The sequence below is a fragment of the Xenopus laevis genome, chromosome 2S (assembly GCF_017654675.1).
Source record: "Xenopus laevis strain J_2021 chromosome 2S, Xenopus_laevis_v10.1, whole genome shotgun sequence".
In the NCBI taxonomy this organism is placed as follows: Eukaryota; Metazoa; Chordata; class Amphibia; order Anura; family Pipidae; genus Xenopus; species Xenopus laevis.
In genome coordinates, this window is record NC_054374.1 from 128,102,317 (window position 1) to 128,246,495 (window position 144,179).

The 144,179-nt window shown below is 40.1% G+C and overlaps 4 protein-coding genes and 1 long non-coding RNA gene across 5 annotated transcripts; 1 reads left to right on the forward strand and 4 right to left on the reverse strand.

Moving 5' to 3' along the window:
* Positions 1 to 835: 835 nt before the first annotated feature.
* On the reverse strand, positions 836 to 31,703 carry lmbr1l.S (limb development membrane protein 1-like S homeolog). Its single transcript, XM_018250000.2, has 17 exons — positions 31,501 to 31,703; positions 22,267 to 22,351; positions 20,631 to 20,664; positions 13,218 to 13,357; positions 12,067 to 12,170; positions 11,357 to 11,483; positions 11,098 to 11,166; positions 10,854 to 10,918; positions 10,546 to 10,618; positions 10,388 to 10,471; positions 9,644 to 9,720; positions 9,477 to 9,554; positions 9,300 to 9,373; positions 7,109 to 7,199; positions 6,911 to 6,977; positions 5,089 to 5,250; positions 836 to 3,174 (listed from the first exon to the last, which is right to left on the reverse strand). The coding sequence occupies exons 1-17, from the start codon at positions 31,564 to 31,566 to the stop codon at positions 3,119 to 3,121; spliced, it is 1,452 nt and encodes a 483-aa protein (XP_018105489.1). The 5' UTR covers positions 31,567 to 31,703; the 3' UTR covers positions 836 to 3,118.
* Positions 31,704 to 39,841: 8,138 nt separating this feature from the next.
* tuba1b.S (tubulin alpha 1b S homeolog) lies at positions 39,842 to 45,535 on the reverse strand. Its single transcript, XM_018250001.2, has 4 exons — positions 45,380 to 45,535; positions 41,792 to 42,014; positions 41,419 to 41,567; positions 39,842 to 40,986 (listed from the first exon to the last, which is right to left on the reverse strand). The coding sequence occupies exons 1-4, from the start codon at positions 45,380 to 45,382 to the stop codon at positions 40,006 to 40,008; spliced, it is 1,356 nt and encodes a 451-aa protein (XP_018105490.1). The 5' UTR covers positions 45,383 to 45,535; the 3' UTR covers positions 39,842 to 40,005.
* A 9,504-nt stretch (positions 45,536 to 55,039) lies between these two features.
* tuba1a.S (tubulin alpha 1a S homeolog) lies at positions 55,040 to 60,528 on the reverse strand. Its single transcript, XM_018250002.2, has 4 exons — positions 59,682 to 60,528; positions 57,394 to 57,616; positions 56,498 to 56,646; positions 55,040 to 56,233 (listed from the first exon to the last, which is right to left on the reverse strand). Exons 1-4 carry the CDS (start codon positions 59,682 to 59,684, stop codon positions 55,253 to 55,255), a joined length of 1,356 nt encoding a protein of 451 aa, XP_018105491.1. The 5' UTR covers positions 59,685 to 60,528; the 3' UTR covers positions 55,040 to 55,252.
* Positions 60,529 to 97,854: 37,326 nt separating this feature from the next.
* Positions 97,855 to 106,548, reverse strand: LOC108709823. The gene is made up of 3 exons (XR_005965901.1): positions 106,438 to 106,548; positions 99,553 to 99,668; positions 97,855 to 98,709 (listed from the first exon to the last, which is right to left on the reverse strand). It is a non-coding gene; the product is annotated as an uncharacterized LOC108709823 (long non-coding RNA).
* Positions 106,549 to 106,746: 198 nt separating this feature from the next.
* Positions 106,747 to 116,869, forward strand: tuba1c.S (tubulin alpha 1c S homeolog). The gene is given in 4 exon segments (NM_001087320.1): positions 106,747 to 106,836; positions 114,367 to 114,589; positions 115,060 to 115,208; positions 115,783 to 116,869. Coding segments are annotated over 4 exon segments (1,350 nt in total). The 5' UTR covers positions 106,747 to 106,833; the 3' UTR covers positions 116,758 to 116,869.
* Positions 116,870 to 144,179: the final 27,310 nt, after the last annotated feature.

Sequence of the window (144,179 nt, forward strand, 5' to 3'; positions counted from 1 at the left end):
GTCATGTATTGCTTCTGCGTGGGCCATGATATTTCAGTCTAGATCAGAAGATTAAGCTCATGTCACATGGAGGTTTGTCAGCCATTATTTGCCAGGACAAAAAATACATAATGAGGTGTTTACCTTAAAGCTGCCTCACTCATGTTTAGAGCCCTTCTATGGAAGATATTGACAGCCAACTTGGCAGCACGTCATCCTCTTACCCATCAATAACTGATTATGGCTCACTCAGATATACAATGGGCAGTGGGGAATTTCTCTTGACAAAAGGTCTGTTCCACAGCCAATGGCTCTGCATGGACCCTCAACTAAGGGTCAGGCCACACGAGCAGATTCGGGGAGATTAGTTGCCCTAGCGACAAATCTCCTCTTCTTCGGGGCGACTAATCTCCCCAAACTGCCTTCCCCTGGCTAAAATGAAAATCGCCTGGGGGAAAGCACACACGACGCTTCATTTTCCGAAGCTGCCTCACGAGGAAACTTCGGGACTACTTTGGAAAACGAAGTGTCGCGTGTGCTTTCCCCCAGGCGATTTTCATTTTAGCTGGCGGAGGGCAGGGGGAAGGCAGTTAGGGAAGATTGTCGCACCGAAGAAGATTTGTGACTGGGGCGACTAATCTCCCCGAATCTGCTCATGTGGCCTGACCATAAATAAACGCATGTCTTTATGTGATGGATAAAAATGCCAGGGGTTTTGTGGCTATGACTTTAACCTGATAAAACATGAGCTAATCATGATATTGTGACATAAGCATTAATCACCTGAAATGCCAGTTACAATATGACTACATGCTTTGACAAAACAAAGTCATTACAGAAAGTGGAATATATATACGGTATATATATATATTTTTTTTTACTGTAAACCTATGACCCACAAACAACAGAATACTTTCCTTGTTAGAAGTCCCTGAAAGAAGGTGTTACCATACCATATCCGCTCTTGATATAAATTCTACTCATAAGACTTTTTTTTATATTACTTTTCTAGAATTCCTCTTGCCCCGCCACAATAAAATTATGTCAATTTGTTTCACACCAAAATAATAAAAAAAAACAAACAAAAAAAAAAACTAACAAAAAAGACTGCTTCATAGCTCAGAATTTCATTTTTTTCATACCAAAACAAACATTCTAAAGCAGCACATGGACCATGTTTAATCCAGCATTTGCAAGAGACAAGGCAAGATGTGTAAACACAAAAACATTTACCACAACATTTTTCTTTAGATGCAATTTGGTAACACAATTAGAAATTCCGTATAAAAATAATTAGCAATGTTTTAACTTAATTAAAAATATAGTGTAATGATTGTTATAATAAATACAGAGAACGTCGTCACTATGCTCTTTTTTCAGTTAAAACGTCTTTATATACACGTGAGTCAGTACAGTGGACAGTGGTGCATGAAGTCTGTCTCTACTCTGCAAGCAGTCGTTTATTGCATGTTTTAACATTTCACGCAGCCGGCACTTGATGAGTTTGAAATTTTAAGATAAAATGGCTCATAAAATGATTGGGGTGGGGGGTAGAGAAAGATCAGGCGCAATGTTTACTATAGTTCTAGAAACACACAGCAACCAATAAGCAGGTAGCTTTTTAAAAAGCAAAACTTGCAACTGATTTCAATGGGTTGCAAGACCCGGGACAAAAGTGTGCGCCGTTTAATACATTCATTTTAAAAACTTCTCAAACTTAATGCTAAACCAAAAGTTTGCTAAAAAAGGAAACCATCACGATTGTGCTGTGCTAATGTGATCTATTATGTAATTATGTTAAATTGAACCTTATCCTAGACTTGTGTATCAACAGATTACCATCGCTCACCGATCCTCTGCTGTCAGAATATCATAAGAATAGGCCAAGCCTAAAATAGTCGTTGGTTAATGCATTGGTTTTATGAGTGAGGCATTCCGCCACCACTTACAGGTTAGGATTAGTATATGGAGAACCGCTACATACCATGTGACATATTGGCTGATCACACAATATAACAACTGTGAAGCTAATGGCCGGACAATCCTGCCGCAGTCAGTAACACTTATTGCTTTTGCACAATTGTGGAAGGGTTCAGAACAAGAACAGGGCAGCCTACAGTATGGGTGGTGCCTACAGAACTCCTAGGATTCCTTCTACTTCCCAGCTTCCTGAATAACAGAAGCCATGACAGTTAGTAACCAAATTCACAGGATAAGGCAGTGACAGTAACTAAAGAAAATGGAATTTGGTTATCATGCTGCATGCCTTTTTATACAATGTATATGCAAACTTCTCCCTCTGTCTCAGCCACAGGCAGAACACAAAATAAATTACGTTATGAAATACTGTTTGCTTAGACCAACTGCAATTCACATAAAACAAATAAAGCAGCAATGACAGTGTCGCAAATAAAATGACATGGCATCCACTCTCAAGCCCGCTGTAGGGTACAACATTCTTTCCATGAATCACTCGCTCACAGACACATTTAGAACAACACAACAGACACCAACATTATGTTGGAAGCACCACGCAACTTTTATATAAAAAAAATCAAGTTAACATCCCACAAGTCCAAGGCTCGTGAAGCCCTCTATAAAAAGAGGGAAGCGTGGGATGTGCAAGGGTGCTGGTGAGTCTTTGCACAGTTTTCAATAAGATGAGAACAGAAGGTCCCAAAGCGTGGAGTGAAGTCTATGTAAACAAGCAGAGATGGAACCTCAAGGGGATATCAGAATATAATCCACCATAAAATGTGATATTGTGATTTCAACCAATATGATGGGCACATTGATATCATCTCACTCTTCAAGAACTTCCCCTCTTTAGCAGCAGACTCTTCATTAAAACAATGGTCAGGGAAGGGAGTCTATTTACCCCTGAGCAGGTTTAGTTGGTTTTAATGATGGAGTACAGTTTCTCTGTGTCCAAGATCTTTATCTGGCTGAGAACGCCCTGCCAAAACTCATCATTAGATGGACACATGGCAAGCAGCTCTCAGGCCAGAAGTATCCATCACAAGACATATGGGATGGCAACTCTAATCCGTTTGACCCGACAAGCACATCAGATCCCTTGGAATTTTTTTCCATCCTTCATGGATCCAGAGATGGTCTCATTTATGAATTCATAGATCACTCAAGCTTTGCCTTGACTGCGATTTTTTTTGACTGAGAGGGGTAAGCGATGCAGACCTTAAAAATAAAAAAAAAATACCACTAAGCTGCTGTGATGAATCAAATATTAAAAATAATGATCATTTAAAGAGCCGCTATACCTTTTAAAATAAATAAATAAATAAATGACTTCACATTTAATTGTTCTGCTTTGTTCTCTAAATTGCTGGAAGGTGCTACCACCTTTGATTGTGGTCAATAATGTGAATATACACGCAGAGGTTCAGTCAGGTAGGCTGCCCTGTCTTACCACTCTTAAACCTGCCTGTATGGCCACCTTTGGCTCAGCTTTGACAGACCTATGATACAATCAGAGCTTTGCTAACTATTAGAGTCTGGCCACACAAGCAGATTCGGGGAGATTAGTCGCCCCAGCGACTTATCCCAAGTCGCCCGAAGTTTCCTTGTAAATTCAGATAATTAATCGGCGCGTGTGCCTTCCCCCAGAGGATTTTCATTTTAGACGGCAGAGGGCAGGGGAAGGCAGTTTGGGGAGATTGTCACCCTGAAGAAGAGGTTTGTCGCTGGGGCTACTAATCTCCCCTAATCTGCTTGTGTGGCCAGACACTAGGGGATGCACTGGATCCACTATTTAGGATTCGGCCAAATCTCCAAATCCTTTGTGAAAGGATAGGCCAAATACCGAACGGAATCCAAATCCTAATTTGAATATGCAAATTAGGGTCAGGAAACGAAAAAGTGGGAACTTTTTTTACTTCCTTACTTTGTGACAAAAGTCACATGATTTCCCTTCCTGCCTCTTGGATTCATTTCAGACAGGTACAAGGATTCGGCCGAATCCAAATCCTGCTGAAAGGCTGAATCCTGGATTCGGTGCATCCCTACTAAGTATGTTGGAAATGTGATGGGGGATCCATATCTGTACAGAGAAGAGGTGTCACAAATTATTAAAGGGATTCGGTTAAGATTTTTATGATGTAGTTTTAACAGTGCAAGTTACACTGTTTGCACTGCAAATAATTCACTCTATCATATAAAATTTCATTCATGAACCAGCAAGTGTATTTTATTTAAGTTGTAATATTGGTATGTAGATAGCCATCTCAGGTCATTTTGCCTGGTCATGTGCTTTCAGAAAGAGCCAGCACTTTAGGATGGAACTGCTTTCTGGCAGGCTGTTGTTTCTCCTACTCAATGTAACTGAATGTGTCTCAGTGGGACCTGGATTTTACTATTGAGTGTTGTTCTTAGAACTACCAGGGAGCTGTTATCTTGTGTTAGGGAGCTGCTATCTGGTTACCTTCCCATTGTTCTGTTGTTAGGCTGCTGGGGGGGGGGGCTGATCACTCCAACTTGCAGTACAGCAGTAAAGCGTGACTGAAGTTTATCAGAGCACAAGTCACATGGGAAACGGACAATATGTCTAGCCCCATGTCAGATTTCAAAATTAAATAAAATAAAAATGTGCTCTTTTGAGAAATGGATTTCAGAGCAGAATTCAGCTGGGGCAGCACTATTAACTGATGGGTTTTGAAAAAAAACAAAAAAAGAAAAGAAAATTTTTCCCTTTAATTGAAAAGGCCTTTCTTAACCTAGCAGGATCATGGGGATGGCTGAAGGAGAGGCAAAAGGCTAGTTTTCTTTGTGCAATGGTATAATTAATACTCTTAATACAGCTCTAATCTGCTATATAACTGTACAGTATACATGACCTGTTAAAGAACCCATGTTCAGTTTGCTCATTAGATAACTACTGACAGAACTGCAAGTGGGTCCACATCTAACACATGTGGGAGAAGAAATGCTGGGAATATGCCACCAATCGCTGAAGGTCACCCTTGTATAGTGCAATTAAGCCCTGTTCCTATTATTATCTGGCTGTTCATACCACCAAACCCTCCTGTGAAGAATAAATAGAGAAGCTACTCAGCTTCCCTTAAGAACATACGAACTGACATGAGAAAGTCTTACCGAATGCGCGGATTAGTTCGGCTTGTACTGCCCAGGTAAACTTCTTCACCAGACAAAGCGTGGCGAGACCAGCAAACATCATGTTGTACAGGAGGATGAGGTAAAAGTTTCCCAACCAGTTGAAGCGCCCAAAGTCCCCAAGAAGATCAAATCTGGTGATACCTTCATATGGAAAATCGTTTTAATAGTTTAAAATATTTGTGTTTTAATTAAACCAAACCCACCTGTCATAAGTACTATGAGGAGTGCAGCCATTTAAAGGGATACTGTCATGGGGAAAAAATTTTTCAAAATGAATCAGTTAGTGCTGCTCCAGCAGAATTCTGCACTAAAATACATTTCTCAAAAGAGCAGATTTTTTTATATTCAATTTTGAAATCTGACATGGGGCTAGACATATTGTCAATTTCCCAGCTGCCCCCAGTCATGTGACTTGTGCTCTAATAAACTTCAATCACTCTTTACTGCTGTACTGCAAGTTGGAGTGATATCACCCCCTCCCTTTTTCCCCCCAGCAGCCAAACAAAAGAACAATGGGAAGGTAACCAGATAGCATCCCTAACACAAGATAACAGCTGCCTGGTAGATCTAAGAACAACACTCAATAGTAAAAACCCATGTCTCACTGAGACACATTCAGTTACATTGAGAAGGAAAAACAGCAGCCTGCCAGAAAGCATTTCTCTCCTAAAATGCAGGTACACATGTCACAAGTCACTTGACCAGGGGCAGCTGGGAAATTGACAAAATGTCTAGCCCCATGTCAGATTTCAAAAAATCAGTTTGCTCTTTGAGAAATGGATTTCAGTGCAGAATTCTGCTGGAGTAGCACCATTAACTGATGTGTTTTGAAAAAAAAACAAACATATTTTCCGATGACAGGATCCCTTTAACTTTACATTGTACCAGCCTTTGCTGGATGATGATGATGATGTATAGTCATAGTGTCCCTCAGCTATCAGTTATCGAATTGACTGACAATTGGTCCAACTACAAGCAGATGAGACTGTACGCATCAGGGCTGCATAACTTACATCCACTGAAGTCTAAGGGCAAGGGCACCCCTTTAGATTCGGGGAGATTTAGTCGCCTGGCGACTAATCTTCCCGAACTGCTTCCCCATCTATCACCTGCTTCAACGAAAAGAAACGCCTGCGCCAATGCACTCCTCACGAGTAAACTTTGGAAATTGAAGCACCGCGAGTGCATTAGCGCAGGCGAAAGACACGGGGAAGCAGTTCGGGAAGATTAGTCGCCCCAAAGAAGAGGCGATTAGTCGCCAGGCAACTAAATCTCCCAGAATCTCTAGGTGTGCATTTACCGTAAGGGTAAAGACACATGGAGCTACAAAACACTAGTATAGTTATAATTGCCTCTGCTAAAACACACATAGATACAATTACCAATAAATTATTGTCTATATTTGTAGCTGTGCAAGTAGCAGCCACTAGTAGATCTGTGTCTTCACCCTAATACAAGTTTGGAGTAGGCCTTATCAGGCATTACAGCTTATACATTTTTCCCATGGCTACAGCAGCAAATTCAGGTAGACCGTCCCAGTTGAACTGCAGACTGCTGTACATGCTTATCAAACTAACTGCCCCGTTAAATGCAAGCCATTGGAAAAACTTTCAGGAATTCCTTAGTATTTACTATGGGCTGCTATGAGGTTGTACTAATTTTCTACTAACAAATCCTTACATTGCACAATCCCCCACTCACATAATGCAAACACACCATCTACATTCTGGCCCTCAGAGAGGCAGAGATCTAATGTTCTACTTTGAGCCCCATGGCTGCCTAGGAATACATGCACACTTACCTAAAGTCCGGGAAAACACAGGGAGAGCAGAGCTGAGAATAAGGAGGGACACACAGTTCCCGATGATCTAACAGGAAAAAAAATAAATAAAACAGTTACAGCTTGCTGGCAGGCAGGTAGTTATTCTAAATGCAGAACTATGTAAATAATTTGCAGTGACATGTGCAGGCAGTAGGGAAAATATTACAGTATTCTTACTTTGGTCATTGTTGTGTTCTGCTTCTGAGGCAGGAGTTGAATGAAAAGAGGAGAGCTGTAAAACCCCACTACAGAGGAGGCCATTAGATAGCTGGGTTTGGTTAAGGATCCAATCACAAAGGAGCATTAAAAGCAGCAGAACTTCATAAAACTGGTGCACACACCGCAAACATAACCAACAAGATTGGGCAGCTACAGAACGTATCCGTACAAACCGTTGCTACACCTGATCTAGGTCTCTGTTAAAATTGTCACAGACCTAGTTGTTTTACCTACTAAAGAGAACAGTTTCTATTACATACACATCTTCCATTACCGTATATACTCGAGTATAAGCCGACACGAGTATAAGCCGAGGTACCTAATTTTACCTACGAAAACTGGGAAAACTTATTGACTCTAGTATAAGCCTAGACACAACTACAGCCCTGTCTCCCAGCAGCGCACATTCTGCCAAAGCGACCCCCCCAGCGATCAACCAGACTTCTTTGCAAAGTTGATGGTGACAGAGAATTGCCAAACGGATTACTGTGTGCATTGTCCCACTGTCCCACTACCATGTGCAGAGGGTGCTGTTTGATATCGCCATCACTGTTAATCTTTCGTATAACCAACAGAGGGCGCTGTGTGATATTGCAGTCACTGTTATTCTTTCATATAACCAACAGAGGGCACTGTGTGATATTGCAGTCACTGTTATTCTTCCATATAACCAACAGATGGCGCTGTGTGACATTGCAGTCACTGTTATTCTTTCATATAACCAACAGAGTTTGCTGTGTGATATTGCAGTCACTGTTAATCTTTCGTATAACCAACAGAGGGCACTGTGTGATATTGCAGTCACTGTTATTCTTCCATATAACCAACAGATGGCGCTGTGTGATATTGCAGTCACTGTTATTCTTTCATATAACCAACAGAGGGCATTGTGGGATATTGCAGTCTCTCCCCAAGTGAACTGTTTGTATAGGAATGATTAGAGGTAGACTTTTTCAGCACATTTTGGATGCTGAAAAACTCGGCTTATACTCGGGTATATACGGTATTGCTGCTTACAACACATGCATGTTACTGAGAGGGAGATGCCCGGGGGGGAGGGGGAGGAGAGAGATAGAGGGGCCTGGGGGCTGCGAAAAAAAAGAAAAGATAACTCAGCGCCCTCAAAAGAATGCTAAAAATTATGGTCCTGTTCCACTGCACTCTATAAACATAAAGGATGCTTTTTACGTACAGCATGAGAGCCAAGGGTATTTTGGTTCACACATTTTCACAATGTATAGGGGGGAATTCACAAAAGTGTTGGTAAAATAAGTAACCCAGAAGTGGCGGTCGACAAATTTGTAAAATGTCGTACGAACGGCAAATTCACAAAGGCAGATGTTACCATCTCTGAATGTCTCGTAAGTCTGACAATTTTCTAAAATGACGTATATCTTTTCATCGTACAAACGCCATTTACCAAGACTTTTTAAACGACAATTTGTCTGACATTTTCATTTTGGAGAGCCTAAAGTGTCTGAAAAATTGTCGGTAAAAAAAATGAGTTTACGAGTAATTCATAAAAATCTCGGGAAAAGTGGCGCCGAAAAAACCACGCCCACTTTTAACGACACTAATTCAAAAGTGTCGCACATGTCGGAAAATTGGCGGAGAAATGCTCTGTGAATTTGTCGGCTGTTGCTACGACACTTTCTAAGACATTTTAAAGACATTTTTTCGTTCCCGACACTTTTGTGAATTCCCCCCATAGTGAACTTTCTTGTACAGGAGTCCTACAGTAGTGAAGATTCATGCCACTCCAGAGAATGCTGGCCTGCTGTTTGTTCTAAATCAGCATATGTTGTACATCCTCAGCACAGGGCCAGACAGGCTAAAATATGACGTTTCTGTGCCAAATTTACAGACAGAGATCACCACTGTGAGAAGGCTCCTGCACATACTCCTGCACATACTCCTGCACATACTCCTGCACATACTCCTGCACATACTCCTGCACATACTCCTGCACATACTCCTGCACAATCCTACTTTACATGCCATAGCACAAGGTGTTTTGTTCACCACAAAAAATAGACCTTTATAACATTCCCATGAACAAAAATGGCCATGGATAGTTGGTTAGGTAGCAGACTTGCATTTGTGTCTTCATTCAGCAGAGTTAAACACTTTACTTAACCATGAAGGATACAATATAAGGATGACTTGCACAGCTGCTCCAAAAGAACCAAAAACAGAGAAGGAAACCTTCCCAAGTTGAGAACCCTGCACAGGAGACAGAAAATGGCAATTAAGTATATTGGCAGTGATCTTACAAGCCTTGAACCACAAATTAATTATTCTGAGGGGACTAAGGAAAGATTGGTACCTGTATTCCCTTTGGCATAGCAGCTTCATCAATGAGAAGTTCTAGGACATTCACACATACAATCAGCACAGTAATCCCCTTAAAAATAAAAAATAAATGTAATATTCATTAGAGAACAGACTCCAGCATAAATGCCATCAACAGACACCCTGACTATGGGCACTTACTGTGAGAGCCAAAAGGAGCAGCATGGCGAGGGGATACACCAGGTTACGCTGCCAGGGAGATGCTCTCCTCCTCATCTCTGATATAATAAAAGGGAGAGAAATGTTTTACAAGGAAACAGGCTGAAGGCAGCAATAAACTGGCAGACGCATCAATGTAAAGCAACAGGAGAGTTAAACACAGAATATACTACAGCTACACATTTCATATTAGGGTTCTGCTTTAATGTTTTTGCAATACTAATTAAAGGAGAACTAAACCCCCCAATAATAAAAACCCCTACCCACTACCCTACATAGCCTACCCTCCCTGCTTCCCCCCCTCCCACATAGGTGATAGTGTACCGAATTCATTACTCACGCATAGGTGCAGACTAAGCGCAGAGAAATCAGGAACTCATGGGGACCATCTTCTGGCTCTTCTGTATTTTTTGGGTCCTCGTCCTTCCCAAGGAAGACTGTGCCAACTGCGCATGCGCCAATAATACGTTCACTTCCCAAAGAATACAGAATAGCTGGAAGATGGCACCCATGCATTCCTAACTCTCTCATTACAAGCCGATTTTATTGTACACACTCCTAGATTTACTGAGATTGTAGCAGCCCCTGAGTTTTATTATTATTTACTGGTATTATTAAGAACTGGTCAGCTAGAAGGTCAATTTTTATAAAAGTCAACCTAACTGAGCACTTGAGGGAGTATATACATTTTACAACTATTTTTATTCATCACTTGTTGCATCTTACCTAGAGTTATTCTGTGGCTTTGGATGGCCAGCAGCCGTTTCTGTAAGGCTTCCATGTTAAGGTTCAGCCAGCAGGATGCTTTAGCTAAAAGTGAAATACAGAGAATGTCAGGGCAGTTATTAAGAAACAGCACAACAGCTTTTAGGACTTTCACTTACTGGATATTTTGCGGGAGATGGCAGCTTCCTCAAAGGCTGTACAGCTCAGTTGCTCCTCTAGGTTTTCCAGCAACTGCAAACAGAAAGACACCAGTGAGTCTATGTTCTACTCAAGTCATGGGCTTGATATTACAAACAATGAGAGATCTGGTTTGTTGTTTTAGTGCAAATGAATATAGGCAACATTGCGCAGATTATGTAGTTACTGAATATAAATGCATATAAACAACTAAGGATATTATAAGATGCACTTTTGTATTTACAGTTAAATAATTGGTCTAGGTTAGAAGGGACAACGGCTATCATACCCGAGGTTTGACCAGCAGCTTTCCAGTTACAGAGAACATCCGAGAGAGGCCAAAGGGAGTGCACACTGCAGATAAGGAAACAAATATGAATCGTTAAGTCACAAATAAAGACAAATTTAATGAGGTAGTATTAAAGGGCATGTCTCATTACTCCAGAGTGACTGGTTACAGTTAGGTGCAAGTTAATCATCAGGAATCTAAAATATCCATGCACTGGAAATGCGTCAATCATATCTGCACTTACACAAAAGCAGAAGAACCCCAAATAATGAGATGCCAGAGTAGAGGTATGGCAAATAGTATTCCCAGAGGTCTGCAGAGAAAAGAACAAACTTGTTACTATGACTGGACAGGGTTTCACCCGTTTCTAAAAAGAATAAGAAACACAAAAAAATGTAGTTGTGTGGAAGAGCAATCAGTTTGTACAAGGGATGCTAAGGAATCCATTTTGTGACAAGCTATTCTTCTCAGACCTAAGAGGGCTTTACAGCCAGATCACCTACCGTACAGAGATTCGCGGCCAGCTGAGTCATCATCAAAGATTGCCGATGCAACCCAAACAATGCCAAATACGAGGAGTGTGAGGAGCAGCAGTACCACTGAGGTCTCATATACACGAGACATGACTCCCTGCAAAGCAAGCAATGACCATTATTAGGAAGTAAAACAGTCGTACACCACTTTAGAGTATTAAGAGTAATAAATGGCAAACTAACATTCAAGGAACAAAATGAATAACTGTATATATTAAGCAATAAAACAATAAGACGGGATATCCTGAGAATTTGCAATGGGTCCTCATTGGAGTGTTATCTTTTTGCTCAGCAGCTCTCCAGTTCGGAGGGCCAGTGACTCCCTTATAAAAGCTGGAAAGAGGCCAAAAAAGGTGCCAAAAAAGTTGCTAAGAATAGGAGGTTCTAAAATACTACAAGAAAACGACCCCATTAATGATTAGTCAGTTCTTCAACCTGCAGCCGGCACACTCATGCTTCCAACTGACAGCTGCCAGTTAGAGAAGAGGAAATCTGATTTCAGCACGAGTCAGCCATTTGCAACACACTGCTATCACATGGTTGGTGGGTTTGAGGAGATACTCTAATAAACCATTTTATAGCTCAAAAATTACAAGAAAAATAATTATCCTCTACTGGTTAGTGGATTTTTTAATAATAGCGATGGTTACCCTTTAACATCACCCCTCCCCCAGCCATACCTTTTTTGATCCAGCAAATCCTTCAGCCTCCATGAAGAGATAGGCAAAAGGCATCAGAAACACTAATGACAGGTTGGAGAAAAGGAAGACCAAGTTCCACAGTCCTAAAATAAAGAAAATAAATTGTAGGAGAAAAGTAGGGGCGATCTAACTGAATGAGCAGGGAAACTACTCGGTATGGGTACAATTACTGATCAGTGAGGGGGGAAAAAAGCAAGGAAAAAATAAACTTTGAAAGCAAAATTAGACTGAGTGCAGTTCAGAGTAACCAAGGAATACAGACATGGAATACAGGCACAGACATGCAATACAGCATCACTAGCAGGCACAGGATTAATCAGCGCTCAAACAGGGTAGATCTTGGATTGCAGTGGACTGGCATTTTCTACTCCACGTGTGACTTTAGCCTTCGGGCAGAGATCCCCAAACTTTTTTACCCGTAAACATCATTCAGATGTAAAAACAGTTGGAGAGCAACACAAGGATGAAAAATGTTCATGGGGTACTAAATATGGACTGTGATTGGCTATTTGGTAGCCCCTATGTGGACTGGCAGCCTACAGGAGGTTCTGTTTGGCAGTACACATGGTTTTTTATAGAACCAAAACTTGCCTCCAAGCCTGGAATTCAAAAATAAAGCAGCTGCTTTGAGGCCACTGGGAGCAACATCCAAGGAGTTGGTGGGTAACATATTGCTCATGAGTCACTGGTTGGGAATCAATGCTTTAGGGCAGTGATCCCCAACCAGTAGCTCGTGAGCAACATGTTGCTCTCCAACCCCTTGGATGTTGCTCCCAATGGCTTCAAAGCAGGTGCCTATTTTTGAATTCCAGGCTTGGAGGCAACTTTTAATTGCATAAAAACCAGATGCACTGCCAAACAGAGCCTCAATATAGGTTGACAATCCACATAGGGGCTACTAAATCGCCAATCACAGCCCTTATTTGAGTCACCAGGAACATTTTTCATGCTAGTGTTGCTCCCCAACTCCTTTTACTTCTGAATGTTGCTCACTGGTTCTAAAGGTTGGGGATCCCTGCTTTAGGGGAATCAATGGGATTAATAGGCCACTTATAAATGAGATTTATTTTGCGAAGGAAAAAACAAGGAGGAATGTAAAGCATTAACAGACAACACCACTAATTACTCACCATGGATGAGGGAGCCGTTGAGCCACTGGATGTAATAATTATGGGGCACGGAGAGTAGCACCTCGTTACTGATGATAGAGAAGGGAAGCAGAAGTACTGCACCCATGGCCACTGCCAGTGTGAAGGTGCACATCCACAGCCTAAGGAGAGAACCACCAACAGAGAAACTTAATGCATATTTAAAACTCACATAGCAATATAATATTCCTTCCACATTATGCTGATGTATCTACTTGTTCAGACATATCAAGGCAGTGGGGTTCTTGGGTCATCGGTGTGAGGAGAGATGACGGAGCTGCCATGCAAACAAGCTTACAGCGTTCAGTAATAATATATATACAGACGGACCAAAGCAGCTACACTACTGCCTCCATCATATAACCTGTACAATCTACATTGATGGAAACAAACATGCAAAACTGCTTCAGTTTACAGCCCTGTGCTTTACCATATACTGCAATCATTCCATTAGAATAACAACAAAAAAATTGTTTTCCTTTTTAATTGGATTTCTGCCTTTGGGATATATTGAAGTGGATGAAAATCTGCGTTATCATTTATAAATGTAATGTTACATATGTGGAGGGTGATTTTTGTGCTTGTAGAGGCTAAAGAGGTTGTTCACTTAGACATAAAGAAAGAAGGATGGCACTCCGGTACATGGAATATGCTTTTATTCCAGGTTCATACAAGGATCCAACGCCCTACGCGTTTCGGGAATCACTCCCTTAATCATAGGCAAAATATTTGATGTCTAAGTGAATTCTAGCAGTGGGGACGCTGCGGACTGAGCACCCGATTGGAGCAGCGAATAGGGAGAGTGAACTTGGAGCGGTCCCCCCCTTGTGAAGCTAAAGAGGTTGTTCACCTTTGAGTTAACTTATAGTATGATGTAGAGCAGGGGTGTCCAAACTGCGGCCCAGGATGCATATGAATGAGGCCCAGCTTGAGGTTCCCGAGAAAACGTCATGTCACAAAGGATTTAGGAGGAGGGGGGACTCTGCCAAATGCCCAGTTAGTAATAATAATATAATAATAAGTCTGTTTAATATCCAGGTGTCCCATATTCCAATGTATAGCTTCATCTGGTTATCCAACTGGTATTGTAGTTCTTTTCTGTGTATTTTCTTTATTTCTACAAATCAAACATGTTTGTTTGTGTATTTCATGTGTGGCCCCAGACAATTTTTCTTTTTCCAATGTGGCCCGGCAAAGCCAAAAGTTTGGACATCCCTGATGTAGAGAATAATTTTATGAAACAATTTGGAATTGGTTTTCATTTTTTATTATTTAAGGTTTTTGAGTTATTTAGCTTTTTATTCAGCAGCTCTTCAATTTGCACAATAAAAAATCCATTTGCTAGGGTCCAAATTACCCTAGCAACCATGCATTGATTTGAATTAGAGACTATAAGATGAACAGGAGAGGACCTTACTAGAAAGATGAGAAATACAAATGAGCAAGGACACTACATTTGTAGCCTTACAGAGCATTTGCTTTTTAGATTGGGTCAACGATGCCCATTTGAAAGCTGGAAAGAGCCAAAGGGAAAAGGCAAATAATTATAAAACTATAAAAAATAAATGAAAACAAATGTAAAAGTTGCTTCGAATTGGCCATTCTATTACATATTAAACGTTTACTTAAAGGTGAACCACTCCTTAAAATCATTCCTTGCCAGGATGTTTTGATTTTACCGCTCTGCTTATGTCCTGTAAACACAGGGCACAACAAAGAAGAAAGAGCAATTACTGTGCTGTACTGTGTTAAGACTATGATAGCGAATGCTCTAGGATTTAATATCTCTGGAGTAAAAGAAGCAGTTTTTAGAATGACCCTCTGTTCGTACCCCAGTAATAAATAAACAAAATGCCAAGACATTTGTTTGCCTCTCACTAGTGGAAGGATAGGTACATGTAGTACTTATTCCTACTGCCCAATAGACTGTGGCTTTGAGAACAGTGAAAACAAAGGGGAATCTGGGAATCTAATTATCTACTGTGCAAGGATCAGACATGGAGTAGCTTCAATTTCGCCTTTTAACTGCCATTATGCTTAGGCAACAACAACATATTGTCTTCTATCGAAGGATATTGAGAGGTGTAGTTCAACATCAATTTGGGGCTGCAGGGTGAACCCTGGAAGTTGCTTAAGTTCAGGATTTGGGTAGGAACTAGTGCTCACTGAGGGTTAAGGGTACATCATCCCCACCACTTAACAAAGCAAAAAAATAAACTTAGAACTTAAGACAACTGAGAACCACGAGTGCATTGCCGCAGCTGTTTTTTCATTTTAGCAGATGGAAGGCAAGGGGAAGGCAGTTCGGGGAAGATTGTCGCCCCGAAGAAGAGGCGATTAGTCGCCAGGCGACTAAATCTCCCCGAATCTGCCCATGTGCTTAAACCCCTTATGGTTTCCAGGCTGGTGGCGAAAGGGGCAGAAGGGAATTAAAACAAAGCTTAAGAGTAAAGATAAAAGGTAGCTGGGTGCTGCCCTGGCACATATAATCAAGGAACAGAAACAGCTAATTACGGCAGCAGACAGACAACAGACTAAACTTCAGCTTTTTTCCCCTAAAAGAGCTTGGGCTGATACAGATGCCTAAAACATTATGTACAAAGTTTCTAGTCTAGTTCTTTAATTAGACTTTAGTTCTCCTCTAAGCAGTAAAATGATGTAATGCCCAAAAAGGCCACAAGGTGTCATTCATGTACGACGGCAAGGAAATCTCAATTAAAAACAGGAACAGCAGCATTCATTTACCTACACAGGAAGAGACCCACATCCCCATTTCTATATCTACAAGCCAGTCTAATCTCACACACCAGATGTTTAAACAAAACTAGAGCGCTAGATCATGCACCATGATATGGGGAAAATAGTTCACCATAAAAATCAGTCAGGACATATAATAATAAACATTATTTAGGACCGCTGAACAGAGAGCTGTACAAATAAAAAAAACAAACAAAAAAAAAAAACAACAAGAGACAAGAATGCCACTTTTCAGCCGACGGAATATGGAATGTATTCTGGCAGTCAGGGAGTGGCTGCAGCATTCTCTCAGTTCTGCTCCAATTCCCATTTGAATTGGGGGGAAAACAGTGACAATCAGCGGCTCATAAGAATTCTTTATAGCAGGAACATCTGACCTTAAAGGAACAGTAACATCAAAAAATAAATTTGTTTTAAAGTAATAAAATATAATGTAGTAGTTTTTTGGTGTTACTGTTCCTTTAACATGGAAAATAAACCTGTTGACACATTTAGCAAAGCACCATTTTCTAATTGATGGCAATATCCAACGTATGCGAAAATAACGAGGTGGAACAATAAAAAGCATACCAAGCACAAAGTAAATAGTGAGCTAAGCCACCAGGCTCCTGGAATTATCCCACATATAAGCAATTAACTTGTTAGGCCTGAAAGTGCAGATCATGGATAAATGCATCAGCTATTATCTCTCAATGTAGTGATACCAAATACTGGAGTGAAATTCAGAGAAAACGCCCAATATTAAGCCACTAATGAGACCTATGTACAATTACATTCACTACTCTTATTTTAGATAATTCCATTTGTCTCCCTGGTCACACAATGGTGCCTACATGTGATGGGGCAAGTGATATGTATTTCCAGATGGACTGTCTGATCATTGTGGCAATATAAGCTCATGCAATGGCCTCACTACGTATGCAGGCTCCTCTCTACATCTTTCTCAAAAATATGTATCTGAAAAACCAAAAAACACTGCTCCCTCGCCACTTCGGAAAGAATTACTTACATTATTACTGGTTGCTGGGGTCACGGCCAGAGCCAATTTATTCTAAATGCCAGTAAGAATGTGTGGACAAGATCTCATTAAATAGATAACCCTATGGTTAGTAACAGCTAAGTATTGGGGAAATGGAATCATTAGGATTTAAATGCAGAGAATATGGATTCCCATGGACAAAGTACAAGTTATATTTAATTGTTATGCTTTTCTGCTACTTGTCTTTGCACCTGACACTAAGGACCCTTTGTCCGACAGAAATATCACAATATAGAATGGCTATGTCAGATGAGTAACAAATCCACGAAGAAGTCAGCCTTTTATATTGCTGAAACTTAAAGGAACAGTAACGCCAAAAAAAGGAAGCAATTTAAATAAAATGTTCTGTTGTGTTCCAACTACTATAGTTTATAGAAACAGGCTGCTGTGTAGCCATGGGGGCAGCCATTCAGGAGGCACAGGATACACAGCAGATAACGGATAAGATCTTAGATAAATTCTGAAGAATCCCATTGTATACTATAAAAGCTTATCTGTTATCTGCTGTGTATCCTGTGCTTGGATGGCTTCCTCTATGGCTACACAGCAACTCGTTTTATATATAAAACACACCCATTTTAGTGCATGGTAACTGTGCTGCCATTTCTTTAAAACACTTTAATTTTTAGATGTTACTATTCCGTTAAGAAGAGTGTGTTATAGGCCAAATACTTTAGGAATCTACATCTACACTAGTCAGACATATTTCATTTAAAGACAGGCTGGGAATGTTTTCAGCACTTTGTACAGTGTACAGTCAGCCTAAGGATAATGTCACACTTGCCTTTTTTACACTGTTGGGGGGAAAAGAAAAGAAAAAATACCAACAACCTTCAATCCAATCCATTTTTGTAGTTTCAGCCATACAAAGCAGAATTGCCTTCCTCTCTAGTTGTATCTACATATCTTAAGACCATCTACCTGTATTGTGTACTTTCCTTAAAGGGTTGTTCACCTTCAAACACTTTTTTTTTTCAGTTCAGTTGGTTTCAGACTGTTCACCAGGAAAAAAAAAAACTTTTTCCAATTACTTTCTATTTTCTATTTGTGACTGTTTCTAAAGGGGTTGTTCACCTTCAAACAACTACCGTAGTTGTTTTCCGATAGATCACCAGAAATAATTACTTTTGCCAATTATTTATATTTTCTATGTGTCACCATTTTTTTAATATTGGAGTGTAAAGTCTCTTTTTTCACCTTCTAAAGCAGCTCTGGGAGGGGGGGGTCGCTGACCCTCTAAACTGTTCTAGATTGATACATTTAGTTGATACATTTATTATCTTTGTCCCTGCTGAGCAGAATTCCAAAGGCAGCTGTTAGAAATGATACAATAGTTGCTAATATTCCACATACTGCTGAGAAATGGATCAACTAAATGTATCAACTAAATGTAGCAAATTGTAACAGTTCAGAATCTGCTCCTGGATCACTGAGCTGCCAGACTGACACCAGAGACACGACCATTAAATTTCAACCAAAATTTTGGGAAAAGGGTACAAAATACAAGATGGAAAGCATTGAAAAAAGTCTTTGTTTGTGGGTACAGACCTTTTAAAGGGGGTGTTCACCATAAACATTAGTCCTTCATTTCACAGTAATGCAGCGAATTAATTACTTTTATTGTACCAGACAGCTTACTTTTTTTTTTAACTCAAGATCAATTGTTTCTGCATTTAGCACTGGTGTTCACTGTTGCTAGTAAAGACCCACAACTGAATTGTATAAAATGAAGGCATACCTTGCTGTACAGTGGAACACCAGAATATATGCAGCATGGGAAATGCAGATGAGATTACAGTAGAACCCCCATTTTACGTTTTTCAGGGGACCAGAAAATAATGATATAAAATCCAGGAAAATGTATTATGCATAATATATAGGTGGGACCACAAACAACAATGGTGAAAAGAATGTTAATATAAAAGACATTTTACTGCAGCAACCTCCTCATAGTTGGCTCCTGCAAAATTCACTGCCAGGCTAGAGGCAAACTTATAACTGGCTATAACCCTAGTACCCGGTTGTTGACTTTTGACCCAGTTTATTAATGTTGAATCAGCCAAGGAAAGCATTATGTCAGTTGCTACTCACAGCCAAAAAATACGCTGAACAAGGAAATAATCAGCTGACAACTAAGACAATAAAACGGGAGTCCATGGTGAGCTGCAAAGATAAGCGACATAACACAGTGATTTAAAACTTTGCACCATAAACAGCATTCAGCAATACTATCAGAGACTGAGAAAGGGAGGCTGAAGCCTGGCTGCAAGAACACTGCAAGGTTAAAGTCTAAGAAAGGAGAACTCTGCTCTGCCACGCAGTCCTCAGATAGAGGAGTAAAGGCCAGACACAGGGAAATGCAGCGTGAATGACTGATGTGCGCAGATCTACAGGATCAACAAGCCAAGAAAGAGACAAATGAGGACACTTGCAACAGAACATCCCTAATGAAATTTAAAAAGAGATTAGACTAAAATAAAATCAGCAACATGGAAAATTGGTGTTAAAGAGAGTCAACTGGTCACAAACAGTATTTAAAAAACAAACACACAAACAAAACAATGTACAATGTGTTATGCAAAGTGGCCATGCCAGGTCAATACAGTATGCCGACTCACACAAGCATTTAAGCCAATGCAGCCAAAACAAGAGGAACCAGGGCAAACATCTTGTAATATTAAGAACATAATAATAGGAAGTAGTAAAAGATGCATAAACATAAGATGATCCTTTCCCCAACATGTGTGTTCATTTCCCTTCCAGCAATGTAGAATAAACAATCTTCCAACAACATAGTGCCATGGTATGTCCTGTGGTTGCACCCTAAGCGCAAGGTACAAACACTTACTGGCCAGCTCTCTGCTGAAAATAAAAACCACTGGGCCAAGGCAGACCTGGACTGGTAATCTGTGTGTTCAGGCAACGTGTCGCTTATTGTAAGAGAATGATCTTGTGTTTTTTTTTTTGTTTTTTTTAAACTAGTATTTACCTATTCCATCAAATAGAAGACAAAAGATTGCAATTATATTGGTACTTATAAGCATAACCGGCAGATTGGGTTACAATAAATATTGTGCAAAATAGTCTCAGTATAATTGTTCTATTGTAATATATTCTTTATCTAGGTTATTGGCCCCTAGCCTAGATTATCTAGGTTATTGGGTTCACTGTCCTTTGTATGTGCAGTCCCCCAGTCATCATCATCATCATCATCTAGGATTCTAGAGATACAGGTAGCCATGCCGGATGTATTCATTAAAAACATTAAAGGAATGCCATCATTAATAGCGTTCATCAGGCTAGTATTTAAAAAGATACAGTATAACATCCTTTTAAGTTGAATTAGTCAATAGTTAATTCTGCACTCTGTCTGCACAGGTTTAAATAGTGGTTTCTGTGTAAATCAGGAATATTTGTTTTACAGGCTAGGAATATAAAACAGTAAAGGTTATACTGCAGTCAAGCTTTTATAAGCAAGGTTGTGACACTTTTTACTCCCTTCAAATGTTATTCAGTGCACTAGCTGTTGCTGATAAGGGCACCACCACTGGGCTTTTTGTCCTTCAACCATTAAACAACCTAAAATAAAGGGCACTTACGCAATTCTGTTAACAGCAGCATCTTCAACATCAACTGCAAAGAAAGAAAGAACAGTTTATTAGATATTTTACATACAAATAGGCTACAGTATAGCGGAGAGAAAGCCAGCTTGCACCTTAAAATGCCACTAAAACAATTAGGGGCATATTTATTAGCAATGGAGACAAACATAACCAGTGATGTTGCCTACAGCAACCAAGCAGTGATTAGATTTGAACAGTTACAAGTTAGAAAACAAAAACAAAGATCTGCTTGCTCTAGGCAACATCACCAGTGATTTTTTTTTCTCCAATGACAATAAATATGCCCCATAATTTTCCTGCAGGGACAATACAGCAGGGCAGTACCAATGGTCCTGAATCAGAATGTCCAAAGTGCAGCCCTCTGGGTGTTTTGACCTTAAATTGAATCAGTCTCTTTGCTTGAATTAATCGTAAAAGCTGTAGTTCAACATCTTGAAGGCTATCATTTGGACAACCCTGGCTATATCAAAGACACTAGTCTGGAACAACACTTTCATACGTGGCATTGAAGCTAGCCTAATAGATGCAGGCTCACTTTAACCTATAAATAGATGTGTTGAGTAGGTGCAAGCATTGAGACTTAGAAAACATTGCTCAAAGGATCATGCACTGGAGCATTACATTACAGAACTGTGGGAACCAAGTAGTTTGCCAGAGCTTGCTTTTCATCAAGTTTATGGAAGGAAGGAAGGAAGGAAGGTGTGTTTTTGATGTTGCCTTTTGACTAGATTTTAGAAAACAGCAATTTGCAAGATTACAATAAACAGGGAATTAGTAGTCTAAACTGCTACAAAATTGTCCATTAGTGGGTTCAGCCTCTGTTGTCATTATAAATGTTACCAACATTTTGTAAAAGAGCAATTCTTGGTATTTGAATAATGGCTGACCAAATACATCCAGCCACTCCATAAATTGTTGAAACACCAGTCCCCAAAGGATGCATAGTTTTAAAATTAACAGCAGTTAGAGAACTGCAGGATAGAATGTATACATTTGGTTGGCTGCAGGTCCCTTCCCTTAAGCTCTGACTTCTATAATATATTTTACACAGCTACAGGCATGATTTCTTTTTAGAGTCTCTGTAAATGCAAAGCTAAAAAATTTAAAATGTTTATTTAGTATATAGTGGGAAGTTGCTAAAATCACATTTCACATCCTTTCATTATACAAAACATCTGTTTTTTGGGTGGAGGACCTCTAACAAAGGAGAGAGCAAGCAAGTTTAGTGAAGTGAAGATTGTATATTACCCATGCATATAAAACATACACCATATATTAATGTGGTTTAAAACATTTAAAGTAGAGCCACACAGGGCAAAAAATGGCTAGGCAAAAACCACTGGCTGATTTCCGTCCTACCACGGGCAGTAGCCTCCTTTCTCTTTTGCATTGACTCAATAGGTTTTCGGGGAAGAACCGAGAGTCTCTGCATTTTGAGCCAAAACCCGATGAAGTCTGTTCGAGCCGAGCCAATTCAGTGCAGAAGAGAGAGGAGGCTACTGCCTGTATTAGGGCAGAAATCAGCCAGCGGAATTTGGATAGTGGTTTTCTGCCCCCAGCGTGGCCCTAGACTTAAAATCCACTTAACATACATGTTATTACTGGGACTCACCTGTTGCAAAGTCAGCATGCTTTTTAAACTTGGTGATAACTATGTATGAGAGAAGATACAGTGTACAAAAAAGCAGGGTGCAGATCTGCAAAGGAACAGATAAAATAAAAGTTAAGACAAAGTTGATTTTTTTTAAAAAATACCTTATTAAAATTGCCTACAATATTTACTATTCTTTACCAATCCTGACCAACTCTGTATTTTTTTGTGTCCCATGTAATAAGGTCAAAACAACGGCCTTCCCAAATATATCAAAGTGTTGCTCAAAAAAGGATAACGAGTGACATTCTACACCCCAGATATAGACACATGTCTAAACACCCAAAACACGCAGTTCTAAGCTGGGAGATGGAAAATGATTCCTAATAAACACAATAACACACTGAATGGAACAGCATATCACTCTGTGTAAGGCTACACGCAATATATTCCTTTGCGTATCCTACACACTCACAACTACTTTCTCTTCCACTCATCCTTTTAAAGGAAAACTAAAGCCTACCTAAAGAAGTAGGCTAGAAATGTTGTACAGTATGTGTTGTGCTTCTGTACTAGCCAAAGGCAACCACAGCCGTTTAGCAGGGAAGATCTGTGTCTCCAAAGATGCCCCAGTAGCCCCCCATCTTCTTTTCTGCTGATTCACTGCACATGCTCTGTGCTGCTGTCATTTACTGAGCTTAGGGACTCATTCACAATATATAGAATATAAATGTTCTAATATAAGGCTGATTAGTACTTAATAGAAATAGTTACTACATGGCAGAACAGAAACCAGTGCAACTAGCATCAGAACTTAATAATCAGCCTTGTTGCATCAGCTTATATTATAGGTCAACTTCGTTTTATACCTGTTCATTTGCAACAACCCCTAAGTTTAGCTTCTCATCAGCTGCTCAGAGCCCACTGAGCATGCGAGTGTCATTTTCCAAGATGGTGACCCCCTGTGACAAGTTTGAAGCTTTGGATCGTTGCTGCTATTGAGAAGCTGAAACTTTAGGCTGGTGTATACAGCAAAAGTTTACTTATTGGGATTCTGGTCACTTGCGTCACTCGCTTGCATACAGAAGAGTACTTCCTGGAATTGCCTTCTTTTTATATCATTACTGTTGCAAGGCTTACACATTTTTAGCAGCCAACAGTAGAGGATCAGAATGGAAAAGATAACACTACGGGTTCAAACAATTCTTATCAAACCGATCTGCTTTAAAGGCTAAGTTCACACAGGCCCTGTACAACATTATCAAATTTTACTTTGGTTCTGCTAAATGAGCAGATGTAGGGAGACATATGGCAAGAGGTTAGAAGACAAGATATCACAAGTAGGCTTAAGGGTCAGGGCACACAGGCATAGTTGGGGAGATTAGTCTCCCAGCGACAAGTCTTTGAGACGACTAATCTCCCCAAACTGCCTCCTCTGCCTTCCCGTCGGCTAAACTGTAAATCGCTGGCAGGATGGCACTCGGATCGATTCATTTTCCGAAGTCACCCGAAGTTTACTCGTCAGGCGACTTCAGAAAACTGATCGCTCCGAGTGCCATCCCGCCGGCGATTTACATTTTAGCCAGCGGGAAGGCAGTTTGGGGAGATAAGTCACCCCGAAGAAGAGATTTGTCACCAGGAGACTAATCTCCCCGATTCTGCCTGTGTGCCCTGACTAGGGTTGCCACCTGGCCTGGTAAAAATGATGCTTGACCACAATTTTATTTATAGGGAAAAAATCTAACTATATAGGAAGGCTGATATTTTTTTGGAAACCCTAGCCTGACCCTAAGGGGAATTGCTGCTTGCCCCTCTGCCATATGCCTTCCTGATGATGTTTTGCCGAGTGTGCTCTTTGCTTGCTTTCACTTACAGGCATGTGCTGCTGGGAAGCTCTTATGATAACTCAGACGTGCTCACACATAGAGATAGTTCCACATAACAAGTGCTCAGGACAACTGGTAAATACATCTCAAAATTCATGGTGCAGGTATGGGTGCCAACATGGCAATTGATGCAATTTTTAAATCTCAAATTTGTCTCTCTTGCCAAAAGTGAAATAATAGGACTCTTTTCAGAGACTCCAATCAGCCAACCAAATCTCAAATATGTAAACAAGACAACGGAGATTCCAATTTAGCTCATCAGGTGTGACCGCTGGAAAGTGCCTTTACCTCTAAGCAACCTAATTAATTGAAAATGTTCAGTGGTTATATGTAAATGTCATTGCAACTGAAAGCAGAATCTGTCTGGCGATCTACTAATCTCTGCACTACTTGCTGGGACTCATGAAACAAGGTAGTACGCATTGATAGTAGAGAATTAGAACAATAAAAGGGGTAAACAAACACGGTTTTCAATAACATTTACAAATGACTTTAAAACCATTGACAATGCTAAATGTATATTTGAAAGTTGCTTAGAATGACTTTTTTTAAAAAATAAATTTGTATTTAAAATTTCGGTTTCCTTAAAATAGAAATTAAAGAAAAAAAAAATAATTAAAATTAATACACATAACAGTAGTAGTAGCTGTGGTGCATCTATGTCATATACATGAATCAGATATGATAACGCACGGAGAAAAGAGAAGGAAAAAAAGACTGAGAATAGCAGAGAGAAATAGGGGGAGAAAGATTGGCAAAGAGAGACTGGCTAGAATTACATTTTATTATGCAAAAGGGTAAGCACTTTTTTCCTCATGTTTTACCTTACCAGATAAAAAAGGTGAAATTTAGAGGCAGAAAAAGGCAAATTTGAACAACTTTTACTATACATACCCTTCCTAGTGTGCAGAAATGCAGTGAAAACCTTTGTAAGAGTCACAAATTACATTAAAACTAGCATTTTCACATTTTTAAGCCTCATTTTCAGCATTGCAACTACTGCTCTGAGAGACTCGTCATTCCTTAAAAATGTTGGCAGCTACAATTCTAATGTATGGGTGGGTTAAAGTTACAGGTCAGCATAGGCCAACACAAACACTTCCATTTACATTCCAGAGAAGGAAGTTTGAGATAATTTAGCAAATATCTCAGCAAAGCATCATACAATAATTTAGTATCAACTCTGTTCACAGCCAGTAATGAGGTTATTATGGACACTTTTAAAGGGATTGTTCACCTTCCAAACACTTTTCAGTTCAGTTGTTTTCAGATTCTTCATCAGAATTTTTTTTCAATTTCTTTCCATCTTTTAGTTTTTCCCAAATTAAAGTTTACATTTTAATGTTCCTGTCTCTAGTGTTTCAGCCTGGCAGCTCAGTGATGCAGGAGCATTCTGAATTGGTACAATGAGTTGATTTCTCACCAGATATGTGGAATATTAGCAACTATTGTATCAATTCTAACAGCTGCCTTTAATGAAACTCAGGGATTCTGCTCAGGGCCAAAGATAAGAAATATATCAACTATATGTATCTATTTAAAACAATTAGTCTGCCAAACTATCTGAAAACAAGGGAACTGAAAAAAAGTGTTGGAAGGCAAACAACCTCTTTGATACATAATGCTTTAACTTGACTTTTTGTCGTGCATCTTTGTAATCAGAAAAATGCAAAACAAAGAATATATTAAAAAAAATCTATGACTTTGAATCGAACGATTCGATCTAAAAATTGTTTGACTATTCGACTGACTCTTTAAAAAAAAACTTTGACTACCTACGTCGCCAACTAAAACCTACCGAGCATTAATGTTAGCCTATGGGGACCTTCCCCATAAGCTTTCTAAGCATTTTTTTGATCGAAGGAAAATCGTTCGTTCGATGGATTAAAATCCTTCGAATCGTTTCCTTTGATTGTTCGATCGAACTAAATGCGGTAAATCCTTCTACTTCGAAGTATTTTCCTTCGATGGTCGAATATCGAGGGTTAATTAACCCTCGATATTCGACCAATAGTAAATGTGCCCCTAACAGTTTGCAGGGCAGTTGTTCAGGAACTGCATTTATTCACTAAACATAGAAAGTCCTACTTACAAATTTCCTTGTGTTCTGGCCTAAAAACTCAGCTGCACATGTTACACAGGTCTACATGGAGTATGTGCTGTCCAACCAATTGGCCCAGGGGCCAGAGGGACAGACACAGAGTTAATTGCAAGGTCATTTGTGCAGGGCCCTCTAAACGCTTTTATCAGTTATTTTGCATGTAAATCTGCATGTTCAATGTATATACCATTTATTATGCAGTGTTGTATAGAAAACCGAACCTGGTTAGGCCATCTCACCCCTAACCAGGTTCGGCTTTCTATTTTGCTACTCTCCAAGTCATGTTCCAATATCTTGCACTGATGAGATCTAACAAGATCAAAACAGGCTCTCTGCAAGTTTGGATAAATGGTTCTGAACTATTAGGCTGTATCTGCAGTTCTGCATGCATAGTTGGCCAAAGGGACATATAGGAGTGATTTGCATGTCTCCACCCATGATGCCTTATGGGAGAAATTTTGGTATTTAAGTAGTGCTATGCGCGTAGCATGAGGCGTGTAAATACCTTCTGATTGCAGGAGGCTTCAGGTCAAATTTATCCTGTATTTGGTCAGATGCCCCATACCCAACTAGGCATATATGCAATGGTAGTCAACTAATATTGTCCCAACTGGCAAAACTGCCTGACCACATCTGGTCAGAAATAGGCAGCTTTAAAGGAGATATTGGCATTTATCTATTTTTCCATGAACTTTAAACAGGTCAGCATGCTCCCACTTACAAAAATAAACACAAACATAAGTGATAAGCTTGGTGTAGAAGAATATCCAAATATTCCACTGAGCTTTCATATAAAGTGAATGTAAAGTCTGTATTAAACAGAGTATATTTCCTTCTACATTTTATGTTGCTTTTTTTCTTTATTTAAAAATAAAACCAAGTACAGAGAGTCCTCGAGTTACATACCCCCAACTTAAAAACAACTTATATTTACATACAGAGGCTATTATAGTAATGTATTGTAATTTGCTTGGCCTTTATTAGCATTTAATTTTAATAAACCATCTGCCCTCATCCCCTGCATGAGTTGTCTACTGCAGAGCACAGAAAGGTAAACATACATACTATGTTAAGACAAGCATTTAATAAGTAAATGTATATATGTCAACCTACATACATATTCAACATAAAGGAAAAGTTCAATGTGAAAATAACAACTGGGTAAATAGATAGGCTGTGCAAAATAAAAATATGTTTCTAATATAGTTATTCAGGCAAAAATGTAACGTATAAAGGCTGGAGTGACTGGGTGTCTAACTTAATAGCCAGAACACTACTTCCTGCTTTTCAGCAGAGTTAGTCAGCGACTTGAAGGGGGGCCACATGGGACATAACTGTTCAGTGATTTTGTTATTGATCCTCAGCATTCAGCTCAGATTCAAAAGCAACAGATATGATCCATGTTGCCCCCCCCCCTCAAGTCTCTGATTGGTTACTGCCTGGTAACAAGTCAATGTAAACCAAAAGAGTTGAAAAGCAGAAAGTAGTGTTCTGGCTATTATGTTACACATCCAGTCACTCCAGCCTTTATATATTACATTTTTGGCTAACTAACTACATTAGAAACACTTTTTATTTTGCACAGCCTATTTACCCAGTTTTTATTTTTACACTGAACAATTCCTTTAAGAACAAACCTACAGACCCTATCTCGTACGTATCCCAGGGACTGCCTGTATTATCATTGCTTGGAAACCACTGCCCTTATAGCAGTAAGGGAATGTATCAGCTAGTAAACACAGACTAACTGCACTGAATGAAATCCGAGCACAAGTCTGATCCATTCCAATTACACATTAAAAACTCTCAGTTTAATCAGATTAAGCTAGTCCATGCAGGTCTGTTACAGCAATTACAGATGAATGTTGAATAAAAAAAATAGTGTGTGTGTGTGTGTGTGTGTGTGTGTGTGTGTGTATATATATACGTATATATATATATATATATATATATATATATATATATATATATATAAGCAAAAAGATATCTATCTATATAAACACACTATACATAATATGTACACAGGTACAATTAAAACAGTTATTGCATTAACAGTATTATCATATATTATTAAATATTATTGGAATTCCAGAAGCAAATGCCAGGGTGATTTACTTTAGAATTACATGTTCTCGGTATTACTATTTCGGAAAATAACAAAACACATGGTGGGACCATACACATTATACTGGCTGCCAACTGACTCAGCAATTTATTGACTTGTGTATCTCATCAAGCATAGACTGAGCCCATCTAAACAAGTCCTCTGCAGGTCCAAGTGTCGGCCTGGGGTCTAAATGATTGGATCAACCTAATTTATAATCCAACAAAAAGGTTGGCCAATCCATCTTTTGGCAAAGTGAATATATTCTACATGTTACCCATGTTAAGAATATTTTTTTTTTAACTGTCAACATATCTATCTATATTTAACGTTTATATTTTAAGAGCAAGCTAATTTAAAAGCATTCATTCTAGAATGACGGCTGGACTAGTTCAGAAACAATTATACGGATAAAATAAAGAGCTAACTGAAGTGTCCCGTTACTTAAATCTCTAAAACTGATGACGCACTAGGAACATTCCCTACATACTGAAATGAAGCAAGATGACACCTTTTAAATGGCCTACTGGTATCAGAGTGTAGTCAGTGAACAGCTAGTAGGAGACAGTAAAGCACAGTGATCAGTACTAGAAGAACTGCAAGTCAATACATCGCAACAGGCTGACCAGACTGATTTAACCAACACTCACCCTGATTTGATTCTCCCACCCTATGCATAGAAGTCCCCCCCCCACCCAGTGGACTTGGCACAACATAACTAATGTACAATACGTCTGGATCCGGGGACGCTTTATATGTTGTAGCACTGGTGGAATAGGACCCGTGGATGTAAGAGGGTGAGTGCATGCGGATTGAAATTCACACAACATAACTAATAGAAGTTAGACTGTCATCTCATGGATCTCAACTGCCAACTGTTGCAATGTAGTCTGATGTTGACTAACTGCAATCAGTGAAAACAAAACTGAGAACCTGTGATCTATATTGTATAAAGAAACAGTTATAAGGCTGCACTCACAAACTACACCATGAAATAATATAATCTTAATTCTGAAGTGTTGCATATAGTCCACACATAAATTACAGCTGCTTCATACACACAAAAAAGCAGTAGCCTCACACATTTACAGCAGTCACTGCATTAGGTTTTCCACCACAGCGTCACTAGTTGTGCAATGACACTTTATTTAACAAAACAAGTCAGTCAAGCACGCAGGGACAAACAGTGGAAAGTGCAGAACAATTTAAAAGGGCTCATACCAAGCTCACAACTAACAGACATTAAAAGGCACAAATCTTCAGAAATGTATCGGTACAGTATGCAGCCCTTACTCACACTCAATTTGATAAACCCAACACTTGGAAATATCATTTTTTAAGTTAAAGGGGTGGTTCACCTTCAAACAACTAGTTGTTTTCAGATAGATTACCAGAAATAATAACTTTTTCCAATGACTTTCTGTTTTCTATGTGTGACGGTTTTTCGAAAATGTAAGTGTAAAGTGTCATTTTTCATCTTCAGAAGCAGCTGTGGAAGAGGGGCTCGCCAACCCTGTAAACTGTTCTAAATGGATACATTTAGTTGATACATTTCTTATCTTTGTTCCTGCTGAGCAGAATCTCTGGGTTTCATTACAGGCAGAAGTTAGAATTGATACAATAGTTGCGAATACTCCAGAGATGCTGCTGAGAAAGTTATCAACTAATTGTATCAACTAAATGTTGCAAAATTGGAACAGTTCAGAATCTGCACCTGAATTACTGAGCTGCCCGACTCAAACTCCAGAGACAGGAATATTCAGATTTAAACTTAGATTTTGGAAAAATAGTAAAAAAAATAAATAATGGAAAGTAATTGAAAAAAGTCTTTATTTCTAGGGAACAATCTAAAAACAACTGAATTGAAAAAAAGTGTTTGGAAGGTTAACAACCCCTTTAATAACACATTGAGTGATTATTGGCGCACATGACTTTTTAGCAAATTTGACTGACAATTCACATAAACAGAAAAAGGGTTCACTGCTACAGTAAACAGAGGCTGGCCAAAATAACAGTGCAGTGGACAAGTCCCAGGTTAAGGTTAAAAAACAATGCCAAATAACCCCCATTGCCTGCTATAGAAATAACCTGAATTAGTAGTGCAATGTGAATATTTGAGAACTGAAGGAAATAGCTCTTTTTGGGACCTTGTGTTAGACCAGGGGGTGCCCAAACTTTTTGCAACGAGGGCCAGATTTGGTGAGGTGAAAATGTGTGGAGACCGACCATTCAGCCTGACATTCCTTGAAACCATTAACATTAAATTACAGGAATCGAGTAATCGTAGCAGTAATATTTGGGCACATTAGTGAAATGATCTGCCACTTGGTCTATACTGCTGCCTGTGTGCTGAAGGTGTTAGCAATAGACACGTACTGGCACATACTGACGCAATACTTCTTTGGTTTACTGTACTGGCACGTCATTATGTCATTATCAGCCCTAAAGAAGTATGCGAAAATGGCGCGTCTCTATGTGCCAGATCATTTCACTAATGTGCCTTAATATTACAGCTATGGGATTCCTGATCGCACTGGGGGGCCTCATTATTATTAATAATTTCATGATGGAGGCTGAGGGCCGGTATAAATTTGAAAACGGGCCGCACTTTGGACATGCATACACAAATAGATGGACATATTAAAGGACAGGGGGTTATTGGTGTTGGAACAGTACCAGCAATGGAATCTGGTATTAGATACTATACACAGATAAATGGGGATGTGGAAGGATTAGGGGGCTAGTGGTTTTGGGCCTGTATCAGCCATGGAATCTGGTATTAGCTCTCATACACAGATAAATGGGGGTGTGGAAGGATAGGGGGTTAGATGTTTTGGGACCATGAGCACAATGATCATGAATGACAGATTAAGAGAGCAAATAAAAGGCCAATAAGAAGAGGAAAGTGGCCAGTGACAAATCAGCACTGGGCAAAGCCCCACACAGAGCCCTATGCAAGTTGCACTGCTGAAAGCTAGAGATGAGCCCCGGCAGCTGTAACTCTGGATGTGGCTCCTGATTCCCCTGTTAGTCCTGTAGGCGCCAGTTGCACTGGAGGAAATTTATGTCAGCTGATATGCCCCAGGCTAGTGCCACGGGCTAAACTGGCATCGTAAATGTTAATACACCCATCCCCCACGGAACCAAACTAGCCCGGCACTCACGATGCATTCCCGGACCCAGTCGTGGAAAATCCGCTCTCTAACAGACACATCCTGGTTCACTTCCATGTTCTGGTATCATGGCGCCTCCGTGCACGTTCCACACCGACCAAGAGAATCGTTTCTGGTGAAGAAGCCGCAGCGATCAGATAACCAGAGCAGCTTCAGGTTACCTCGTATCCCAAACGCGCCCAACGCCCCGCCCCTCCCAATGGCAAATCAAACAGCGGCGTGCGCGTCATTGGTTCAGTGCGCCTTGGAGCTGCAGTTGATTGGCCGAGACAGGAGTGACACACACACTCACAGTGTAACGGTTGGTTGGCCAAGATTATCCTTCCTAATCCTGAATAATGTTGTTCTTAAACTTTGTACTCTTTTTCAATATGTGTAATTGTATTTAATAAGTCATTTATCAATGGTTTTAGGTACTATTATGTCTTGATATAATAACGTTGGAATAATGGAAAAAGAAAAAAAGAAAAAGCAACAATTGGACACTTTTACATGTTGTGGAACACAGGATGTTTTTTATTCACAGCTTTTTATCCACAATTTTTATTTAATATTTATTTCACAACAGAGAAAAAGCAATCATAACAACTTAAAGGGATCCTGTCATGGGAAAACATGTTGTTTTCAAAACGCATCAGTTAATAGTGCTGCTCCAGCAGAATTCTCCATGAAATCCATTTCTCAAAAGAGCAAACAGATTTTGTTATATTCAATTTTGAAATCTGACATGGGGCCAGACATATTGTCAATTTCCCAGCTGCCTCCAGTCATGTGACTTGTGTTCTGATAAACATCAATCACTCTTTACTGCTGTACTGCAAGTTGGAGTGATATCACCCCCTCCCTTCCTCCCCCCCAGCAGCCTAACAACAGAACAATGGGAAGGTAACCAGATAGCAGCTCCCTAACACAAGATAAAAGCTCCCTGGAAGAACAACACTTAATAGTAAAAGCCAAGTCCCACTGAGACTGATTCAGTTACATTAAGTAGAAGAAATAACAGCCTGCCAGAAAGTAATTCCATCCTAAAGTGCAGGCACAAGTCACATGACTGGGGCAGCTGGGAAACTGACAATATGTCTAGCTCCATGTCAGATTTCAAAATTGAATATAAAAAAATCTGTTTGCTCTTTTGAGAAATGGATTTCAGTGCAGAATTCTGCTGGAGCAGCATTATTAACTGATGTGTTTTGGAAAAAACATGTTTTTCCATGACAGTATCCCTTTAAGAAACAGAATGTCATGGTAATTACGATAAGTATGGTATTAGCAGTTATGTCTTAAATGTTCTGATTGTTTTAATTGTGTGTTCGCCCCGCTACACCTGCTATCATGTGTTTGGTGATTCTTTTGCTTCATGACTACTGGAGAGGTGCCAACCTCTCTTCCAAACACCGGGCAGAGAAATTGGAGAGGTTGGGGAAGGAGGAATCTTTGTCTTTTTTTGAAAGCACATGACCAGGCAAAATGACCTGAGATGGCTGCCTACTAGGGTTGCCATCTGGCCGGTATTTTTCCTGCCTGGCTGGTAAAAATTATGCTTGATGCCAATGTCATTAATAGGAAAAAAACGCCAAGAATATAGGAAGACCGGTATTTTTTTTCCAGAAAAAGTGGCAACCCTACTGCCTAAACACCAATATTATAAATTTAAAAAAATACACTTGCTGGTTCAGGAATGAAATTTTACATGGTAGAGTGAATTTTTTGCAGTGTAAACAGTGTAATTTTAAAAAAAAAAACAACACCATAAAAAGGACTCAACAGAATCCCTTTAAATAAGTTAGAGTTGTCAGTCTTCTAGCCTCTTTATATGTACAGTATTCTCCCTAGCCTGACTGTACAGACAATAGCACCACCCAGTGGCCATGTAGATGTTTCTTTTGCTGAAGAAAAAAAGTAACTTCCACTTACCCCAAATGGAATGTTATTTCTAAAATGACAAATTCCCATTTAGGACTCTCCACTTATAAAGCTACTTTAGCCAAGGTATATCTGGCATCTGAATCTCAACATAGACAGAAGTTGCAAAAATACAAAGTTTTACTATATTATAACAAATAATTATAATTAATCCAGTCATTGCTACCAATCAGCACCATGATTATTGCAAACATCTACATCCTGTATACAGTATTTTATGTATCCAGAATTTATGTTTTCCCCGGAATTAACACTGTTTATTTTCACAGCCCCATACAGACAAGTGGCATCTTTTTTTCCCCCTGGATTTTACATTTTGCTGGAATTTATGCCATTTTGATGTCGTCCGCTGGGATATGTAAAATTGGGGTTCTACTGTAATTAAAATTACTATATTCAGTTCTAAAGACCAGATAGATCATGATCTACCATTAGATCCAAACATGTCAGCACTGTCCAGAAACAGTTGCATTAGATCACCTATTATTACTATTATTCCCCATTATTCAGAAGTGGCTGCTGTTCTTTTTTCTATACAATACTGTACAATCTGTTTTCTAATAGGGCTAAACTCCACAAGCACTTTTGTAGGATAGATTGACAAAATGCATTCAACAAGTTGGATGGTGTTGCATGGGTCAAAATATAATGGGACTAATAGAAAAATCTGATACATAAACTACATGTAAAAGCTTTCATCCGACTCGACAACTGTTGGATGAGATTTTGTAGCATCCTAGAAAATTTTGTGTTGTTGCATGAAAGATTAGATAAAATCTGACCCATACAATCTGATGAAAACTCTTGTTTGTGTATATAGTAAATAATAATTTAAATAAAGTAGGCAAACCCTTACATTTGTCACTAACTTAAGTATCTAGAATGAGCATCAGGTGCAAATGATTAGACATTGTTAGAGAGGATCTGGAAGCCAGGCCCGGACTGGCAATCTGTGGGTTCTGGCAAATGCCAGAGGGGCTGCTATAAGGTCCCATAGAAAGTCAGTATTTAGTGGGCTTGTAGGGGGCTGTTTGGGCCTCTGTGTGGGCTGATTGGGCCTCTGTGTACCTGAAATGTCAGGGCCTATTTTAATTCTCAGTCCGGGCCTGCTGGAAGCTATTTTCTTATTTAAACAGACATTTTGTTTGATTTGATTTTATGTTTGACATGTGCAGAGTCACCATGTCTAGAGTGAAAGAGCTCTCGGAGGCTTTAAAGGAACAGTTCAGTGTAAAAATAAAAACTGGGTAAATAGATAGGCTGTGCAAAATAAAAAATGTTTCTAATATAGTTAGCCAAAAATGGAATGTATAAAGGCTGGAGTGGCTGGATGTCTAACATAATAGCCAGAACACTACTTCCTGCTTTTCAGCTCTCTAACTCTGAGTTAGTCAGTGACTGTAAGGGGGGGGGGCACATGGGACATAACTGCTTTTGAATCTGAGCTGAATGCTAAGGATCAATTGCAAACTCACTGACCAGTTATGTCCCGTGTGCCCCCCCCTTAAAGTCACAGACTAACTTAGAGTTAGAGAGATGCAAAGCAGGAAGTATTGTTTCTGTGATACATCCACTCACTCCAGCCTTTATAGATGACATTTTTGGATAACTAATATTAGAAATATTTTTTATTTTGCACAGCCTATCTAGTTACCCAGTTTTTATTTTCACACTGAACTGTTCCTTTGAGGGCTCTTTCACATGGGCGTTTTGCCCTACATTCCCCTGTGGTCTGTTTTAATGCATTTCACACAAAAAGCGCCAAACGCAGGTTGGAACGCAGCATGTTGCATTCCACCTTCATTTGGTGCTTGCCAGTGTCCTTGTAAGTACAGCCCAATTTAAAAGATTAGATTGCATTTCATTGTGCAATCCCGTGGTGAAACGCATTAAAACTGACCGCAGGGGAACACAGGGCAAAACGCCCATGTAAAAAAGCCCTTAGAAATGTTATAGATACCAATGAGTCCAGAAAGGATTTAAAAAGATTGCCAAACAACTGGAAATCAATCATTCCGCTGTCTACACATGGAGAAGGTTTCAGACTATCAACTTGCACAGGCCAGCAAGTTTTGTGCAGAATGTAGGTTGAGGGAGTTAGTATGATGTAGAGAGTGATATTCTGAGACAAGTTGCAATTGTTTTTTATTTATTATGATTATGTGTGGTTTTTGCTATTTAGCTTTTTATTCAGCAACTCTCCAGTTTGCAGTTTTAGCAATCTGGTTGCTAGGCTTTAAATTATCCTATGAAAAATAAATAAGAGACTGGAATGTGAATAGGGGAGTACTTAAATAAAAAGAATAATTAGAAGCAGCAATAAAAATAAATTTGTAACCTTAAAGGGATACTGTCATGGGGCAGCTGGGAAACTGACAAAATGTCTAGCTCCATGTCAGATTTCAAAATTGAATATAAAAAAATCTGTTTGCTTTTTTGAGAAATGGATTTCAGTGCAGAATTCTGCTGGAGCAGCACTATTAACTGATGTGTTTTGGGGAAAAAACATGTTTTTCCATTACAGTATCCCTTTAAAGAGCATTTGTTGGGCATTTTAGGTGGGGTCAGTGACCCCAATTTCAAAGCAGGAAAAAAGAAAAAGGCAAATAAAACAATATATAAAAATATCAATAAATAATAAGATTAATTGAAACGTTGCTTAGAAAAGGACACTCTATAACAGTGATCCCCAACCAGTGGGGATCACTGGTTGGGGATCACTGTTATAGAGTGATCCCCAACCAGTGGCTAGTGGCTCTCAAGGAACATGTTGCTCCCAGTGGCCTCAAAGCAGGTGCTTATTTTTTAATTTCTGGCTTGTAATCAAGTTTTGGTTGCATAGAAGCAGGTGTAATGCTAAACAAAACCTGTAGGCTACAAAGGAAAAGGATTCTGAAAGTTCAATCCTGTAGCCATTTCTTTTCCTTTCTCCAACTGGTATAAATCATACAAATTCACTGTGAAATAACACTTCTCAAGGAAGCTCAGGAGAAGACAGCGAGAAAAATTAAAAAATGTTGCACACTCAAGATGCCGTCAGCAGGTGCGAGGTCTGTATAGAAATCCCAGGCAAGACAGTGCCGCAGCAAGATGATTCATCATGGTCCTTACTGCGATCGCACATTCAAAACAAGAGAGAAGCCTCCAGAGTCCAGCTGCAGCAGGTGCGAGGGCTATAGACGTGGATGTGACGCATATTTTAATGACGTCTATAGCCCTCGCCTTTAAACAGATGAGAACATTAGTATTTAATAGTGCTAGTCAGTGTTTAATTTATTTCAAAGTAGGCCTACACATGCACACTGCATATTTGTTTGTTGTATTCTGTTGTTGTTAAACAGTTAAAATTAAAAAAACTTTTAAAAGTTTATATACTGTGTTATGTTTTGCGGCTCCAGACTAAATTTCTTTAGTGGAAGAGGGGGCAAAATGGCTCTTTTGATAGTAAAGGTTGCTGACCCCTGCTCTATAATATTCAATCTCGTATGAAACCCACACCATTCAGCGGACCAAGGTCACACTCTTCCTTAACTTTTAGGGGAATATTTATCATGGGTTGAGTTTCGAATTGAAAAAACATCAAAAAGACCAACCGAAGTGAAGTCGAAGTTTTTTTTGGGTCGAAGAGGTCCGTATTCGGCCGAATTCTAATTGTACGTTTGAAGGAATAGCGCATTCGATCGAATTCGATTCAAAGTTTTTCCCCCAAAAAACTTTGATTTCTCAAAGTCCACCAATTGACTCCATATAGGTTCTAGGAGGTCCCCCATAGGCTAAAACAGCACTTCGGCAGGTTTTACATGGCGAATGGTTGAAGTCTTAAACAGACAGTACATGATAAATTTCGATATTCGAATTTCAAAGTTTTTTTCAAATTTGAATCGAAGTTGGACTATTCTCTAGTCGACGTACACAAAAAATAGCTCGAAATTCAAAGTTTTTAACTTCTAAAACTCACTTGGACCCTTGATAAATCTGCCCCTTAGTGATCCAAAACCAAGGGAAGATGGGTACTTAAAAACATTTTAAATGGTTATGTGCCTGTCAGATAATTCATTCAATGCATGTATTGAGATTCAGCTCAGGTTGTGCTAGGAAAAATACGCTTCATTTAGTGTAAAAAAACTTTAATAAATATCAAATAGGTTTAAAATTACACTCACATAAAATAAAGCATGAGATGAAGTTCATGCGCAGGTCCAGTCCAGGGAGTTCACAGACGACATCTTCTTCCACGCGATCTTCTTCCTGCTTTGAACGGCGCATGCGCAGTAGGATCATTTCGCCGGTACGATCTACTGCGCATGCGCGTGACTTTTGGCGCATACGCAGTAGATCCGTACCGGCGAAATTATGCTACTGCGCATGTGCCAAAACGCTGTTCACAGCAGGAAGAAGATCGCGTGGAAGAAGATGTCGTCTGTGAACTCCCTGGACTGGACCTGCGCAGAAGGGTAAGTAACAAGTTAGGGGCATTTGCCCAGCGGGACGGGTAGGCCAGGGGGGAGGAGGGAGGGTGGGCAACAAACGGGTGGGGGGGGGGTTTGCGCCGACTAGGTTTCCTTCCCCTTTAAGAGGGATATAAATGAGCTGGAGAGAGTGAGGGCGTGCAACTAAATTGGTTAGAGGGATGGAAGACTTAAATCATGAGGGTAGACTGTTAAGGTTGGCATTGTTTTCTCTTCAAAAAAGGCGCTTGGGAGGGGACATAATTACACTTTACAAGTACATTAGAGGACATTATAGACAAATAGCAGGGGACCCATAAAGAGGATCACAGCACCAGAGGACACCCCTTCAGACTAGAAGAAAAGAACTTTCATTCTAAGCAACGTAGGTGGTTCTTCACAGTCAGGACAGTGAGGTTGTGGAATGCACTGCCGGGTGATGTTGTGATGGCTGATTCAGTTAATGCCTTTAAGAATGGCTTGGATGATTTCATGGACAGACATAATATCAAAGGCTATTGTGATACTAAGCTCTATAGTTAGTATAGGTATGGGTATATAGAATTTATGTGAAAGTATGTAGGTGTGTGTGTATGGATGTTGGGTTTTCATTTGGAGGGGTTGAACTTGATGGACTTTTTCAACCCGATTTAACTATGTAATTATATCTCACAGCGTGTTTCTTTCCAGGTGTACCCTGGCTGACATGACTAAGCCCCACCTGACGCGTTTCCTCACTACAATTATTTTTTTCATCCCCCCTTCATCGGCAGCATTGGAATAACACAATTCACAAACTCGGACAGCACTTTTGCGTTTAGAAAATTCTTCTTGAACTTCATCTCATTGTAATGACAAAACGCACCAGGCGGGGCTTAGCGACGTCAGCCAGCGTGTGCCCGGGAAGGAACGCACTGTGAGGAGACATATGCCAATTTAAGTAATTGGACTCTGAATACAGCGAACTGGGCAACTGTACCCATCTTCCCTTGGTGTTGGATCACTAAAAGTTGAGGAAGAGTGTGACCTTGATCCACTGAATGGAGTGGGCTTCATGCGAGATTAAATATTATAGTGTTCACAGAGAGAGGTGGTGAATAGATTAAAATACTACACTATATTTTGGAACATTTTTCTTGAGGTCTTCTCCTGAGCTTCCTTGAGAAGCGTTGTTTTAGTGTTTGGATTTGTAAAAACCTGTAGGCTGTCAGTCCACATAGGGCTACTAAATAGCCAATGTCAGCACTCATTTGACATCCCGATGGACTTTTTTTTAATGCTTGGGTTGCTGCCCAACTCTTTTTACATTTGAATGTGGCTCACGGGTAAAAAAAAAAAGGTTGGGGACCTCTGGTCTACAACATATCAAAAGTTGCCTTAAAGGTACCCTTGAATCTGTTTATTTATATGCAAAGATAACGGGCTTGTACATGTAAGTACATATCATACTTACACTCACTCTAGTAAAATCATTTTTACTTTTTTATGAATGTAATCAACCTATGGCACCCAGTCTATATTCTCCAGAATACATATTTAGGTTTTCTAATTGGCTGTTGACAGGATCATGCCTAGGCCCCAGCAGGGTTTTATTTTTTGCAGTCATTTGATTAACAAGACATAAAATATAGTCAGGCATCTGTCCACATGACAATGACATAGACACCTTTATATGCGAGAGGCGGGCCTTTGTAGTGACTGTTGCTGTTCAAGTAAATGTGCTGTTTATAAATACATGAGAAATCTATAAAGACTGTGTTCAGAGACGTCACTGGTCTTTTTATACCTGTTATTTAAATAATGTAGTTTAATTAGGCTACATAAGCTACTGCCGTTGATCCAGCTGTATTGAAGAGATAACATTTGCATACACTTGTACTTTAGACTGCATACATAAGGGGAAAAAAAATAGTAGATGAATGGTCATCAGTTAATCCCATAAAATTGCATTAAAAAAAACCTGAGTTTTTAAAATATATTTTATTCCAGGCTTGACAGCACATTGATGGTATAACGACATGTCATTACGTTAACTAAAATATGGATTGTCAAACTTTGCTTCCACTTATCAGCACAGGTTCTGCTGATGGTCGAATACATGCCTCTTAGAGTTTCAAGGTCTGGCTTAATATTCTTCACCCTCCTCCTCACCATCTCCTTCCACAGAGTCTACACCAACCTCCTCATAATCCTTCTCCAGGGCAGCCATGTCTTCACGGGCCTCAGAGAACTCACCCTCTTCCATACCCTCACCCACATACCAGTGCACAAAGGCACGCTTGGCATACATGAGATCAAACTTGTGGTCCAGACGAGCCCAGGCCTCAGCAATTGCAGTGGTATTGCTCAGCATACACACAGCACGCTGCACCTTGGCCAGGTCTCCTCCTGGAACCACAGTTGGGGGCTGATAATTGATACCAACTTTGAAACCAGTTGGGCACCAGTCCACAAACTGGATGCTACGCTTTGTTTTAATAGTGGCAATAGCTGCATTTACATCTTTAGGTACCACATCACCACGGTACAACAGGCAACAAGCCATATATTTACCATGGCGAGGGTCACATTTCACCATCTGGTTAGCTGGCTCAAAGCAGGCATTTGTAATCTCAGAAACGGAAAGCTGCTCATGATAAGCTTTCTCTGCAGAGATGACAGGGGCATAAGTAGCAAGAGGGAAGTGAATACGGGGATAGGGCACCAAGTTGGTCTGGAACTCTGTGAGATCTACATTCAGGGCTCCATCAAACCTTAGAGAGGCTGTGATAGAAGACACTATCTGACTAATGAGCCTGTTCAGGTTGGTGTAGGTTGGACGTTCAATATCTAGATTTCTGCGGCAGATATCATAAATGGCCTCATTGTCTACCATGAAAGCACAGTCAGAGTGTTCCAGGGTGGTATGGGTGGTGAGGATAGAGTTGTAGGGCTCAACTACAGCTGTGGAAACTTGAGGAGCTGGATAGATAGAAAACTCAAGCTTGGACTTCTTTCCATAATCAACAGAAAGACGCTCCATCAGCAGGGAGGTGAATCCAGAACCAGTGCCACCACCAAAGCTGTGAAAGACCAGGAAACCCTGTAGACCTGTGCACTGGTCAGCCTGCAAAAATTAAGAAGATTATATTAGTTGTATAGGCACCACAGCCTCATATCTGCAACCTTTTAACATACCAAAGACAGCAACCAACATCCTTGTGATAACCAGAATTCACATAACTTCTGAGAATACAAACCATTCACTATGCTCAATATGGTCCATCTGTGTGTACTATCCTGGAGATGTCAGTGATCTGAAGTCACAGTACTGACAAATCAGAAATACCGTTCCGTTTATTTCAGGGTCTCGGCAAATTTAGGCATGCTAAACATGTTCTTTGCTTTCATCATTGCAAACCACTTAATTAAAATGCCATGAATGCAAATGACAATAAGAGTATTAGTACTAGCACAGAGTATTAGTACTGGCACATTAAAAACAATTCCATCTGCTCCTGCAGGCTGTGGAGACTCTTCACTTAATTTACATGCTTACCAGTTTGCGGACTCTGTCCAGAACCAGATCAATAATTTCTTTACCAATAGTATAGTGACCACGGGCATAGTTATTGGCAGCATCCTCCTTTCCGGTAATTAACTGCTCTGGGTGGAACAGCTGGCGGTATGTTCCTGTGCGTACCTCATCTGCAAAAGAAGGGGAAAAAAAATATATCCTTACAGACTGTGCTTGGTAACATCATTTATAATCAGTGCTTATTCATCTAATTGTTTAAACAAAATAAGATAAGACGCCAGAGTTAGTTTTGTGACTAGTACTTGTGCATTATTATAGTTTTTACTCCACAGTGACTTATAATAGTCATATTTTATAATAGGTGGTACAATATTCCGTGTGTGTTTGCGCTCACCAATGACAGTGGGTTCCAAGTCTACAAAGACAGCCCTGGGGACATGCTTTCCTGCTCCAGTTTCACTGAAAAAGGTGTTGAAGGAGTCGTCCCCTCCTCCAATGGTCTTATCACTGGGCATCTGCCCATCAGGTTGGATGCCATGTTCCAGACAATAGAGTTCCCAGCAGGCGTTGCCGATCTGCACACCAGCCTGACCAACGTGGATAGAGATGCACTCACGCTGTAAATAAAAAGGATTAAGTTACATAGAGAACCAAGTGTATAGCTAAATTTAAGATTATTAAAACTACACTAAAATGAGAGGGGAAAAAAGGTGAAATAAAGCAATGCAAATTGCTAGTACTAGGGCCCTCAGTACCCTGGCTGGAATCACACTGCAAGGTGTTTGAAAGTTCTTTGCTCGAGTTTCCACCTACACTAATATAGAGGATAATTTGCTCCTGAAGTGCATGCACCCATGTGGCAGAGACCACAGATTGATCATCAATCCCTGTCCTAGTGGATGGTTTCCCCAAAATCTTCAGTGCCTGAAAAAGGAGTCTTTCCGGGATAGCTAGGTTACCCAGTATACAGAGCCAAGAGAAAGTGGTCATGTGTCCATTGCTGGTTACAAAATTACGATTTTTTTTTGGAAATCAACCTGCTCTGCAACACACTTTTGCATGAGATTATGTTTACTTTTCTCATCTCACCTCAAAGTGGATGGCACTGCCATGCAGATATATACTTTCAGTGAATTATCACATCAGGATATGGCCATTGTATGCGTTACAATGCTATAGAAAACATAACTTAATTACAATACACAGAGAGCAACAAAGCTGACCTGCCATGATCTGATGGTAGAGTTTGAACCTCTCTTTGGCATACATATTTAAAATCAAAACAGTTCTTACCGGACTCTTTTTTTAACACTCAAAAGCCGCCTGTTTGAGATGTGGAAGTGCAAACACAATAGCCCTGCTCGTCCATTTGTCAGATATCGCACACCAAAGCTACAACCACGGCAGCTTACACACCCATTAGCCATAAGCGGACACTGTTTCCACATTAGCAGACAAAAGCCTACAGGCAGTTTCCACACCCCACGAGTCGGCCGTGCACCATAAAAGAGGAACATCTGCACAAGGCTTTCAGAGCTGAATCCTGATTATCTTGCAAAATCCTCCCCCCTCCCAAGCAATCCATTTCCACACCCAGCAGCTGCTGTCTAGCCACTCACATTATGAACTGAGCATGCCTTCAGGCATTCTATCCATGCAAAAAAATAAAAATGAAAGAAACCGTTAACTGCTAGCGTCTCAAAATAGTATAGAAATTAATTTGTGGCATGCATATATATGAAACATTTGTTATAACAGCTGCCAAGCCATCTAAAGATGTGATGCTTAGAACACAGAAGCCACCTGTCAACTAAGTGAATTAACCATTTATTATTTCAACCCTTGAAAATACGTAGCTAGCACTCTCAGCTGCTCATTTAAGAGTTTGTTTCCTATAAATCTGCAATAACATAAGAGCCTATAAAACCCATTCAATGCACAAACATGGAGGCATCCTTGAGCATGAGCTGGGTATTTGCTGCTGTTCCAGTCTGAGGGAAGGATGCTTATGAAATAACACATTTTGGGTAGGTCTGAAGTGAATTTAGTAGCTTCTTGATAATCTGCACAGACTCCCTTTTTTTAATCTAACACACACACAGTAATGTGGTAGCTGTCACTTTCCTTCATATGCGTCACACCACTAACATTGCAGGCAAGATTATATCAAAGTCTGCTATTTTCACTCTCTAACAAGTTCCTCGACACGCCCTTCTGATATTGTTGCCTGGTTGACGGTTTTCCAGACAAATTGGGCTACTAATTTAAAGCCCAGGCGGCTTTTGAAAGTACAAACTAGCCAAGGTACAGATTTGGACTACTTTTTGAGCCTTTGGCTGGTTTGTACTTTGGAAACCAGCCAAAGTGTTTTTTTTGCCCTAATCTGCCAACATGTCTCCCAGTGGGTGATGATGTTTTTGTTTACCAATTTGCAGACTGCCAAGCTTAATGTAAAGCTGGCCATAGACGCAACGATCCGATCGTACGAATCGTGGATTCGTACGATTTTCAGACGGTGTGTGGAGAGTCCCGACATTTTTCATCCGGCGGAGATCGGTCGTTTGGTCGATCGGACAGGTTAGAAAATTTCTGTCGGCTGCCGATAATATCTCTGCGTGTATTGCCGATCATACGATTTTCAGTGGGAGACTGTCACTAGTGTTGTCAGACATAAGTATCGTACGATTGCTGTCAGGGGCAGAACATCAGCTAATCTGTTCTTTTACTACTTTATTTGATCGGAATAGTAAGACTTTGATCTGAATGGTTAGTGGCTGGTCGGGAGATGGGAAAGTCTTTGCGTCTATGGCCATCTTAAGGCTACAATGCCCAGTATGCAATGGGACTGACTTGTGTAGTAGTCGGGAGTTACCAGATTTTGGGCTCTCTCTACCCCGTTCTCTCGTCACTCTTAAGCATTCTCGCATTTTCTGGTGACTTTCCTCAATGTCAGACAATTCTGGGGCAAAAATCTGCTGGCCACCAAAATGTCCAGAGGTCGACCTGTTTTACCAATATTTATTGAAATCGTATATGTATTAGGCCCCCATCTGTATTTACGCCCCTGGTGACGGGCAAATCTGTCCCATTTTGCTTCATGGAAAAATGTGAAAAAGGTATATTTTCCTATAAATTCGTTTTAGGGATGCACCGAATCCACTATTTTGGATTTGGGCGAACCCCCGAATCCTTTGTGAAAGATTCTGCCAAATACCTAACCCTAATTTGCATATGCAAATTAGGGGTGGGAACGGGGGTGGGAGTACTTCCTTGTTTTGTGACGAAAAGTCACGCGATTTCGCTCCCCGCCCCTAATTTGCATATCAAATTAGGATTCGGTTCGTCCAGGGCAGAAGGATTCGGCCGAATCGAATCCTGCTGAAAAAGGCTGAATCCTAGCCAATTCCCGAACCATATCCTGGATTCGGTGCATCCCTAATTCATTTATTCTTTGTGCTATTTTGGGCTACTTTTGAAGCGCCTCTTGGCTGGTTTTGTATCCGACCTTAGCTGCTTTTGACCTGACAACCCTGTATTGCTCCCAGTTGACTTAACCAAACCTTCTATACAAGTGCGGCTCATGTCCTAAAGATTTGTGACCTCCATCCTAATACAGTTATAACAGAATGCTTTCAAACTGCACTGCATTTTATGGAGCACAACGAAAGGCAACTACGTAGACAGGCGTTAATATGAGTACTACCCTCCTCACAGAACAGAGGTCTGACTCATGCGCGCTCCCGCTCCCGCACACACACACGTCACACAGAACAAAGCGCGCCTCTCTCCGCCACATCCGGGCTTTCTCTCTATGCAATCAGTTGCGTTCAGCACTATATCCAGGCAGCATCTAGTCAATTACAATAATTCCCTTCCACAGCGTTTCTGATGTCGCCTCTTATACAGCTGTATTAATACTGCCACAGTAAAATGCCAAACAAGCTAACCGTAATCGAGATGAAAAAGATAAAGCTTTACTTACCATGGTTAAAAGTCGAAGTCAACGGAGAAACAAAAACAAGTGCTAAAATGGTTTAAATAAAATACGTTACTTTTTCCCACAGTGAAGAGTGGATGTAAGTAACAGAATGCGAAGTAATCAAGCGGACTGTGATTTTTATATTCTGTGGGCGGTGACGTACTGTCTGTATTATGCTAATGAACTGCGGCTGCAAGCTGATTGGCTGAAGCGCCTCTGCTACATGTACGAACTGAGGAGGCGACAGCTGCTGCTGGTCCTCTTCATCTTTAGTTTTATGAGCGCACAAGATGGCTGATTCATCCCTCACGGCTATTTTCAGCGTCTGTAATTCTTACTAATCCGTATTACAGTCGGATTATAATATACGGACAACAGTTGGAAAGCAACCTTGTTGTAATGTGTTTGAAAACGCAATTATGTAGCACAAAACGATACGGCAGAAACGATGGGGACATTTATAGTTAATCCCACACGGAAAGCTATCCTTGTGTCAAAAATAGGATGGTCAATAAGGCTGTGTTATACTACTAACGTGCAGTGCTTTGGAAAGTAGCGCCTGTAGGGGATGGGGAAAGCAGAGTCCGACATTCTCCTCACACAGTGTTATGTGTTTGCTACATTATCCCTGCTGATTGATGCGCTACATTCCAGTCAGGGGATGGACCGGAATCGGACGCGACAATTGTTTTCATATTAGAAACGGAATTAGAACCGAAAATCACTAGTAGGGGCTACACAGACCCCGTAGCTACAAACTGGTGGAGGCGGGTTTGCAGTGGAGTCACCGTAGCTCTAGGGTTAATAATTTCTGCTTCTCTCTCCCCTCCCCTGCTGACATGGTTCGTCCCTATGGAAATATAATCTGCAATGCGGCAAGGAACTGCCATTTTACAGATAGAAAATGCGGCAGTTCTAAATGGTACCTTGGCAGTGGCACTGACCCAGTCTAACACACACACAAAACCCACTTTAACGGTCATGCGCCAGGGTGCGGCCCTCCAATGTCCTTTACACTGGCAAATACAAATGCTGGGCACTCAGGGGTGCTTCGCCAATGAGGCTGTCGCCTCAGGCGGCAGCACCCCACTAGGTACCAGGGGCAGCAAAAATGCCACTCCTGCTACTTTACAGCTTACAAACTGCACCTTTGGCGTTCACAAAACTAGGGATCCACCGAATACACTATTTTGGATTTGGCCGAACCCCCAAACCCTTCACAAAACCGAATTCTAATGGGAAGGGGAAAACATGTTTTACTTCCTTGTTTTGTGACAAAAAGTCACACAATTTCCCTAAACGCCCCTAATTTGCTAATGCAAATTCGGATTTGGTTCGGCCGGGCAGAAGGATTCTGCCGAATCCGAATCCTGCTGAAAAAGGCAGAATCCTGGATTCTGTGCATCCCTACACAAAACACGTTAAGCAACAGCCTTTGGCAGGCAGGTCCGGACTGAGAATTAAAATAGGCCCTGGCATTTCAGGTACACAGAGGCCCAATCAGCCCCACTAGCCCACTAAATAGTGACTTTCTATGGCACCTTATAGCAGCCCCTCTGGCCTTTGACAGAACCCACAGTGCTGCCAACAGGCCCAGACTGGCAATCTCAAATTCTTATGAACTGGAAGCCCTGCCAGTGCAGTTAGCACTGGCAGGGCTTCCAGTTCATAAGAATTTGAGGGCTGCACGTGCCCATTAGGGATTAGGGTTGCCACCTTTGCTGATGACTAAACCTGAACACGGGGAGCAGGCAGATAGTTTTGGGGGTGGGGCAGTGATGTAGGAACAGACTTGATGACATCAGAGGTGGGCACATTTATGTCGGTGGAGTTCTGACACCGGTGTGAGGCTATTGCATAACTTAGATGAAACTGGCTGGATTCTATCCAGTTTTCACAATGTTTTAATGTGTTGATGCCCAGTTCAAAACCACACAGGTGGTAACCCTATCTCTTGCTTTATTCTGCTTCATGAGTAATAAAGCCTAGTCCTTTAATTAAAGGTATGAGATCTATTATACAGAAGTTATCTAGAAATCTCTGAAATACAGCAATGCTAATTTAGAAAAAAAAAATCTTAATTTTGATTGATTTGCTTTTTTTGTAATAATAAGATATTAACTTCACTTGATAGTAACTAAGCCATGTTGAGGTGAGTACAGGGCCGGATTTGACAAAGCGGCGCCCCAAGGCCGCATGGTCCCTGCACCATCGCTTCCTCTCGCGCCACCTCCGCCCTACCATGGGTGCAGGGTCCTAGCACCGGTTGCAGTGCTCTCCGGCACAAAAGCACTGGGGAGCATTAAGTCCCCAGTGCTACTAAGGATGCAGCTGGGCGGCATGCCGCCCCTAAAATATTGCTGCCCTAGGCCAGGGCCTTTGTGGCCTCAACACAAATACGGGCCTGAGTATCTTGGTATTTAAATGTTTTTCATGTATTGGCCAGATTATTGCTCGGTTTTATAAGGCTGAAAATCAAACAGAAAGTTCAGACCTGAACAGGCCTTACAAAAACCGAATTGTTCGGGTCAAAACCGAACACGTGGCAACCCTATTAGGGATGGAGCATGAATAGAGGAAACATATGATGTCTGGGGGCACTTAATGAAACAAATTATATGGTGACAGCAGTTGGGAATTCCTGGCATGATCTGGCCCGGATTTGTGGAGTGGCCTCCAAAGCCAGGCAGGATTTTAGGGGGGCGGCATGCTGCCCAACCTCACCCACATCGGTTCAGAAACACTAGGAGATACGATCTTTTTTTAAATTCCCCGTGCACTAAACCCAATTGCTAAAGTCCTAATAAAAATTTGAGCCCACTAAATACTGACTTTCTATGGGACCTTATAGCAGCCCCTCTGGCATTTGCCAGAACCCACAGATTGCCAGTCCGGCCTGCTGTCAATGCTATGGCATCTCACAACAGCCCCTCTGGTATCTGGCAGAATCCTTGGATTACCAGTCTAGGCCTGCATGATACCTCTCTGGATACAGGGTTGGACTGGCACACTGGGGGCCCACCGAGGCTGCAAAGCAAAGGGCCCTCCTGGCATCACCAGGGGCCCCCTCCTGACTTCCAAACTCTCGCCCCTGCCGTGTGCCTGCGCAAACTCGCGACAGACAAGACGAGCCAGCTGATCAGGGAGCAGTCCGACCCTGTCTGGATAGTGTCACTTATCTAGCACAGGCAGACTCATGAGACCGCCATTTACAAAACTGCTAATAATACTAGATCTCTAAATAAGACCTCCTGCAAGAAATCTAAAAAAAAAAACATGTCGGGTCAGCATGGGGACTGTTATTTAGATGCCAATGAAAACCTACAGCAATGTTTCAGGCAGCCTGGAGATGTCAAACTGCAAGAGGTTCCTCCTCACCAGGACAAACAGGGTTTACAAACTAGCTGCTATTGTATAAGCCTGGCCATTAAAATGATGCTTGATGCCAATGTTATTAAAGAAGGAATGGTATAATCACTGGGGGCATGTCAATATGTTAGGCAACCCCCAGAAATTATAATTGCTTAGCTGAGACTGGTGCTCAGGTGCAATGAAATTTGCACCGGCCCGGGGGACTACTGAAAGAGCTTCACTTTGTGATTCTTTAGGTTGGCATCTTCTTTTAACCTCCTCTTTTAGCTATAATATTGTCAGAGACACTGGAGATTTCCAAGCTGCAATGAAAAAAAGGTTATGGACAATAGACTTTAGAAACAACCCTACCCTTTATCTCAAAGGCTGTTCTTTATTGGACTGTATTCAGTGTGCCTAACAGCAACTCTTCAATGGAAATATTTACATGTCAAAAGATGCCATCAATAATGCCTTTACTCACGACTTGTACAAACCTAACAATTTGTTAATTGTATTTTCTAAGCATTTCAAGGGCAAAAGCCCCAGGGAGAAATGTCCAGTCCTATTATGGCATGCTATCAATCAGCTACAGTGAGATTTCCTATAGGTCTGACTCAGCTCATTTCTGGCCAGATGTGGTGCTTATTTGTAATGCAGCAATATTGGATTTTCATTTGCATTTTTTGGATATTGTTCTGCAGGCTTTAGTGTACTGAATCAAAGAGCAAATCAATATGTATGAATTAATTTTGTTTGCTGTTTCAGAAAGTAGGACATTGTGTTTACTTCTTATTTTATGTGACTTTAAAATGGTTGGATGGACAAGCCCATAGACATTACATATAATGAATAAAGTACCCTCCTATTGTAAAAGATAAGCATTTTATAAGTCACAAAGAAGTTCCATGGTCACCCCAATGATGGCTTATTTTTTTATCTCCTCTAATCTTAGCTGGACATTCTGTCCTAAATTAATACACCAGTGCTCTGTTTCTAACCAGCAAGGAAGCTATGCTGACCTCTTATCCTAAGATACAAAAAATATTTATACGGTAACAGAACTTCTTCTGCTAGATGGAATATCTGTTCCTAGAATAATAAAAAAAAAATGGCACTCGTGTTGAAATAACAAAAGGCTTGATCCTTTGCTTAAAGGGGTGGTTTGCCTTTTAGGTAACTTTTAGTATGTTATAGAATGGACAATCAACTTTTCAATTGGTTTTCATTATTTATTTTTCATAGTTTTATAATTGTTTGCCTTTTTCTTCTGACTCTTTGCAGCTTTCAAATGGGCATCGCTGACCCCTTCTAAAAAACAAATGTTCTGTAAGGCCACAAATGTATAGTTATTGCTACTTTTTATTACTCATCTTTCTATTCAGGCCTCTTCTGTCAATATTCAAGGCTCGTATTCCAATCAATGCATGGTTGTTAGGGGAATTTGCACCCTAGCAACCAGATTGCTTAAAATGCAAATTGAAGAGCTGCTGGATAAAAAAGCTAAATAACTCAAAAACCTTAAATAATATAAACTGAAAACCAATTGCAAATTGTCTCAGAATCACACTCTCTACATCACACTAAACGTTATCTCAAAGGTGAACCACCCCTTTAAAGGGATGCTGTCATGGGACAAAATGTTCTTTTTCAAAACTCATCAGTTAATAGTGCTCCTCCAGCAGAATTCTGCACTGAATCCATTTCTCAAAAGAGCAAACAGATTTTTTTAAAGGAGAAGGAAAGGTTAAAACTAAGTAAGCTTTATCAGAAAGGTCCATCTTAATATACCAGTAAACCCCCAAAGTAATGTTGCTCTGAGTCCCCTGTCAAAAGAAACACAGCATTTCTTTCCTTCTATTGTGTGCACATGGGCTTCTGTATCAGACTTCCTGCCTTCAGCTTAAACCTCATTGCCCTGGGCAAGAGCATGCTCAGTTTGCTCCTCTTCCCCCGCCCCCTCCCTTCTCTACTGTAATCTGAGCCCAGAGCAGGGAAAGACTCAGGCAGGAAGTGATGTCACACCATGTTAATACTGCAGCTCCTATCCTAAACAAACAGAGTATATAGAGCTTTTTACTCAGGTATGGTAAAATATTCTACAGAATAAATATAGCATTCTAGCTTGCACTATTGCAGCTAATCTATTGGCAATAAAATGCCTCCGTAGCTTTCCTTCTCCTTTAAATATGTTTTTGAAATCTGGCATGGGGCTAGACATATTGTCAGTTTCCCAGCTGCCCCCAGTCATGTGATGTGCTGTACTGCAAATTGGAGTGATATCACCCCCTCCCTTTCCCTCCTCCCCAAGCAGCATAACAACAAAACAATGGGAAGGTAACCAGAAAGCTGCTCTCTAACAAAAGATAACAGCTCCCTGGTAGATATAAGAACAGCACTCAATAGTAAAATGCCAATTCCCACTGAGACACATTCAGTTACATTGAGTAGGAGAAACAACAGCCTGCCAGAAAGCAGTTCCATCCCAAAGTGCTGGCTCTTTCTGAAAGCACATGACCAGCCAAAATAACTTGAGATGGTGCAAGCACACCAATATTACAACTAAAAAAAATATACTTGCTGGTTCAGGAATGAAATTTTATATGGTACAGTGAATTATTTGCAGTGTAAACAGTGTAATTTAGAAATAAATAGTACATCAAAGAAATCATGACAGAATCCCTTTAGTTTAAGGGCAACTATGAGCTCCGTCTCATGGAAATAAGAAACATTAAAGGAGACTGAAAGTTCAAAAGGTTAGGACACCCAAGGATTATAATGACTGACATGATACCCGGGCAGGTCCTCCTGGAATGGAAATGGAAAAAATTGCTGTGTCAAAATTATTCGGACGCCCATTGGCATTGTCACACGTCAAAATAACGTCCATTGACCTCAATGCATTTCGCTAATTTTTTCGCTGTTTCGCCAATTTTTCGGCAAAGCTAAACAGGACAGATTCACCCATCACTACACTTCTGACATTAGAACAATCTGCTGCAAATACAGTATATGCACTGATACCGGCATGTATTTCAGTGTATTTTCCTTCTGTGTGACTATTTTCCTTTAACATACAGTTTTGCCATATTTAATGCCCCTTAAGCTGGCCATAGATGCAAAGATCCGATCGTACGAATCATCGTACGATCGGACTTTCCCATCTCCCGACCCGCCATTAACCATTCAGATCAAAGTCTTACCAGTCAGATTAGTTAAGAACAGATCAGCAATGTTCTGCCCCTGACAGCAATCGTACGATATCTATGTCCAACCAAAGCTAGTGACAGTCTCCCACTGAAAATCGTACGATCGGCAATATACGCAGAGATATTATCGGCAGCCCACAGAAATTTTCTAACCTGTCCGATCGACCAAACGACCGATCTCCACCGGACGAAAAATGTCGGGACTCTCCACACACGGTCCGAAAATTATACGAATCCTCGATTCGTACGATCAGATCTTTGCGTCTATGGCCAGCTTTAGTCTAAAACTATACAGCTTATAACATATATGCTACAGACCAAAAACTGAAAGCTGCTGTGACAATGCAGTCACAGTCTGCATTGCCCCTGAAAATTACCTTTGTCATACATGGACCCAAGTTGTTTGAACACTTATCTGCACCAAAGTCATAACAAACCAGGCTCGCTCACATTTCCACCTTGTGTCTTGTACTGAGCTTATGCCTGGACTGAGAGTCAAAATGGGACCAGGCTTTTCAAGACTCAGAGATCTGCGCCCAGTCCAATATAAAACACTGGTCTATAGTAGGTTACAGAAGCCCCTATGGCATTGCCAGAACTTGCCAGTCTGGGGTTGGTTTGGCAGCCAGAAATAAAGCTTTATAATACAGTAACTTTTCTGTTTCCCTGTTAAAAAACTATTGGTTGTTCTCCTCCACTATCTGAGCCCATGATTAAATGCCCTGGGGGGTACAAAACACATCGGGCCATTGGACCAGGGAGCTTAAGCTTGGGTTCTGGATTTAAAGTGCCATTCGTGACAGAGTCAGAGAGTTACATGTGACATGTTGCAAATAGTTAGGACTTAAGTGATTTGCCCTGACAGGGCTAGTAAGCTTAAATAGTTCATTGGTATCTTATCTGGAATTTCTGCTGTAAGCCACCAAACATTTCTCCAGATTTGCATGCTATTTTTATGAGTGGCATTCTTGTTTAGTATTACTTAATTTGCAGTTAATTCCATTCAATTGCTTCACACTAAACTTTAGCCGGCTTTGCTGTTGCTATGTTTGAGAAATGTCTTGAAGAAGGTGAATCAAGCAACACTGAACTGTCACAATAAAGATTTGAGCCCCATAGTTCTGACTGTTGATTAAAGGGATACTGTCATGGGAAAAAAAAACATTTTTCAAAATGAATCAGTTAATAGTGCTGCTCCAGCAGAATTCGGCACTGGAATCCATTTCTCAAAAGAGCAAACAGAATTTTTTATATTCAATTTTGAAATCTGACATGGGGCTAGAGATATTGTCAGTTTCCCAGCTGCCCCAAGTCATGTGACTTGTGCTCTGATAAACTTAAATCACTCTTTACTGCTGTACTGCAAGTTGGAGTAATATCACCCCCTCCCTTCCCCCCCCCCAGCAGCCAAACAAAAGAACAATTGGAAGGTAACCAGATAACAGCTCCCTAACACATGATAACAGCTGCCTGGCAGATCTAAGAACAACACTCAATAGTAAAAACCCATGTCCCAGTGAGACACATTCAGTTACATTGAGAAGGAAAAACAGCAGCCTGCCAGAAAGCATTTCTCTCCTAAAGTGCAGGCACAAGTCACATGACCAGGGGCAGCTGGGAAATTCACTTAATGTCTAGCCCCATGTCAGATTTCAAAATTGAATATAAAAAAATCTGTTTGCTCTTTTGAGAAATGGATTTCAGTGCAGAATTCTGCTTGAGCAGCACTATTAACTGGTTCATTTTGAAAAAAAATTTTTTTTCCCATGACAGTATCCCTTTAATTATATCTTTTTATGGACCAAGTACAAGGTACTGTTTTATTACAGAAAAGGAAATAATTTTTTCAAATGTGAATTATTTGGATAAAATGGAGTCTATGGTAGACAGGAATCCCGTAATTAACAACTTTCTGGATAATGAATCCCATACCTGTATAAGGTAGTGCCCTATAGTTCCAACTGCAGTACATTGTAGCAAGTTGAGATTATTAGGAATATCACATATATCTTATGTAAAGTGAGTTGAGCTTTAATTCAAGGAAGAAGTCATGAGTTCTGTGAGTTGTGGTATAACCTGCTGTTCCAAAGGTGGCCCAAGATTTTGATGTCCGTAAACTACTGAGAATTCTTTTGACCGGCTGACCGGCTGACCGGCTGACCATTAATCAATTGATATTAGCAGTCACCTGTATTGTAGTAACTGTAGAGATGTGTGAGTAGGTTTAAATTGTTTCCCAATGTGGCTGGTGTAAATAAGTAAATTCATGGACTGCTATATTTTGGGCTTCTTAATACCGCCCCCTGAGCTACCAAAAATTGCAGCAAAAGTCACTCCATGCTAAATTGACCATTAACTACAGCTGTATATTTAAAGGAGAACTAAACCCTAAAAACGAATAGGGCTTAAAATGCCATGTTTTATATACTGAACTTATTGCAACAGCCTAAAGTTTCAGCTTGTCAATAGCAGCAATGATCCAGGACTTCAAACTTGTCACAGGGGGTCACCATCTTGGAAAATGTCTGCGACACTTACATGCTCAGTGGGCTCTGAGCAGCTGTTGAGAAGCTAAGCTAAGGGGTCTTCACTAATTATGAAGCAGAAAATGAGGTTTGTCTGTAATATAAACTGATGCTACAGGGCTGATTATTAAATTCTGATGCTAGTTGCACTGGTTTCTGTGCTGCCATGTAGTAATTATCTTTATTAATTACTAATCAGCCTTATATTGTGACATTTCTATTCTATGTGTACTGTATATTGTGAATGGGTCCCTAAGCTCAGTAAGTGACAGCAGCACAGAGCATGTGCAGTGAATCAGCAGAAAAGAAGATGGGGAGCTAGTACTGAGGCATATTTGGAGACACAGATATTTACTGCTAAAGGGCTGTGGTTGCCTTGGGCTGATACAGAGGCACAAAACATCCTGTACAACATTTCTAGCTACTTCTTTAGTTTAACTTTCCTTGTCCTTTAATACCAGAGCTATGTTGCCGGTAGAAGTGAGATTATTTATCAGATGCTTTGGTACAGGACTTTTGAATAGACCTCACTATGAAAGAGAAAAAACCCCAACACAATGGAAAACCGAAGATGTAAATTCTGTATGACAGGGAATGTGTTTATTAACAAACCCACAGCAGAAATAACTGACTGGATCTGTCTCAAGAGTTTCAAGTGTTTTGGACCAAATCAGTTTAATGTAGCAAACACATATCATAGAAACTAGCTACATAAAAACAAATTGACCAAACATTTTGTATTCTTTTGGATGGTTTTAAGTTCCCTGTAAAAAACAGCACCGTTTTGACATTTAATATTCTTCTCCTTCCTCTTCACCCTCTCCTTCCACAGAGTCTACACCAACCTCCTCATAATCCTTCTCCAGGGCAGCCATGTCTTCACGGGCCTCAGAGAACTCACCCTCTTCCATACCCTCACCCACATACCAGTGCACAAAGGCACGCTTGGCATACATGAGATCAAACTTGTGGTCCAGACGAGCCCAGGCCTCAGCAATTGCAGTGGTATTGCTCAGCATACACACAGCACGCTGCACCTTGGCCAGGTCTCCTCCTGGAACCACAGTTGGGGGCTGATAATTGATACCAACTTTGAAACCAGTTGGGCACCAGTCCACAAACTGGATGGTACGTTTTGTCTTGATGGTGGCAATAGCTGCATTTACATCTTTAGGTACCACATCACCACGGTACAACAGGCAACAAGCCATATATTTACCATGACGAGGGTCACATTTCACCATCTGGTTAGCTGGCTCAAAGCAGGCATTTGTAATCTCAGAAACAGAAAGCTGCTCATGATAAGCTTTCTCTGCAGAGATGACAGGGGCATAAGTGGCAAGAGGGAAGTGAATACGGGGATAGGGCACCAAGTTGGTCTGGAACTCTGTGAGATCTACATTCAGGGCTCCATCAAACCTTAAAGAGGCTGTGATAGAAGACACAATCTGACCTATAAGCCTGTTTAGGTTGGTGTAGGTTGGGCGTTCAATATCTAGGTTTCTGCGGCAGATATCATAAATGGCCTCATTGTCTACCATGAAAGCACAGTCAGAGTGTTCCAGGGTGGTATGGGTGGTGAGGATAGAGTTGTAGGGCTCAACAACAGCTGTGGAAACTTGAGGAGCTGGATAGATAGAAAACTCAAGCTTGGACTTCTTTCCATAATCAACAGAAAGACGCTCCATCAGCAGGGAGGTGAATCCAGAACCAGTGCCACCACCAAAGCTGTGGAACACCAGGAAACCCTGTAGACCTGTGCACTGGTCAGCCTGCGAATAAAGCAAAGTAGTACAGAATCATGATCAATGAAGGACCTGCATTTGACAGACAATACAAAGAGCACTCCCCAAGCTTTTGGAACTGAGCAGGAATCATTGCATGGCCTCGCTGAATAAAACTGCATATAACAATCAACTAGAATCTATCTGCGCTTGTAAAATAAAAGTTAACATCATGCTAATATAGGATGTTGTAAACTACTTTAAAATGACTTGTTTAAGAACATTATCCAAGAAATGTCACAATAATCATACCAGTTTGCGGATCCTGTCCAGCACCAGGTCAATGATCTCCTTGCCAATTGTGTAGTGGCCACGGGCATAATTATTGGCAGCATCTTCCTTTCCAGTGATGAGCTGCTCTGGGTGGAACAGTTGGCGGTATGTGCCAGAGCGCACCTCATCTAGAAAAACAGAGTGTATTGCTAAGTAGCTTGCAAGCAAGAAATCTAAGAAAATCAACCATTTTGATCATGAAACCACTTTCTTGTGGGTAAAAGAAAATTAATTCAAGTATTATTAAGTCTTTTTGTGCAAAGAACACAGATTAACGCTAGCTAGTCAAAATCAATTATAGCCTTAAAATTGGAATTCTTATTTATTTCTATTTAAAAAAAAAAAATCTTTGCCATCTACCCTCAACAGCAAAGGGCCCGATTTTGTGTAACAGTCCACAGGTCAAAAACTATTGCATGACTTTGCATAAAACAGGGCTCATTTATCAACACAGATTTGCTCCTTGGTAGTATCGCATGGCAACTCATCAGATGTTTGATGTTTCTACCTGCAACTGGTTGAACAATGCTAATCACTGATTGGTTCCTGTGGGTTACTACCCAGGTGCAAATTTTCCTAGAGTTAGTAAATAAACTTCTTTAGGGTTACAAATAACACTTCTTGATAGAGCATATTCTGAATAGGTAAGCAAATCAAATCCAAAATGGTGGGAAAGGAATATAATTTGACTTATATTAATATAAACCACATTTTAGAAAGACATGTTTGCTATCTTCTGTATTATACACTCAGTTTGTATGCTATGAACAGTGGTGATACTGTAATTGGTGGTATGATAGGATTAAATGAGACTCCTATGTTTCATCCATTCAGTGATCAAAACAAAGACCCATAGTACTGTATTGTTTTCTCACCAATGACAGTGGGTTCCAAGTCTACAAAGACAGCCCTGGGGACATGCTTTCCTGCTCCAGTTTCACTGAAAAAGGTGTTGAAGGAGTCGTCCCCTCCTCCAATGGTCTTATCACTGGGCATCTGCCCATCAGGTTGGATGCCATGTTCCAGACAATAGAGTTCCCAGCAGGCATTGCCGATCTGCACACCAGCCTGACCAACGTGGATAGAGATGCACTCACGCTGCAAGAACAGACAATTTTATTTTTAGTATGAAAGAGACTAAACCTCAAATGCATAGCTAACTTCAATTACAAAAGCACAAATCATTGCTTTACCCTAATAATAATTGCTTATAAAACAAGGCACATTAGATCTCCTAGCAGTGCCGCACCCACCACTCACTGCAGAACAAAGAATCCGACTGCAACTTGGGAATGACAAGGCAGTGATGTACGCCTTGAAATAAAGGAATTAACCTTTAAACCTTTCTGCAGCTTTTTTTTCATCCATCTAACTAAGCTCTTGGCATTCAGACTAGCCTAAAAGCAGATAAATAATTCAGTATCATTCTGTCATATTGCAGCAAGGTCAGCAGGAGTCACTGTGGGTGTTGCCACCCATCTAAATTATTTAGACATTTCTCTCCCCTTCCTTTTCTTCTTATATAAGGTAATCTAATCATATAATTTCATTGGCAGCTTCCCCTGCCCTCATCTATCACAGGGAGTTGGGAGGCGTATACCACAAAATAACATTTTGTCTAATTAAATGTTATTGCAACTTTCCAGTACACCTTAATTATACATTTCCAAAGGTTTCCGTGTTATTTGTAAACATATTGCTATTAAAGTCAGTGTCTGTCTGTTCTAGTCTCTGAACTGGTTTCAAACAATGGTTTGATATGACGTAACAGAAGCAGCAGAATTAACAGACCAGGCAAGGATGACTTCTGCTACATTGCTTCAACCAACAGAACCAGCAGTGCAGAAAGGGACAGGCAGACGCTGCTTTCAGTAGCATCATTTTAGAAATACTAAGCTGATGCTGATATTGATACACGCATACATTAAAACTGTGCAGTGAAGAATTTAGGAACATGAAATGTTAAAATATTTTTTACTATAGAATGCCAGCGACTGATAAGATATGCTATTACTTTAAACAAGGGCATGGGCATGTCTGCGTGAGACTGTGAACCAACGCCTCACTGCTGAGTGTCTCTAGTATTATGATTTGCTTTTGCCAGGAAAATGTGAGTGCAACAATGCTGGAATGAATGTGTCTCCGTGCTGTTACATGAGCAGAGACATACTTGCAGTCGCATGCACAGGGCTTGGTAGTATTGCGACCCTTCCAATAGGCACTGACACAGCCCAACAATCTCACCAGGAATTTAACCCCTTTTACTGTACAAAAGGGAATGATAATGTTTTTTTTTAGGGGGGGGGGGTTATTGAGGATAAACAAAGCTTCTCCCTGGGTTAATCAGTCTATGTTACTTATTGTTGATTCAGAGAACATCTCTTGCTGTGGCAATCACTTAAATCATTTCTTCCCCATCACAAGTTCCTATATCCGTGGCAATTACTTCCCGATTAAAGCAATCTCCAAAGAATAAGCGTGCATAGGAAAGCAAGCCTCTGTCTCACAAGAGAACAAAACAGAAAAACTTACACTCGCACACCCTGGCCGTCCAAAGGCAAACGAATCCCAGGTGCTCGATGTTAGAGGAATTGGACAACCTCAAAAACAGCGTAGACACAGGACACACCGGCACAACATGGGTAAGTCTAGCAGGATTAACCTTGCTCGTTTATTGCGGAATAAACCCATGTTGTGCCGGTGTGTCCTGTGTCACAAGAGAACAAAGCCCATTGTTAGGCATCTGCTTCCAGCCTGACTCCCATTGGCCATCACCCTATTAACCCCTTCCTTACTGACCTGACATTGCTGCTGAAACACAAAGAGATGAAATCAGGGATCCAAAACCGGGATCTTCCAGGCTAGGTTTAAACTACCAATCCCAAAAGCTATGTAGGGATGCTGGGAGTAGTAGTTTAGAGCAAGCTATGGGTCATTACTGTAAATGTACATACACACTGTCTATATGTGGAGCAAACACAATCACATGTCTATATCAAATACACACAATAGAATATATAGATTTCCATTGGGTTTATTCTGTATAGAACAATAGATCTATTGCAACAGGGGTATCTGATCATCTAATCATACAGCATTACCCAAGCACCCCTGTGCCTCCCCCCCCCCCAACCCATAGCAAGTGCCTGCCCCCAGCTCTTACCATGTTTGTTGGTTTGGGACTGCAGAGAGGAGAGAAAGAGGAAGGAGAAGATGGGTGCGTTCTTACAGTGCGACTCTAAGGGGGTCGATGTAAGAGAACCTGCAACACATGGTCCAACACAGACTCTTATATACATCCCCGTTGTCATGGCAACGCAGACAGACATTTCCTTATTGGACCCAACGCTTTAAACTCCCTTCTGGCTCCGGGAGCGGAGGAATGCGATTGGCTGCCGCTGCATGGGATGAGGTCATCAGTCCTACCCAGCCGTCAAGAGGCTGCACGGAATCTGCAAGACAAAGGGATCTCTGAGAAATCCATCAAGTCATCCTGGAATAGACCGGTCTGCAGGCGCTGCTGGGTAACCCCCTGGCTCCCCGCTTTATATAAGAAATATATCAGGAAGGAATAATGATCCAGTTGGGCGCCGTAGTGGAAATAGTTCCGGGTAGGGAACAGCAAGGATGAAAGGTGTCCATAATTGGTGCTGTTGGCATGATCTCATGTGTGCACTCAATGGCAGTGTCCGGGCATCATTGTGTTTGTGGGACACCTAATAATTATCCGCCCTTCACTTATATTGAACCCAATTGTACATCACATTGCTGACAATGTTCAGCCACACCCCTCTCTGCCGCAGCTGAGCTTACACTCTAATGTATCACCCACTCTGCGCTCAGCACCCATTGAAGTTTATTTACCCACCATTATGCATTTAGGCTTGGGTAGAGAAGCTGCTGGCACCCACTGAAACTTGTACCCACACTGGGAACCCTTGGGCCATGGACCTGCTACGACTCAATATATGTATATAAAATAGTAATGTAAATAATAATTGGATTAAAATAAACCTTACTTCTTGCATTACTATTTTGATTTGGCTGTAATATTCCGGGATATGTTTGTTGTGTACTGAGGACTGGCACCCAGGTATCTTTCTGGACTTATGGTTGTGCGTTCCACCAACCGCTGCTATTTATATATATATATATATATATAAGATAAGAGGTGATGGCACTCACAGGATTTGCATAGAAAAACAACTTGGAGATACAAATAATAAAAGTTTATTAATCCAACATTTCAGTCCCACACAAGGACCTTTCTATACATATAATACACAAAAGCTATGAATATCTCGTAAATTATATCCTTATAAACGGTGAGTTCTGATGTCATCAGTTATAAACGGTGAGTTCTGATGTCATTTCTGTCACATGACTCACTGAAATTTGTGTATTATAATACATAAATACCCCCATTTGTAAAATATGAGGATATTCCAAGTTACCTCGGAGTTCCATGACCTGTATAAAAACACTTGGCCTTCGGCCTCGTGCTTTTATTTGGTCATGAAACTCCTCAGTAACTTATAATATCCTTATATTTTACAAGAGGGGGGTACTTCATTCACTATATAAACTATTTATCACTGCTTTACATATCTTTTGCTAGCACAAAATATTTGGACAAAACATGATTTTCAGTTAGTGAATCATTTTAGAAAACAGTGTTGGTTTATGTATATGAAATTATCTGCTTATCTTGCATCAGGTTCCTGTGAAACAATAACACAGTACTGTATTCATGGATACTAAGTGCCCTGGGAGAAAACTGACATTCTTGCTGTAAATTTTAGATGCCATACATATATATATATATTCTATAAATGTAGTTCAAAAGCATTTATTTGACTGCTACAGAATGTGGCATTTTCTCATGTCTAAAAATAATATACAGTATGTAGTTAGTATAGCAGTGGTTAAATGTGGTTTAAGCCTATATATTAAGTGATAGCTAAAATATTAGGAAAGGTTAGGAATCACCATAAAATGAATCTTCCACAAGTTTTCATCTCAGAGATAAATTAAAGGAGCTACGTTTTTTCCCCAGGACGGTGCTTCTTTTAGAAAACTTGTGCACTACCCCTAGGAAAAAAGTAGTGCCACAGACACCGCCGTTTTACTTTTCTTTCTCAGGTGTCCCGAAGTATAATGGTGGTGCAGCAGTGCGTTAAAGGAGCACTGGCCTGAGAAACAAAACATCTTTGTGATTGAATCAGCCTTTCCTTGTCCTTTAATTAGGAAGCATATATAGTTTTGTTATTTCTTGCACTAAGCAGGGAAAAAGGTGAAATTGAAAGTAAAGTCACATTCTAGCTTCATGTTGGTTAAAAAAAATCAGTAGTCCACTGAGAAGCCCTATGTATGAGCTGTCTAACAAAGGCTGTAGTTGGGGAAAGAGAGAGGTTTGTTTATACAGAGGGCTTCTTAGTGCTGTGGAGCTCTAATTAGTCATGGGATCTGATCCATTTGTCTCTGCCGAAAATTCATGAAACTTTAAAAAATTTGCCAAATGCAGTGAAGTCAATGGGTGTTGTTTCTTAAAACATTTTTTTTACTATACATTGGAGTCTATGGGGTATATTTATCAAAGAGTGAAGATAAAGATCGCCACTCTCCATTTATTTCTATGGGATTTTGAAAGTTTTTTCAAAAAGAAGAAAAAACTCACTTTCACCCATTGATAAAAATCCCATAGAAATGAATGGTAAGTGGCAGAATTTCACTCTAGAGGACTTTGGTAATCTCTATATACCCCTATGGGCTTTTTTCATGGCAAAAAGCAAAATATTTTGCGCATCCCTACCACTTATTTTGTTTTACAGTGACTTTAGTTTCAGTTTAAAGGGATTCATGATTTTTCTGATGTAGTTTTTATTTCTAAATTACACTGTTTACACTGCAAATAATTCACTCTACAATATAAAATTGAATTCCTGAACCAGCAAGTGTATTTTTTTAGTTGTAATATTGGTGTTTAGGCAGCCATCTTAAGTTATTTTGCCTGGTCATGTGCTTTCAGAAAGAGCACTTTAGGATGGAACTGCTTTCTGGCAGGCTGTTGTTTCTCCTAATCAATGTAACTGAATTTGTCTCAGTGGGACCTGGATTTTACTATTGAGTGCTGTTCTTAGATCTACCAGGCAGCTGTTATCTTGTGTTAGGGAGCAGCTATCTGGTTACCTTCCCATTGTTCTGCCGATGGGCTGCTGGGGGAGGGAGGGGGTGAAATCACTCCAACTTGCAGTACAGCAATAAAGAGTGACTGATGTTTATCAGAGCACAAGTCACATGACTGGGGCAGCTGGGAAACTGACAATATGTCTAGCTCCATGTCAGTTTTCAAAATTAAATATAAAAAAAATCAGTGAAACGGATTTCAGTGCAAAATTCTGCTGGAGTAGCACTATTAACTGATGTGTTTTGATTTTTTTTTTCCCATGACAGTATCCCTTTAAGTCATTGCCCCATTTAGTGCAAGACAAATTAACCATAAATGTTTGCTAAGTAAAACAATCAACAAAAAGTTTGTTCAGCACACTCCCTATTCAAGAGGGTTTACTGTCCCTTTATGACCATTAATTATAATTCAGTGGAACTCCCTTGTACACATTTGCCAACAAGCAGGCCCGGACTGGCAATCTGTGGGTTCTGGCAAATGCCAGATGGGCTGCCATAATGCTATAGAAAGTCACTTAGTGGGCTGGTGGGGAGCTAATTGGGCCTCTCTGTATTGGAATGCCAGGCCCTATTTTGACTCCCAGTACAGACCTGGCAACAAGCATTGGTAGTTGCTGTGTTTGCTCTAGTTTGCATGATATGTTTGTGTTAAAAAAACAGTAACGTCAAAAAATAATGAAAATATCATGTAATGTTGCCCTGCACTGGTAAAACTGATCTGTTTGCTTCAGAAACAATACTATAGTTCATATAAACAAGCTGTTGTAGAGCAATGGTGGAAATTGAAAAACCGCTATATGGCACAGGTTAACTAATGGATAACAGATAACACCGTTAGACAGACAGAGCTTATTTGCTATCTGCTGTGTAACCTGAGCCTTTTCTCCTTTGAATGGCTGTCCCCATTGCTACACAGCAGCTTATTTATATAAACAATAGTAGTGTTTCTGAAGCAAACACAGCAGTTTTACCAGTGCAGGGCAACACTGCATTATATTTTCATTACTTTAAAACGTTTATTTTTTGACGTTACTCAGCTGATGTGCTGATGTGCTTTGAATCATGTTTTACAAACTGAATTATTCTATGAATCCAATTGGTGGACATTCCTTTTACTGCTGTGAAACTGACCCAGTTTATTAATTCTGAATAATTCAGAACTTTACATGCCAAAATAAAATGTTGCCAAATGAAAGAATATCTGATTTTCAGTAATTATATTCACTAATAACTTTAAAATCATTAAAAAACGTTGAATGATTGTATTACAATTTTTAGCATTACATTATCATATTTTATTTTTGGATTTATATTCCCTTTAAAACTTTACATTTGATTGTAAATTGCATAACCTTGTCTTTCACGGTGAATCATTGTGCCACACAGCAATGTATGTAAGTGTTAATTGCCCAGCGACACATATTAGGGGGCACATTTACTAAGCTGGAGTGAAGGCTTAGAATGAAAAATACTTTGAATTTCGAAGTTTTTTTTTGGCTACTTCGCCCTTTGACTACGAATCGAACGATTCGAACTAAAAATTGTTCGACTATTCGACCATTTGATAGTCAAAGTACTGTCTCTTTAAAAAAAACTTTGACTACCTACTTTGCCACCTAAAACCTACCAAACACCAATGTTAGCCTATGGGGACCTTCCCCATAAGCTTTCTAAGCTTTTTTTGATCGAATGAAAATCCTTCGATCGATGGATTAAAATCCTTTGAATCGTTCGATTTTTCCTTTGATCGTTTTATCGAACCATTTGCGGTAAATCCTTCGACTTCGAAGGATTTTACTTCGAAGGTCGAATATCGAGGGTAACTTAACCCTCGATATTCGACCAATAGTAAATGTGCCCCTACGTGTTCCTAAATTCATTGTAGTTGCTTGGATGGAACTAAGTTTACATAATTAAGTGTTAAAGTCAGTAATCCAATCATGTGTACAGTTTCAGTTATGTTTTATCTCAATGGGCGCATTATCCCTAGTTGTGCCGTTATTACAGAGGCGCATCTGTGTGTGCCAAGATGGCTGTTACTGACAGTGAGAAAGGAGCCATTGTGCTGGCAAGTATCATCTGTGCCCTGCATGAATAAAACATTCTCACTCGTTCTCAGGGTAATTCGATGAGTGCAGAGACATGATACCTTTGCCATAGTTGCTAGGCAACAGCCTGATCAAGGGAATAAAGTAAAACCTTTTGTAACCTGAAGGGTGAAATATATATTTAGGGGGAACACTAAGGGGTCTTTCCCTAGCAGAGCCAGGCCAAGTATTTCCACTCGGGGCATTTGTTTTTGACCTGGCACCCCAACAGCCTACTGGCACTCACAAATGCCCCCCCCCCCATGCTGTGAATCCCACTTCTTTCCTGATTTCACACACTCACATTGCTAGTTTCATGACCACATAACTCAGCTGTCAGTCACTTGTTTCCTTTCTTAATTCCCCTTGTCTGCGCCCCACTCTAATGTGCCCTAGGCAGGTACCTACCACTGCCTACCAGGACAGACTATAATCATAAATAAAAATATGGCAGTTGCCTACATTTTAGGGAGGCTTCTTAATTTCTGCATATTTTGGTGCCTAGTGTATCATTCTCTTGAAACCACTGTGCATTCTGCACACAGGTCTCTATACATCAAAATGGAGTTCAGTAAACTGTGTGTGCCACATAAATATAGCGCTGCCTGCATTTGGCTGTGCTGTATTCATGAGGATCGGGTTGGGGAAGGCACAGGGCTCCTTCCATCTAATGCCAAATTTGCAGTATTGGTGTAGAGTGTTTTATGTGGATTTTTCTCATTTAATTTGTCTTTTTCCTTTTGTCATTAACTTGCTGTGCCTTCTCCATTCTCAGGAAAGACACGTCCTTCTGAGAACACTGGGTTCGAACAGATGCTGTATCATAATTGACCTATAATATGGCATTACTTATTCATTCTTCCTGTTGATAAATGTGTCCCTTAATGTAGTATTCTGAATTTTACAGCATAATGTTTTAATTCCTAAATGTTTTCCTTCCTCTAAGGTTCTTAAACTATTACATACGTTAATGGTTAATCCTGCATCTAGTCATCTGCCACATGGCTTTGTCTCCTGTTATGCTCACCAGCAAAATTGCTTTAAAAAATGAAAAGGAAGGAAGATTTTAAAAAGCCACCATAAATCAATATGTATTTGCTCTGCACCTCTTGTTCTGGCTATTGATGTGGCAATGTAGCAGAAGGCAGGTGATTAGTGTGAAGATGCACAATCTTGGCTGCAGAAGCTGCCTTTATTATGGACACACAAAACCCAGTGCCTGGGATGCTGATGGGAGCTGTTGCCCTTAAAACATCAAAGTATTCTCCCACTTGCACTGAAGTCTGCAGCACTGTTGAGTCTTCTTAGTCCTGCACGTTATCACTGTAATAAAGCCATTCATGTTAAAATATCCATTAACTGTGCCATGATACGTTCCCATAATGCATTGCTCTTAAACCAGACCAAGACCAGGATTCTGCGCAGAATAATCCAAGATGAGATTTGCAGATAAAGCAGATGGCGCCTATCCAAGGTATAAAGAAGAAAAAATTAGGAGCATATACTAAAGTTATTTGGCGGCCATCTTTGTGACGCTATGTGGGGCTGCCATAAAGAAAGCAACTGAAGTTTTACTCAGCAAATTTTAATAAAAGTAAAATCTATTAAATAAAGCAAGCTCTATACAGTGAGCAGTTGTTGAATGTCAAAGGGGGACAACTGAATGGTAAAATCTGCTTTAGGGTTTCCTTGTCCTTCAATACACTGCAGTGCAACTACAAAAGTAACCAGGGAAAATATGGAGAGGAAAGTACACATGCTGACAAAAGCTGCCTTCCCTGCTCCAGACCATGTTGGCAGGTTATCCGCTCATGTTTTGGGGGCCAGATGGTGTTCCCCTATATATTTATATATATATACGAATTCAAAGCCTGCTGCAAAAGGCTGTATACTGGATTCAGTACATCCATACAAATATGTTATGTGTGCCATTGCTTTAAAGGAAAACTATACCCCCAAACAATGTAGGTCTCTATAAAAATATATTGTATAAAACAAGCTCATATGTAAAACCCTGCTTTATGTAAAAAAACATTATCATAAGAATATACTGGGCAGTTAATGGACAGTTAATTCTTTTGCTTCCACACATATTCATTTACTTACTACCACTTAATATGATATAAACTATCTGTTGCTTAACTATTCATTGTGGGGGTACAGATTTCCTTTAAAAGATGCTGTAAAATGCCATATATTATTTTCTATGACTTGGGGTGCATATGGCTCAGCTAAAATAGGAAGCATTTCATTTGCTTCAGTTTACATATTACTCCATAAATGTTCTCTCTATAAACAATCAAAGCCGAGGGGAAGGCTCTTCATTCCTTCTGAATAATATAACCGTATAAGTAGTGAAACAGTGGTGGCTTTCGCCTTTATAAAGACAACAACAAAACCCATTCTTTTGTATATTTCAGGCTGTAATCTTAGTTACCCGCCTTGTTCACGTTCCTGTGGGTTTCTATAGATTTGTATACATTTAATTAGATCCATTTAAAGCTTCTGCTAATTAAACTTAGCTACCAACAGCTTCCCTTCCTGCATTCCATTTTTTTGTTGTTAGCAACAAATAACTGAAAGCTAAACGATTTTGCTTGGAGTCTGTGCCACTGAATCCCCCACAAAGGCAGCGAGCCTCAAACTATTCTGTTTACAACCAGCGAGCAGTTTACATAGAGGGAAAAAATATCCTTTGTGTGTAATCAATAAGAGCAAATTCCGAACAGTGTATCCTATGTGTAAATCAGGCTGATTGAAGTAAGAGAAAAATCCCTGACAAGCCTATAATCTACACACACCAGCTAGTTTTTTTTCTGATTTCTCCATATCAATATCCCTGAAAACCCTCTGTTTAATTAATCAGGTCCCCCAACAGACCTGGTATTGACAGAAAATGAATCTTCTAAAGAATGCTAATCTAATCCAGTATCCTTAGGGTAAACTCACACTGGGCGATTTGGGGAGATTTAGTCCCTGGCGACTAATCGCCTCGTCTTTGAGGGGACCGATCTCCCCGAACGCCTTACCTCTGTCTTGCGCTGGCTACAATGAAAAATCCCCTGTGGCATGGCACACGAGTCGATTCGTATTCCGAAGTCGCCCAAAGTTTCCTCGCGAGGCAACTTCGGGCGACTTTGGAATACGAAGCGACGTGGAGGTACGTGTATGTGCTTCATTATAGGAATTTTTAGCTGGGGTTTATAACAGGTGTCAGTAGCCAGGGTTGGCAGGTGTATCTTGGCCCACCTGTGAGCATTATAAGTAGGGTAAGTAGTGATGAAATTCATTAAGCATTATAGCACTTATGAAGGTACTCATACTTACCCACCAGCCATCCACCACTGAGTTTTCCACTCTCAAACACCTCATACACTGAAGTTTGTTTCAAAATAATAGAGTCCTGTGAGTTCCCTGGGAAAGCTGAATAGATACTTAACATTTTTTTACTTGTATGCGCAATGAGGAGCTCGCCATTACACTCTCTCAGTCCTTTGCGGGTTCCCGGCCACTCCCACTCGGAAAAGCAGTGTTCAACATACATAACGTACTCTCTGTTCAGGATCAACTGCAGTCTAACATCATTTATTTATTTTAGCCATTAAAAGCTGTTAATATGATTATTGGCTACAATTCAGTGTCTACATGTTGAAAGCTGCTAACGCGTTTCGTAACCACGTGGGTCACTTCCTCAGACCATAGTTGTATCATACAGAAAGGCATAACTTTATAGGTAGTGATACGTACACCCACTTAAACATTTAACACCCTTAATTAAATTTTATTTTACATATCCCTTTAAAAACAACAAACTTCTTAAATATTTTTCCCATATTAATATATTAATTTTAACTCATTTCACTTGAATATAATTTAGTATATGTGTTTGTCTTTTCACATTCACCTAAATACAACCTTTTCCTTAACTCACATTAGTTCCATTGGTGTGTCACATATACTATTTTCTTCAAGTCTTATTAAATATCTATATAGTATTTAATTTCCCAGTCTTTATTAAAACCTGCTGGTTGCTCCGTTTCTATGTAAACATCCACCACGTTTCTCTTTTGTTCAATAGTTTCTCAATGTCTCCCCTGATATTTCCTAGTTTCACATGTTCTAAACTAAAAGGAAATGCACTTTTCATTGCCATCATGTTCACTCAAAACATGGTCTGCTATTGCAGAGGAGGTATCCCTTCTTCCTATACATGCTACATGCTCTAAAACTCTATCTTTATTCTCCTTAATGTTCTCCCAACATATTGTTGTCCACACACACATGTGGTTAAATATACAACATTGACGGTCCTACAGTTCACATATGTTTTGCATTTGTATTCTTTTCCTGTAGTTGTACTTTTAACAGACTTCGATACATTCATGAAATTGCATGCCTTACATTTCTTTGCCCCACATCTATATGTTCCATAGAATTCTAACCACTTAGTTGATTTTCCCTTATCTGGTAACCTACTCGGTGAGACATAATTAGCTATCGTTCTACTTCTCCGATAAGAGAACCATAATTTACCAATATTTATTTTTGGATCCAGATCAATTAACTTCCAGTGTTTATGTATTATTTTTCTAATTTGATTAGCCTCATTACTGTAATCTGTCACCAAAAGATCTTTCTTTCTGATCTTTAGATCTTTCTTCACTCTTCTCTCCATTTACATTTCCACTGATTCCAAAATAAATTCATTCTGTTCGTCAGAGTATAGTCTCAAATGTTCCAGCCAAAATTTTAACACTCTTAAACCTAGGCTATGTTCAATGGAGGAATATAATGCCGTCACATCCAATGTAACCCATAAAAAGTCATCCTCCCATTTCACATTTTGTAATTTGTTGATTGCATCACCACTATCCTTTACATACGATGATAGATTCTGAACTATTGGTTGCAGTAGTCTATCAACATACTCACACAATTTTTCATTCAGAGATCATTGCCAGCTTTGGGATTTGATACGCTTTTATGTACTTTAGGTAATGTGTGAAATATATGAATTCTCGGTCACTCACACCATATGTACCGTATATACTCGAGTATAAGCCGAGTTTTTCAGCCCCCAAAATATGCTGAAAAACTCTACCTCGGCTTATACTCGGGTCAAGCGCAAAATCGGTCGCCGGCGTCTAAGAATAGTCGCCGGCGCCTAAGAATAGTCGCCGGCGCCTAAGAATAGTCGCCGGCGTCCAAGAATAGTCTCCAAGAATATTCGCCGGCGTCCAAGAATGATCGCCGGCATCCAAAAACGAGACGCCGCCACCTCCGATGGGAGCAGAAACCCTCAATTTTTTGATTGAAACTTACCAGAAGCTGCTGCATTTCTCACCCTTGGCTTATACTCGAGTCAATAAGCTTTCCCAGTTTTTGGAGGTAAAATTAGGTACCTCGGCTTATACTCGAGTATATACATTCATTATTCCCATAGTTTTACCATAGTCTAAGATTTTACGTAATTTAGTTTGAAAAGTTTTAGTAGGGTCACACGTTAATGAACGATACTGTTTCTCATCGCTCAATTGTGATATAATATAATTTTCATAATATTCCCTATCTACAGAAACTATTGATCCACCTTAATCAGATTTCCTAATCACTATGTTGTCATTTTCTTTAAGGGTTTGTAATGCCCGAAATTCTTCTTTAGTTAGATTTTTCTTCCTTGTTTTCATATTCTCCCCTTGTTTTGATAATCTTTTAATCTTCTCATACAAGGGTATAAAATCTATCTAAGAAAGGACTACTTTGTCCAATGGGGTAAAAAAATTGACAGGTTTCAAGTCCGTACGGACCACATCTCCTTCTACTTTACTATCATTGGCGGAACTACCAGGGCACCCCCGCAGGGCCCCCCGGCAGCTCGCGCGCTACTGTAACCCGGTCTGAAAATTGCATACGGCGGGGGGCGGGCAGGATGCGCATCACGAACCAGGGCCCGTCCCCCTCTAGTTACGTTACTGTTTACTATATACCTGTTCTTCTGCTTATATCTCCTCATCTTCACCCCATTGTTCAATCACCTGCATAAAATCCTGTGGCAAAATCCTCAACATCTTACAAACATTATCTGTTTCACTGTTTCACTGAAAGTGCAATGTGCATACAGTCCAGAACTCTCATTACATGTGGCATTCCAGTAATCCTGTAGCATCCCCTTTTTACCCTTTGCCATCCTGCTTTGTCTTTTGGGAAATATATAAAGTCTTTCAAGGGTTTTTAATTGAATCTTTTACTGGCCCCATAAATGTGGAAAATGCTGCTTGGGACAGCCCTCTGATGGAGGATGTCCTTGTTGAGCCAGAAGCAAAGAAATGTAGGCAATTCAACAATTTCACCATGCCAGGGATAGCATGGCTCCGCTGAGTCAGTGGGTCAATGTCCCCCTTTAAGGCAGAGACACACGCGAAGATTCCGGGAGATTTAGTCGCCCTGTGTGAGGCAACTTTGGACGAGTCTGGAAAATAAAGTGCTCTGAGTGCCACCCCGGCCATTTAGATTCTAGCCGTCAGGAAGGCTTTTTGGGGCCTTATTACCTTATAAGTTCATACAGCTCATTAATTGCACTTCTGTTGAGTCTGTATCTTTGGATAATTTCGGCTTTTGTAAACACTTCCAGGCCTGTCCTTTCCCTAAATACACGTGGCTTTTGTGTCCTTCTCCTGCCATGCACTGGTGGCTTATGTACAGGCAAGGGTTTATTCTTGGGTCTTTGTACAGGTGCCAGCCTGATACATTTCTGCTGCTTCCTATCTCTTCCTCTTCTTCAGCTAATAGCAAACATCACTGGCCCAAACACTTCCATTATGGAAGAAAGGAAAGTGTAACTGATTCTGTTTATAAAAGGAGCCTGCAAGAACATAAAGACACCCTCAGGTGAATTGTATTTGGAGCGGCTTACCTCGAACTCTTGATTAACTCCATTGCTCTGGAGCTTGGTGCATAACACCAGAAATCTCTCTGCAGCACATTATCATATTATCATATCATGTGCAGGCAGACAAGTCACTTACCTGGTGGGAAGAGAAAACTGCTGCACCACAGATACAAGGAAGCTCAGAGAAGGAGGAGGGCAGTTGCATTATATTATATAAACATAGTTCTCAGTATGGCTTTTTATTATGCTTAAGGACAATGCACAGTGGTTTTTCTTTTAGTGGCATATACAAATAAAATAGCATCACATAAATGCCCAATAAGGGAAATCAGGACACTGTTCTTTTTGGCACAGTGTTGCTCTGATGCTGGACTAAACTTGTGGGTGCTGTATAAGAGATTTATAGAAGACTAAATTTTATGATATGCTGAGTAGCTACTTTCCATGTCGTTACATATGCTGATATCTTCTTGTTGAACCATGTTTTGCATTCTATACTGTATCGAAGTAAATCAATAAAAAATTTAAATTTAAAAAAAAAAGAAGTGCTTTTGATAAAAGTTATAGTTTGCTCAGCAAGCATTGAACTATTTATATTATAATAAGACCATGTGTTCACTATAAATCTTTAAAATATATTCCAGTTTATCAGAACAAAGTAAGTAGTAATGGAACAAGTAGTTCCTGGGTCCGGGTGCAGGCCATGCTGCATTCTAGCAGGCCCTGAGGGTGTGTGGCCTTGGTTCAATCGCACCCCCGGTACTCTAGCCCCTGAAACTAAGCATAATGACAAGTTTCAATCAAAATTGCTAAATGCAGATCTGTAGAATGCAGAGTAGGCACTGCTCAGCTGCAGTTATTACTGTACAATATATATCTGTAAGTGGCTGAAACAATTGTTAGAAATGTAATGGGGCACTTTAGCTGTAAGTTTTATAAGGTGACGTAATTGTAGCTCTGGTCAGGTATTCAGAAAATTATTAAACTCTACAAAGGTATAGATGTCAGTAGTGTGGTCAATGCAAGACCAATCATGTATGAACTGCATGTGTATTTAATAAAAAAATAATCAGCAGCAGCTACTGTATATGCCATTCCCTGTATACACTGCAGCACAATCCGTGAAAGTGTTATGTGGGCCTGAATTAGCCAGTAGCAAGGAAAATGCTCTGCTAGCCATTTATTAACAGGAGCCTTAGTTGCTGTGACTCAGTTGCTGGACTCTTGACTTGTACCTCTTGGGAATGGCAGCTGTCTCTGGGTGGAGCCTTTCCTTAAATTCTGCCATTCTTTCCAGTTCTGTGGTGGCTCAGTCATATATCCAAGAGCTTCACCTGCTGTAACCTTACACTGCCGGAGGCTGCTCTTGGCATCTAAAGTGTGGGAATAGAATTAAAAAAGATGCTTCGATTGTGTTTTATAAATACATTTCCATTGAGTGACACAAAGTCAGTAGGCAAACATGGAATGTATGTGCGATCCACGCACACTGAATTGTGATAATATGTGAATAGTAACTGTAACTGCAAGCTGTAATGGCAACACTCTCCGTGCAGTTGCAGTTATTACTCTCCTTGCAGGTATTGTTTCTCACCATATTATCACTATATTTCATGGCAAGGTGACATGCGCACAATATATTTCAAAATTTATGGAGGTTATGGCATGTTCAATGCAATATATATATACAGCTTATGAATATACTGGTATTTAGATATATAACAGACTGTATTTGGTGCAGCTTCTGGCTTGTATATGTTGTGCCATTTGTGCATGTTTATTCCCACTGCGCTAGCTCAGCTCCATGGAGGCACTTGTTCCTGGACAGATGTTGTGGTGCAGTGTTTTGTAACCATAGCAACCACAGGTTAAGCATCCCCATCCTGGCTAGTCTATTATCACTTATTCATGAGAGCTCCAGGCACCAGTATAGCGTTGCCATAGCAATTAAGAGCTGCTCTACTTATTGACAGCAGAACTGGGGGAAGGGCAGTGGAATTGCACACAAGGGCAGGTTACTAGTGCAAGAACAGGGACAGATTATTTTGCTTAATTGTCATTTAATTGCATCAATTACATGTCTTGTATTGTAGCCCATATGCTAATGTCTAGCTGTGTATTTCTGTATTGAACTGAATCATGCTAGGGGACCCACCAGTAAGGTTTTGTGTGCCTTTGAGTTCAGTACATTCTATTTTGCCCTGGAAAATTATACCCCCGAACAGAGCTGGGCCAGGCCGGCCAGGCACCCTTGGCAACCTGGCCGCATGCGGCGCCGGATGGAAGCGTGCATACTCAGAAATTGTTGCTCGTGCGCATGCATGCAAATTGATGTTGGTGCGCATGCATACAAATTGACGCTTGCACGCATGTGCAAACTACTGCTTGCATGTGTGCACAAACTACCGCTCGCATGCATTCGCAAATCAGAGGGAGGGAAATGGGTACCGGACTAGGGGTAGGTGGCAGAGAAGGTAAGAGCTTTGCGCCCTAGGCACGTGCCTACTCTCCCCATCCCTAGTTCCGGCCCTGCCACTGAACAATGTAGGTCTCTATAAAAAATATTGCATAAAACAGCTCATGTGTAAAACCCTGCTTCATGTAAATAAACCATTTCTTAATAATACACTTTTTTAGTAGTATGTGCCATTGGGTAATCCAAATGAGAAATTGCCATTTTAAAAAATAACGGCCGCCCCCTGAGATCACACGATTCATGGTGCACACAAACAAACAAATGTAAGGTCACATGAGCCAATTAACAGACAGAGTTGTGTCTTTTGCTTCCACACTTCTTCCTGTTACAGTCAGAGTTGTAGTATTTCTGGTCAGGTGATCTCTGAGGCAGCACACAGACCATCACAAAATGGTGGCTCAAGGCAACAGATGTAAAAGGGCAATGTTTACTTAAATACATATACCAGTTTGATAAGATTCTTTAATATTCCACTTAATATGATATAAACTGTTGCTTAAATATTCATTTTGGGGGTAAAGTTTTCCTTTAAACAAAACCATGAATTTTGCGATATTATATATATAGTAATGGCAGGGCCTGGGATATGCCAAACTAGATTGGACCTCATAATTATGCGCTCACAATACACAGGGGCCTGGACAGATGCTTCTCCACCCTCCCCCTCCCTGTACCAACGCCTATTTAGTGTATGAATAAGATGAGGGCTGGTATGACTGCACTGCAGAAATATTGTCTCTGAGTCTACAGGAGGAGAGTAAATACAGCATACTACCCTGAGGTGTACAGGCAGTGTATTTACTCGAGTATGTTGCTATTGCCTTTGCTGTATTTCTCAGCATGAAATATTTGGATAAACTCTTTTATCACAGCCCCCACCCGCCTGATATATCTGCATTATACACCAGCCTGCAATGGAGAGATCCAATTTTATCAGCCCAATAAATAGTGTCTGTCTATGGCATCTCACAGCAGCCCTTCATTTGCCAGAATCCACAGATTGCCAACCCAGGCCTGTTTGCAACCCTCTTCAGCTGCTCTGTGTGCACTCCACATTAATCTGTTGGTGTGAAAAGCAGGTCTTTGCAGAGTTCCTCCAGTCCATCCATGTCTTATTTACTTAACCCCCAAGTTGTAGAAAGAAAACCCCTTTAGAAAAGTGGCCCGGTATCTCCTACCACCAAAAAACACTAATACCCATATTGTCCCCCACTGGTAGTAATTGCATCATCATTCCATACCTCCCAACATTTTGGAAGTAAAAAGAGGGACAAAAAATGTTGGTCCACGCCCCTTTCTGTGGCCACACCCCCTAATTATCATATTTATTTTACAAAATTTGGCAGGTTATGAAAAGTTTGAAAATAATTCTCCTTGTCTAAACTGTTTTTTGTGTCTCATATCTAATTTGCACCTGTTACCTGTTCTGTGCTCTCTGCTAAAAGCCAATTACGGTAAGTGAGAAACTTTGTTTTTTTCTCTGGCTGTTTAGTGCAGAGAAAATAGGGACTTTCAAGTACAAATGAGGGACTGCAGGTTGAGCTGTCAAAAGTGGGACTGTCCCTCCGAAAAAGGGACAGTTGGGAGGTATGTCATTCTACACAGAGAGAACCTCCATATTTCCCATTTTCTGGATTTACAATCTCAAACGCAAATGTCAATCACTGCTACATACACATACTGCTAAAATCAACATTTATCTCACATGCATGGCAGCCTGTCAGTCTGAATTAAAATGTATGTATTATATATTAATGTGGACCGCTCTGTCTTGAACACACTGTTGCACCAGATTCATTGTTCAGACTCTTGTGTGACACAGATTTCTGGAATTCCAGATCACCCTTTCTGTGTTTCATAGCTCTGGTGTTCAACAGTCCCTATTGCAATGTGTGTCTCCATCTGCACATTTTTTTTTCAAAATGATGACATTATTTGGGTTTCCTGTACACAGGAAGATGGCATGCAGCTTTATTTACCTTTCCCTGACCTCATGTTGACTCAGGCTTTGCCTGGACATCATCCCATTTCCTGACTCTTGGCCTCACGCAGTGCCTAAAATAATCCTTCTGTTCTGAGCCTTAACATCATACTCACCTTGAATAATTTGCCTCTCACTTTAACCATATCCATTGTCTTTTTGGTTCATTTTATTGTTATTAATATATTGCACCAACTTTATCGTTACTATTGAAACGGAGGGATAATCTTATTATTAGCACCAGGGTCATCTTCCAAAGCACTACAGGAAAGCTCATACTTGTATTTTCTACTTTAAAGAACCAGTAACAACCCCCCCCCCCCCCAAAAAAAACTAGGTATGTTTTTGTATGCATTAAATATAAAATGTATATCATCCTGGACTGGAAGAAATTTACCTTAGAAGCACTAACATAGTTAATATAAATAAGCTGCTGTGTGGTTACCGGGGGAGCCATTTCAGTTAGAACTGGGCTATTGGACAGAATGCTATTAGTTCATACACAGGAAGATAAACAGGAGACAAATACTATTCATGGCTTTACAGGACTATAGAATGGAAATTGGACATTTGTTTTGTTTAGACATTTCATTTATTTGTGGACGCTGAATGCACAGATACAAACTTCAATGTACACGTTTATGTCAATGTTGCTACTGGCCCTTTAAATTGTAATGCACATTGCCCCGGGTTCTGTGTCCTCCCAACCCCATCTGCTTTGTTTTATTCATGCAGTCAGAACCTAAACTTTTTAACTAATTTTAGGTGCAATGCTAGCTCTATTGCTTCACATACTTCCTGGCACACATTCACATTAATCCATCTCAATGCTACCAACAGCATCTTTTTATCCCGATTCTCCTATTCATAGCTGTGCTGGTTCTGACTAATATCCCTATTCTCCTATTCATAGCTATGCTGGTTAAGTTACACCCTCCTGAAACCCCTCTAACCTCACCTATCCTGTCACTAAAACTGCCTTTACCCCTTTTATTTCCCCCTTCTTTTTTGTCTTGCCATTGCCATAGATCAGGGATCTGCCTATTTACCTATTTATCTTACCCAAAGCAAACCTGCTTATTGTGGTGTCATACACCATTGCTTCATTCATTTCACAGATTAGGTCCGGACTGAGAATTAAAATAGGCCCTGGCATTTCAGGTACACAGAGGACCAAACAGCCTCCACCAGCCCACTAAATACTGACTTTCTATGGCACCTTATAGCAGCCCCTCTGGCATTTGCCAGAACCCACAGATTGCCAGTCTGGGCCTGTCACAGATCCACATAACTTAAGTTGTCACAACTCCGTACTTGGTGTCTGATCCACTGTTTGGGCTAAATAGTAGAATAATGTGAAGCCCCCACAAACTGCAACGACAATGATGAATAAAATATGCAGTTGAAACAAAGATACAGTTTTTATATATTTTGTCACTTTCCCAATCAAAAGCAGCCAGTGAGAGAAACAAAATGGAATAAACTACTCAAGGCATAAATAAAAAATATAATGTTTACACGCATGTAATTCTCTGCTTGCTGCTGTGTGCAAGTCTGTCCCTTTAAATCTACACTGCATTCTCAAGCAGAAGCTGCTGTGATACTATTGGTTGCACACTGAACACACAACGCTGCATGATTCCTGCGGTGTCTCTGCAGTTCCACAAAGGGCGGTGTCCGGGAGTCTCTACACACACAGGCAGTGATCTCACACACAGCACAAGGATGAGTATTAAAGTGGGGGGAGGGGTGGGACAGACAAACTGCAATGCGACAAAATCACTGCAAGAAAATAAAAGATGGAGGAGACAAAAAAAGCTCTAATAATCACATTTTTGTAACCTATTCCATTTGGATAAAAAGAAAATGTTGGTACAGAGATTTAGTAACTATGATAAGAATTATTCCATAAATGTATATAATAAGTAGCAAGTTCTAAAGCATATATATTTTCTGCAGCATATTAAAAATTAAGGAAGTCTGGCAAAGTAGCCATACAAAATTTTGAAAAAACCTGCTCACGAATGTATCTTATTGAGTCAAGGACCTGCAGTTTGTGGCTATCCATCCACTGCTGAACTACACAGCTCTGCTGTGCTTTATTCTGCCAGTGTATCAATATTAATATATATACCCAAGGTGCTGGGTGAGGCATATAGTGTCTATTGAGTCAGAGGTAAAGTAAATATAATGTATAAAAATATAATGCATATAAATTATAGTATATAATGCTTACAGTTAAAAACCTTTTAATAATAATAATGCAATACAAAATAAATGAATGGCAAGGGTCAAATTTCAGGGGGAACTAAGACTCCCCAAATTGCCCTCCACCAGGGCCAGAACTAGGGGTAGGTAACAGAGGCACCTACCTAGGGCACAATGATATGGGCAGGTACCTGTTAAAGGGTCTTCTGCCTATACCATAAAAGTCATGTAAGGGTAAGGCCATACTGGACGTTTTGGGGAGATTTGGTCGCCTGGCGACTAATAGCCTTGTCTTTGCGGCGACCAATCTCCCCAAACGCCTTCCCTCACTCTGCGCCGCCTAAAACGAAAAAACTCTGGCGCTAATCACACGCTGCGATTAGTTTTCCGAATTCGCCCGAAGTTTCCTTGTGAGGCAACTTCGGAAAACGAATCGCCGCATGTGATTAGCACCGGCGTTTTTTTTCATTTTAGCCGGCGCAGAGTGAGGGAAAGCGTTTGGGGAGATTGGTTGCCGCAAAGACGAGACGATTAGTCGCCAGGCGACTAAATCTCCCCAAAACGCCCAGTGTGGCCTTACCCTTATTTAAGGTATGAAGATCCAGATTACAGAAAGATCCCCTACACAGCAAATGCCAGGTCCCAGGGATTGCAGAAAATAGACTCTGTGAATCTTGGTGTGTGGAAATTGAGGCTTATGAATGGATTAATTATTAAGGTGTAACATAATGATCAACTGAATGGTGCTGGTGCTGTGCCCGTGTCTTTTGTAGCAATAATCACAGGGGCAGAACAGCATTTCTCTCAATAAAAAGCTTCCCAAGCAGCAATTAAAGTGCCTAATGTGCCAAACTACCCTTCTGCAATGGGTTTGAAGGGACGGGAAAAAGCAGCAAGACACGATACTAAAGCGAATCCCTCAGCAGACAGGGAGGAACTGAATAATTAAGCTACAATGAGAGATGGTGAATCAGCAGAAATGTACATTATTTCACTTGCTGGAAGTGATCATGTACCAGAGCAAAGCTAAAACTGTCCAGATTCATCATCAGTAAAGTGAGTGGAGCTTTGTGCCAAGCTGTGACCAGGTAAAGATTCTGCATACCTCCCAACAATTGAAAAATGTAATGAGGGACAAAAACATTAGCAGAGCCATTAGGGGCACATTTCTTAGAGTGTTAGGGCCATGTTTCTTGTGTTATAACCGTTTTTCGAATGAAGCTGAAACTATGAGTCATCGTTTCCCCAAGAGACCTGCTTATCTTAAATTGTTACAACTGTTTCTTTGCTTATCTTAAATTGTTACAAATGTATTGAAGTGCAGCCGCTCACTGTTCAGGGTTCTCTGCCAAAAAGTCTCTTATTTTAATTACGTTTCAGAAACTTTGCATCTTTTTCTGTCATCCGTGCAGGAGAAACAGAAACTCGGGACATTTTAGTAAGAAACTAGGGACTGCTGGCTGAGCTGTCAAAATCAGGACTGTCCTGCAGAGAATAGGACAGTTGGGAGGTTTGTGAGGTTTCCAATGTGCATTCTAAGGGGCACTGGGAGCTGGCAAAAAAATTAACCATCATTCCTGTAAAGCCTTTCTTGGGCAGAATTGCCACCTCAGGCCCAGACGGGCAACCTCTGGATTCATGCCTAAAGAGTTGCTATCATATGCCACAGACAGTCACTATTCATAGGGTCTGCTTGTGCTTCTTGTGCCTCTATGTACTTGAAATGCCAGAGTTTGTTTTTAATCCCAGTCCAGATCTGTGTCACCTGGTTAGTATCATTCAGCTACAAAAAATAACATTGATAGCAATCTTATTAATAGGGATGATTGACGATGATAGTAATAAGATTGCCCTAGAAAACGTGGCAAGCCTATTCCTGGGCGGATTTTTAAAGTGGCAACATGTTTTAGTGCAGTAACATCACTCAAAAGCCAAATTTATTGTAAAAGCCAATGACTGCTGATCATCCATGGACAGTCACCCAGTTTTCTTGGAACCTTGATGTGTTTAAGCAAAAGGCTGTCAGTTCATAGTGCAAGCTGTAGCTATTGTCGCTTTTTTTTTATTTCAGGAGGCAGGGTATAGGAATATATCTAGTCAGTTTATTAAATTGTATATTACATTAAACATTATCTCTCCTGGGTGTGACAACAGGGTTTTTCACATGTATTTGTTTTTTGCAAATAATTAAATAATGGATGAATGGACCCTAAATAAACTTCTTGCCCATTCCTAGACTTTGGGAATATGAAACTGGGGCCAATGTACATTCTAGGCCCCCAGTAATCCCAATCTCTGCTTGCTCTATAGTAATGTACATACTGGAATCATGGCAAGACTGGGAATAAAAAATCAAAGCAGCCCACATATAAATGTGCGACATTAACGGCCAGCACCCATCCCTGTATAATTTTTTTTAAAATTGGTGGTCAGGGCCCCTAACAAAACAAACAAAAAAAACCTTGGTGGCCAGTGTCCCCCATTTATGGTTGCCATCTTTTCTGGAAAAAAATACTGGCCTTCCTATATTTTTATGGTTTTTCCCTATAAATAAAATACTGGCCTGGTGGAAACCCTACCCATTAAATTTGAGGTGTCCAGTAAAGGTGTTCAGTGGAAATGTACCTTTAAAATTTGGCAGGCAGACTTCCTCTTAGGCGACAGCAGCTTCGGATCTTTTTGGAAATTTCCACTTCGACTCACATTTGACTCTACTTCCCCGGCCCATAAATGGAGCGGCCCATCAGGCATTTGCCCGAGCAACCAATGGCCAGTCTAGGTATAAGAGTCACTTTGGTACCACCCTGTCATTTAAAAGCAGCAATCCGTGTAAAGGCTATGGACTATACACACATACACCCTAGCAGCCAGCATCCCTATTCCCTATTAGGCCTAAATACCCTAGGTGGTTTTTATAAATATGCAAGGTCACCATCAACTGACAGCCTTCTGCTTAAGGTGCCGATAAAACTGGATGACTTCAGAACTGGATTAAGCTCATTGTTACAAACAGCAAGAAAGTAACATAATACTATTTATCTGAATACTATTCATACTACTACAGAGAGCAAAGAGGGGAAGGCCAAGCCATTCCATGAGAAGTCAGCATGGCGTTATGCACATTACAGCGAGCATCCAGCTATGTGGGGAGGGGTTGGGTGCAGCTGCTAAAAGTATAGTGACATTTACTGCTTGCCAGAATATGGGCCTTTGTGTGAATATATGAAAGTGAGAAAAGAATAACAGTTTATAAAATTAATAACATTAAATTATCAGATTATTGCTATTGGCTCTAAAGGATCTGTCTTATATGAATATGCAGTGCTTTAAAAAGATGGACTGCGGGCAGTGTGGGAGATAAAGAGAACATATGTGGCCACTGATCATATGCTTATAGTACTATCCAGGCTCACGCATATAATAACATGTTCTCAGAATAGGAAGCAAGTATTGATCCCTGACACCAGAGAGTCACATGATGCTAGGGAACAAAGGGCAGTGAAAAGAGAAGAAAAGATCTTTGTGTAAAGCAGACAAACAAAATCTAGCTTAGGCCCTTTATTTGTGTTGGGCACAAGCTTGGCCAAGGGAGAAATCTCACTCCTCATTTGCCAGGGATATTTATCTTTATAAGGATATGTATTAGGGATGCACCGAATCCAGGATTCGGCCTTCTTCATCAGGATTCGGCCGAATCCTTGTGTCTGGCCGAACCAAATCCGAATTTGCATATGTAAATTAGAGGCAGGTAGGAAAATCATGTGACTTTTCATCACAAAAGATTTGTTTCCACATTTTCCTTTCCTGCCCCGAATTTGCATATGCAAATTAGGATTCGGTATTCAGCCGAATCTTTCACCAAGGATTCGGCCGAATCCCAAATAGTGGATTCGGTGCATCCCTAATATGTATGCACCAATGTAAATCTAGTAGGTATAAAAATTCTCAGCTCTGTGCTTTGCCATCCCTGGATGTTACTGTTATATGTATTTAGCCTCCAATTTGTCATGTCTGTGAGCACTATCATGTGCACTTGTTTAGCCGTAGCGTAATTGAGTGTACTGTGAATCTCAGACTGTACATGTATTATGTGGACATAGGGTTAGTATTGCTACAGCTGGGAGTGTTGGGGCCTGGTATTTGCTGCCTCTGGTATATTGCAGCTATAGGCAACATTCTTAGTTTGTATTATGGTAGAAGTGCCTCATGTGAAGCCTAAGGACCAGTACAACGGTGCAGAATAAGCAAAGAGAAGATATGTTGCTCTCATTAATATTGCTTCTGTTAGTGGCAACAAAGAGTGTTCTCTATTCAGCATGGTCACATGACTGCACCAAGCCATTTCCTTGAGCCATTAGCTCTCAGCTCGCTATTATCTCCATACAGGATGCAATTATTCACTTCCAATCTCCTCCATTACGATATATGCTAAGGAGAGTCTGTTCTACTCCATGTCCATTAGCAGCTGAGCAATGCTGCCTTATGTAACCCTATTGGCTGGGCTCCCGGGGGAAAGCAGATGGCAAATAAAATGGAACATATAATCAATAAATGGAGCTCCCTTGTTCAGACCTCCCTCATCTTTTCGCATAATGCCATCTGGGAAATATTTACGAAGGCTCTGTGCACAATTTGGTGCAGTTCTTGGTCAGTTTATGAAATAAAACTATAAATCCATTAACGCATTATTTTTTTTGCAGGGCAAGGAAATGTGCTTACTTGACTTAACAACATGTCACTGGTAACAGTAATGAATGAAAGAGAATAAATGAAAGTACAAATAGGATGTTGTATCATGATGAATTGCAGTGATACCAGCAGGGGACTAAGCACTATATATGCCACATGTTGGGTAACTGTCATGTGTAATGCACACATGCAAAAGCCTAGAACAAGCTTTTTTTCTCAATCAATCTGCCGGCAAGGTCATTGGCCAGACAATTGCTTTAGCTATGCACTGCAGCTGGGGACTAGAGAAGGGCGTAGGCTGTCTGCATTCCATCTGCAGCTGAATAGCGCCAACTTGTGGAATAACTCGCCAAGGATACGGATGTCAATAGTCGTCTGCAGTAAACTGCTCCCTCTTGTGGTTCCTAGGGTTAAATCCAGGAAATGAATGTATGCATGTATATATTTTTTTTATATATTGTACTTATATAACACCACCAACAAGTTCCGGAGATATATAGTGTGACCTGTATATGCAGAACTCTAGTTTTTGGGGTCCCACCAATTTATAATTTATGTATTTCAATAGGTGTTTCATTTTACATAAAATTTTGTTCTTAAAAATGCCCATTTGAATGTTATTACTAGTGAAATGAAGAGGTATAGAATACTTCTGTATGTAAATAGTGAATTCCAAGCACAAATCACTTATTGCTTTAGGTTGTGCATATGTCAGAGAGACAACATATGCGTAACATTAATGCTGCAATATTTAACCCTTGTCAGCACATTAAACATTGTATTTCAATGTAAAACAGATTCCTGCGCTTATATTCGTTTAGTACTCGAAGAATAAGTTGCTTTAACACATTTATGGGTTCTACTGTACATATTAAGTTACATATTGATCAGAGAGGTCCTTGGCCTGCAGAACTTACAATCTATTTGTATGGATGACTTACAGACAAATTGCACAACCCAAAATTGAAGATGCACGGAATTCACTCCATGTGAGTCACGCAGTGTCCGTGCGCTCCCAGCTAATCAGTTCAGACCAATACACTATGTTGCTGAATAAAACGTAACTTTCTTAACCTTTGAGCTGAAGCTCCTCTCTGATGAAAGGCAGGAACACAAGAGGATGATGACATGCATAACAAGCATATACACATTAAACATATACATTAACATGATGAACTTTTAACTGCTGGGACAACAAACTCCCCGTCTGGTATCTTTAGATACCACTATATTATATTAAACATAACGGCAGTTGTGAAAAATGCAAAATAAACATTAGTGCAATTTTGCTTGAAGATCTTGAGATCTGAAAAACAAAAAAGAGAAAGAAAGAGAAAGTGCTGATGAAGCAAATAAGAGTTCAATCCCAAAGGTAAGAGCAAAACAAGTTAAGTTAAGGGCCGATTGAAAGTCTTTGTGGCACCATCCTTAGCAATTTTTGTGACAAGAGTTGAAACTTCAGGATGAATCTCAGTGATAACCTGGAAGCCAAATGTGTCATGCAATAAGTCCCATTTTAAGCCTAGGCTTCTCTGAATGGGAATGGATTGTCTGTTCCCAAATTTAAGTCTTTAAATTCTATGGCATGATCATCAGACTGGAAAGCTTGCATTACAGCAGTACTATTTGAAGCAATCTTGTGGAGTCTGAGGTTAGCTTCAGAAAGCATGCATTGTGTCCTTCTGAGCAGGTCAATGGCCTCTTCATCTGTAGGTAAAGATTTTAAACCATCAACCATGTAGAAGTCTCTTTCTACAAAGTTTTGTGCATCTGCGACATACTCACTTTCACCTTCCCGAGCAGTCCTTCTAAGGCCATATGTAGCAACAGCAGGTGATGGACTGTTACCAAAGACATGCACTTTCATGCGATATTCTATCACTTCACTGTTGATGTCATTGTTGCGGTGCCAGAGGAATCTGAGAAAATTTCTGTGGTCCTCACGTACGATAAAACAATGGAATATCTGCTGGATATAAGCTGTGATAGCGAATGGTTCCCTTCTGAACCTCATAAGTACTCCAACAAGGTTGTTAGTTAAGTTGGGACCAGTGACATCGTTGAGAGACATACCTTGGCACTTGAGTTGAATACCACCCTGATTTGTTTTGGTTTGCGTGGGTGAGATATGACAAAGGACGGTAAGTACCAGCATTCTTCATGTTCTTGTAGTGGTGGGGCTGGTTCAGCATGATCATTGTCAAATATTTTCTTTACTTTCATTTCAGGCTTGCTTTTAGTTCTTTGCAGTGAGGCAAATCTGGACACTGCTTGCTCAGGATTGTTTGGAAGTTTGGTTTTTGTAAAATGGAATGGCAAGGGTGCAACCCAACTGTTAGAGTTGTCTTTAAAGAATTCGGTGTCCATTATTCTGATGAACTCTTTGTCCTCAACAGAAGGTGCAATTTTGTTGTCATCTTTTATAGTATGAAATACTGTATCGCCAAAGTAGTCATTACAAGAAATAGGAGTGACAATGGATGCTGGAATCATATTTTTGGAACTCACCTTTACCCCAAAATGATGAGGGCACGGTCTGAAATGAGTTGCTTGTCCACTTCTTAATACAACAGTTTTAAAGGAGTCAACTTCAGATGGTCTGCACATTTTGTCTAGGCACACGTCGCCCACTATTACCCAGCCTAGGTCAAGTCTTTGGGCATAGGGAGCATCATGAGGTCCATTGCACTGTTGGCGTACCTTATGGACTCTGAGAATGTCTCTCCCCAATAAGAGCAGGATTTCAGCATCCTTTTCCATGGCATGAATCTGATTAGCTTGGTGCCTTAAGTGTGGTTGGTGGTATTCAGCTTCTGGTGTGGGAATCTCTTCCCTGTTATTAGGTATCTCATCACATTCAATTAGCATAGGTAGAGGCAGATGAATGTTACCTTTGATTGAGGAGACAATGTACCCATTAGCTCTTCTGCCAAGAGTCTCTATAAGACCAGCACAAGTGTTGAGGGTATATGGTTCTGCATCACTTTTGATGTTGAAAATGTCAAAGAACTGTGGCCTTGCCAGAGATCTGTTGCTTTGTTCATCAAGCATAGCATAATTCTTTATTGCTTTCTCTGGTTAGGAAATACCTGGACTAGGCATACCTTGGCACAGCATTTGGGACTATAGCCTACTCCACAGACTTCAGTACATGAAGATGAAATCTTGTTGAAGCAGGAACATATCCTTGTTCCTCCCCGCCATAATTTGAGATGGGGGTTGGAGACTGTGGACTATCAGGAAGAGGTGTTGGATGCATTGCTGCAAAATGCTTGTCACTGCTGCACTCAGTACACTTAATAACAGTCTTACAGTCCTTAGCAATATGGTCTGAGGAGGCACAGCACTTATAGCAGACCCCAAACCTCTGGAGAAGCTCCTTGCGCTCCTGTAAAGACTTTGCCCTGAACCCACGACATTTCTTAAGTGGATGTGGTTTCTTGTGAATTGGACACTGACGGTTGGGATCCTCGGTTTACCCACCAGAAGAAGTTTTGTCAGCTGAAGTAAAGTGGTTTGTAATACAGACTGTGACTCAGCAGGGCCGGTCTTACCAACTGTGGGGCCCAATTGGAACCATTTTGGCGGGGCCCCTTTGATGCAATTTTGCAGTCTGCCACAGGGTTCCAGGGCTAACATGGCAATAATGTCTGCTTTTCCCTCTGTCAAAGTGACAGCTGCCAGTTGGGGTTGGGGGCAGGCTGGGCAGCTGGGAGACAATGATCCCTCATTTTTAAGGCTATGTGCGCAAAAAAATAATGTGTGCAAATATTGGTTACTATTATAAAATGTGTGTGCAGCACCATGGATTATATAATCAAAATGAAAACATTTCACTTGTTACTCAGTTTTATTTCCATGGCGCAACTGCATATTCAGCAGTAAACACATGATGCATTCTTTAAAGAACTACCCTCATACTTTTCTGCTCTGCGGTACAAGGAAATGCTGGTATTAATTTATGGAATCTCTTTGTACAGGTTATAAACAAACTTAGGGGCTCTTCCTGCTGAATTATGCTTAGTACAGCGGAATCCCTATGCTGCCATAGTTTTATGGGATTTCTCTGTACAGACTATAAGCAAACTTAGGGGGCTGTTCCTACTGAATTGTGCTTAGTACAGGGGAATAACTATAGCCTCTCAAAAACTGTGTATGTGTAATAGATGTTTTTAATTTTGATTTCCCGCTGTGAAACTATTTGTTTTATAAAATTGTTATGTTTTAATCTAATTTAGTGCATTGCCATTTTCTTGGCTGGAAAACAACAAAGTACTTAAAATAGCTAGGAGAAGCTTGGGTGAGGGTTATAGCTGGCAACTCCCCTGGAATATTAGTTTTTTTAATCAGTTCCTTGGACACAATTATACAGAGGAATATTAGATAAAAGTTTGTGAACAGATGTGCAAAGCCTGCCATGCCCTGCATAGATAACAGCACACAGATAGCTAGAATCTCAGCTGCAGTAAAGCAGGGCAGGACTGCTGCTTCCCATGGGGATCAGATAGGATCTGTGCATCCACTGGGGTGCTACTAAAGAATAATTAAAGGACCAGTAGCATCGAAAACATGAAGAAAAAAGCCGAACAGCCAGTGAAGGATCCGAACAGCAGTGCAAAGTGCTGAGTCAGCGCAAGTTGCGGACATAGAAAGAACTATCCGGCACAAAGGAAAAGCCCCATGGAAAGCTCCTTATCTGAGCTGATGTGTGGGGCCCCCATGTGATTTAACTGAAGGATATTAATAATTTCATGAACAATTATTTTCACTCTGAACTATAAGAACTTTTTACAAAGTGTCTCAATCTTTTTAAATTTGCCTTTGTCTGGTTCCATTACTGAAAGTCTGCAGTTTTCCAAGAGCCTGCCAAAGACTGTGGTGTTTATTGCTTATTCAAGTCACACCTTCGTTTCACACTGTATGGACTAAAATATGATTGTTCTGTATCAGGGTAACTGCAAAGTGACCAGGGGCCTAAAAAAATGGCATTGATAATACATGTACTGGTGCAATTCCCTGATTCTATATAGATGATTTGTGATTGATCAACTATGGAAGTCAAGGCTTACATCTGCCAGGCCCAACTGGACCAAAGGGTCATAGGAAGCTTCTGCATAGGCAAAGGACACACATCTGTCATCAATCACAGGAGGAATGTTTGCCATATATTGTGTTACAAAAGAAATGAAATGACTGTAACTTTGTGAAAGTGACTCCCAGAACAGAGTTCTTAGCTCTCAATTTTCCATTTTTGATGTTTGCGGACACATTTTATTGCAAAATCGTGAAAGGTAAAAGAATTCAATGTCAACTACAACTAAACACAGTGCTACGAGTAAAGGCTGTAATGAAAGATTTTTAAACCCACACCAGGAGGACATGACTGAATAACTAGAGGATGGAACCAACTTTAGAATATAGTTAGGATATTTTTAATTCTTGTGATCTATCACTACTTACCATCGCATTACATGATATTAAACCAATTATGTTATGTTATTTGCATCAGACATTTGAAACATTGAAAACATTTCTGGATGTCTTTTGCAATGTAGTTTCAAGGACTATGGGATAATATGTTCTTGGCAAGTCAAATGTGCGAAGGGGGAATTGTAAAATATTGGGTATTGGAAAATATGTTATACTCCAGTATTGAATAAGTTAAGATATGTTTAATTTGTACACTCATGACTTGCCATTCACACATCCTTCACACATCCGTTCCCATACTCCATTTGTTCCTTAAATCTAAATGGGATTAGGTTTCAGGAAACGTATGGAATGTCTTATGGGTGGGCTGGGGGAGGTGTAGCTCACAGGTTTTGAATATATATCCCTGTACAAAGAGCAGTTTGCTCTCTCACACTGGACACACACAGACACACACTGACTCTCACACAATACAGACATATGCATAACATTTATACAACATATTGATACATACATACATACATACATACATCTTTGTATTATTTTGGTAGGCTGTCAATAGAGCATTTGAATGGCTAAATATCTGATAATTTGTATGCATCTTCTGTAACACATTTTTACACATTAAATATACTTAAATATCACCTTGGTGAGTGGTGTTTGTTGACCATAGAACTTATACAAAGTATTTAAAAAGACTGAATTTTCTACAAGGTTGTAGCAGGAGGGATGTCTGTCTTTCTAACAGACACGTTGCCCCGCAAGTCTCTGTGTTTAGTAGCCATGTTGTCAAGTCTTACAGAGGATGAAGCAGAAAGGTTGGGCTCACCAAAGTTGAAGCTGGGATCATTCTTGCAAAAGTATGAAAATGGAGGAAAGGATACATGGTATTGTTTCTTGTACTTTGAGCCAGATGTGGCCCACTTCTCTTGCAGCCCATATGGTAACTTCAATACTACTGGGTTCACCCCGTGAGCAGTATCTAAGTAGCTATGTCCTGAGAGGCGAGGATCTGCCTTAGCTAACTCTAGCTTCATCAGAAGGTCACTGAGCTCTTGCAACTTGTGATTGTCTTTGTTGGTTATTTTTGGGAAAGATTGTAGTCTCTTAAACAAGGCACTTTCTATGGCTTCAGAGCTGCCATAGGTTTGTACAAGTCTTCCCCAAGCAGCAGCAAGACCTGCATCTGGGTAGTCAACATGCACATCTCTTAGTCTCTTAACACGATCTGCAGACTCTAGACCTAGCCATTTGATGAGTAAATCAAGTTCCTCTTTGGCTGTGAGGTTGAGGTCAACAATTGCAGCTTTAAAGGTAGATCTCCAGGCTCTGTAATTCTCTGGACCAGGGGTGTCCAAAATTTTTTCACCGAGGGACATATGCAGTAAAATACACAAACAGCCGGGCCACTCACTCGAGGTGAATTATTGCTTCACCTAGTTTATTAAGAAGAAACTTAGTAAACAAGTAGTAAAGAGTATATTTCAAGCTTGTTATGCAAATAAGTTTGGATTGTTAACAGATCAACTATATTTGTTTTAAAAATGCTATCAACAATTACATTTTATTAAGTAATAGGGCTTAATAACACATGGAACGTGTAATAATATTTTGAACTCAGGGGAAAACGGTTGCGCTCAGTGCGAACAATGAAGTTGCCCTTTGGTCTGCAGGATTGCTGGCAGTTAGTTTTGTGGTTGAGATGCGAAAGACGTCACAGAGATGGTCATTGGTCATTTTGGTTCTCAATCTGCTTTTGTTTAGTGTCATTAGAGAAAATGTTTGTTCACATATGTATGTTGAGCCAAACAGACTCGTCATTCTTTTTGCGTGGTGTCTCATCAGAGGAAACTTGGCTTCTTCCAAGCTCCGGTAGAAGTCAGGTAAGGAGAGAAGCTGATGTTGATTCTTCAGAGAATCATCACACTGCATTTCTATGCAGACTCTCTTCCACTTCTTCTGCATTTATCATGAAGGGTGTTGCGAACAGCTTGATATCGTTCTCAATGGTAGAAAAATCTTGGAAGCGCTGAGAAAATTCTGTCATGAGAGATGTGATCACAGACACATATTTCTCCTTTTTATCAGAGAGATTGGCCTTTGGAAACGCAGATCTGATTTCGGACAGTGTGGGGAAGTGTGCAACACTTAAGTTGCGCAACTGTGCCTCAAACAGTCGGAGCTTCACACAGAATGCTTTCATGTGTGCGTGAAGCTGCGGTACGAGTTGGTCTTTGCCTTGTAGGTTTTTGTTGAGTGTTTAAATCCTATTTTGTCAATTGCATTTGACACAGCTTCAAAAATGTCTTTACCCGTTGTTGTGGTATTTAGACTGCTGAGATCAAGCAGCTCCTCTGTAACGCAAAAGTTATTGTCAACTCCCTGCAAAAAAATTAATAACTGCGCGGTGTCTGTGGCGTCTGTGCTCTCATCACATGCAATGGAGTAGAAATCAAAAGCACATGTTTTGTCTGACAGTTGATGTTTTATGTTGGCTGACAAATCTTCGATTCTCCGCACAACTGTGTTTATTGATAGGCTAACGTTGTCGAATTTTTGACTTTTTTCTGGGCATATTATTTCTACGACTTTAGTGAGGCACTGTTTTATGAATTCAACTTCTGAAAATGCCTTCACATGCTGGGCAATAAGTTGAGCCACTTCATAGCTGGCTATTGTGGCATTTTCTTGAGTTTTTCAGGCAGAAGAAAAATACTGTTGTTGAGCTAGCAAGATAGTTGTCATATGCTTAACCTTCTGTTCTCGTTCCACACCAGTGTAGGACATGTAGGTCTGATGTTTGGTTTCGTACTGTCGTTTTACATTGTACTCCTTCATCACTGCGACACTCTCATTACAATCATGGAAAAGCAGTCAGCACATCATTATCTCTCCTATAGAGAATTGGTGCACGTTCCTCAGTGGCCACTTTCCACTGATATCACGACAACCTTTGTATGCAGAACAGCAACAGACTGTGAAACTTTTGTTTAAAAAGAGGTACTCTCATTACAATCAAACACACACACTTCCCCTTGACTTCCATAAAGAAGTATTCATTTTCCCACCGTGTCTGAAATTTTCTACACTCACTTGCTATCTTGCGTTTCTTAGGTGTTGTCATTTTCAGTGCGCTGTGGCAAAATTTTTCTTTCCTGAATTTTGTTTTGTAGATAGACTGGAACTGCCTTGATTGATCAATTCAGTAGCTATTCCCCTAGACTAGGTCCTAGATGACGAGTTAAAACCAACTCAGTAGCACTCCAACTCCTAGAGTAGACGTCACTCAGTCTAGGTCAGACTAGGAAAGACCTTTAAGGCTAGCTGCAGCACCACCCCTAGACCAGGTCCTAGATGACGAGTTACAACCAACTCAGTAGCACTCCAACTCCTAGCCTAGACGTCACTCAGTATAGGTCAGACTAGGAAGGTCCTATAAGGCTAGCGCTTATGATTGGCATGGCTGGGTATAATAGAAAGGGTTAGTGAGCAGAGACTTGCAGTTGTGCAGCAGCAATGGTTCTTACCTTAACGATGCCCGGGTGGCGCAAGGTCCAGAGCAGAGTCACCTCTTTGTGCAGTTTGTAGGTAGCGAGTGTGCGGCAGCCAGTGGGGTCGCCATATCGCCAGACGTAGCGTGTCACATCGTTACCCTGGTTGTGCGATCTCCTTCCCGTTGCGCAGAGTTCCCTTCTGGACCAGTTCCGGAGCCCACATACTGGAGGTCAGTGACAGCCCAAAGCCCCTGACTGTCCCATTACCTCCACGGGAACCAGCTCCCCTCCCCGGGGGGATCCCATCAGCCCCGCAGTAATGAAGTGCACATGTTTCCACATCCACGATTTCCCTCTCTAGCCCGGCGGACTTGCGCTGAACTGTCACAACGTGTCATTGGGGCTGAGAGTTTCCGAGGAGCAGGTGAAGTGCAAATAGAGCGCAAGCAGCATAGTCATTGCAGCTCTGCACAGGATAATGACCCCCGCCCTCATCATTGCCGGCATTGTCAGCCTTCTCTCCCCTCTGCCCTTAAAGGAACTAATTAGCTGAGTGGAATGTGCGGGCCATATTCTGTACATTTTTGCAATTTGCCACCGGGGCAATTAAATTGTGGACCGTAGTTTGGACACCCCTGCTCTGGACAGTCATCAAACCTTGAGAGACTAACGTTAATGAGCTCACAACGTATCATGTACCTGGCGAACTCAGACAGGTCTGATCTCTCACTCTTTGTCGCCTGGGTAACTTGTGGAACCTGGGGGGTTGTATAAGCTTCCTGGTGTATAAAGATGAGATGAACCAGGATAAAATTAAGTGGCACAAGCATTAAGCAGTAGTTTAGTCTCTAAGGCTTTTGCTGGCTCTAGTTTAAACTGAGGTTTGTCACTGGAGTTCACCTGAGAGATGGGAAGAGTTATTGTCTCATACTGAGTGACTACATCTGTGTGATTGGCATGTCACTGTGCCAGCAGTGGCAGCTCCATGGTTTGGGTACTGTAAGGTACAGCAGTGTTTTTAGTAACAGGTAAAAGAGACTGACCTGTATTGTGAGTTGCAGGAGTTATCCTTGGATTTTGTAAGATTGGTTGGTTGTCATTATTTGCATCCTGGTTTAGTACATATTTACTTGTACGTGCAATAGGATGTTCAGACTCTGCTGGGATAGGGCAGTCTGGTTCATGTGATTCTCCCAGTGCTAGCTCAAGGACCTTTAACCTTGCAATAGCTGCTGCCTTTTCCTTTTGAAGAATTTCAAATTCAGCTTCAATTTCTGCCCTTTTACATGCAGCTTCTGCTTGCTGCCTTGCAACTTCTGCTGCTGCCTCTGATTGCTGGCGTGCAGCCTCAGTTTGCATCTCTGCTTTAAGGTTAACCTCTCTTTTAGCATAGGAAATTTGCACCTTAGCTGCTTCCACATTAGAGAGACTATTGCAACATTATAACGCACGCATGCATTAAAAATTGAGAAATTAATTGTAATTGTATAAGGGGTGACATGCTATGTCTCTCAAACGTTAGACTGTCTCCGTTTTGTACACAGGTAAGGCTAGCGAAATAGTGCCCCAAAGACAAACCAACTTCCACAAAACCCATACAGAACTCATTGCCACCACTCTCACACCCTAGTGATGGGAGATGCCAGGTACTCTAGGAGCAAAGTAATTGAAACACACACTTCCTACCAGCAGTCAAATGGTCAATCAACATATAGCATGCATAGCATTAAGGCACACAGGTACACAACATTGATTAAATGTTATATTTAATATTATAAAAGTATAACAGTGCATATTTACAAAAAAATATATTATGATAGGCCATACATTGAAATATACAATCACAGATTCTAAAATAAAAAGGAAATAACATAGAAAAACTATACTTAACTCAAAAATATAGCATTTTTTTCATTCTGGAGGAAAGGTAATACACCAACAGGATAAATTGGCCCTTCAAATTAAATCCAAAATATGGGCAGAAGAGCTATTTATTACAGATTGCAGGGGCATTAGATTGTGGGACATGCAGAGAAATGATATTATATTCATGTTTTTTTCTACTGGTTGGTATAATAGGTATGGCTTCTGGAATAGAATGTGTCTTCACATGAACTCTAAGTCACCCCTACATGCAGTGTTGGACTGGGGGAGGCAGGACCCACCACTCCGTCAGCATCCAATAGAAAATTTAATATAATTATCTAAAGATAATCAATTAAAATTATCTAAAGATAATCAATTAAAAACTGCATTGTTTCTGAAATAATCAAGTTCATCTTCACTATTCCTCTCTCTGCATATGTTTCTCTTCATTCTGTCTTCATGCAGAAGTTGTCAGATAATTACTTACAGTTAGAGCCAATATATCTTTTGGGGGGGGGGCTCCTTTTGCCTAGAAAATTAGAGGTTTAGAATGGTTTTCCTTCCAATAAGGTTTAATTTTATATTAGTCAGGATAAAGTACATGGTACTGTTTTATTACTATAGAGAAAAAGAAAATAATTTTAAAATATTTGGATACAATTGAGTTCATAGGAGATGGCCTTCCAATATTTTGGGCTTTTCTGGAGAATGGATCCCATACCTGTATATACCAGAATACAAGAAGGTACATGACAGAGCAGCATGGGGCTTGCAGTGATCTATCCACTTGGAATGGCCCAAATAGACTCCCACATAGAAGAAACAGTAACAGACGTACATGAACTCAAGATAAACTTTTGAATATTATCAGGATCACTTATTATTTTCTATAAAAAGTCTTATGTTTGACAGATTTTTAGTCTAAAACTCACTACTCTGCCCACTAGATCCTGGACAGTCTGATGGGGTGGGGTAACTTTCATGAGCTCTGAATATAGCAATGCCCCTCAGTGCAGTAGTTGCAGCAAGCAAAAGTGGGAGACAGCAGGTATAGGACAAGAAACTATATAGCAGGTATGGGACAACAGTAAGCCTTTAGATCAGAGGTACCCAGTCTTTTTTTAACCTGCGAACCACATTCAAATGTAAAAAAAGAGTTGGGGAGCAACAAAAGCATGAAAAAGTTCCTGGGGATGCCAAATAAGGGCTGTGACTTGCTAATAGGTAGCCCCTATGTGGACTGGCAGCATACAGGAGGCTCTGTTTGGCAGTAAATAGTTTTTATGCAACAAAAACTTGCCTCCAGGCAGTAATTAAAATAAGCACCTGCTTTGAGGCCACTGGGAATAGCATCCATGGGGTTGTGAACAACATGTTGCTTGTGAGTCACTGGCTGGGGATTACTGCTTTAAGCTGGCCATAGATCTGATCGTACAAAATGAGGATTCATATGATTTTCGGACCGTGTGTGTAGAGTCCCGACATTTTTTCGTCCGGCGGAGATCGGTCATTTGGTCGATCAGACCAGTTTATAGATTTCTGTCGGCTGCCGATAATATCTCTGCATGTATTGCCGATCGTACGATTTTCAGAGGGAGACTGTCACTAGCTTTGGTCAGACATAACTTCTGTACGATTGCTGTCAGGGGCAGAACATCAGCTGATCTGTTCTTTTGTACTTTATTTGATCTGAATGGTTAGTGGCAGGTCGGGAGATGGGAAAGTCCGATCGTACGAAAATTCGTACGATCGGATCTTTGCGTCTATGGCCAGCTTCAGACTGTGAGCTAATTTAGTTACACTGATTCATGCTGCAGATGTCACACTCAGAGGATAGGCGTGTGTGTGTGGGGCGCATTTTCATGACCCTAAAGTCAGGGTAATCCCATCAACCACTAGAGGGAACAGAGAACAGCAGGTGCTGGTTTCTCCTGCTTTCTGAATTCAAAGTTTTAAGGTTCCGCAGCTACCGTCTCCTCCAACAATCTGCAGCAAGAGCCACAGGGCAGGTGTTCAAAGTATGTTAATATTTTTTCCATGCTAAATCTGTAGCATCAGTGGTATATGTGTGCATCGTGGGGCAGGGATGATGGTTTCCAGAAACAGAGACTAATAGTCAGAAAGCTTCTGAATTTGTTTCCCTATTGTGCTTTTAATTGTGTGGTCTAGAAATTTGGTACATGGAAAATCAGGCAGTGGAACCAGGGTCAGATTGGGCCAGTGGGACACTTCCCTTGTTGGCTCTACCGTCCCAGGCCTGCTCCCTGTGAACTGTGGCACTGCACTCTTCCCTCAGCCCTGATTGCGGCAAAAATCAAGTAGGGATAGGTATGGGACACGTGTACACAAACACAATGAAAAGGGGGGTTGCAATACAGAGGACCTTGTGACCGGGGTGGGGGGCCCTGAGGTGGCCTCCTTGGTGGGTGCCACACACTCCAGTCCTTCAGTGACTGGAACTAACAGAAGCATGCACTGTCTGGCCTTTCTGCAAATGTGTTTGTTGAGTAGCCCCTTGTTAGAGCTGGCCATACATAGCAAGATCTACTTGTCTTATTAAATAAGCTGATTTTTCTGATTTGTCCAATCACCTGTCAGAGCAGACTGTAAAGGATATTGTTTTGGTTCAAAACTTGAGCCGATATGCTGGCAACTCTAGCTGCTGAGTTGGCAGCTAGTAACAAAGCATGGAAGTATAGCCAACTTAAAAGGGAAGTGTCGCAATTGCAAAAGAAAAACCAAAATCAAAACATAACAACCAAACCCCCACCCCAAACACAAAACAGTTTACTCATTTAATGAGGTTTTCCAGATAAGGGAAAATCATGTAAACTTTAGGTAAACCCAATAGGCTGGTTTTGCTTCCAATAAGGATTAATTATATCTTACTTTGGATTAAGAACAAGATACTGTTTTATTACTACATAGAAAAAGAAAATCATTTTTAAAAATGTGGATTATTTGAATAAAATGGAGTCTATGGAAGATGGCCTTTCCATAATTCTGAGCTTTCCGGATAATAGGTTTCCTGAGAACGGATCCAATACCTGTATTACTTAAACGACAAAATAGGTGCACACCAGGATTTTTGAGAAAGAGTTACAAGTACATAATTTTATTTATCGCATTAAAAACGGCAAAGTTTCAGTCGCATTCTAAGACCTTTATCAAGACCGTATATATACAATATATATATATATATATATATATATATATATATATATATATATATATATATTTATTTAGAGAGCATAAGTTTCCAACAACAGATGCACTCGTGACACTTTTAGTCTCATCATGTCGGAACAGAAGGTATCGCAGGTAAAATCGCCCATGGAGGTCTGCCTTTACAGGAAGAAGTGTGGAAGCAAAAGACAGAACTCTGTTAATTGGCTCATGTGACCTAACATGTATGATTTGTTTGTGTGAACCGTTAATCCTAGGCTCCATTCCCAGATGGCACATAATTTTAAAAAAGCATATTATTATTAATATGGTTTATTTACATGAAGCAGGGTTTTACATAGGAGCGGTTTTATGCAATATCTTTTTATAGAGACCTACATTGTTCAGGTTCTCCTTTAAGAGGCTGTGTAGCTACAATCTCAATAATTAGTACAGAACCAGAGATGCAGCTACAATGATGAGGACATCCGCACATTATTATGTTGGGAAAAATCACCCAACTGTCCAACCCTCAGGTGTACCATTTCTTCTCTGTGATAATGGTGCAAAAACCAAACCTCCATATCACCACAACTGCCAGGGCGATATCCGCAAGGTGTTTGTATGTTCTACCCAAGTCTTTGTAGCAGTGTAATTGGTGGGACATCACTTCCTGCCCGAGTCTCTCCCTGCTCATCTATAGCTCTGGGCTCAGATTACAGCAGAGAAGGAAGCGGGGAGGAAGAGGAGCAAACTGAGCATGCTCACGCCCGGGGCAAGGAGGTTCAAGCTGAAAACAGGAAGTCTGATACAGAAGCCCATATGTACACAATAGAAGGAAAGAAATGCAGTGTTTCTTTTGATAGAGGACTCAAAGCAACATTACTTTGAATGTTTACTGGTGTATTTAGGAGGACCTTTCTGATAAGGCTTATTTAGTTTTAACCTTTTCTTTCTCCTTTAAGGAAAAACAATCACTGCCCAAAAGCTTCACACATGCCTGGGATTCATATACAGCTAATGGGGACACAAACTTTTCTCCGCAACAGCTGAAATGATGAGGAACTTCTCTGTGCTCATCACAATGTTTGCTCTATCTCCATTTACCCAATCATGATAGGGGGATGCACGTAATAGCAGCTGTTCTGAATACCTAGCGGGCTGTAAATGCTGCCCCATGTTAATCACTGCATTGCTTTCAGTGAATACCAGTGATTATTTTGCTATGATGGATGACAGCCACCTTTAAATATGTAGAAGAAAAGCATAGAAATTGCCATATAATACTTTCTTTTCATTTATACTCTCCAACATTTCTCTTTAAGTCCTTAAGCTGTACTTTGCTCATTGTCTCTTTGTACCAGTCATTCAAAATGTGTATGTACAGGCACGCAGGGGGGGCCTCCCATTAAAGCTGAACTCATAAATCAATGACAGGTCAACAGAGTGGGTTTACTTGGGTATGACCCAAAGCTCTTCCTTATGCCGGATCACAATTTAATTTTTTCATTTCAAAGGCAGAGTGTAATGTTAAACTAACATTTCCAAATAAAGGCAGGATGACTGGTTTGGGTTTGTTTATGTGTTCTCTGCAAAGATTGTTTACTCCATTACCAAGCAGTTTACCTGAAGAGAAGCTGTTTAATACAGTACCAGGCCACACAAAAATGCAGGAGGGTAGGTAACAGGGAGGTTTCATGAGTCAAGAAGAACACCTTCACTGGAATTCAGGAGAACAACACAATATAATTTTAGTACAAACATAGAACAAGCAATGAGGGACATAGGAAACATAACATAAGTGTTAATGGCCTTTTAAGTAACACAGCTAAAACAATAATGAGAATGCATCAGTCCACCACTAGACTGTTTTGGGTTTTCTTAAGGCCTATAAAAATTCAGGTCATTAAAAAAAAAAGGCTTATCATGCTATTTCCACCCGTACTTCCACAGAAAACTGTGAAACCTGTTTAAAAATGAATCACTGTTGACCGTGGCATCTGTCATATATGGCAGGCCTCTCCAACTGATTAATGAAAGAGTTCATAATTTAGGCTATAGTACTGCACAAATACTCCAATTCATCAGCAGCAGAACATAGGGCAGAACAAACGTCTCCCCAGAAATGTAATCACTCCCTCTCCAAGGCTGGCAAATGCAAATAAAGAACCTAATGGTTCCTCAGAGTTAAATATCCATTGATATTTTTCAGCTACTTGTGCATCGGGCACATGACAACATCATGGGTCTCAGGGGCTGTGTTCCCCCTGTGACTAGAGAGCACAGGAAAAGTTAACGTTTTTTTCAACAAGTAACCTTTCAGCATTCCAGCTGCTCAGCCAGTTCCAACTGCCGCCGTTTATGTATGTATCCAACTCTGAAAGCTACAATTCACACAGGGGCCCCATTCCAAGGGATTGAGCCGCTTGGAACGCTATAGAACTTTATGTAAAGGGATTGCAGTTTAACTTCTTCACTGCCAGGTGCTTTGCTTAGTATTAAATGTCATAGGATGGGTTAGTTCTAATTGTTATTTTATACTTAATGCTCAAATCCACGTTACCTTTAATTTCAGGTATTCATGTTTTGTGATGATGCACTTGAAGCTGCTGATTCTTCACAGACCCAATATCAGCACAGGTACTGTATATACAAAGGCTGAATTGGCTGAGCCTCCATCTGTATTGGAAAAAGAAGAGCATGTCATGCTCAGATATTGTTCATCAATTCTATCAATTCCTGTCCCAGTCGATCTTACAATCTCTGGTCAATATTTGGTCATTGTTACAATCGCACAACAGAACTAAGGGGTCATTTATCGAAATCCGTATTTTTTTTTTCAGTAAAAAAAAGTCAGACCAAACTAGAATCCACGATTTGACCTTATTTATCATTGAAAACAATTAGTTCGGAATAAAATCAGTTCGGAAAAAAAAATTCAGTTTTTTGTGAAATCACTCGAAACCCCGAAATGTTCATTGTGAAATGGTACCTTTGCCGTTGACTTCTACAGGACCCCTACAGCTTGAAGATGGAATATTTTCAGATTCAGACTTTTAGCAGCCTCGGAGTATAATAAATCACTAAAAATCCACTAAAAACTCGATTATAGTAAAAATAAAACCTTGAATTTTTCTAGTTTTTTGCCGTTTGGACTTTAATAAATAACCCCTCAACAGTAGGGTTGCTGCACGGTAGTAAATACAGTATTTCATTCCTGTAGAATGTAGATTATAGACAGGGTTACCATATTTGATGTATTTAAATATAATCATTTTTTTAAATTGCCATATATTGCCGGCATGGTTATTTTTTAAGGCAACCTCAATTAAAGACTGCAGTGAAATAAGCAAACTTATGCCTTGTTTTCTTTTTTCTGGAAACAAAGACTGTGGAAAGGTACACAGACACCATACCTTAAATGTAACCTTAAAAAATCTAATTGGATTGTTTTGCCACCAATATGGATTTATGTAACTTAGTTATCAACAAGTACAAGGTACTGTTTTATTATTAAAGTGAAAAAAATAAATATTTTTTTAAAACTTTATTTGCTTATACAGGTATGGGACCTGTAATCCAGAATGCTCTGGACCTAGGGCTTTCCAGATAACAGATCTTTCCATAATTTCGATCTTTATACCTTAATTCTACTAGAAAATCATGTAAACATTAAATAAACCCAGTAGGCTTCCAATAAGGCTTAAGTATATCTTAGTTTGGATCAAGTACAAGGTACTGGTTTATTATTACAGGGAAAATAATAATCCAATAATTAAAACATTTTTGGATTATTCGGGTAACCTGGAGTCTATGGGAGACGGCCTTTCCATAATTCGGAGCTTTCCGAATAACGGGTTTCCAGATTACAGATCCCATACCTGTACTGGAAACTATCCTGTAATTCTGACCTTTCTTGATAAGGGGTTTCCGGATTAGGGGTCTGATACCTGTACATACTGTATACACATATATATCATAACAATAAAAAGCAAAGAAAACATTCAGTAGGTATGACGTGGGGGGAGTTAAAGGAGGTAAATAATGCACTAAATAATGCAGTAAATAATATAAGGATAGGTTAATTACAATATTAAAATATTTTGAATGTCAGTAAACCTACCTGCATGCATTTTTTTTTTAAAACAATTTTATTATTGTCTTAGGCTACAATGTTTACTAAATAAAACAAAAGTTAAAAAAAACTGCAAAAGGTATAGTTCTCTAAATCCATTATCTGTTCAGTATAATGTTTAAATTTGAGTTGAAAGAACCAATGATCCTGCCCTTTCTCTCAGACTGTATCATGTATGTACTGTATAATGATCCAATGAAGTCACAGAAAGCAATGCACTTTCCCAGTGCAAGTACAGATATCAGATTGGCAGGTCAACTAAAATTTCCTATTCCCACCATTGTACAACTGAATTGGAGGAGGCTATCACAGATACAGATTGGTAGTCGCTCAGACGAGGTAATGGCTGAGCAACGTGTGGCATATAAACACTGGGAGAATCTGTCACAACTTGAGGAACTTTCTTCTGAATTTTAATACATGCCACTGTGATGGGTGTTCTTAGTAATCAGAACAAGCCAAATATAAAGGGTTTTAAACAGGTTCATTTTATTTTAAGTTATGCATCACAGGTTATAAAGCATTGAACCCAGCAGCCAGCCTCCAAGCATTACATTCTTTATACAACCTTATAAGCCGCAGGATATTCAAGTCAAGAAATGGAATAATAATGTACATCTATGATCATCAAGTCCAGAATTACACAGACATTTATGTACTCATGAATGTTCTGTAATAAACTGCTGAAATATCAGTGAAGATCTCTTACTATGTTGCAAGTTAAGGACATCCCTGGTGCTCTTTTACCCCATGCACACCACCAGCAACCAAGTTGGTCTAATAAAAGTCAGAGAACATTAAAGGAAAACTTTACCCCCGAAATGAATATTTAAGCAACGGATAGTTTATATCATATTAAGTGGCATATTAAAGAATCTTACCAAACTGGTATATATATTTAAGTAAATATTGCCCTTTTACAGATCTTGCCTTGAACCGCCATTTCATGATGGTCTGTGCGCTGCCTCAGAGATAACCTGACCAGAAATACTACAGCTCTAACTGTAACAGGAAGAAGTGTGGAAGCAAAAGACTGAGCTCTGTCTTTTAATTAGCTCATGTGACCTAACATGTCTTTGTGTGCACTGTGAATCCTATGATCCCAGCAGGCGGCTATTATTATTTAAAATCGCAATTTCTATTCAGGATTACCCAATGGCACATACTACTTAAAAGTATATTAATATGAAAATGGTTTATTTACATAAAGCAAGGTTTCACACACGAGCTGTTTTATGCAATATATTTTTATAGAGACCTACATTGTTCTGGGGTATAGTTTTCCTTTAACTTGTGCAAGGACTAAAACTTATGAGGCATTCTTCAAAAAGTGCTGAGTAACAACTAGAATGGCAGGAAGGAAGCAAACTACTTGTAAAAGGAAAGCTAAACATTAGCCCCCAGTATGCCAGGTTCTATCCTACACTAGTTTGGGAATCACAAGTTGCTGCCTTATCATATGCAAGTCATATACTGTACATTTGGCAACTGCTTGTTTCACCACACACTATATGGTCAGAAGCATTTGGGAATCACCATCTAAATGGTATGTCTTCAGTTCAAACAAATAGTCAACTACAAGAGGTTCAGTCTTCAGTTCAAACAAACCCATTCCAAAATGTTTCTGAAAGCAAAGCCAGCACAAGAGCTATTCATAGGGTGAATGAGTTTTTTTTGTGAGTGATCAGAGGCAAACAAAACTAATATCAATTGCTGTAATGCCGAGTGTCAGCTGAAGGTTTGTTGAGATCACCACTACTGGACTCTATAGAGCAGTGGAAATGTGACCTCTGAAATGATAAATGGCATTTCACCATATGGAACTCTTGCCTCAATGTGTATTGCAAATAGTTATATTTGGTGGAGGAGGAATAATGGTCTGACTGGGGCTATTTTGTTTAGTTTAAGCTTAGATTCATGGTTCCATTGAAAGTAGCCCTTAAGGCCACAGCATATAATGACATTATTGACACTACTGATCCAAGTTTGTGGCAACTTTGGGAAAGGTCCTTTCCTGTTTCAGTACAACAATGCCAACATAAACAAAGTGAGGTGTGTAAAGAACAGATTTACTAAGGTGACAGGAAAATATGTTTGATATACTTTTAGCTCCAGTGATCAATATTTTCCATCGTGGCAATGGCTAGTTTTCCTTTACACTGCAAAATTGCTTTGGCATTGTGCATGTTATTTAGCAAAAATGCTTCTAACTAAAGTCTTTAAAATATACTGACTTGGATAATGCCTAAAAGGCAGAAGCTTCATTATATACATATTTGGAAAGCTCACTGCAGAAGATAAAAATAAAAATCCACCCTAAGGGATGAAGAATTGATTTAGTTACATCAAGCCACGAATGCAGTCATTTCTGGGTGACCCTGTAACATTACAATGACAACGAATAAAAGGATAAAAATTCAGCGTAGTTATGAAGCATTGAAGTCTGTAACTGAAAATTGTAGGTTCAAGAATACGGCACCCCACCCCACCCCAAGAAGCCTCCTCTTTATAGGACCCAACCAAAGCATTCTCAAATCATCCAATCCATTGCTCTACATTATAAAGTGTGAGTGGAGAGTGGAGCAATTGGATAAAAGCATTTAAACTACATACAGCGAGTGTCAAGATTCTTGTCAAGATTCCATATGCATTTAAAAGTCATTCTCCCATTATTTTGTCCATATCTTAAATCAAAGAAAGAGTGCCTAAGGCAGTCCTGTTCAAAATTATCTGTCTGGGTTTGAGCTCTGAAACCTGGATAAAATGCTTTGGGTAAGACTTTCTGATTGGGCCAATCCTTGTACCCCTATGTCATTATTCTACCACCTGCATCATTGCCCTGCCTCCTGTGATATCACCAGCCAGGTTTAGCAACTCAAAAATGGGACAACCATAGTGGAACACAATAGCTTGTAAAAATTCAGATAATGGATTTTTGGCAATATTCTACACAGCATATGAACTGCTGTAGAGGACACTATTCCGTAGGATGGCTTCTATAAGAAATAAATGGAAGACATTTATAAGGACAGTCATTGGCATTTACTGGAATCACAAAATCATGAAAGCTAAATGTCATAAATGCTAGTTGGCAGATAAAACATGGCCATTTCTGAAAATCACATGGAGGTTCTACTGTGTTTATAATTTCCAATCAACTAGTCTCACTGTGCCACACAGGTTTATTCAACCCCAACGCAGCTCAAAAAACACAGAATAGAATCAGTAAAATACTGCAATAAAATAAGTCAAATCAATTGCACAGTGAGAAAAGCTTTCAAAATCCCTGCTCCACTTAAGTCACTGCATAATTAACATTGCCCAGTACTCCCACAAGTACCAATGGGGGGGGGTCATCAGGTGTGGTTTACTAAGAGCTGTAGATCAACCTGTGGCCTAACCCAGATGCATTAGCAAATTGCCACACGTTTTTTACATAAAGCAGAAAGAAAGTATTTTATACTTGGGGGTGCCAAAAGTTAAGCACCCCAAGTCACATTTACTTATCTAACACCCCGGGCCGCTGCTCCTATCAGCAGAAATCTGCACCAGCCTGGGGTTATTACAGTGAGCACCACGGAGCGATCTTCTTCCTGCTTCTTCGTCTTCAAATTTCCTGGGGGCAGACACGTGCAGCAGAACAAAATAGCCGGCTTTTAAGTTAGAGTCCGGATTTTTGCTCTACTGCACATGTGCACCCGCAAGTAAGGTTTCCACCTGGTCGGTATTTTACCGGCCTGGCCGATAAAAATGATAGTTGATCGCAATGTTATTAATAGGGAAAAATGATAAAGAAAGGCTGGTATTTTTTAAAAAAGGTGGCAAACCTACCTGCAGGCTGAAAGAAGAAGCAGGAAGATAATCACTCTGTGGTGCTCACTGAAAGAACCCCGGGTCTGTGCAGGTTTCTACCGAGAGAAGCACCAGCCCAGGGTGTCAGGCAGCAACTAAGAATCCCGCTACACAGACGCTTTGCTGGACATTCATGAGAGGGCACAAACAGTTTCTTCCAAATTTCAGCTTTATTGTGCGCACATGCTAGTACAAAATAAGTGGCGGTGGGTGTCCTGGACTTACGCGTTTCTTGCCGCAAATCCCTGCACTTCGTCAGAGTCAATGTGTATCACGTGATGCATGAAGTTAAGGAACATGCATTTCACTCATTAATTATTCACTATTCATTACAGGTGCAAATGTCCCTCCGTGTGTTCTATTAAATGTGCCTGTGTTAGACAACAATTACAAATGTAAATATAATTAATATCAATATAAATAATCAAACATCGTTTGTGTGACATAAGTACATTTTAAATCCTCCCAAAATTTTTAATTTGGTTTAATTTGATATAGATATATATGTACTAATGGGTGTCAGGCAGGCCCGGACTGGCAATCTGTGGGTTCTGGCAAATGCCAGAGGGGCTGCTATAAGGTGCCATAGAAAGTCACTATTTAGTGGGCTGTGGGAGCTGTTTGGGCCTCTGTGTCAGCTGATTGAGCCTCTGTGTACCTCAAATGCCAGGGCCTGTTTTAATTCTCAGTCCAGACCTGGTGTCAGGTAAGTAAATACAACCACTTAGGGGTATGGTTGCCACCTTTTCTGGAAAAAAGATACCGGCCTTCTTACATATGTGTTTTTTCCCTATAAATAACATTGGGATCAACCATCATTTTTACCGGCCAGGTGGCAACTGTACTTGGAAGTGACTAACTTTCAGCACCCCCAAGTATAAAATGACTTTCCTTCTCCTATAATGAATTGAACTGAAGATCACGTGCCTTCAGAGACCAAAATTGAACCAAATCTTAGCACCATATTCCAGTCAGAGCACTTTCCCATGCTTTTTATACGAAGCCAACAAAGCCTCAGTCATACATAGATCTACTGTGTAGCCTCCATTTTACATACCCTGATTTCAAGTTTTACATCATTTTACAGATTTTTTAGGGTCCCACTATATTTTCCCGCAATTTCCATCATTTTACACTGAACAGTAAAATGGGGTTTCTACAATATACTACTGAAAGGCTCATCATCACTATAGTAGCCCACGTAAACTCTCCCTTTACTGAAGTTTTGACTCAGCGCAGACAATAGCCGAATAAAGTGGGCTTATTAGATCCCGCCAAAGGAGACAACGAACGGCCATGTCGCAATCCACTAGCTTTTAAACCAAATCAATATCCCCGATACAACGCAATGGAGCAGGACTGCAGTTTTGCATCAGCTCAGGGCACATAAAAAGTTGCTTCCTTTGCTGCAGTCGGATAGGTGAAAGATGCTGCGCTACTGGTAGCAAGAGGGGCCATTACCATGTAAGGAGATGATGAGGGCTGTGCACACCAGATAAGCCTCCCACCGCCTGCCCTCCTTGCCACACACACAATGAACGCGAATCCTCCACCCCCATGACATAATTTAACCACGTGACTCGTGGCCCCCTATAGGCCATACCCACTTCCGCCCGCCTCTTCTCTCCAGTTTCTTTCGAAAGTTCGAACGCACCAATTGAAATCAGGTACGACCAATGGTCAGAGCCGGCCTGCTTTCGTCATCCATAGAAGTTGTTAAAAGGTCCCGCCCCGAACACATTCCAGGGCAGTTCTTACCGAGACTCCTTGCTGTCGGTCGGTGAGAAGCCACAAGCGTTACTCTCCCCATTCCGTAGTATTATCTTTTGAGAAACCGTCTCCACACTAGCAGTCATCATGGTAAGTGCGGAGAGGGGCGACATCCAGTCGGGAGAACGTTGGTGACGTGGGGGGGGGAGGTTGCCGCCATGTGGGATGGGCGGACGGGAAATAACTGTTTTTATACCTAATGTAATCGAATGTGTTTATTCAGTGATGTAAATCGTATTCCCTCAAACTACAGGCTCATTGGAGATTCCAACTACTAAATTATAGGGCGCGAGTAGTACTGGGCTTTTATACAGCAAAGGCCCGCGCGTCAGGATTCTTTCTTCGCATCGCATCTGTATGGGTGTGTTCCATTTGGCAGAGGGGTGGTTTTGGCGCGCCCCGGCCTCATCCATTGGGATCGCTTATTTTAATACAGTAGAACCCCTTCCCCCTCTTTTTACGTATTTCAGAGGACCAGAGAAAAATGATGTAAAATCAGGGAAATGATTTATACATAATATATAGGTGGGACTACAAAACAACATGAGAGGAAAACTTAAAGGGATACTGTCATGGGAATTTTTTTTCCCCAAAATGAATCAGTTAATAGTGCTGCTCCAGCAGAATTCTGCACTGAAATCCATTTCTCAAAAGAACAAACAGATTTTTTTTTTTATATTCAATTTTGAAATCTGACATGGGGCTAGTCATATTGTCAATTTCCAGCTGCCCCAAGTCCATGTGATGTGTGCTCTGATAAACTTCAATCACTCTTTACTGCTGTACTGCAATTTGGAGAGATATCACCTCCCTCCCTTCCCCCCCCCAGCAGCCAAACAAAAGAACAATGGGAAGGTAACCAGATAGCAGCTCCCTAACACAAGATAACAGCTGCCTGGTAGATCTAAGAACAATAGTAAAAACCCATGTCCCACTGAGACACGTTCAGTTAAATTGAGAAGGAAAAACAGCAGCCTGCCAGAAAGCATTTCTCTCCTGAATTGCAGGCACAAGTCACATGACCAGGGGCAGCTGGGAAATTGACAAAAATTTCAAAATTGAATATAAAAAAATCAGTTTGCTCTTTGAGGAATGGATTTCAGTGCAGAATTTTGCTGGAGTAGCACTATTAACTGATGTGTTTTGAAAAAAATGTTTTCTGATGACAGGATCCATATAAAATGGGGTTTCTACTGGATATGTTTAGCTTATTATGGCTCAGGAACTTGTGCCACCGTGTGCAGTGGAGGAGTGAAGGTTCTTGCAGCATCTGTACATGCGAGTCTCCCTGCACTATACAGTTCTGTGTAAGACTTGACTTGCTGACTCACAGGCCTGAGCACATGTTCAGCCAAGGGCTATTTCCTGCACCAGAAGCAGAACATGTAGAGTAGATAAGGGAGAGCAGAAATAGCAGCTTACATTAGATAGTGTAGCTGGGACCCAGCAGTTAACATTCATGCTGCTCCATGGAAACTGCTGGGACTGCCGCAGGCACTGTGATTTACAGCCAAGTTTGAATCGGTAATGCTGGATGATTGCAGCAGCTCTTGGCATGAATCCTGCATTCTGGAAAATGTTGTGCCTCAGACGATGCAGGTGTGAACTTGACCCTCCAGCCAAGGTGTTCTGTTTAAAATACAGGTATGTGACCTGTTATCCAGAACGCTCTGGACCTGGGGTATTCCGGATAAGGGATCTTTGTCATTTTGGATCTTCATACCTTAAAGTGACACAAACCCTTAAAGTGATACTGACAAAAAAACCCAGACTTTTTAAAATATGAATGTTCATCAAAAGTTACCTAAAAGTCATGTTGATCATTTTTTTTGCTCACAGGTTTAAGTAATTGTTAGTTGACCTTTTGCCAACCTGGCTGTCCCTTCTTAACTCGTCAGTTTCTCATGCTTAACAGACTCCTGCTGCACAAATATGGCAGCCCCCTAATACAGGAACATGGGGCATCAGGCAGGTAATGTAAGGCATGGCGCAAATATTTTATGGCAAAGTTATAAGTTGCTTTCAAAGGCAATATTATGATAGATGTAAAAAAAAGTTGAATTTCTGGTGTCCATATCGCTTTAATAAAAAAACAAATCAGCCTATTGGGTTTATTTAATATGTAAATTATTTTTTCAAGTAGACTAGACTTAAAGGAGAAACAAACCCTTAATTAAAAAAAAACTACTTTACATAGACCCCTCCCCCCCAGCCTATCTTCTACCCCGGGCAAATGCCCCATGCTCTTACCCCTCTGTGAAAATTCTGTCCAACGGAGTTCATGGCAGCTATCTTCTTCTCTTCGGTAATCTTTGGAACGAGAACAGCATAGCGGCACCTGCTCAGTTGAAGCAATTTTCTGCGTACGTGCAGAAACTTGCTAAATTTGCAGAAGCGCCAGTCTCATTCCGAAGATTACCGAAGCGGCTGAAGTTGGCGCCAATGAACTCTGCTGGACAGAATCTGCACCGAGTGGTAAGTAAAGAGTAAGGGGCATTTGTCCGGGGTAGCTGCTAGGCTGAGAGGTAGGGGGGGTAGGGTCTACTTAAAAATAATTTACATATTAAATGAATAGGCTGGTTTTGCCTCCAATAAGGAATAATTATATCTGAGTTGGGATAAGAACAAGGTAATGTTTTATTAATACAGAGAAAAAGGAAATCCTTTTAAAAAATGTGAGTTATTTTATTTTTATTTTTTTGCCTTTTTATAAAGAGTACACCTCAAAAACTGTCTGGCAAATAAAATGTTAATTCACAATTCAATACATGAGTTATTTTTATTTTGCCATGGGGGCTTCCATATCTGCTCATTATATATTCCTCACGTGTCGCACTAACAGCAGGCACAGCATTACCTGTGTGCTTGGAGGCAGCTGCTCACTGATAAAAAGCCAAGTCATACTGCGACATGAGGAGCCTGCTGTGTATTCCCCCTCCCCTCTCTGCTGTGTATTCCCCCTCCCCTCTCTGCTGTGTACTGCTCCTCCCCTCTCTGTGACGTCAGGAGGAGAGCGGTCACATGGTCTGCAGAGAAGCTGCATTCATTTCCGACTTATTGCCTGCTCTCCAGCATCCACGAGCAGCCCTCCTTGCAAACCTTTTGCTCTTCAGTAAATTCACTCTGCATTCCTTTGAACTAACGGTTTACAGAGTTGGGAGGGGGGAAATTGTACTCTTTGCTTTGAGCGTTTGCTCGAGGCTTGTTACTTGCAAGATAAGGTGAAAGAGCTGTGACAGTGTTCCTTCTGCTATCCCATCCCCACACAGACCTTGCTCAGTGCCTGCAATGTTTATTTTTGATGGACTACCTACTGCCTTCTCTCTTCTTTCCTGAACTATTTAACCCTTCCTACACTTCATCCTTCTCAGTTTTTCCTGCTTCCCAAGTATGTTCTTTTTCTGTTCCCTGTCACCAGTCTTGGCAGTGCACTCCTGTTATATAAGGTATAAATAAACCATAAGTCAGTACTATTTGTAGGACCTGCACTAACTCAATGATTCCCAATGGCACTCTGCAGTGCCACAGCTCTACATTTTCTAGCCCACCACTGCCTTTCTCCTCCCTGCCCACTAACTTGCCTTCAGACTGGGCCCCCTTAGCTCATAACAAGGTTACAGATATATAGAAACATTGGGGTAACAGTCACCCTGCTATAGTTGCAGGAGTACCCAGGGCACAAAGAAGCACTCATCCCAAATCTCACACTAAATGGCCTTCAGGCTGGGCCCCCTTAGCTCATAACAAGGTTATAGATAACATTGGGGTAACAGTCAACCTGCATTAATTCCAGGGGCACAAAGAAGCACTCACCCCAAATCTCCCCCTAACTGGCCTTCAGGCTGGGGCCCCTAGAGAAAGCTACGACAGTGTATATTGTATGTTATTATTACACACTGAATATAGTGTTTCAGTGCCCAATAGCAAGTACACTAAGGTACTGTTCTTTTGAGAAACTGATTTCAATGCAGGATTCTGCTGGAGCAGCACTATTAACGGATGCATTTTGTAAAAAACATGTTTTCCCACGATAGTATCCCTTTAAGCTTTCTGGACAACGGATCCCATACCTGTACTCTAACAAAAGAGAAATGAACCCTTTTATGGAATCTTGTGAAAAGGGTTTCAGGTTTAGAGAAAGTTGGTGACAGCACTGAATGACAAGTGGCTTTTGTAATGGTCTCATGGCATTCTCCCATACATCCCCTCATTTTCTACATTTTTATTGACTGCCAGTATGTAGACTTTTTGTGCCAGAAGTTTTTAAACCGTACATTAGGGCATGATACTGTGCTATCCAAGATGGATCCACAAAACCTTGAAATTAATTGATGTGAACATCTCTATTCATCTGAACACTTTTGCAATTTGATTTTCCAGTTTATTGGTTTTTAAATATACAATTGTAAGCTGCTAACACTAGTTCTCTTTGAGGGCCAAAGATCCTTGGGTTTAACTGGTGCAGTTGGTACAGTTGACATGTATGCCCAGATTTTATTGGGCAGTTTTGGCTGATTTACACCATCTACACCACTTACTCATTTTACACCATACTACCTGACAAGCATGTATGACCAGTCAGAGGGAGCTTCATACAGATGATCCTGTGCAATTGAAGATTTTTAGGCCTGACAAATTTGTTGGTTGGCCTTAAAGGGGTATTGTCATGGAAATTGTTTTTCCAATACGAATCAGTTAATAGTTCTGCTCCAGCAGAATTCTGAACTGAAATCCATTTCTCAAAAGAGTAAACATATTTTTTTAATTTTAAAATCTGGGGTAGGGCTAGACCAGGGGTCAGCAACCTTTACTATCAAAAGAGCCATTTTGCCCCCTCTTCCACTAAAGAAAAAGTCTGGAGTCGCAAAACACAGCTTATAAACTTTTAAAAGTTGTAACCTTTTTTTTAATTTTAACTGTTACAACAACAGAATACAGAATTGCAGTGTGTATGTGTAGGCCTACTTTGAAATAAATTAAACTAAATTAATAGCCCTATTAAATGCTAGTGTTCTCATCTGTTTAATGTGACTTCTGTTTCTGAAGCTCCATGCTGATCTTCCTTCTCTTGTCTTGAGTGTGTGACCACGGTAAGGACAATGATGAATCATCTTGCTGTGGCTCGGTTCACTCCTGGGATGTCTATACAGCCCTCGCACCTGCTGGCCGCTTCCTGAGCGACCGCGATAAGCTAACCGTTAGCTTACAGCAGTCACACATTCAAGAAGCCGCCAGCAAGTGCGAGGGCTGTATAGACGACGTGACAGGCAAAGCCGCAAGACAGAGCCACAGCAAGCAGAATGGAGAGCCGCATGAGGCTCCGGAGCCGCGGGTTGCCTACCCCTGGGCTAGACCTTTTCAAAGCTGCCCCCAGTCATGTGACTTATGCTCTGATAACCTTCAGTCACTCTTTACTGCTGTACTGCAAGTTGGAGTGATGTTGCCCCCCCCAGCAGCCTAACAACAATGGGAACTTAACAGCTACCTAACACAAGATAACAGCTGCCTGGTAGATCTAAACAGCACTCAGTAGTAAAATCCAGGTCCCTCTGTGACACATTGTTATATTGAGTAGGAAAAATGAAAAGCAGTTCCATCCTGAAGTGCTGGCTTTTTCTGAAGGCACATGACCAGGCAAAATTACCTGAAATGGCTGTCTACACACCAATATTACAACTAAAAAAATACACTTGCTGGTTCAGGAATTTAATTTTATTTTGTAGAGTGAATTATTTGCAGTGTAATTTAGAAATAAAAACATCATAAAAATCATGACAGAATTCCTGCAGCTCCTCTTCATGTATTGCTGTTCTGCACATGAGCAAACAGAACAGTACATAGGTTGGCATATATGTGGCCCTACATTATTGATCTGTTTGTCTTTGGGATCATCAATTGCAATCTTTAGGCTCCCTGACACACTGACTGAACTTTGCGAATATCAGGTTTTTGACTTGAAAAAGTCATGCGTTTGAGCCAAATACCTGCTATTAGTCTAAAACTGCGGATGTCTCACGGCTAAAAATAAAAAGTTAATTTAAATTACAAGAGTGATCAGGTTGCAACATCAACCGTTAAATACTTAGCAGAATTCTAAACCAAACCTTGTCAACTGAGCTTTTCTGTAACCTCATGAACTGGAATACTTAGTTTCTTACATAAGCAGTGGCCCCCTAAAGCCTCAGTTCTGTATTAGCACGGTGTGCTTAGATGTAAAAAAAACACCCCCTATAGAATTTCATAAAATCTACAGTGCATTCTCTAACTACTCATTTCTGCTGATGCCTTGAAAACAAAGGGTTTGTTACAAAAGTGGCCACAAAAGATGTGAAAAGGACATCCCTGTTGCAGTGGCTATTTCAGTATTTGAAAGCTTTACCTTACAGAAGTAATCCTGCTGCTGATGACCTTACACGAATTAGACATCTGCTGATTTCAGCTGGTTTATAGAGTAGAAATGGAAAAAAATCTGTATGTGAAGCATATGATTAAGCTTCTGCTGAGCTGAACAATGGAGTCTGAAAAGCTTGGGAGTGCCAGTAACTGCTGAACAAAACATTCATCAGTTGAGCTTTGCATGGGATTTTGGGAGTGACTCAATGCTATTGCGGACACATTTCTAAGAGGGGAATAGCTGGTTTCTTGGTAACTTCTTTAAATGCAGAATTTATAAAATATTTGGTAAATCCCTATGAGGTAAAGAAACATAAATTAATCTGTTATTCTTTTGCCACTGGCAAAACTGCTGTTTATCCTTTTCCATGGGATAAACAAACAGCTTTTTAAAACTGCAGGTTATACTGTACAGATCTCTGCAAATGTCTGTGCTTATCATGTAACATAAGGAGTGTCATTACATTGTGATGCGAGTCGTGCAGCTATGCCCATTGGTCGCCCTCTAATCCTTCTAGCGAAACAAGGCATAGCAGTATCACACCGCTTTCTTATATATACAGCCTATGCTGGTCAGGTAACAGTTTGTGTATATATGCATATAATTAAAATAACCATACCCACTTGCTAGGCTGCCTGCACCAGGAAGGATACCCTCATTTGGGTGGTCATGTTGCTTCTCCCATCAGGCTTATGTATGTGCCATAATGGGCAAAAGCTGCTGCAAAAATTTTCTTTGCCACATCTACCCTAGGATTGGTCTTTATTATTGTGTGTATTTTTAAAAAATGATTTAACCGTGTTTCAGCAGCTGTCTGGTTGCTAGGGTCAAGTTTATCCTAGCAACCAGGCAGTGGCTTTAATGAGACTGGAATATTAATAGGAAAGGCCTGAACAGAAATAAGTAATAAAAAGTAACAAACTGTAGCTCTGCACAGCAAATATTTTTTGTGTACAAATCTGCATAAATGATTTTGTTCCGAATCTCGTTATTGGTTTATTAAATGTCATTCTTGAACACAGTTTTTTCACAACGTTAATTTATTTAAAGCTTTGTATGGGTAAAATTGTAGTGGGCAGTGGAAGTCCTGTTACATTCTTTTCTAATGTGCAGCCATCAGCCCTTTATGCTAAACTGGTTTGAACGACAGTACTTCCTCTTAGCCATACACTTCATCACTGTTTACAAATGCAAAACCTGCTAAGATATTATTTTATTTCTTGCAGCGTGAGTGCATCTCTATCCACGTTGGTCAGGCTGGTGTGCAGATCGGCAATGCCTGCTGGGAACTCTATTGTCTGGAACATGGCATCCAACCTGATGGGCAGATGCCCAGTGATAAGACCATTGGAGGAGGGGACGACTCCTTCAACACCTTTTTCAGTGAAACTGGAGCAGGAAAGCATGTCCCCAGGGCTGTCTTTGTAGACTTGGAACCCACTGTCATTGGTGAGTACAACAGTCACATACCTTTTTTTCCATAATGAATATAAATGTAATTCTTATCAACTTTCCTATATAAGTTCATTAATACATCAGTGGCTGTAATTAGATGTCATTTCTCTTGAAAGCACGATTTCCCTTTTATATTATCGGCACACAGGGTAGAAAATTTTTTTTTGTTTAATGTACGTTTTAAGGTTGGTGGAGTTTCCCTTTAAAATACAGCCTGTCTTTCTGTACAAATGTTTTCCATTGTGTCAACAAGTCTTCCTCCATACAAGTCCTTTAGAGTAATCCTAAACTTTTTATATTATCCATATTATTGAATTCCGTAAGTACTAGATAGCTTTATTTTAAGCCTATGAAGGACAACTTTTCTCAAGTATGCAGTTCATCATTTCCCATTCACATGGAAAGAACTATGCCACCATTTCTACCTGTTCTATCTATTGAACAGGCTTTTTTATTTCTTTCAGATGAGGTGCGCACTGGCACATACAGGCAGTTATTTCACCCAGAGCAGTTAATTACAGGGAAGGAAGATGCTGCCAATAATTATGCCCGTGGCCACTACACAATTGGCAAGGAGATCATTGACCTGGTGCTGGACAGGATCCGCAAACTGGTAAGTAATATGGTGGCAAAAAGTCCTGCTCTGATTAAGATGTTAAGACCACACGTTTCCTGCAAAAGCAACTATACCACACCTATACTTAAAGGAGAACCAAACCCTTAATTATAAAAAAAACCCTACCCTACATAGACCCACTCCTTGTTACCCCCAGTAAATGCCCCAACCTCTTTACATACCCCTTGGTGTAGATTCTGTGCAGTGGAGTTCATGGGCGACATCTTCTCTTCGATAATCTTCGGGTCTTCCTGCGCTTATGTAATTTCCGTCACTTTCGGTGCATGCACAGTTGTCGATAACCGGAAGATTGCTCCAACTGCGCATGCGCCGATAACACTGACCTCTCCCGAAGTTTACCGAAGAGAAGATGGTGCCGTGAGCTTCACTGCACAGAATCTGCATGGGTAAGTAGAGGTAGGGGTTAGATGTAGGTTGCTTATGTATTCATTTTAGCGATATAATTGTCCTTTTAAAAGAACGAACATCAGTAAAGAAATATAAAGGTTTCAGGGCTGAATTCATAAAAGCTTGCATACTGGATATAAAAAAAATATTTTCTTTCATGCAGGCTGACCAGTGCACAGGTCTTCAGGGTTTCCTGGTATTTCACAGCTTTGGAGGTGGCACTGGTTCTGGATTCACCTCCCTGCTAATGGAGCGTCTCTCTGTTGATTATGGAAAGAAGTCCAAGCTAGAATTTGCCATCTATCCAGCTCCTCAGGTCTCAACAGCTGTTGTTGAACCCTACAACTCTATCCTCACCACCCATACCACCCTGGAGCACTCTGATTGTGCTTTCATGGTAGACAATGAGGCCATTTATGATATCTGCCGCAGAAATCTAGATATTGAACGCCCATCTTACACCAACCTGAACAGGCTCATTAGTCAGATAGTGTCTTCTATCACAGCCTCTCTAAGGTTTGATGGAGCCCTGAATGTTGATCTCACAGAGTTCCAGACCAACTTGGTGCCCTATCCCCGTATTCACTTCCCTCTTGCCACTTATGCCCCTGTCATCTCTGCAGAGAAAGCTTATCATGAGCAGCTTACTGTAGCTGACATTACAAACGCCTGCTTTGAGCCAGCTAACCAGATGGTGAAATGTGACCCTCGCCATGGTAAATATATGGCTTGTTGCCTGTTGTACCGTGGTGATGTGGTACCTAAAGATGTAAATGCAGCTATTGCCACCATCAAGACAAAACGTACCATCCAGTTTGTGGACTGGTGCCCAACTGGTTTCAAAGTTGGTATCAATTATCAGCCCCCAACTGTGGTTCCAGGAGGAGACCTGGCCAAGGTGCAGCGTGCTGTGTGTATGCTGAGCAATACCACTGCAATTGCTGAGGCCTGGGCTCGTCTGGACCACAAGTTTGATCTCATGTATGCCAAGCGTGCCTTTGTGCACTGGTATGTGGGTGAGGGTATGGAAGAGGGTGAGTTCTCTGAGGCCCGTGAAGACATGGCTGCCCTGGAGAAGGATTATGAAGAGGTTGGTGCAGATAGTGCCGATGCAGAAGATGAAGGCGAAGAGTATTAACTTTAATCTGTTTCTCTTGCGTTGTGCCCTTTTTCTATTGCTGAATTTTCCCTTCTGAAGTCTAACTTTTTTTAAATAAAGCGCCATTTTAAATGTGGCTTTAAAGTCTGAATATCCTTGAATTTCTGTATCTTTAAAGTTGTTGCCATTCTCAGAATTCTGGTTGAGATTTGCCCATTTGTTTTAAAAACATCTTCTGCCATGTGGAACAGGGGACCAAGTTTCTTTGCTCTCCAGCATAAGTACATTGTTTTTCAGTTACCCCTCTTTGGTGCAAGCACTTAATTATACATGCTAAAATATGGCTCTTCCCCAATATTAAATGAATACCTGCAGATTTCATTAACCAATATTAACTGAATACCTGCAGATTTCATTAACCTATATTATGAATATAAGTTCAATAGGTATGGAATCTGTTGTCTAGAAACCCATTCTACAAATGTTCTAAAAACTGGAAATGGAATTCCCCACAGTGTAATGATTAGAAATTAATTGTTGCTCCATTTGCTTTTTTTTCTGTAATGTGACCGTGTTAACAACATTAATTTGAAGTTGATGGCAAAACAAGTGAATTGGATTTTTTTATATTTTATGTAGAGATCCCATACCCCTACTTGTGTTTAAATGTTTTAAGTGTATTTTTCTGAAGAGGTGATGAAGCAGTTTTAATGCTAATTTGTGCATTTCACTGTGTGTATAAAATGTTGAAATAAACAATCGGCAGAACAGGATTTTGGTTTGACTTTATTCTGCGCAGAATTACCATTTAAAAGACATTCACACTAATTTATACATTTCTTTGGGGTTTGTTTGGTCAAATAAATGTGCCTCAAAGCTCAGCTAAAATCATGGTCAATCTTTACCATTCATGCTTGAGCTTAAACTACTTTACTCATTCTGGTGCAGTGACATCCTACGCCTTGCTCCTCACCCTTTAGATTAGGGTTCCCCAACCTTTTTTTAACCATGAGCCACATTCAAATGTAAAAAGTTGGACTAATAAAAGCATTAAGAATGTCCCAGGGGATGCCAAATAAGGGCTGATTGGCTATTTGGTAGACCCAATGTGGAATGGCAGCCTACAGGAGGCTCTACTTGACAGTACTAATTTTTGTGCAACCAAAACTTTACCAGGTCTAGAATTAAAAAATTAAGCACCTACTTTGAGGCCACTGAGAGCCCTCTTAAGGGGTTGAAGAGCTACATGTTGCTCTCAACCCACTGGTTGGGGACTTCTGGTTTAGGCCATGTAATGACTAAACTGTATGTACACTCAAGATGCTGAAACTTTTAGCATGGACCCAGCAATCACATACTGTTGGTAAATGCTTGGAAACAAAATAGAAGGCTCAACTAACTGAACAAGATTTAGATCTAGTAAGATTCAAAATAATGCTAAGTTTGGCAGCATTGAATTGCTACTAATGCATAATAGTTCATACTAGTGGTGACCACAGACATCGATCATAACTACCTGTAGCGATGCAGGGTATTTCACATATCCTCAGAAAATGAATCTAATGAAGGATATAACACTGTCCCTGCCTGTTATAACTCATGTTAGTTTCATATTTGTTTGAAAACCAGGAGGTTTGAAATCAACTTCGTCATTGGCAACATCAGTTCGATGCATGCCATTTTTAATGACTGCAACCAACCCCTGAGAGAGTTGGGATTAAATGAGCTTCTTGATAAATTGTCCAGGCATGTCAGATCATTTTATTCATGTGTCCCTTTCACAACATTAATCTAAAATAAAATATTTGCAGCATCTCTGTACATAAAGCTGTTTTATGTATGTGGGGTTTAGATTAGGCCGCAAGTGGAACAACACAACTCTGCCAATACCCCATATGTCTTGCCCTTTGTTTTGCAGATCATACTCTTACATCTTTCCTGGCCCTGTCAGCATGACCTCATATTCATTCTTGATGGCTGCCCTGACTGTATCCATAAAAGCCCTTTAGCAGTAAATATCTGCACCACCAAAAATGCCTTCAGGAGCTCTATGGATCTTCTACTTTGTTGACTCAAAGCAGGGCTGCTGTCAGTGAACTGAGCTTAAAGAAGTAAACCCTTAATGATTAAAAATACCAAATTTAATAAACAACTTATTGCACCACCCTAAACTTTCAGCTTCTTGATAGCAGCAATGATCCAAGACTTCAAACTTGCCACAGGGCATCACCATCTTGGAAAGTGTCTACGACACTCACAGGCTCAGTGGGATCAGCCTTCTATTGTGACGTTTATATTCTGTGTACAGTATATTTTGAGTTGGTCCCCACATTCATTAACTGACAGCAACACAGAACATGTGCAGTGAATCAGCAGAAAAGAAGATGGGGAGTTACTGGGGCATCTTTGGAGGCTCATATCTTTACTACTAAAGAGCTGTGGTTGCCTTGGGCTGGAATAGAAGCCCAAAACATAATGTACAACATTTCTAGCTACTTCTTTAGTTAAGCTTTAGTTCTCCTTTAAGGACCAGCATACAATACATACTTTAGGTATATCATCATTCAATATTCTTATGTCTGTATATATATATATATTAAATATTCTTATGTCTGCATATATATATCTGTATGTCAGCATAGACAAACCTGTGCATTTTGCATCATAATAGCTGAATAACAGCCCTGTAGCACCATGGCTGATTAGCCTCACTGCAAATGCTACTGGGACTATGACCATAGCCCTCAAAGCAGAGAGCTGCTTGTAGCAAGTGCAATTTTTTTCCAAACAATCCCAGTGGGCCAGATGCTGCATAGTAAGCTACTTTCCACATTGTTTCCTCCTGTTAATCACCACAGAAAAGCTGCCAAATTGACATTGGTTCAGATTGTTCACCATAAAAACTTTTTCCAATTACTTTCTATTTGTGACCATTTTTCTAATATTGAAGTATAAAGTTTAATTTTTCACCTTCTAAAGCAGCTTGTGGGGGTCATCGAATATTTAACTGTTCTAAATTGATACATTTAGTTGATACATTTGTTATCTTGTCCCTACTGAGCAGAATTCCTGAGTATCATTAAAGGCAGCTGTTAGAATTGATATAATAGTTGCTAATATTCCACAGATGCTGCTGAGAAATGTATCAACTAAATGTATCATTGTGCCTGGATCTGAGCTGCCAGACTGAAACACCAGAGATCAAACTTTATGCTTAAATTTTGGGAGAGTTGGAAAAAATAAAAGATGGAAAGCATTTGAAAAAAAGTCTGTTTATTGCGAACAATCTGAAAACAACTGAACTGAAAAAAGTGTTTGAAAGGTGAACAACAACAACCCCTTTAATACGGGTCAATGTGCAATGTTGCACTGCCTTTAGATGCAGCTCTTCGGCAGCAATGTGTTCAGAGAGTGCGGATGTCCTCTGGAACATACAGTAACCTGCACCACTTTCAGGTGAAGAATAGGGAATGCATGGGGCTGCAGGAAAACACAGCACTTAGCACCTGCCTAGGGTACACAGCCTGCTCAGACCATCCACTATATGCCTTGGGAGCAAAGCATTAACAGATCCTCAAACAAGGAAAAACTGTGACTATCCAGAAAGTGAAAATCCAACTTCTAATAAAAACGGAAGCTCGCCCCATATGGGACTTGACCTGGGTGCGTGGCCCCGGTGCCTATGATTATGTATCTCTAGATGCGAAATGCGTTAGGACAGTTGCTTTTAACTTATGGAATAAAGAACGAGATTTTATCCAACTTGGTGTGTCTAAGGGAGTGCATGCTCATTCCACTGTTAACAGATCCTCACCAAATTAGAAAAGTAACCTCAGAAGTTTCAATAAGGAGAACACAATAAGGTAACATTGCCCAGTTCTACTGTAAATCCTACCTAGCACTCAAGCCTACAACAAAATACTCTTTTGTCTGAAGCTGCTTAAATCGAAAACATTGATTTTTTTGTACTTACAGAAAGGATAAATATGAAACAGAAGGCCATGTTTCCAGATATGCTGGCTGACCTTGAATAAACCTTGCTTTCTGCATCTCTCCTATTAGTGAAGTCATGAGAGGATGACAGATAAAATATTTATTGTGCAGTCTTTGTGCCATTGCATACCCTTGATTCACCATTAGTAGTGCAGATAAATCATTGCATTGGAAACATTCATCAGGACTGCTAAGCAAAAAAATGGATTTGGCACTAGGTGACCCTCCCTTGGGCTCTGCATGTGAGCAGCTCGGTGGTTCCTGAGTTGGCTGCTTAGTTCCCTTACTTGAGCTATCACTTCTACAGTTAAGCTAATAAGCAGGAGGGTGACAGCATATTTGTTAACCTTGTGCCAAAGTCATTTATGTGAGCTAATCACTTTCTGTTCAGAGAATGCAGAGTACCTGGATTTGTGCAAGATATGAGCAGAGTTGGCGCTATCAGGATCGTATCGTATTTGCAGGTTTGTGAAGGAAACCTCAAGTGGTCTCCAGTAGCTGAATTTCCACAGCGCTGTCTGCTGGAGGAAAGAAGAGAGTAATGGTGGCCATACACGGGCAGATAAAGCTGCCGATATCGGTCGTTTGGACCGGTTTAACAGTCTGCCCGTGTATGGGGGCTTCCGACGGGTCTTCCCGATCGATATCTGGCCACGATATCGATCGGGAAGGTTGGATTTTTACCCGACCGACCCGTCGGAGCCCCTTGGCGCATCGTAATTCGATCGTTCGGCCATACAGCCGAACGCTCGAATTACCCCCGATATAGCCATGCAGTTAGTGGCATATCGGGGAAAGATCCGCTCGTTTGGCGATGTCTCCAAATGAGCGGATCTTTGACTCTATGGCCAGCTTAATTGTCTGAGCCTTGAATTCCAAATAGATTATTTAGTTAAATATCTTTCACAAACAGAAGTAAGTTAAAATACCCTCTCTATGAACTGTTTTAGCACTTGACCTAACAAACTCTGGACTCCTCTCCTTTTGATCCTCATGCCCCTTCTTTGCAGTTTGTGTCTTTCATTTTTGATGATCTGTCCTGTTTTGCTTCGCTGAAAAATTTGCAAAACTCCTAAAAAAATCAATGGACATCAAAATAATTTTGGCGTGCATCAATTTTGACACAAGCGGCAATCTTTTGTCCAAATGCATTAAAGTCAATGGGCATCCGAATAATTTTGACACATGACAATTTTTATGCGTGCCAATTTTTGCCACGGTTTCACTAAATCATTCACTGCGGATCCATGCCTGCCGAATAAATTCTTTTCCTCACCCTCCTATCGACTCCCTCCCTTAATGATAGTAAACCGAAAAATGACTTCATAACACGGATTACCTTTTCTTATGAATGGGCGCCTACGTTTTATTCACACATATTGTGTTCAGTGCATTGCAAAGCAGTCATACCAGTATTTAGTCATAGTTGGGGTGGGTAGTACATAGGTGGCTCTGTCAAAGGAACACTGCAGCGTGATCTTGGAATGAGCCCACTAGGTGGAGAGAGAGCTGATAGAACCAGGCAGGGTCAAAGAACAACTAATTGTTCTGAATGTAATGTTTAGCATGGTTTTTCTTTGTTCCAAAGCAGATTATCGCTGCAGTATAATACTTCCCTTTATAACAATGCTCCATTTCATTCAGGAAGTTAGTTTCATAAAACAAACACAGATTTGGGTGGTTACAGGATTAGCAGGTCTGCTTGTGGGTATCATGTAAATAAAATTCATGTATAAACATTTATACAGTCATGGATTTGTATGATTGGATTTGGATGATTGTCCTTCCAGCTAGGGGTGGGGGGTGGGAAGGGTGAACTTGTTTGCTCAGGAAGGCTGCATATAGAATCTACTCCACTGAAGAACTTAGAATTATACAGTATATGAATATATAGCTGATCAATGCCATCTTAGGGGTGGTGAGGTATATAATATACAGTAAAAAGTACATTCTGAGTTGTGGCAGATAGCAGTGTCGGACTGGGATGCCAGGGGCCCACCAGAAAACCTTAGGCTGAGGGCCCATATTCTAAACTATTGGAACCTCACTCAACCTCTTTATTCCCCTAGTCTCTTTTCTCTACATACTATACTCTATTCTTCCATTATTAAACCTCTTTGTTCCCTTAAAGAAATGAAGGAATGACCATGAAAAAGGCCAAATGGTTAGAAGCAAGAGGCCCACTGACACCTGGGCCCACCGGGAGTTTTCCTGGTATCCCGGTGGGCCAGTCTGACACTGGATTTTTGCCCCTCCCAAGTTAAATGGCAGGGCTGCTTCATCCCCCTGTAGTGGGCTGCCACAGATTAGTAATTAATACAGATAATTACTACATGGCAGCACAGAAACCAGTGCAACCAGCATGAGAATTTAATAATAAGCCTTGTAGCATCATCTTATATTACAGGCCAACCTCATTTTCTGCTTGATAATTTGTGACAACCCCTAAGCTTAGCTTCTCAACAGCTGCTCAGAGCCCACTGAGCATGTGAGTGTCACAGACACTTTCCAAGATGGTGACCCCCTTTGACAAGTCTGGACCATTGCTGTTCTTGAGAAGCTGAAACTTTAGGCTGGTGCAATCAGGGTCGGACTGGGGGCCAAGGGCCCACCGGAACTGCTGTCCAGGGCCCGCCCCCCTACTGTGACACGAAGGCGCTGCTTGGCACGCTTGCCCACACGGTGCATGCGCAGACATCATCGCTTGGCGCACATGCGCAAATGGTACTGCAATGCACCAAAAAAGGGGTTTTTTTTGGAAAAACTGAATGTCGGAAAAGGGGGTCTGGCCCGGCGGGGGCCCACTAGGGTCTGACAGTCTGACACTGTGTGCAATACATTCAGTATATAAAATATGCAATTTTAAGCCATATTCACATTTAGGGTTTAGTTCTCCTTTAATGACATAATAAGTTGTTGTTAAGGCAGGACCTGAAACAATAAAGGTAAAAGTTTAGCCTGGTAATCTCCACCCCTGTGCTCCTTATAGAGACCATCTTCTTTGCCAGAGGGATGAATAGGAGAGGGTCTGAATAGAAAGATGATAATAAAAAAATAGTAGTAACAATAAAACTCTAGTCATACAGAGAATTTGTTTCTTAGATTTCTGGGTCAGTGACCCCCATTAAAAAGCTGGAAAGTCAGACACAGAATGCAAAAATTAAAAAAAATATATTAAATAAATATTTAAGGTAAACCAAAAAGTTGCTTTCACGCAGCTACACCCAAATGAGTGATGCTTGCTGCAGCAAACCTGAGAGCAAAACAAGGACAAGAGAATCTGTGTAGTGCATTAGGCAGAAATTTTTCAGATCACGTCCATTATCACTACTGTCATTTAAAAAACATAACTGTAGGTGGTGCTAAACCCTTATATTTTAGACCTGTATATGGGAGTATTACAGTGAGGCAGTTTCATTGATTGCTTGCTGATTTGTGCAGTTGGGTGTGGCACAGACACTTCACATTTGAAAAGGAGGATCACTATAGGCACCCCAAAGATGTAAAGACATCAATGGACCACTTGCAACCATGGGATTTCAATTCAGTATGCACTTTGCACCTTGTACTGAATCCAGCTTCATTGCTCTCCCACTACTGAATATTCTGAGCATTATAGTTCAGCAACAGCTTAAATGAACCAATGTAGAGTGTGATTTCCACTGTGGATACCCCCTTTGTTTCTCTGTCTCCTCTTCCCCATAAGGGTGATAGTACATGGGTGCTTTGCCACCCATGGGGAAAGCAATTTTCCATGGATGATAATGTGCCTGTGTGCCATCACACTAAATTGTAAGTACTTTTTCAACTTTGTTTTTAAATACAGCATTTATTCAAACTAGTGCCAGTAAATTTTAATATAGGGAAATGCATGTAGGAAATAATTACCCCCCCCCCCCCGACCCCATTCTCAATGTGTACTGTAAATGTGCACAGCTGCTTTCAAGACATTTCAGACCACTCTCCTGTTTCCTTGTGGTGCGTAATGGCAGAAAACAAGGTCTAACAGACTGGTTGGAAAACACTGATACAATTACAAATACTGACCTTAAAGCAATAAGCTAGGGAGAGAAACATTACACCAGGAAATCATTATAACAATTTTCTACAGACAAATCTGGATGAATCAGTTTGTGACTGTGTAATACAACATTTGTAATCATGTTATCGCTTTATAAAATAAGTGTTCTGAATGCCGAATCAGTGAATCTGCAGATGTAGAGCTGAATTAAAAACCTAATGTGCTAGGATATGCAGGCTACCCACATGCTGCAATTGATGCAACAGAACTATACTCTAAGTATATAAAGAAAAGTCATAGAAAATATTCATACTTACCGCACATGTAGGTAATCATTGCTTTAAAACAAGGATGTTGCTGATGCATGTGGCACATATACACAGTGGCGTAACTACCAATGGTGCAAGAGGTGCAACTCCACCAGGGTCCATGGCCCCTGCTCCCCCGATGAGGCTCTGCATTCCTGGATTAAATGTTCCTTGCCAAAACATATTTTGAATAAAGTTTACCACTAGATGGCGCATGTGATGTCATCAGCAGCTGCCCTACGATCTCCTACTTTTGGTTCCTGCTGCTCTCCAAACCAGCATTTGTGCTCCAGCAACAAGTTGTTGGTCGCCTAGACTTTTCCAAAACGTCTGCTGGGTGTGAGCTTACCATAGTTTGTGGGGGAAGTGATAGAAGCCTGTTGTTCTGATGGGCCTCTCGTAAGAGCCAGGTCCTCAGTACTCCCACCAAACATCTCTTTATTGTCCCGTGTGTCGGTGATTTGCTTTCACGGGGTATGGAGGATTTGCGGCCTAGCCATGCGCCCGTGCCCCAGGCTTTCCTGTCCCTGTTTCCTCCCGGTCTACACGCTATATATAATGAGTGCCGAAGGCTCTATCCGGAGTAGGCAAACCCTCTCCAGGTCACGACCATAGTGAAGTACTGTTGAGTGTTCCAAAATGGCTGCTTGTTGTGAGAGATACGGAACTTATACCTGCAGAGCAACTACAACTACCAGAATCCTCTGTGGCAATAGTTGCAAGATCACGTTCATAAACTCTTTGTGTAAATTACTGTATACATTGTAACTTTATAGGAAAGAGAGACTGTGCCTGTAGAGCTTTACCCTGCATTGTGCTTTTATCACCTGACATGTCTATTGAATAAAGCTCTTTGATCATTATGTTTAAAGCGCATGTAAAGGCAAAAAAACAATAATGAAAATATACTTTAATTAAAAAATGTGTACCGTTTTTTTAAGAAACCTGACTGTATGCAGTGAAATTCTCCCTTCATTTACTGCTGTGGATAGGAATTGTCAGATGGTCCCTAACTGCTGAGCAGCGAAACAATCATACTTATGAACAGCAAGGGGAGCCCCCGCCTTACTTCCCAGCCATGCAGAACTCAGCAGCTTTGTTTATGATGATCCCTAAGCAGCCCAGACCACACTGAGCATGTGCACAGTCTTAGTCTTGTACAGTTGTTTAACAAAGTTACAAGGTCGTGATCCCCTGTAGCCAACTTTGAAAGCATAAATTATTTGTTTTATAAGGCTTGTGGTGCAATAAGTTAATATTTATATTTAGTATACAAAATACAGCATTTCTAGCCTTATTCTATTTTAGACTTTACATGCCCTTTAAGGGCCTTGTGACTTTGTAAAGAAGGTTTAGGTGTTGGAAATTATTCAGCAGGGTCCTTAATGTTTGCCCTTACACATGCTGCTGCGTCCATTCTGGTTTTGGGCACAGGAAAGATTGCTGTTTTTTTGTATTAATTGTTTTACCACTTTTTCACCAAACATTTAGTTTGCCATAAACTTGCAATAGAGTAGTACTGAAGACTGATTAGTGCTGTGTACAGTATAAGACTCTGAATATATGAAATGGAATAACTTTTGAATTAATCAACTTTTTTTAAAGGAGAACTAAACCCTGAAAATGAATATGGTTAGAAATTCCATATTTTCTATAATGAACTTATTGAACAAGTCAAAAGATCTCTATAGTAGTAATGGTGCAGGCCTTCATTGGTGTCACAGGAGTCTCCCATCTTGGATTTTGGTTGGAGTGTCTGCGACACTGGCTGATTCTGTTAAAGGAAAACTATACCCCCAAAAATGAACACTTAAGCAAAAGACAGTTTACATCATATTAAGTGGCATATTAAAGAATCTTATCAAACTGGAATATTTATTTAAGTAAATCTTGCCTTGAGCCACCATTTTGTGATGGTATGTGTGCTGCCTCAGAGATCAACTGACCAGAAATACTGCAGCTCTAACTGTAACAGGAAGATTTTTTTAAGCAAAAGACACAACTCTGTCTGTTAATTGGTTTGTTGGTATGTTCATGTGCACAGTGAATCGAACGATCCCAGGGGACGGCCCTTATTTTTTAAACTGGCAATTTTCTATTTATGATTACCCAATGGCACTTACTACTAGAAAAGTATATTATTATGAAAATGGTTTACTTACACGAAGCAGGGTTTTACATATGAGCTGTTTTGTGCAATATCGTTTTATAGAGACATACATTGTTTGGGGAGTATAGTTTTACTTTAATGCCTTTAATAGTGGCTTGGATGATTTCTTGGACAGACATAATATCAAAGGCTATTGTGATACTAAATTCTATAGTTAGTATAGATATGGGTATATATAGTTTTTCTGAGAGTAGGGAGGGGTGTGTGTATGGATGCTGGGTTTTCATTTGGAGGGGTTGAACCTGATGGGCTTTGTCTTTTTTCAAACTGATTTAACTATGTAACTATGTAACTCACAAGCTCAGTGTGTTTTAAGCAGGTGTTGAGAAGCTAAAATTAGGGGTCATCGCAAATTATCAAGCAGAAAAGAGGTTTGCCTGTCATATAAGCTGATGCTATAGGTCTGGTTATTAAATTCTGATGATAATTGTGCTGGTTTCTGAGCTGCCATGTGCCAATAATCTGAATTATTTATTAATCAGTCTTATATTGTGACATTTATATTATTTATATTCAGCATATTGTGCATCAGTTCCTTAGGTCAGTGACAGCAGCACAGAGCATGTGCAGTGAATCAGCAGTAAAAAAGATGGGGAGCTACAGGACAATCTTTAGAGACACAGATCTTCCCTGCTAAATGGCTGTGCTTGTCTTGGGCTGGTACAGACGCATAAAACATAATGTACACCATTTCTGCCCTACTTTTTTATTTAAGCTTTAGTTTTCCTTTAAGATCCTACTACCTATTTAGTTTCATAACTTTTATTTTTAATCATATTTAGTTAATACAAACTCATAACTTGGGCCTTCTAACTTGAAGGTAAATATATTTTACATAGAGATCCTGTTTCTAAAATGTGCAAAATCTTCACTAATAAACACCGAAGAGCATTGGAGTTTTTATTATAAATCTCTCTCTTCCTTGTGTAAATAAACCAAATATAAGAAAAGGATGAAAAAAACATACTTCATTGATATTTGTGTCTACCCAAATCCAATATTGTGTGTGTGCGGGAAAAAGGAAGTGAATAAAAAAATGGAAAATATCTTCAGTATTATTCAGTAGTTACTAATGGAGTCCCACAGGGATCTGGTAGGGCCATATTTTACATGCTTTATACTAAAGTAAGTATTCATTCCCATCTTATTGAATTAAGGTACATCACAATAATTAAATGTAGTTGTACATAAGAGACTGAAATGAGTGTAATTACAAGTGGAGAAATTGAATCGAACATCTCAAACTGAAACATGTTTGTACCTTTTATAGCTATCTGCAATGGAACCGGGGGTTCCCAGTATTCACTATGCTTTCTATGAAAAATATACACACGCTGTTTTATTGCTGCCTATCTAAAATGTGCTGCCTGCAAACTAGATAAAACTATAGAAGTTACAGTACAGTTGCAGTAATGTTAAAAACATGCATCTTCCACAAATTGTAGACCCCAAGTTTTCATTAACTGAAATAACTCTAAAATACACAATATTTTGATAAAAGCTCATACGTTCCCCTTTAAAATAGAAATAGTGCCACTAAACCTTTAAACCTAAACTATAATTTTAAAGGGGTTGTTCACCTTCAAGTCTTTTTCCCAGCTCAGTTTCAGATTGTTCACCAGAAATAAAGACTTTTCCCAATTACTTTCTATTTGTGACTGTTTTTCTAATATTGTGTAAAGTTTCATTTTTCACCTTCTTTAGCAGCTCTTGGGGGGGGGGGGTCACCGACTCTTTAACGGTTATAAATTGATACATTTAGTTGATACATTTGTTGTCTTTGTCCCTGTTAAGCAGAATCCATGGGTTTCATTAAAGGCAGCTGTTAGAATTGATACAATAGTTGCTAATCCTCCACAGATACTGCTGAGAAATGTATTAACTAAATGTATCAAATTGTAACAGTTAAGAATGCTCCTGGATCACTGAGCTGCCAGACTGAAATACTAGAGACTGAAACATAAAACTTTAAACTTCAATTTTGGGAAAACATTTTTTTTTTTAAAAAAAGATGGAAAGCAAGTCTTTGTTTATGGTGAACAATCGGAAAACAGCTCAACTGAAAAAACTGTTTAAAAGGTGAACAAACCCTAAAAATTAATATGATTAAAAATGCCATGATTTATATCCTGAACATATTATACTGTACCAGCCTAAAGTTTCAGCATCTCAATATCAGCAATGATCCAGGACTTCAAACTTGTTACAGGGTGGTCACCATCTTGAAAAGTGTCTGACACTCACTTGCTCATTGGGCTCTGAGCAGCTTTTTAGAAGCTAAGCTTAGGGTCATCGCAAATTATCAAGCAGAAAATCAGGTTGGCCTGTAATATAAACTGATGCTACAGGGCTGATTATTAAACCCTGAAGTTAGTTGCACTGCTTTCTGCGCTGCCATGTAGTAATTAACTGTATTAATTTCTAATCAGCTCTATAGTGTGACATTTATATTCTGGGTACTGTATATTGTGAGCCGGCCCCTAAGCCGGCCCCTAAACTCAGTAAGTGAAAGCAGCACAGAGCATGTGCAGTAAATCAGCAGAAAAGAAGATGGGGAGATACTGGGACAACTTTGGAGGCACAGATCTAAAGGGCATTTGGTTCCCTTTTACTGGTACAAAAACCCAAAACATAATGTGCAACATTTATAGTCTACTTCTTTAGTTAGGCTTTAGTTCTCCTTTAAGCAAAGGCAAACATTTGTATCTTAGAATTGCCCTTTGCTACATAGGGACATTTTTATGATGATGAATCCATAGCACAGGTATAAAACAAAGTTAAGCAATATATCAACAACCAACTGCCTAATGTTAATTTGTAGCAGACTACTCTTACCCCAGTGTTCCTTTTAGAAATATGTTAGAAATTTAAGATTTCAAAAAGCTTGTCCTAGAGCAATCATCAATCATCAATATATCTAATGAAACAGCAAGTCCCTAATTGTCAATTCCGGAAAACATTTAATAAAACATTTTAGGCATCTTTCTCTGTATAGCTCCCTTGCACAGGAGCAGCTTTACTATTGGCAGCTAGGCACAAAGTACTTTTAAATTAGCTTAAAGCAGTGATCCCCAACCAGTAGTTCTTGAGCAACATGTTGCTCTCCAACCCCTTTGATGTTGCTCCTAGTTGTCTCAAAACAGGTGCTTATTTTTGAATTCCTGGCTTGGCAAGTTTTGGTTGTATAAAAACCAGGTGTACTGCCAAACAGAGCCTCAATGAAGGTTGCCAATCTACATAGGGGCTGCCAAGTGGCCACAGCACTTATTTGGCACCCCAAGAAAACTTTTCATGCTAGTGTTGCGCCCCAACTCCTTTTACTTCTGAATGTTGCTCACTGGTTCAAAAGGTTGGGGATCCCTGGCTTAAAGTGAGAAGTGGCTTGTTTCCAGACCTGAGGTAACCTGACTGTTTGACAAGGAAATATCTACAATGAAAATAAAAAACGTACCATTGATCGGACTTAAATGCTGAATGCAGTTTAGGGGAAATATTGCTAGTGGCTGCCTGGTGGAATCCTAACAAAATGCTGGCATTAGAGGGTACATTTGATACAGTTGTAATGGCCTTCATTATGACCGGTGTCCAGAAAATTGCTATTTGTGCTGAGTCTCAGAAGGCAACATGTATATCTGTGGGAAGCCCAGTTTATTCAATTATGAATTACGTCTTCATTATTTTGTCAGTATGATGGCTCTAATTAACTACAAGATGAGAAATAGTGAATAAAAACAATTTTTTGATTGAACAGATGGTTTTGTTTGGTGTAAAGTTGTTAACAGGTGAAATTAATCACTTTACTTATGAATCTAATTATTTTTACTATAGTCTGGAGCCTGTGTCTGGCCTAAAAATATCCTGCAAGCACCTCTTATGACCATATGCTATTTAGTGTCTTTAAGAATACTCATATACATGGGCAGTCTTGTCTGTATGCTAAGTATCTTACAGATACAAAGGAATAGACAGTTTTAAAAACCACATGCAAATTGATTATTTGGGATTACATGTCTGCAGCTAAGTGCAAAAAAAACCCATCTTAGTTCAACTGAAATGATTTCTATTGATCGACACTGAGCTGATGGATAGGCAGAAAGCACAGGAGCTGTAGCTGGCGCCAGGCTATCTCCTCGAGGGTCAGGTTAGCAGAGCATCAGGTAGCCCTTCCAAGAATTCAGAACACTGAAGACATGGAGAACATAAACCAAGAGAGAGCAGTGTATACAGGTGGTAATACATCCAGGCATTGGTCATCTTGGAAAAAATTATAGACTGCACATTGTAAAGGCGAGAATAAGAGTTAAACCTGAAAACACGATCTGCAAATAAATATTGTAAACTCACTGTGATAGATTTACAAATGCAGATTTTATTGAAATTCAACTCCCAGCATCCCATTAACAGCCTACTATCAATTGTGTGGCTGGTTGCTTGTCTATGGATAAACATACAACTGAAAGGTTACCATCAAAACCCCACTTAACGCTCTTGTAGGGTACTTGCATTAAAAAAACTGTGATTTTGTTACATTCTGAACATGGCCATTCAGAGCTCCAGCAGTGCCAGGGCCCTATATATTTCTCCTACACATACCCAATGATGGCTATGCTGACCCCTGTGGAATATAATTATATGGGCAGAATACAAAACACAAAAAAACATTGCACAAGTCCATTAACTAATTTGTGTAATATAACAAGGCGCTTTATGATCTAGGAATCAGGAATGTACAACCTAAATATGTACAAGTGGAAGATGAAGATGAACTACACTGGACATTCATATACTCTAGGTTTACGGTTTACATTGGCTTAGAGAAATTACTATTCTAGGCCACCATCTAGTCTTCATCAAATGGTGATAGGGAGCTCCTACCAAATGGCCCTGAATACAGGTACCCCATTTGGGTATACTGTTAAGGACAGGGAGGACCAAATGTTGTATATAAATAATTCTTACTCTGGTACCAGTATTGAATGTATGTTTCAACTGAAAGTAGTCTGACTAGTAAAATGGGATAGATGGATAATAATAATATAATTCCAGATACAGCAAAATCAATACATTTACACATATTTTATGAGTAGCAAAGGTACATCAACGTACGTTCACACCAGAAAACCATATATTTTTGGAAAAGTACGCATTCCCCCATATCCAAATTGGGTATTTTGTCTTTCTTTTGTGCCAAGCCGCAAAGTTTCCTAAACTTGGAGATTTTTGGTTACATTTTCAAAAATCACTTCAAAGCTTCCACTTTGCAGTATCTTATTCCCACATATAATTAGGTACAAAGATTAAACAACCTAAATATTAATATCTGGAGTCCACTGAACTGATGCCCAATGGTTTATTGAAGTACATGGCATGTAAAGACTCCAAAATCTACCTTGTGCATATCTGTTTGATGGCTTACATTTTACCCTAATTTATAAATACACTGCCAGTTTTATGTGTGTTAACAGCAATAAAAATTATGGGGAACCCTGAAAAATATATATTTTTGGAAAGTACACATTCCCCCAAATCCAAATTGGGTAATTATATTATCCTACTCATAACGAACAAACTGCAAAGCTACTCTAAAGACAGCAGTTTTTATGAAATTTCTGAGAATTGCCTAAAAATATTGCAATTTGTCACATTTATCTCGTCTAATTTCTTATATACAATGGAAAACCACCCTAAATATGAATGCCAAGGGTCTACTGAACAGTTTGATGCCCAATATGCATAGCTATACCAAAGCAGATGGCGGACCCCAAATTAAAATAATAATATGAATTTTCTAGCTGACAATTAGCCTTCTGTGAACAAAGCCCCCTGACTGCATATCATGTGCTGCAAGAACCCCTAACAGTACAAAGACCCCCAAAACCCATATATTTTTGGAAAGTAAATATTCAAGGGAATACAAAATTGATAAAAACGTGTTTCTACTCCAAGTGATCCAACTGTAAAACATTGCTAAAAAAACATAATGCAAGCATAAAACCACAATAAAATCCCAAAATCAAATACAATTAGGCAAATCAATGAAATAACAAAATAACTGATCTGACAGCATGGTCAGAATGATTGATCCAATAGTCACGCTGTGAAATGATAAAAAAACAACTAATAAAACATTTTTAGAAAAGTATGTGTGTGCTTGGGTATGCATGTGTGTACAGCTCTAAAAATTTGGTATATGTGTATGTGAGTATGTAAATATGTGCAAAAGTGTGCATGAGTGAGCAAAAGAAAAAAAGCAAAAAAAGCAAAAAAAAACTCAAAAAACCTACCTTTAGTAAAATGTGTAGTGTGTGTGTTGTGTGTGTGTAAGTGCATATGTGAGTGTGTAAATGGTAAGAGAAAATGTGTAGGAAAGCAGAAAGTGAGCTGAAGAAAGTGGAAGTCGGGTCCTGGGCGGTTGTGTGACGTCCTGTGACAGAGAGGTAAGAATAGGGTCCTGTAGAGATCGTGTCACAGGACCCAAGTTGCAGGCTGGTTGCCTAGAGGGTTGGGGCACATGGGCTCGCTTCCACAGCAGCAATTGCAATTGCCCATTGGACTGTGTCAGCATCCAAATATTTCATGGAATCATTATGGCTGCATGATTTCAAGTTCATTCAAACAATTAAATATCTTTTATAGTTGTTTTATTATGATGCCAGTGTCTGAGATAAAGACATCTGGTGGATATTAAAAGAGAACTAAAGCCTAACTAAATAAGTAGGCTAGAAATATTGTACTCTATGTTTTGGGCTTTTATACCAGCCCAAGGCAACCAGAGCCCTTTAGCAGTGAAGACCTGTGTCTCAAAAGATGCCCCAGTAGCTCCCCATCTTCTTTTCTATTAATTCACTTAAAATGCTCTGTGCTGCTGTCACTTACTGAGATTAGGGACTGACTCAAAATATACAGTACACATAGATATAAATGTCACAATATACGGATGATTATACAGATATGGTTTAGTTGTCCTTTAAGGCATTTTTAAAATATAATATTGGCATTGGCAACTTCCATTGAGTGGTTTGTGTTTTATTATTAATCACTGACTCGTAAGGCAATGGCAATTTGCATTTAACTAGCATGTAGGTACGTTAAAGGCCATGTAAAGGCAAAAAAATAAAATCCCATTTTTACTTACTTTAATATCTCCGATATACTTTAATAAAAAATGTGGACCGTTTTTATAAGAAACTTGACTGTATGCAGTGAAATTCTCCCTTCATTTACTGCTGTGGGTACGAATTGTCAGATGGTCCCTAACTGCTGAGCAGGGAAACAATCATACTTATGAACAGCAGGGGGAGCAGCTTTGTTTATGACGATCCCTAAGCAGCCCAGACCACACTGAGCATGTGCACAGTCTTAGTCTTTCAAAGATGTTTAACAAAGTTACAAGATGGTGACCCCCTGTAGCCAACTTTGAAAGCATAAATTATTTGTTTGATTAGGCTTGTGGTGCAGTAAGTTCATGTTTATATTTAGTATACAAAATACAGCATTTCTAGCCTTATTCTATTTTAGACTTTCCATGCCCTTTAATAGTTTACCCCATTGTCTGGTTTATCCACAGGCACACAGTATAGTAACTTTGTCAGAACCCATACAATGGAGAAGCATGATTGGGGAAAACAGTACCCTGATAAAAATAAAATTGTAGCTTCACTGGACAATGGTTTATTGGCTGTTAAATATAAAAAGTGTTATACTGTAAGTCGTGCCTCACATTTAAAAAAATGTAATTATAAAAAATATAGCATTTGCTTATGACAATTATAAACCAAGCCATTAGTTATTTGGTAGCTGATGTTGACTAGTAATCCCATGTCTGGTAGGATCCTGGTACTTAAAATATATGAGGGCTTTGTACTATTCTCACATTCTTAACTGTTTAATTTATACATATATCCATTGAAGAAGGAACCTATAAAAATATATCCCAGGCTTCCTTGTTAGGAGATGAACAGCCAAGAGCACATACAGTGTTAGCCCCACTTAGCAGTAGATGCTAGAATCTGGTGTAGCATCTGTTTTGCCTCAAAAAAGGTACTATCTTAGGCTTAGTCAAATTTCTGGGGTGAAGAAGTTTGAGAGGCTAGACAGACAAGCACACCATATATTCAATTAAATGTGCATGTTTTACACATAATAAACCAATGGATTCTCTTGTTTTGTTTTTGATGGATCCCTCTTCTCCCCTTTCTACCACTCAATTCAATCATCACCCATTGCCCTTTTCACCTCTTACTGCATTGAAGGGAATTATTCCGTTATAGAAGCTCTACACTGTTATTTTAGGGCTGGTTATTTAATATGCTGACATAAGCCTCTTTCTTAAAATGACAGCATATATGTCAATGTTATTGTTACAGGGTCAGCTCTGCTTGGTAATATTTGCAGGTGAAATATTTTTTCCACTCCGGTTATTGCCCCTGAAGTGTTACAGTTCACATTGGATTTAAGGATAAATATGTATCTAAGAGATCATGTTTTAAGCCAAGGTCAACTTCAATGAGTAAAAATATTTCAGGAAAACCCAATATTTCAGTATTTTACCTGTTAAGTTCATTGCAACATTTCTGGCAGCTTAATGCTGCTTTCATGCAGTTGTGAATAAACACTGTTTAGATTCCCTGCAGAAGTGATTTATGAGGATTAAACATTTATTTCCAAAAGTTACAAGTTTCAGAACAAAAGATTGTTTGTAGCACTGGGAGACATCAAGTCTTTTCCACCTTACTTCCCCCAACACAAAGCTAGTGAATCAGCGTAGACACCTCAGTTTCACAGGCCATTCAAGGAACATTATTAAATCACAGAATGTGCACAAAGGGGGCTGCAAAGCACAGAATGTTTCATTCACTGGGCAGACAAGCTCAGGATGAAGGATTTCTGGGCTAGGAACATATCCAGAGAAAGTTCCCACCAGTGTTTCCAAAGGTCAGGAGAGAGAATCTGGCTTAGCACATGTCCTAGGCCTCCTTCCTGAATTAGTCCTGAGCTTTTGTTATTCCTACTAGGCATCTCCACAAATAAATCTTCTCAGGGTGCATATTTACAGCAAGTTTAATAAGATGTCAACTGATTGCTTAGTGCTGACCAAGCAGCCCAGCAACCAACACAATCCACCCTCTCTTGTTAGCCATGTATCTGTTCTTTCCTACAGCCATATTTCTTACTAGCTCTATTACAATGTTGCTAGCTAGGTTTGTTTTATCTTCAGGTTCATTTTGTACAATGTACAACAAATTAATGAAGGCAGATATTAATAACACATTTATAATGCAGTCATACAAAGACATTTATAGAGTCATTGAGTGGCTAGGGGACATAACATGACAGCTTCTAATTGAACAGTCATTGGTTTTTAAGCATCCACAGTTCCATTTCCTACTTCCAGTAAAACTATTATTGTATGTCCTAAGGTTTGATAAGGGATTGTAGCAAATAAAGGCATCCAGATCTTAACTTTTCAAAGACCCTTCCATGTAGGTATGTAAAGCTGGCCATAGACGCACTGATCCTTTCGTCCGGTGGTGATCGGTCGATTGATTTTGACCCGACCGATCCCGCCGGAGCCCATTGCACATCGGAATCAGATCATTCTAGCCATGCTCGTTAATGGCATATCGGGGACAGATCCAATCATTTAACTTCCTTCAACATAGTGGGGGTATATTTCCATACAGGCATGGATATTATTGTACAAAACTTGTCTTTCAATATCTGTCATTTTGAGATCACCCAGGAGGGAATATTTACATTAGGAGAGTCCAAACATTAACAAAACATAAATGCTGAATCGTCAGATAGAGGTGGAATTATGTTTCTATCTGCAAATCAAAAAGTGCAAAAAGTGTTTTAAAGGAATGACAATATTATATACTGTCGTGCTGCACTAGTACAACGGGTGTGTTTGCTTCAGAAACTCTACTATATATTTATATAATACACAAAAGCTATGAATATCTTGGAAATTATATCCTTATAAACGGAGAGTTCTGATGTCATCGGTTATAAACGGTGAGTTCTGATGTAATTTCACATGACTCACTGAGACTTGTTTATTATAATAAATAAAGTACCCCCAGTTGGAAAATATAAGGATATTAGAAGTTACCTCGGAGTTTCATGACCTGTATAAAAACACTCGGCCTTCGGCCTTGTGTTTTTATATGGTCATGAAACTCCTCGGTGACTTAAAATATCCTTATATTTTACAAGAGGGGGTACTTTATTCACTATATAAACAAGCTTCTGTGTAGCCATGGAGGCAGCCATTCAGACCTGAATAAAGGAGAAAGGCCCAGGATACACAGCAGATAACAGATAAGCTCTGTAGCATACAATGGGAATGTTCAGGACATATCTGTTATCTACTGCATATCCTGCGCTTGAATGACTGCCCCCATGGCTACACAGCAGCTTGTTTATATAAACTATAGTAGAGTTTCCGAAGCAAACACACCCGTTTTACCAGTGCAGGGCAACACTACATTATATTGTCATTCCTGTAATCAGTATGGTTGATGCAACCATGTGGATATTTAGTCAACAAAAAAGAATCCCACCGCTAAAAGTTAGCCATTCCACTTCCAACTTTGTCTGGTAAATTGACCCAATTAAATGCCAAAAAACTACAGAACCAACTGTCAATTCAGCGTCATAGAGAGGAAAATTATTTTCTTATTGCACCATGAATATAAATCATTATTACATCTGTTCTTTATTACTAGAAACACACCCAGACTATCTATGTTTGAATCCAACAATGCCACCTCTCTTGGGAGGGAATCCCTTAACTTGAAGGGGTTGTTCACCATTAAATTAACTTTTAGTATGATGTAGAGAGTGATATTTTGAGACAATATGCCATTTGGTTTAATTTTTTATTATTTGTGGTTTTTGAGTTGTTTAGCTTTTTATTCAGCAGCTCTCTAGTTGGCAATTTTAGCAACATGGTTGCTTGGGTCCAAATTACCCCAGCAACCATGCATTTTTTAATAAGAGACTGGAATTTAAATAGGCGAGGACTGAATAGAAAGGTGAGTAAAACAAAGTAGCAATAACAATAAGGGGCAGATGTATGAAGGGTCGAATATCGAGGGTTAATTAACCCTCGATATTCGACTAGGAACTAAAATCGTTCGACTTCGAATATCGAAGTCGAACGATTTAGCGCAAATCCTCGAATCGAACGATTCGAAGGATTTTAATACAACGATCGAAGGAATATCCTTCGATCAAAAAATCTCAGGCAAGCCTATGGGGACCTTCTCCATAGGCTAACATTGACTTCGGTAGCTTTTAGCTGCCGAAGTAGGGGGTCGAAGTTTTTCTTAAAGAGACAGTACTTCGACTATCGAATGGTCGAATAGTCGAACGATTTTTAGTTCGAATCGTTCGATTCGAAGTCGAAGTAGTAGTCAAAGGTCGAAGTAGCCCATTCGATGGTCGAAGTAGCCCAAAAAACACTTCGAAATTCGAAGTTTTTTTAATTCGAATCCTTCACTCGAGCTTTGTAAATGTGCCCCTAAATGTGTAGCCTTACAGAGCATTTGAATTTAAGTGGGGTCAGAGACCCCCATCTGAAAGCTGGAAAGTGTCAGAAGAAGAAGGTGAATAATTCAAAAGCTATTAAAAGTAAATAATGAAGACCGATTGAAAAGTTGCTTAGAATTGTCCATTCTATAACATACTAAAAGTTCATTTAAAGGCAAACCACCCTTTTAACTGCCCTTTTAATTTGATCTGATTCTTGTGGTGAATCCTAAATTACTCCAGTCTCTATCATCACCAGCACTGTTACTGTTCCTTAAAATTAAAAGGATAGTATACAGCTGGTGTATATACAGTGTTAATACAGTGTATATCAGTACATGGATGTCAAATTGTGAAATTACTTAAATATTAATAATACTAAATGAATCATTGATGAATTCTAGCTCATTATTGTTCATTAATTGTATTACTTGTGAATTTTAGTAATTCTCATATTGTACTTGATCCCCTGGAATGTTCCTGCTGAACACTACACGTGTTTGACTGTATTAACAATAGTTGCCATAATATGCTCTACATATCATGCATTTTACTTTTTCTGAAAATGTATTGTCAATTCTGCTATCATGATCTATAATTAAGTATATAAACCCCTAAAACAATAACAGTCCCTGTGGATCAGATATATATATATATATATATATATATATATATATATATATATATATATATATATATATATATTTATATATTTATATGTTGTTGAACAGGTGTATTTGTTAGTATTTTAACTGCCATTACTGCTGTTGTCCTATTTACAGTATCTTATTATATTCATACATGTATGGGATTCCTTATTTGGAAACCCATTATCCTGAAAGCTCCAAAGTAATGGAAGTTTATCTCCTATACAGTCTATTAAAATTAATATATCTATTTTTTATATTATTTTCTTTTTTCTTTTAAATAACAACACAGTACTTAGATGATAACTTGGATGACTTAGACTCAGTAATTAAATGATAGCTAGCATAAAGCTTGTCTGGAAAACCCCAGATCCCAATCATTCCTGATAATAGATCACATACCTGTACTATCCCTTTCTGGTTCTCTCTTGGTAGACTGCCAGGCTGCTGCTGATGCAAAAAGCGTATTTTTGATTCAGCATGCTGTAGTTTTACCCATCAGGCAATGGGAGTTTTCTTCCTTTTTACTGATAAAAAAAGCCTTCAATGCCAAGTGCTAATGGCAATGTGTCATATTTAAAGCTTTTAGGCAAATTGGACAGAATCTATGCTTAACAGCACCCAGTAGAAGCACATACTGCACTTTATACAAAGGATGTGCAAGGACTAAGGTTCAGTGTCTTTACTTAAATATGACTGGGTAGCAGAAAACAGATTGGCCACTCACATGTTCACATATGTACTTTTTAATTTTTTAATTGAATTATCCTGCAGACTGCAGTCATTAGAGGCACTGATTTTCTTTGACCTTTGAAACAACTGACTGGCCATTCTCCAGCTTTTTATAAACCATAGGCCCCTTCCATAGGCCTTCACACTGCAAAAGCCACCATCAGGGAAGGGGACAGGATGGAATCCTGTCAGGGGCCCCAGCAACAGTGGGAGTCTCAGACAGATGCAACTGTTTGATTATCCAGAAAGCTTTGAATTACAGTAAGACCATATTCTCTAGACAAAAATTAGACCCGCAATCTGGTGCTGATCCAAACATCAGAGAGAGTCGCTATTACAAATGCAGCTTTTATTTAAAACACAGTGCGGTGTACATGGCAGTGGGTATGTGCAGAAACTAACGCATTTCGTGCCCTTACGGCACTTCCTCAGAGCGCTGGATAGCGGGTCTGATTTTTGTATAGACATACCGGACGGAAGTGGCTGGGTCCCGCGAGAGCTGCGATCAGTGGGGAGACGCTGCACGGCCAAGGGTGAGCTCCGCTTCTTTTACACATCCTCATTATTGTTCATATTCTCTAGAGTCCATTTTAAAGGGGTTGTTCCAGTAATGTAACTAATGTCTTCCACCCCACCCCTCTAGATGTGCGGTTTACTTACCGCCGCAATGTGACGCGATCTCCAGCTGTCTCCTCGGGGGAGCGGGCTGTGGTATTCTGAGAGAATTTGCAATTTGTTTTCATTTTTTATTATTTGTTGTTTTTGAGTAATTTGGCTTTTTATGCAGGAGCTTTCCAGTTTGCAATGTTTAGCAATCTGGTTGCTAGGGTCAAAATTACCCTAGCAACCATGCATTGATTTGAATAAGAGACTTGAATATGAATAGGAGAGGGCCTGAACAGAAAGGTGCGTAATAAAAAGCAGCATTAACAATACACATGTAGCCTTATAGAGCATTTGTTTTTAGATGGGGTCAGTGACCCCCTTCTGAAAGCTGCAAAGAGTCGAATAATTAAAAAACTATAAAAAAAATAAATAATAAAGATTAATAGAAAAGCTGCTTAGAATTTGCCATTTTATAACATACTAAACATTAACTTAAGGTAAACCACCCCTTTAAGCAAATAATTCACATTTTTAAAAATGCTTTTCTTTTCTGTGTAGTAATAAAAACAATACTATTTTATTTGATCTAAACTAAACTGCCCAAATCCAACCTTAACATAACAGCCTTAACAACCGAGCATTCCAGATAATAGATCATACTTGTACAGCATACATTAGATAAGGTTGAAAAAAAAGTGATAGAGACATTTCTACCTAGTTTCTAGTCTATTAAGGTAAAATAAAAGTTGTCAATGTCTCCAGTTTGCCACAGGGGTTAACAAATTGTCTCCAACACTGCAGTTGGACCATTACCTATTGAGACCTATTGAGAAAACGACCATGTTTATTACATAATAACATAGTGAGTTAGGTTGAAAGAAGACAAATGTTCATCAAGTTCAACTGTTTAAGTCTATATAAAACCTGCCTGACTGCATGCATCAGATTGGGAAAAATTCCTTCCTGACTCCAAGATGGCAATCGGACCAGTCCCCGGAACAGCTTGTACCATGAGCTATCTTCCATAACCCTGTATTCCCTCACTTCTTAAAGCTATATAATGTATCAGCATCTATGACTGATTCAGGGAGAGAATTTCACATCTTCACAGCTCTCACTGTAAAAAACGCCTTCCCAATATATAGACGGAACCTGCTTTGTTCTAATTTTAATGTATCAGTCAACATGACAAATTCAGGGAGAGAAATACCAGTAGTCTTTTTTACTCACTTATTAATAAGGCACCCAACCCATCCTCAAACTATCCACTGTAACTGATAAAGGATTTCACTACAGTTGTCACAGTCTGGCGCAGAACAGATTTAGATGATTGCACCCCTAGCTAGGCCGCCCACTCACCTCCCATGTTTAAATCTGGTCTGCTCCTACAAATGGAGCCATCCTGGGGACTGGGCAAGCAAAAGATTTTCACCACTGTTTTAATCTCCCACTAAGACCCTAGGACCCAATATTCTGGGGAAGGATTTTTTAATCAAATTACCCTATTTTCCAGGCTACAGCCCCCCCCAACTTCTGCCTTACAATATTCAAAGATGGTTACCCTAAAGCTCAAGCTTTACAAGTACAATTTAAATATTCCTCAGTAAAGGTGCCCATGTCTTCACAGAATTTGGGTTACACCTTTAGTTTGGTTTGCTCAAGTGTTACCTGACACTGCTAGATTGAAGTTGTACAGTAGCAGGTTAATGTGGTAAAAAAAATGAGCATAAGTTAACAATGCGAGCAAGCACCTAACTTCTCCCCATACCAGTATTGTGCTCAAACAACCCACTGATACCTGAGTGGTTTTCTTGAATGAGATGTTTTTTGAAAGTCTCTGGTTTCCAGCAACCAGAACATTCAGACACCTACATGTATGTGTTTATGTATCTCCTCCAAGATACTGCCTGGGTCCCCATTAAGTGTAAAGGGTCTGGGGATTTATGCCCCCCTGAGAGCAGGGAAATGCAAGGTAATATTGGTGCAAAACATTGCAGAAACATAAATGTATATAGCAAAAATATTTGTTGAGTTTAATCTCATATAATGGTGGAACTGCTTTTCTCTCAGTGGCATCACTGTGAATACAGTGTCGTGTTAAAATTATACACAATTTAGATTTTCAATAACACAATCAAAGGGTTTCCTGCTCCAGTTCCAGAGTGACCACTTTCATTTCGTGGCTATCAATAAGGACAGCTGTACAACCAGCCGTGGATCAATAAACTCCCCTACACAGGGCCAGTGACAGCTGGGCTACATGTAATTAGGCAGGTCCCCAGAGAGGCTATGGGGGAAGGATCATCCACAATGTCACTGTACAATCTAGTAATGGCTAGTTTCAAAGAAGCTCCTTGCTAATTAGCTATAACAGGGCTTTTTAATCTATGGAAAGAGAAGGGTCCTAATGAAATTTAGTGCTGAGAAATTTCTTATTACAAAAGAAAAAGTAATTAAAACAAGGGCAATTTTTGAGTAGAGAAGTTAATTCTGAAAACAATAACTGTATCTGAGAAAAATGTTAAGCAACACTAGTTTATAACTTCAATTTCACAGCATTTTACTCACTTTTCATAGGGCCATGAATATCCTGTAAATAGTATATTTATCCACAGACGTGGATTTCTTTGCTGGCCACCCCTAGTCCGCGCTGTCCGACCAGGCGGCCGCCCGTCCACACTTTCCCTTCCCAGCGCGCCGGCAAAGAAACGCTGGCGCAGCTGGTGTATTTGAATGGGGACGCACACGTCCCCATAATGCGGCTGGGCGGCATGCTGCCCCTATTTTTTGCCGCCCTAGGCCCGGGCCTATGTGGCCTTGCCACAAATCTGGGCCTGTTTTTAGAGTGCCAACATATTGTGCAATGCTGTAAATTAATGTGCTTATGCTAAGATATCACATGAATTACATACATATAACATACAGAGTTACATACATAATAACTAGTTCAGGTACAAGAGGTGAGGAAGGCCCTGTGCAAAGAGCTTACAATCTAAAGGGGAAGGGAATGAGACACAAGGTGTAGGAGTGGGCAAAAACAAAAATAAGCAAGGTGAGAGATGTAGCATATGGTATTGCCGTTATCTGGAAACCCACTATCCAGAAAGTCCCGAATTACAGAAGAGTATAATCAAATAATCCAAATTTTGAAAAATTATTTCCTCTTTTCTGTAATAAGAAAATCGTATATATTTTTCTAGTACAATTATGGTATGCAGATCCAAATTACTGAAAGATCAGTTATCCTGAAAACCCCAGGTCCCGGGCATTTTGAATAACAGGTTCCATACCTGTACATTATTCCATGTAAAAATCTATATAATTCTACATTGACTGATTTTACAAAATAAAAAGGGGAGGAATGATGGCAGTTCAAGTTATACAGCATGTGTACAATGTATCTATTTCTATTTGTATAGTAAAGCTCCATGATATACAGCGCGGCAAAA

What these genes read in the sequence shown, in the direction of transcription:
- lmbr1l.S (XM_018250000.2), bottom strand. Translation starts at nt 31,566, where the DNA reads ATGGAAGTGAACCAGGATGTGTCTGTTAGAGAGCGGATTTTCCACGAC. An exon ending in CAACGGCTCCCTCATCCATG is followed by an intron (nt 12,171 to 13,217) that starts GTGAGTAATTAG and finishes TCTTTATTTTAG; the next exon opens with GACTGTGGAACTTGGTCTTC. An exon ending in CGAACTAATCCGCGCATTCG is followed by an intron (nt 3,175 to 5,088) that starts GTAAGACTTTCT and finishes TTTATTTTTAAG; the next exon opens with GTCTGCATCGCTTACCCCTC.
- tuba1b.S (XM_018250001.2), bottom strand. An exon ending in CTTGGAACCCACTGTCATTG is followed by an intron (nt 41,568 to 41,791) that starts GTGAGCGCAAAC and finishes CTTCTTTTGCAG; the next exon opens with ATGAGGTACGCACAGGAACA. An exon ending in TGGACAGAGTCCGCAAACTG is followed by an intron (nt 40,987 to 41,418) that starts GTAAGCATGTAA and finishes TAATTTTTGCAG; the next exon opens with GCTGACCAGTGCACAGGTCT.
- tuba1a.S (XM_018250002.2), bottom strand. An exon ending in CTTGGAACCCACTGTCATTG is followed by an intron (nt 56,647 to 57,393) that starts GTGAGAAAACAA and finishes CTGTTTTTCTAG; the next exon opens with ATGAGGTGCGCTCTGGCACA. An exon ending in TGGACAGGATCCGCAAACTG is followed by an intron (nt 56,234 to 56,497) that starts GTATGATTATTG and finishes CTTTATTCGCAG; the next exon opens with GCTGACCAGTGCACAGGTCT.